Source organism: Solanum lycopersicum, chromosome 10, assembly GCF_036512215.1.
Source record: "Solanum lycopersicum chromosome 10, SLM_r2.1".
NCBI classification, from domain to species: domain Eukaryota; kingdom Viridiplantae; phylum Streptophyta; class Magnoliopsida; order Solanales; family Solanaceae; genus Solanum; species Solanum lycopersicum.
In genome coordinates this window covers 857,789-995,334 of record NC_090809.1, presented here as the reverse complement: position 1 = coordinate 995,334, position 137,546 = coordinate 857,789, and the positions used below count along the sequence as shown (strand labels likewise).

Sequence of the window (137,546 nt, the reverse complement as noted above, 5' to 3'; positions counted from 1 at the left end):
TTCCCTACTCCCTTGTAGCACATACATGTAATCTTGGGATTGATGTGTATAGTTTTCTTCTGAATTTTGTTCTTCACATCTTGCAGAGAAGAAGCTAACGAGTTATGCCAAACTTTGGAGCAAAACGAGGCTAATGGACGGACTGCCTCAGAGATGGCAGATGTCTTGTATCATGCCATGGTTTTGCTTTCTCTTAGAGGAGTAAAACTAGAGGAAGTTATGCAGGTCCTTAGACAAAGGTTTTCAAAGTCAGGCATTGAAGAAAAGAATAGTCGGAAATCCTAGGACACATATGGTATAGTAAAAACTTCTTCCTCTACCTTATTGAATGTTTGCTTTCCACCTTAGCGGAAATGATGCCGATGTCCCCTCTTAAATTTTTCATTATCACTCACTCCCCTTACCTGTGCCTAATAACAAACTTCACCCTGATCTGCTGGCATTTCTGTTGTAGTTCCTAACAAGCATTGAAAGGTTTATCCTAACTTGGTGCAACTTTTACATTCTTGTCACTCTTATTCACGAGTACTAAAACTTGTTCCTCAACACGTCCCTGCAGGGTATACAGTTGAAGAAGGCTTCATTACAGTCTACGATTGTTCTTCGTTTTCTACGAGAGAGGGGGGGAGGGGGAATACTCTAGCTCCCTAATGCTGTTAAAAGTGTATGTGTTTGTGTGGGGGTGGGGGGTCTTTGTCAATACCAACCTTATTGATGTACTGTTGCTAATGGGAACATATATGAACAACATTCTTGAGCATTTTCTTTTTAACTTATACAATCTTATCAAATGAGCGAACACTCGCTTCAAGAGCATTGTCTTTAGCTCCTATATATCTACATTGCAAATACATGAATATCTTTGATACAGGTATCCTATGTTAACATAAATACATATGTTCCTACATAACTCTCGATCCAGGCATAAATGCATAACTCGATATGGGCATTTAATACCATCAACCAAACGCTGCTATAACGCATGACAAGGCCATGAGAGAAACCACTTAACAGTACCATTTGAAATTGCAGTAAAGATAACAATGTACAAAGTACAAAAATTTGTATACACTATACTTCCAACCAAAAAAGACTAATACTCAACAAACCCGAAAATCCGACCCGACCCGACTATAAGATTTTACCTTGGAAAAAAAAAATCAACAGTAGAAATCAACATAAAAGGTAGGTGAAGGCTTCAACTCTATAGTACTTTTTGTCTATCCAGAACAATTTGTACAAACTTTAATAACTCACCAGGCGAAATAGTATGTTGTTCGTGAAAAATCATTTACAGGTCTCATTAGCATGGAACATGGAGCATAGAGTTGATAACATGCATTATAAGGCGAATGCTTGAAAGTTCCGCGGGGGTTGTGGTAGGTAGAGTCCGATGATGGTTTAGTATTTGATATACTTGCTCGAAAATAGGCCGTACGTGCAGTACAATCACCGGGTCAGTTGGATTTATGGCTGATACCACATCCCTCATCCAGGATAATTTTCGAGATGTCTCATTGGTAATATCACACGCCACCTGCTGAAGAAGTGAAAGAAGTACACCTTGACTCAACGGGAGAGGATTCATTGACAAGATACCCGACAGATCAACCTGGTAAAAGGCACAGGGAAACCATTAAGATGGATCAGGAAAAGAAAATTACTTCAAGCATGCACAGTGGCCTTGTCGCCAATGAAGCGAGAACGGCCAAGGTTCAAAATCCTGGCAGTGACAAAAGTTATGTTGCTCAAACTCTTTGAAAATGATTACAAAATCCTCTTTACTTTCTTAAACTACGTGTAAAGTCATTTTGGTACATTCTACATCTCTTTAGTTTAAAACCACAAGATTCAAAATCTTCTTTACTTCCTTAAACTCCGTGTCAAGTCAAAACCATACGAACAAATTGAACCGGATGAAGTAATGAACTACGAAATCAGGACACCAAAATTTGATATGATCCATTTAGATACAAGAACTTTTTACTTGAATAAGGTTAGTTAACTAGTCAATTTGCATTTTCCAACTTTATCATTTGGACGGTTTGGAGTCCTTCCTTCTATCAGCTAGAAAGATAGAAGGTAAAACATTTGCCTAGTACAAGGAATAGCATTCAACAGCAGTACTAAAGTACCCGATATTTTAACCGTCCATAAACAAGTGATAAAGAGCAAACAGTATACCTGCAAACATAACCATGATACAATAGACACATCAGTTCTGTGCAAGGCTGTAGTGAATGCCTCCTCGTACTTGCGCTCCGCCAACAATCTTGATAACTCTTTGATTGGATCAACAGGAGCTTCAAGCTATTAAATAAGATTAAAAGATTGAAATAGAACAATAAGGATTTAAGTCTGAAAACAGAATACAAGTAGCTATCAATTATTCTATCTAGTAAAAAGTAATTTAAGGGAATAGAAAGAACCTTCTCATGCAGTAATGGTCCATTACTCATGTGGCTAACCAGTGGATTCGATAACTTGGAATTTGCTCCTGAAACTGCAAGTGTAAGCAACTTCTTTTGACCATCAGCTAGCTCTCCACTCAATGTTTGAGTCATCGATGATGCAGAATTAATGGCATCCTGAAAATTAACTCAAGTGAGTTCTTTTTTAAAGATAAGAAAAGTCAAATGCACATGCAATTCCAAAGAGAGTATAAACTATAAACTGGGCCATTATCAATGATAACAAGTATATCCAAGAAAAGTTAACTGACACTCATTGCAACAATATTCATACATACAATGGAAACAGCCTCTCGACCTTTACAAGGTAAGGGTAAGGTTAGGTACACACCACCCTCCCCAGACCCCACATGTGGATTTACACTGGGTATGTTATTGTTGTACAACGAATTATCCAATCCATTTATATCACCAGAGAGATGTGAAGAGTTACATTCACCCAGTGAAACCTTCATAAACATATACCAAAGGTAAAATCTCTTTTTACGAGTAACTACAGCTTTCAAATCTAAAATGGAAGTAACAACCAAAAGAAGATTACCACACACAATCTCATCACATCTACACTAAAAGAGTGAGTCACTAAATCTCTATACAAGCGAAATCAACATGTATCAATCAGTAACCTTGAAAGCAATGTTCATGTATTCAATAGAGCATATGCAAACCTGCTTCCAGACCCTTTTATAGAGAACACAAATATTCACACACACGCACACATAGTCACACGCACGCTCGCCCACACATGAATTAAACAGCTATTACCCTGAGCTTCAAACCAATACTCCCTCTATTAAACTTTGTTTGACTCGCTACAAAGTTTAACAAAGAAAGAAATATTTTAAAAACTTGTTGTCTTAAACATGTCATAACATTTGTGTAGCTATAAGCCTAAAGCACCTTAGAAATTTGTGGTCTCAAACATGCCATAACATTTCTGTAGCTACAAGACTATAACTATAGAAGTTGTTATATTAATTAAGGAATTATAAAACTGTGTCACTCCTTTTCTTTTTTTCTTTTTTAAATAAAGTAAAGTTGTATTCCTCAGCATACCCAATGAGGGTATGCTGGCAACCATCAAAAAGATTTACATCAGTGACCCAAAAAAAAAAACTCAAAAAATTGCTACTAAACTAATAAGGAAGAGAAAAAGTTTAAAATCTGTCTAGCATCCTCTGTACCCTCCAAAATTACACCAAAAACAGAAGGTCTTCATACGCCATTTGATCTTTATAGTAGACCATATACAAGAGGATATCATGTTCCACCATTTCTTCTGGCTCTTACTCCCCACTCTTCTCACCCAGCAACTGAGAAGGTCTGCAGTGTGTTTTGTGTGTGTTCTGCTTAGAAAAATGGCCCATAATTGAGCAGTGTCTTTGCAATGGAGGAATAGATGGCTATTAGTCTCATTTGTCTCATTACACAGTGAACACCAGGAGGCTATTTCAAAGCCTCTTCTCTGCAGCTTCTCATGAGTTAGGCATGCGCTTCTAGCCACTAGCCATGAGAAGCACCTCACTTTAGTTGGCACTTTATTTTTCCATACCTTACTCCATGGTCCAGAGATTTCCCCTGGAAGTTCCTTCACTTTCCTATTGTACAATCTGTTTACTGCCAACATACCATCATGATTGTGTTTCCAAATCATTACATCAACTTCCAGATTTGTGCCCTTGAAATCATCCAGCGTTTGTATCATCTCGGCTACTCTGCCTATCTCCCAGTCATTTAGTAACCTTCTGAAGCTGAAATTCCACCCTTGTTCAGACCATACCTCATTTACCATTGCATCTGGAGACGAGCTCAGGATATATATGTCCGGATAGGAAAGACATCAAGGAGTCCTGACCAATCCAGTGATCTTTCCAGAAAAGAACCCTGGTCCCATTCCCCACTTTGTATCTAATACGGTGTTGTAGTTGGCCCCATAAATTTCTGATAGTTCTCCACACCGAGACACCATACGGGATATTCACCATATCGAAAACCCATGGGCTATTCTGGCCGTACTTGTTACTGATGACTTCCTTCCAAAGTGCTTGATCCTCTCTTCTGAACCTCCACAACCATTTTGCTAACAAGCACTTGTTTTGTAGCCCCATGTTTCTGATCCCTAATCCTCCTGAGCTCCTACTCAGCAAAGCAGTTTGCCATTTGACAAGATGTATTCTTTTACCTTCCTTGATTCCCGACCAAAGAAAATCCCTCCTTAATTTATCAAGTCTTTCTTCCATTTTGACCGGCATAGGGAATAGGGACATCACATAGGTAGGTAAAGAATCTAGTACAGAGTTTATCAAAATGGTTCTCCCACCGAACGATAGATATTGATATTTCCAGTTTGCCTTCTTCTCAGTTTTTTCAATTATACCATCCCATATCATTAGCTCTTTATGGTTGTTTCCAAGTGGCATACCTAGGTAAACAGTTAGAAGTTTCTCTATTCTGCACCCTAAAATGTTTGCTAAGGCCTGGATCAGTGTAACCTCTTTGATGGGATATATACAACTCTTCCTCCAGTTGACTAAGCCTGAGACCGCCTCAAAGACTACCAATATCATTCTGACAATTCTGATTTTTTCCTCCTTAGCTTCACAAAATATGACGGTGTCGTCAGCATAAAGCAAATGACAAATCTGCATATCCACCCCTGAGAGATTGCCTACTTTGAATCCTTGCAACAGTGAGTTTTGAGTAGCCACCCTCATCATACTATCGAATCCTTCCATGGCTATGATGAAAAGGAAAGGGGACAAAGGGTCTCCCTGTCAGAGACCTCTTTCTGAGGGAAAGACTAGTAGGTTCTCCATTCAACCTAGTCGTTTTTATACAAACCTCAATCCATCTCAACCATCTCTCACCAAACCCCATTAGTTTTAACATATTGAGCAAAAAACTCCCAGTTGACATGATCATATGCCTTCTCAATGTCTAGCTTGCACACAACTCCAGAGTCAGCTAGTATCCCCTCTGTGTCATTCCTTTTGGAATGGACTAACAAGGAAAAGTGCCAAACAAAATGGAACGGAAGGAGTGGAAAGGATGGTCTAATAGGAAGGAATAAGATAGTAGCTAAGTTGATGGAGCAACAAAATATATGATAATCAGCACAAAAAAATCCACATAGGTTGTGGAAGGAGTACATCACTGGCCACTAATAACTCTCCATTCCAGAGCATAATATAACGCAAGTTAGATATATTGAAAAAGGAAGGAATTGTCCTACCCGAAATTAGCAAGAAAACAGAAGGGTAGTAATAAAACCACTGCTCAGAAGCCATACCCTTAAAGCATGTACTAACGGTGAATGCATGGACTCAAATTGCTGTAGAGCGGAACCAGTGTGTTCAGCAAATCCTTTTTGAAACGTCAAATCTACTTGCTCAAACATTGCCTTGCATGACATCTCAAAGCCGGGAATCACCGAACCTTCCATTATAGATTTCAAAGTTTCCTGCATGACAATTAGAATGTTATTGGGCACGTAGCATCCAACATTAGTTTTGAAAATCAAAGCATCCAGGAGAATTAGCACTATGAAGACAGCAGAAAAGAAAAATAGCAGGTTGAGATGATCAGGAAGCAAATTCAAGGAGCTACTATGCTTATTTGAAGGAGATCTAGCAATCAAGCGTTGCAGTGGAGCCACAAAACATAAGTGAATAGGCAAGGTTGAGAAACTGTCTTCATACCCACATTGATTGGCATTAACTAAATAAAGAATTGTCTGCTCATGCTCCTCACCTGAAGAGCTTGCTTGCCAGAGGTCTGGAATTGTGCTTGAATTTGCCTAGCAACAGAAGCTTCAAGTTTAGAGCTAACTGTTTTCTCCAGTTGGTTTACTGCCTTGTCACTAACTCCTTTCTGCACCATTCACATTCCATCATTGACAAACAAATTCATTTTTTCAAAAAAAAAAATCCAGATTTTCATAATATTAACCTGGAAGGATTCTGAAATAGCAGTTGATACAGTTTTCTCAATGATAGGGACAATACTGCGTGTGACGGCTTGTCCAACAGCTGCCAGTTCTTTCTTCATTATTTTCTCAATTAGCCCAGGCATGTCCTTGTTAAAGCAGTTAGATATCAAATTGGTTATTTGTTGAGTACGATCACGAAGTAATTTCTCTTGTTTAGCACTATCTTCGTGGTAACGGGCCCATAAAGCATCATAATTGGCCTTGACAGCCTTCTCCATGCTCTGTCCCAAGGCAGCCTCAAGTCTTCTTCCTTCTTTGGTAACTGGGGCAGCAACCATCACACTCATCTGCTTTTGCGTTTCTTTTTGCATATTAAGAACCTAAGAAGGCACAGCGTTGAGAGAAAATGGAAATAAGTGAGAATAGCATAGAAGCAAAACAAAACGATAATGTAACTAAGATCATAAGACTGCAGAAAGCACAATTTCCAGCATACGTTAATGTTTCATCAATGCAACACAAAAAACGGTTGGACAAAGAGTCCTCTCACATAATAAATATATGTATAAGATTCGGCTTCCATCACTTGAGAAGTTTGAATGCTCCAAGAAGAGAATTCTCTGAAAGTAGTTCTACAAACAATTACACGTGAAAGAGACCTAGATGACGGAACTTGACTGAAAATAGTGCAATAAATTTCGGGAGAGAAATCCTGAGGGTTAATGGCGCACGCATAGTTTGAAACTAAAGTGGATAGTGGACCCCAACCCTCTACCCTTCACTAAAACCAGCATTTGACATTGTGACATATGCCTAACCAACACATCATGTGCTGTGCTCTTACCACAAATCTAGGGGCAAATTCCAGGAGGGAAATTGTTCAGGACAAGGACCAATTAACAGATAGGAAAATTCGCAATGGGGTACAGAAAAAAGCAGCCGCAAGTGGCATATCAAGGAAAATTGGATCACCATCTGTACAAGAAAAGTAGTGAAACATCAAAGTAATGACAACCATCTAATATATGATTAGGTACTAACGAAAACCTGTAATTTGAAATATTAACAACTGACTAAAAGCATGATAAATTAAAATAATAATAAGAATATTAAGATCATTAAAGTTTAAAACATTTTTTTTGGGGGGGAAAGTCAAAAAAAATTGAGAAAGGAAAGTTTAGCATATTTATGCACAATCCCGTAGTCAAAGCAGGCACCTGATTTAGCTTCTCACGCATAGACAAAATTTGTGAGACTGCAGCTTCCATAGAGGTGTTACTTGAGCTAATACCACCCTCATTGGAATCAGATGACTTGAAAGAACCAGGTGAGGGTGAAGCTGGTTCAAATCCTTGAGTGTTCTTTGCCTTTTGCTTTTTCCCTTTGGCACTAGAAGCTGGAGGTTGATGAGCAGAAACTTGCACATTTGAGTCTAAATTATTTCCAGAGGTCTCCTTTGCAGAGTCACGGTCTTCTTTAGGGGCAGTTGATGCTTGGATCAGCTGCTCAGTTCCAGAAACCCCATCAAACTGCCTAGATTCCTCGACAATATAAGTTTCAGGCGATAAGTCACGACATTCTCGAGCCATTTCTATTCCAAGGTCAGATGCCTGAGAGCAGAAGGGTTTCTCCTTGTTATCAGACACAAAAGTATGAAGTTCTTGTTGAGAGCCAACATCAGTTTTTTGATTGAATCTTGTTTCACCAACATTCTTAACCTCCGCTTCCACATTGCGGGCTTCCTTGTTGATTACAACATCCTGGATACTTGATTGTCCCTCGCTCTTATGTTCATTAACATGGTTTACCTCAGAAGATGAGTTAGCCATCAGTATCTCTGAAGGAGTCACCAAATGAGTAGGGTGCTTGAATTTAATTGTACTACTAATACCCGAAGAACCATCATCACCGGACACTTCATCTTCATTTTTCATTGGGTCACCATCTGACAGAGTAAGGCCAGTCAAGTTTGGATGAATGGCATCCATTTGCCTGTCAACTGAATATTCAACAGCTTTAGGATCCCCAAAATGGTCATTGACAGAGGGACCATGCTTAGAGCTGTTTGATATGCTTCTGAAACCAGAAAGTTTTCTAGCCAACTCAGGACTCAAAGGTGGTGGTGATGTAAAGGGAGCAATATCAGTATCAGTAGTTATACTGGGTAAACTAGATGATTTAGATTCCGCAATAGAAGAAGCAAATTCCGCAGAGGTGGCCAATGCAGTGCGTGCATCAGTCATAAGAGGTCTAGCTGTAGCTTCAATCTCTGTGGCACTCTCATTCACTAAAGTTTTGGGTGCAGAACTAGTTAAAGGGAAATCCATTTGTTTACTACCAGGAGGATCAACAGGAACATATCCTTCAATATTAGCAGCATCACGTGATACATTAGATTCTGTCCTTTCGAAGCCCACACCATTCTCCATGGGAGGAGGCAAGCATTGGGATAGGTCCAAAGCGTACTGCTGAATAGCCTGCGTCTGTACACAGTACACCTGAACAATCTGTTCACCATGAGGCTGTAAATCACTTGTTCCAGTGAAACTCAAAATTGGCATTGTAACTGTAAATTCAGCTATGTAATCCATATGGGTTGCCATTGGGTTCAGGCCATACTCTAGATGAACAGCATATATGGCATTCTTTTTCGCATTCGCTAATAAGAGCAGACCTGCTTGAGACAACGCTACAACTTGGTTAAAAAATGTCTCTTCAGCACGAGCTTCAGCAGAACTCTTCAATTCCAAAGTTTGTATACAGTGCCATGACTCACTTGCTGATACCCATATCTTCATTTCCCGATTAAGTAAACCCTGTATACTTTTGACTGGTTATATGTGCAGCACTAAACGCTAGAAAAAACCAAGACACAAACTTATAGAGAAAAATAAAATATAATCAAGATCAACTTCTGAATGTGTAGCAATTAGTCTCCTAAAGCATGGATCCCTTTTGGAGAACCAGCTTATTCGTCAAAGAAGACGTTTGTTTCTGTCAAAAGATGCTTGCCATGAACTATATTAGCACGTACCCCAGTGATGAGTATGATGTGATGTGGGCAGTCTGGAGCAGAAAGGAAGGTGGCTGAATGAATAGGATTACCATCATGAGGCCTGAGAATTGCAATTGGCTGAGGCTTCCAGTCTTCCCAAATCTTTATCTGTAAAACAAGATACAAACCACATGCATGAGTCATGAAGCAACCAACCTTGGTTAGCAGAAGATAATCCATAGTTTATCATCAGATCATTTTTTCCCTTTCACAGGACACAAACCACATCCTTTCTCTTTTTGTTTTGTTTTGACTTCAGAACTTAACACATTAACAAAATACAAGTGCGAAGAATGCATAAACCTAAAACTGTGCAAGTACTAAAGAAGAAACCATAAGTTACAGTATGACATTGCCCATTTCCTCATAAGTAATAAAAGACTGCACACATACTGGGACATTCTATGCTGTCGGTTCAAGAGAACACTGGAATCTATACAAATTGTTTCTGTATAATAACATTTTTATTTTAAGCACTATATTATACATGATATTTTTACAAACTATCCCCATGTCAATTGTTAGTTGGTCATTCTAAAATGCATGGGATGCCATCTCATGAAAAACAAAACAATGCCTTGTGGAACTTGTTGCTAAATCATCATTTTACAAATGAAAATGCATGGGACGCCATCTCATGAAAGACAAAACAATGCCTTGTGGGACTTGTTGCTAAATCATCATTTTACAAATGAAAATGCATTGAATGATATGGCTACTATATAGAGCAAAGACAGCAAATGTAAATGCAAACCGTTTAACAGACAATAAGTAAAACTCTCACGAACCGTGCCATCCACCGATGCAGATACCAATCGAGTGGTCATCCACTGGCACATTGACAAATCAGTCACTTCTCCATCATGAGCACCAACAAGTTGTACCCCATCAACCAACCTGTCAACAGGACACTTGAGAGGTTCATCTGCTGAAAAAACTTCAGCTTTTCCAAATTTTGTGGTATCAATTTTTAAAACATGTCTTCCGATCCCGACCACAAGAATTTCCTGTCGAAGAGGGTATAATAGTAGTTAAGAAGAAATCTAGCAGAAAAACTATGCTAGAAAAGAGTTCCACAAAAAAAAAGGAGAGAAGGATTCACGGTACTTGTTTGTGACAATGCCAACAAACTCGGGGATGAAGAGATTCCCCCTCACCAACTATTTGAATAGCAGTGACAATCCTCCCTGTAATTTGGGGCTTATCTTCCTCATCTGGCCCTTCAGTAATTTTCCATATATAAACACGCCCATCGACACTTGCACTGAAAAAACGGCAAAGTTAGATAGATCACTTACATAAAACCTGATATGAATAAAAGAGAATAGCACTACCTAGCCAAAAGGTGAACATCCTCAGCAAAGAAAGCCATGTCTGTGACCCTCTGAAAGAAAAATTCATGACTTAGATTAATACAATAATGCTGTACTCCAAAAGAAGGGTTAAAACATATGATAAAGTTCCAATTACTATAGTTTTACAAAATACAGATCTTTTGCCTTCCTAAACCAAACAAGACAATTTTACTAATCTTTATTTACAAAAAAAGCCTAGTCTGTAATGGTTTTATACATTATCACCACCAGTAAAATTGTACTCGGTAGTCAGTTCAAGAATCCAAAATAAGCACATGCCACGAAGTCAAGACCAAAGAGTAGTAGCACCTCTAAACATGTAGATATGGTCCCTTTTCTAAAAACAACAAGAGGAAGATGGCATTTACTTGAAAGTACAACAAAAACACACCCAGTATGAAGTTTATTTCACAGCCATGTCTAGAGAACCAAGCATATGTTGCATACTGCTGCATGATATGTGACAGCAGAGTATGACAACAAAGTGTGAAATCAAATGCCACAAATTTTAAAAATAAGCTATATATATCCATGCATGTTTCAATTACACATGCACCTAGGATATAAGTGGAAAAGTGAATATCATGACTTCAATGGACAGTACCAAAAATTAGATCTTCTCCATTAAACCCCTCTACTTTGGGAAATCCCACAAAATTTGATGACTTTTCATCCTCCGGCCCTATCCACCAAATATTCAGCTTGACAAGACAATTGTTACAAGCGCATCATAATTGAGAAATACTTGCTAGAACCTGGTCTATGCATAAGTGCATAAAATATGTCTTTTCTACAAAACTTAACACTTGAACAACGGATAATTAATATGACTTAAATAACAAAAATAAGTTAACTAATATATCGTCTTACCTCAATTTATGACTTAATCATGGTAACGTGATTTGGTGCATGGCAAGTTATTTCTGAATCGAATAGGAGTGCAGTACAATCTCTACAATTATACCATCACTAGTATTTTTTGCATACCAACTAGCACAAGTATTTATTATGTTCATAAACAGTTCACATAACAAAAGAGTATGAAATTCACATCTAATGTATCTAGGTACATCAACGAAAAGATCCATAGATTAACAGAACCATTGCACCAAAAATTATAAGCTTGAGGAAAAGGCCAACCTGTGCAAGACCTTTAAGCAATGACCTCAACGCGGTGTTAATGTTAAGCACACGAATAGCTCCCAATTTGAGCCCATAACATATATAGCTTTTGTTAACTGCAATTTGCCTGCCTAAAACAAGTCCCGGATCCGAACCATACTTGGTAATGGGAGTAACCTCCAGCTGAGGCTGCACTTCACCAGGCAACCTATCATCTATATCATAAACAACATGATCCCCATTCAAATGTCTCCCTTTAGGTAACTTCCTACTCGGCATTCGCAACGGGCTACTCCCTGAATGTGCAATACCAACATTTGGTGAAGCAGAAAAATCAGAAAGCTCAGACCCAGAAGTTGTAGGCTGTAAAGGAGGAAGTTGCACAGTGGGTTGCTGAAGAACTTCATGAGTTGAAGATGGCGGACTTAACAAAGCCATAAGTCGAGCCCCAGGGTTAGGATTCGGGTTATTTCCAGGATTCAAGAACTGGTGAGGACTAGTAGGGGTTGGTGGTGGTTGAAGTGGTGGAGCAGGGAAAGACATAGATCTTTGCGGATGCATATGTCCATCATGTTGAGGTTGATGGTTGTTATACTGTAGAGGAATATTGTGATTGAATTGAGGAATAAGGTGAAAAGGGGTTGTCTGGGTTGGGTAGTAAAGTCCTCCGGCACTTCCTCCTGTACCACCACCGGCGCCGCCGGCACTAGCCGGAGGATAAGAAGCTGAAGCAAGCGGAAATGGTGAAGGTATCAAATTCGGGTTAATGGGGTTCTGGGTATTCGGGTTTGTTGAAACCAGAGTTGAAGGCTTGAAGAAAGTATGCATATCAGACGGTGTTCCACCGGACTGGTTTGGATTTCCGGCGGAAGCCATAAATACCTCGAATAATACTACAAAAATACAATATTCAGGGAATCAATTAACGAGTATATGAAGAGAGATTTGATGAAGAAGATGATTATATGAAGGATTTGGAGACAGAGATCGGATTAAGTGCAAGATTGAGTAGTGTGACTGTGTTGAGAGTGAGTGATGAATAGATTGGGACCTTTTGGGGGGAGTAATGCTATTATGGGAAGAAGATGGATCAGAAAAATATTATTTTATTAAATTGGGGATCTAAGGATAAATTATTGTTTTTATCTCATGTCACGAGTGGATCGTTTGATAGCTAATTAGGATTATGCATGTATTATCATTTATCTTTTATTATAAATAAAATACTATATAGAGTCTCTCATAACGTATACATGTATTGGATTATATAACTCTCATCAAATCCAAATCAGCTATCAAGTACTCTGAGATTATCTTCTTTTTCGTTTTTATTTTTTCCTTAAAATATAAAATGTCATGCAATTAAGAATAGTGTGTGAAGAATTATAATTTTCATCGTCATGTGCAAATCGAAAAAACGTTAATCAAAAGTAAAAAGCATTTACATTTAAAATTTGAGGAAAGTAGTGTGTGATGATAATCGTTAAAGGTTTGCACAAGGAGACTAATTGGGGAAAAGGGTAGGTGTTGTTATATTTCGAACTTACATTTTGGGTGAGATCGATAGCTAATGTTATTCTTGATCCTATATATATAATATGGCATGTAACATTGAACATACATTAATTTTAAGATGAGCGAAAAACATGATTTTAAGTGTATTTGAGGAAAATAAGTTTCGTAAAAAAAATATTTTCATATTTCATTACATTAAAAAAATTCATAAGATGACATGAATGTCAATACCAAAATACATGTCATAACAACATGCTAACAGTTAATCGACGTCTGAAACATAACTTAAAATTGTATGTCGGGACAAGGCCTATGACATACATTAAACTGAACATACTAATTATAAAGTTCTATTTGTTTGCATTAATAATATCTTAATCTTTACTATTCATATTTATATCATTAAGTTTATTTCAGATTTATATCATTAAGATTATTGTTTTAAAGATATGAATCTTAATCGTTCAGATGTTACTCAATTAGTGTGTTTATTTTTCTTATGTAATAGCTTTTTAATGGATCTGAATGATTGCGATTTGTAACAAGGTCTTCATATCATTAAGATGCTTATTTAAGATTCTTTTTACAGAGTTGACAATGTATTGATGCTCCATTTACTTTTACTCGTCACCCAAAGTTACTGTTTCAACTATTACTATCATCACTTACAATTCATAACCGTCATTTTCAGTCTAACCACTACGACCACTTTCGTCAATCACCAAAATCAATCGTTATCAGCATTAGAAATCATTTGCAATAACATCACCAACCACTATTATAACCACTAATATTTATCGATAATTTTGTCATTAGTCAATGTTATTCCACTTAATAAATATTCTCAATCACTAACCATCACGATTAATCACTACTATCAGTGAAATGTAAGCTACTACCCATAACAATCATTAATGGTCAATATGATCTCAAATTAATCTCAATCGTTATCGTTAGTCACCATCCTCAATTGTCATATAATTTTCTTTAAATACTTTATTAATATAATAATAATATTATTATCATTATTATTATTATTGCCCCAATTTATAAGATTCTTTTTTTGTCATGCAAAAAAATGCATTCCTAATTTCCTATATTTAGTAAAATTTAAAATTTTGAAATGTTATCTATTATAGAAGAATTTATAGCCACACAAATATTTATTACTTATTTTAGACTTAAATTTTAAAAGTCTTTGTATTTTTTTTTAACTCCATATGAAGTCAAATTACATCATACAAATTTAAAATAGAGAAACTATCAGTTTAGTATTTTATTTGAATATTACATTTTTAAATACATTCAAATGTTAAGAAAATAAATAATCATTTAGATCTTAAAGCAATATCGTAATATTTAGTATATTCAGATTCGAACCTCTAAATCTTGATGTCTATCATACTATTTTAATATGCATTTAAATTCACATGATTTAATTTTAATGGAAATATAGTAATTTGCAATGACTGATACGATTCGCATCTCACGAAATGTGAATCGCATGAGCTCATTGCATCCATCACGGATCATTGTCAATAAGTTTCTAGCATCCATTTGAGGTATACTATCTGAATTACATGTGATATGATCGCATGAACATGCACAAATTTATAATAGAACGTTCGACACAAATCGTTGTTAATGTAACATGCATATGTAAGGTGCAATTAGATCTCCTGGCATTTTACAGTACAACTCATTTTCAATGCGATATTTTAAGCATCGAACAATCTAACTCATAGTCTAAAAATACGAGGTATTATAAACGCGTGATAGAGAAAAACTGAACATGCAATGAAAACCTGAGATCTTTTGGGTTTGACACTTAAACTACTTTTTAAAGTGCTTATATTTGAATAATAAATGGAACAATTTAAAAAAAGGTCGAGTAATTGATTTTCACCAATCACTCCATGTATTTATTCTTTTTAATAGAGAATTTTTATATATAATATCATTACGATTTCTTGTCCAGAAATTACTTATTAATTAATGATATGATCGATCATATGCTTATAATTATTTTGATTTTATTGGATTTTTGCTTATTTTTCATTAAAATAATTAAATCAAAATGAGTTATATTAACAGTAGTACTGTACTAGGTCACAAACACTCTATCTTCCGCCGTTTTTAAACTCTTCCGCCGTTAACCACCGTGTAACACCACCATTGTCGCCGCAGCTACACCTTAGCTCCTCTAGTGAACAGATCTTTGTTCAGTTTTCCGGTCTGCTTCCGAGACGCGATAATGGAGGTTTATTGAGTCGCGAGGCTCTGCTGTTTCTAATCATGTTATTGCTAAGAAATTTGAAGCCTTTTTTCAGGCGGAAAAGCCACTACAGCTTCGGTATTCTCTCTAGAGAAACTACTTTACCGGACCAAATCACTTCAGAATTCCACGAAACCTGCTGCCGCAGAACTTTTTGGAGCTCTACTTCAAGCTGCAATGAGATGATTGGATTATCATCAAGTAATTCTCAAAATCCTTACTTCTTTCATAATGTTGCTGAATTCTGCACTTTGTTAGGTCAGGAGAAGGCAGATGAATTGTTAGATAATGCTGCTGCTAATAGTAGTGATAGAGGAAAGGAAACGAAGTATACTACTAGAGAGATGGTTGATTTTACACAGATTCATATTAACAAGCTGCCAAGGGTTTTAATCATGGGACGCCCTAATGTAGGGAAATCAGCATTGTTTAACCGATTGATACGAAGGAGGGAGGCGCTTGTGTACAACACTCCTACTGATCATGTTACTCGGGATATACGAGAAGGTGTTGCAAAATTGGGGAATTTGAGGTTTAAGGTGTTGGATTCTGCTGGTATAGAAGCAGAGGCTTCTTCTGGTTCTGTTCTTAGTAGAACTGCAGAAATGACAGGAAATGTGTTGTCAAAAACTCAATTAGCACTCTTGTTAGTTGATGCAAGAGATGGAGTGTTGCCTATGGATTTGGATGTTGGAAAATGGTTGAGGAAGAATGCACCTGGAATGAAAACTATTGTGGTGATGAATAAAGCTGAATCACTGGATGATTGTGATGGTACACTTGCATCTGCTGCTGGTGAGGCTTATAGATTAGGATTTGGCGATCCCATTGCTTTATCTGCTGAGACTGGACTTGGAATGGCTGAACTTCATGAGACGCTTAGACCATTACTTGAAGAATATGTGCTCCAAAACAACTTATGTGCTGATGAGGAGGTACAGGATAATGACTCCTCCTCTGAAGATATGGAGTGTAAATTGCCATTGCAGTTGGCAATTGTTGGGCGGCCCAATGTTGGAAAGTCAACCTTGTTGAACACAATCTTGCAAGAAGATCGTGTTTTAGTTGGCCCTGAGGCTGGTTTGACTAGAGATTCCATCCGCGCTGAATTTCAGTACGAAGGAAGAACCATTTATTTGGTTGACACAGCAGGCTGGTTGGAGAGGACAAAACAACAGGAGAAGGGCCCTGCATCTTTAAGTATAATGCAATCAAGGAAACACCTTATGAGAGCACATGTAATTGTTTTGGTCCTCGATGCAGAAGAGATTGCAAACACTAGGCGAAGCATGAAGCATGTTGAAGTAGTTATAGCAAGGCGAGCGGTTGAGGAAGGACGTGGTCTTGTTGTGATTGTAAATAAGATGGATCTTCTAAGAGGGAAAGAAAATTACAAATTGTACAAGAGCGTAACTGAAGCTGTGCCCCAAGAAATTCAGACTGTTATTCCCCAGGTCACAGGGATACCTGTTGTATTTGTTTCAGCTCTAGAAGGAAAGAGCCAGATAGCTGTAATGAATCAGGTCATTGAAACATATGAAAAGTGGTGTTTGAGATTGCCAACAGCTCGTCTTAACCGCTGGCTATGTAAGGTAATGAGCAGACATTCTTGGAAAGATCAGGCAGCTCAACCCAAAATCAAGTATTTCACTCAGGTGAAAGCTAGACCTCCAACTTTTATTGCATTTATGAGTGGAAAAACCCAGCTCTCAGATACAGATTTGAGGTTCCTAACTAGATCTTTGAAGGAAGACTTTGACTTGGGTGGAATACCAGTCCGTATATTGCAACGAACTGTTGAAGGAAATAGTAGAACTAGTACCAGCAGCAAGAACAAGCAATCAGCTAATAGAATGATGGAAAGGGTTGTTTCAGACAAAAGAACAATCCTTGCTGTAGAAAACAACAGCACTACTTGAATTATCCAAAATTTAGCTTATCGTACGTGGTCATAGTTCAATTCAGAAAAAGATAGAAAGAGTAATTTTTGGTCTTTGGGAAGGCTTATATCCACTTTGGATTGGGTGCCTGGCATAGGGCTTTTGACTTACCTTGTAAACTCCCTCTGCCATTTTCTTAAGTCTTTTCTCCATTGTATCCTATCATAGACGATAGCCCTCTTTAAATTTATGCTTTATGTGAATATGTCAAGGAAGTTATGTTTTCTTTTTTATTTAATTAATATAGGGTGAAAATCATTTTATCTCTTCTACATGACTGAGTCTTTCAATGCTTTTGTGGTAAAAGCTAGAGAGAAATTGTTCTAAATTATTGGAGTAGATTAGAAGAAAAACTACGAGCAGATTTTAACAGAGGTATGAAATAGCTTCTGGTTTGCACACTCTGAATCCACCAAAAGTAAGACAAAGAGTTACTCAAAATCAGGGGGAGGGAATCCTTCGGGGTGGCCCAGTGGTTTGAGCTTGAAACTTCCATGTTGGAGGTCTCAAGTTCGAAAACCCCTGTCAGCAAAAGCAAGGGGTTCTGGGTCGAGCTCGTTGGACCATGCTTGCCTTGTGTGGGTTACCTCGCCTATGTGGTTTGTGAGCTATTGCATAGGAGCGGGGTTTTACCCTGTGCACAAACTCATATTAGAGAGGATCCTACCAAATTTGTTCATCCTCTACTCAATGAAGACTGCTATGTGAAGACTTATTCTAGAAAGATCAATCCAATACTGGAAGAGAGCAATGGCCAGTTGTAGATCACACTGTTGTGCACCCTAATAAGGAAATGGAGGAGAGGTCGAAAACCAATTACATGGAGAAGAGAATTAGATGAACAACCAGCCAAAAAGAGAGCAATTCATTGCACTTGCAAAATATGCCATCAAATTGGGCATAGTAGTGGGAAGAAAACATCAAGTAAAAACGCACTTCTGCTCATTGCAACGTTGCATACCTTGATCCACTGCTGTATGGTTAATGTTTGCTGCTGCAGTTTGAGCAGCAAACAGTTTTCTTTGAATCCCCATCGGACTTTAGTCCTTCCTTCCTATGTATAGTCAATCAGCACTGTGAGTTTTTACTTACTGTGTCACTCTTTGGTTTTGTTAGGCATATCAGTACTTTTCATGTTATGTTACATAATACGTTCTCATCTAGACAAAGTTGAATCAGCATACAGATTTCTGATCGGTTCTTTTAGTGTCATCTGGAATGAAACATGAGTTTCCAATTATCAGAGTGCCTCATGTTTGGAGTTGTAAAACTGTGCATGATTTTGCTTAGAAGAAACAGTGTTTGGATTCTGTTTTGTGCTACTGTCAAGCCTCGTTTCTAAGAGGTGATCCGAATATATGTGCTCGACAACAATCATTGACTCAATATCGTTTGTCTGGATATTTTGCATCTGCTATAGAAAAATGCTGATAACAGGCATTTTGGCCATTGAAAAGGCAATTCATTCCATTCTTGAAGGAAATGTTTAAGTAAACATTTGTGATCCTTCATATTACTTATTATTATCCAATGGATTACATTAATAAGCTTTTTTATTTTTGATGGTAAGTTATATACAGTATATAAATATGGTAAATATTGTACCACTATATTATTGGTCAATTTTAACATGTGAAAATAGTCCAATTATATCTAATAAATGATATAAGTTTTTAAAATATTTTCTTAGGTAATAGGTTCATCCTTCTACTCCTTTTCAACCATAGACTCTTTTTCTCCCTTCCATGGACTTCTAACTACTTCTCCTATTTCTCAACTATATATATTCACACCTTTCCACCATTCAAACTGATAACACCTTTGGCATAACAGCCAGACAGCATATCTTGATCCTTAGAACAAACAAAAAGAAAGTAAAAAAATTAAATTTTTTTTCGAAAAAAAAAATAGGGTCCAGATGTGTCTACTGTTATCTGGTAGGGTTTGCCTGTTCTGCATATGTTTATTTGTAGTGGTGGTTACAATTGGTATGTTGTTTGGATTTGGAGTTTTCAAAGATGGATATCACAAATTGAAACACACAGTTCATGTTGATGAAGGAAGGCCCTTCATGGGTTACCATTCTACTCCACCATATTATTAGCAACATTTAATTTTATTTTCTTTGTTTGTTTTTTGAACAAAGATTAATTGACATAACATTGTTTTTATCAATGTGTAAGAAATATGTTGTTAATTTGATAATGTAAGGTGTTATATACACTTGGAAAGTTATGTGATTAACAATTTTAATGTTTGGTTGATTGATTTGCACTTGCTAGGTGAGTTCTTGGAGTGCTTTATAATTGTTTTATCTATTGTAGTTGATATAGAAATAGCCCCAAAAATTAGGCAAGTGTTAGCAATTAACAATAGCCCATCTGAAATTCATCAATACTGACTAAACCAGCTGTGTTATAGTTGGCCTAAATCACAAGGGCTAAGTTACTTGACTGAAGGGGACAAGTTGCCAAAGCGTAGCTGAGTGATAAGCATAGGAGGCGTACTCAAAAGGCAACAACAACAATGTGGTTTTACATTGACAGATCTACAGAGTAAGGGTGGGTGCTTCGAATGCCTCGTATCAAGTGAGAGGATGGGGTTTCTCTCGCATAGGCATAGTAGGGTTCAAACCTACAATATCACCGTTATGAACAGTACGTTTCAACTAAATAAACTATCTTCCTCTTCCCATGAATTTTTTTTTCGGGGAGGGGGGGGGGGGTTTCTAATGTCATTCTTAACAAAGTTCCAATAGATCAGCCAACAAAGAAGAAGGGAGAAAGAAACATTTTTTTTTAGAATAACTCAACAAAGTTTCATTAGATGTACAATTTCCTCGAGCAGTTACACTATAAACTGTCAAGATATAAAATATGGTAATAACACAATCAAACAAAATTTTGTTAGATGTACATATGTGTATGGTAATCTCCCAGAAAAATAAAGGGCTTAAAGATTGCCTAAACAAATCCATTTGGTCTCTCACCACTTCTGGCAGATCTCTTCTGTAGATCTGCGTCGTAATGGGCAAAGGCAGCATCCAAAGCCTGCGGAGAAAACGTATATTTCCATAAGATTCAAAATTAATAGAAGAACTCCAACAGTAAGCACTTTAGAGAACATAAAATGTCTGTGTAACATGGTTTGAGAACTAGGCAGGACCACGAATATTCATGTAACTTTCCTGCTGCTAGAGAATTCTCGAACTCTAGTATTAACGTCGTGAAGTTAGAAGTTTACCTGAAGCATTGGCTGTACAAGAAGGGAAACTTGGTGTCTGACATCTGATTGCACAGATTCCTTGATCTCCTGAACATCAACAGAAAATTTCAGAACTTAACTCATAAAAAAAACTTCATTTCCCCTGTGCATCTGCCCTACCACAAAGAATTTCCAACCAGCAAGCACCTGGTTTGGTTTCCGATGTCTTCTATTATTTTACTTCATTGTTCACCCTTAGACCCAAACTTGATTTGTTCTTAGTAATTTAAATTTTCCTGTTATTACTACGTCAATCTTCTCTCAAAATAAAAAAGAAACGAGAGATCATCAATACCTTGATGAAATGGTTTCCTAAGAACTTCAAAAGAAAAAGAAGTCGTATTCAAAGATCTATGTAGTGTTTAACTAAAATGTCCAAACTGTTGATGTTTTCTTATTGTTACAAATGACATTGTTCTATCATGAATTATTTTGCTTCCCAAATCACCCTAAACATTGTATTTATACCAAACCAAGCTTAGTCTAAATACCACTGTTGATTTGTCTTCTGCTCCACATATTCACAAATTTGTACCCAAAGATGAAATTGAAAATAGTCGCACAACAAATTCCAACACAGGCCATGCTTTGTTTGGTGCATTACAGAGTTAAAAGGAAAAAAGGGAAGAAAGTAAAGACTCTGCAATGAAAGTGTAAAAGGGGAAAGGTCCACAAGTGCATATTTATCCATTTCTAAAAGATCAATACCTGCAACTTGGGATATATCTGAGACATTGCATCCTTTAACCTAGTCACCTATCAAATGATGAGGATTAGAAACACTTAAGGGATGATTGATTCAATATAAGAAGGAAAAAACAATGAAAAATTTACAAAAATGTCATGTTATCACAAGATCAAATTAAATTCAGATAGTATGTGCATAGTTAATACATAAGATGCACCCAAAATTTGGAAATACCAGACTATTAAAATAAGTAAAACTGCATAAACACTAAATCTTTCTTTCGGACCATACAACATAATTTTGCTGGTGATAATACAATTTTTACCCTTATATAAAGCCAATACAACATTGATATTCAAAATATTACCTTGGCGTAGAAATATTTTGTCGTTATCGGATAAGATGACCAGAAGTGCTTCAATAATTCCTGAATTGATGTCCAATGCTAGAAGTACAAAGAAAATCATCATTTGTCATTGTTAACAGAGTTTAAGAGCTGTAATGAAGTCCGGACAAAGATTTTAGATTCAGAATAAACAAAATCACCCTGTAAAACAACTCACAAGTAATAGCTCATTTTTAGTTGCACTAGGCAACTGATCTAACACACTCTCATGGGGATTCTTTCCCAGATGATATTTTGTACTTGAGATATTCTGACTTAGCAAGTTGAAAACCTGTAATCAATGATTTATAGTTCAACTTCTCCATAACAATATGATATTATTGGATGAAAATATCCTACTTCAAAAAAAAAGTAAAAATACCTTGAGAGCTACTTCAGGACTAATTATTGGTTCAATCAAACCTTGAGAATTTATCTCAGAAATGGAGTCCTTCAAGGAGCAAAAGGCTTCTTCTTTGCTCACACGAAATTTCAACTGTCTTATCCCTGTTTCAGCATCTCCCAAAGCCTTTATTGCATTTGCTTGCTGAGAATCAAAGTAGTCTCGGGGATCCTGATTTAAGAAAAAAATTATATATCTAATGAAAATCATGGTTGATGTGAGCAGAAGAAAAGCAGAACTGATGAACGCCACACCTTGATACTTAGCAATGCAACTGGTGGGTCTCGAGGTCCCTGAAGATCCTCAATCTCAGCTACTCGAGAAACTTTTTTTACGCGTTCTCTATATGCATTCTCATCAGACACTTCAGTAGCTTGTTCAGCTGCTCCACCAAATGCAATGAGTTGTATAAGCTTTTTCCGGGCTTGGAACAAGAATGAGATAAATGGACAACTGTATGAGTAGTAAATGCATTTTACCCTGATTTGTCCTGGTGAAAGCTTCAGCAACAGATCTTGTGTCACCCAGCTCAACATCTTCCCGGATTGATGAGACAATAAGAAGGAAAAATATCAAGTGATCAAGTCAAATATGAAACAAAACCAACTCAAACAAAGGCAGCCAGAACCACTAATACATCATGAAAGGTTCTCCTAACCCGTCTCCCTCTCCCAACCCTAAGCAATAGACATCAAAGACATCCATCCACATAGAAAAACATTAATAATGCATAACAAAGAATCGGTAGTGTACATACAAAATTCATTATCATTTTGCACAAAGGTGCCGTCAATAGAGACAATTTCAGTCTGCTTCACAATTTGTCTCAGATGAGAAAGAAATTTAAAGGAACTTAGTCAGTTACAGTGGAATGGTGCTATTGATAGAGCTTGTTAAGAGACACTTACCTATAACTCTTCCTTGAAGAACCACTGCTGCATGCTGATTGAGGTATTGTGAGAAAGACCTTTTGAATGGTTCATACTGTGGTTCTAGAATCTCCTTAGTTTCACCCTGAGGTAGTCCATGATCCTATATTTACCATGACATATAAAAAATAGGTTAGCTCCAATTCTCTTTTACGGGGTTAGATCAATGAATGTACAAGAACAGCAGGTCCTATCGAAAATAAATGATTAAATTGCATTGCAGAATAAAGCTTCGCTGAAGTACCGGGAGATGCATATAATCATCACCTTCATCTGCTTCCATGTCCAGAGTTGGATCCACTCTTCTGATCTGAAAAGAACAAAAAATGTAAAGACTTCTGGAAGTTCTTCTCCTTCCATCCCCTCTCAAGGGAAGACGGAGAGAGAGAGAGAGAGAGAGAGAGAGAAGAGGGAAACCAGAATACTCCGTGGAAGTTCTTTTAGGATGGAATTTGTTAGAAAACAATGAAAAAGTAAATATCTGGTGGAATACCTTCCTCCGAGCTTCAGATACTAACATATCATCTTGCTTCAAGAAAACTGCAAGCTCCTCATCTTCAGCAGCCTCCGCAGCAGCTGCAACAATGTTTTTTGTACTGTGGAGGTATTCAGCTCTTGAATATTTAGTCCAGAATTCTTTTTCTGACATCTGAGATGGAAAGCAAGAGATGTAACATGCAACTAACAAGATCCAGAATTCAAAAGTCTGATTTGAAGATAAAACTGTAGCATAATTAAATCTCACATAACGTCATTGCTGTTATAGGTGGCTTTGGGAGATTGTTATTACTTAGTAAAGCAATTAAGATGGAAACCTCAAGATGAATTAAACTAAGGGAGCAAAGCCCTGTACCACTCCTATATTCAGTTGTAATTGGAAAGGGTTTACCTAAAGCTTCAATGAAAAATGCTTCAATGATCCCAAATTAGTCTGATTTTGGTGACAAGTTAAGCATGCATATCTATCTCAGCATGCTTTTGTGCATAAAAAGCTCACAAGATAAACAGATCGAAATCCAAGAAAATGTTTATACTGCTTGCTGACTATATTTTACCTTGCCAGGAACAAACTTCAGATATGCTTGGCGGACAGCTGGTTTCTCCGCAAAAATCTGAAACAAGATTTACCATATTAGACGAGATTTACAAAGAAAGCAATGTAACATATACAGCTACCAATACTTCTTTGTTACAATATACAGAACCTTGAAAAAGCTCAATTGTCACTTTTCTCGTTTAATTCATACACTAGCCTAGAATAATACTTCAAATAACTGATGGAAGAACATCAGAACTAAAAGAATTAGAAATCCAACAACTTACAGACAAGAGTGAGGCATAAAAAGACCCAAATATGAAGTTCTTTTTTTCATCCAACTCTCCTGTGAGTTAGATTTTGATTACTGAACGAAGAGCCCGACTATTAAAAAAAGAGCAAAAGTCCAACTACATCCTAGATCCAATAAGTTGTGGGGGTAGTGGGCTCTGTAGATCAGAAAGAGCTGCAAATATCGCATTAGCAGTAAAAATAATTTAAATAATTTCAGCCCTAAGTAAAAGAGATTATTAATTAAGTTTTGTAGGTAAAAGCATAGTATCTTTTTGATGTAAATTTCAGAAAATATTTTTTCGATAACAGAGAAATCTGCAAGGACCAGTAGCACGGTTTGAAATCCAGCGGGTAATGGGTCTGACTCTCTACCCTCTCCACTTAATACCAGTGTTCGAACACATCATGTGTGTGATCTTACCACTAGACCAAACGCCAAATTTCGAAAGATAAATCTTTTAAGCAAGAGGAATTCTTAGAGCTTGCTCAACTTTAACGTGCAAACCCTGGAAACTGAGACCTCCGCTCCTATGCAATAGTTCGCAAACCACATAGGAGAGGTAACCCGCACTAGGCAAGCCTGGTGTGACGAGCTCGACCCAGAAGGCAAACCTCTTGCTTTCGCTGGCAAGGGGTTTCGAACTTGAGACCTCCAACATGGAAGTCCCAAGCTCAAACCACTGGGCCACCCCGAAGGGTAAGGAAGCATCCATCCTTGACCTACATCATCTCTACTGTTAACAAGAACATAATTTGACCTTGTATGAGCTAAATCTATGCTTCATGCTGTTTCGTTAGACTCAATTTAACCACTTTATAAAACAAAGAATGTTACCTGATGAATAACCTCTGGAGTCAAGTTAAATGTAACTCTGTTTGTCTGAAACAACAATGAAAACAACAGATTGTCAAGCCCAGGTCAGCAATTGGAAAAGGAGAGGGAGAGACGAGACTGCAGACCACATTGTTTCCAATACAAGGTGGTTTAAAGCCAAAATATTTGCATTTTCATCTGCTTCTAGTAATTTATTTGTAAAAGGAGCCACAAGTTTATCTGTACATCTAAAGTGGTAATTCCCATTACTCAATACAAAAAGGAGACAAGTTTTTCACAATAATAGGATCTGATTAGAATTTGAGAAAATCACTATTGTTTAGGCATATTTTGGAGAAGTAAAATAAGCACCCTATCAGAAAAAATGCAAAGTCATGTATACATGCAAATATGGTGACAAACAGACCACAGAGACAAGATCTCCCTCTTACCTGACCATCAGATAATGGTTTTACACTCCACATGTCATTTTTTAAAGCTACTCGCTGTTTTGGCTTCTTATTTTCACTCTGTTCCAGCAGCTTCTGTAATACATTGACAAGATAAAATACTGTTATGTCTACAGAAAGCAGCCACCAACTGCATAGGAAGGATTCCAGATATAGCTCAAAACTTTAAGCGAACAGTGGTTTACTATGTTTATGAAAATAATCTATTTAAAGGTCTTTCTACCTACTAACCTTCCTAGCGGCCCAAAATTCAGTCTCTGATAGAATACCTGCAATGACCAATTCCCTGTGGAGATTCTGCAACTCACTGCAACCACTTACACTTTTTAGTAATATCAACAAGACGAGAAATATAAAGGAGAAGATGAAATGCCAATTTTGGAAAGAAAATTTGCAACAATAACTGCATATTTCAAGTAAAACCGTAACATTTACAAGACACATTTACAACACTAGCTAGCATAACAAAAAGAGCTTTACAGAAGGCCCCCTGCCTGCAAAATTGAACCAGAAAAAAATTCCATTCACCTGTTCTCCTGCAGTAACTTAATCCGACGCCCCATTTCTGTTGCACTAAGTTGCTCATCATGTGGAACAGCAGGTTTTTCGGAAGTAGCTTTCCCTATTTCCCCACAAGCTGCAATTGCTGAGGCTGTTCAAGTAAATACAGATTTGTAAGTACAAAACCACAACTTTAAAGTATCAACTTGGAATGTCCAGTGCAGGGTAATCACATAGTAACTGCATACACTTTAACGAGCTAGCTGGTGTTGAACTAGTAATATAAAACAGTGAAAAAAAACATTAAACCTTTGAAGAGGCTATTCACTGATTTTGTTATCTTAACCTATAGACAACAATGCCAGATGGGCAAAAAAGAACCAAAAGACAGAAAACGAAGTCTTATTCATTAAAATTTCCGATAAATCAAACTGTACTTGAAATAATTAATGTCAATTATATACACATGGAATGGAGCATTTAGGCAGCAATATCTCATATTCTGTCCTGCTCAAAATGCTCAAGTTCAGCACCAAGCCAGTCGCACACTTGCACACAAGAGCAAGAGAAGCATGGAGGAAAGTGTTACTCAATACCACGAGAAGGCTGGTCTCAGCCCTTCCCTACCATTTTATATATTGTCTTGCCTTCTCCTTTAAACAAAAATCTACTAAACGACCAATGACTTCATTGAGCTCCAAGTTGATATTTCTGGGCCCAAAAGTGAAGGCCATCGGTGAAATAGGTAAAAACAAACTCAAAGTCTTACTTACATGAATGTCAACATGTTTGATCGTTTGTTATTATTGACAAACAATTCAGAATATTCAAGTACAACCCCATACAGTTAATACATGAAAACAAAAGGGCAAACGGATTTGATCACACACCACAAGAAGGAATCAACAATGAGACACGTAAATGTAATGAAGTCCAGTATATTTCAAGTTTTCACATATTTGAAGCAGAATGGTCCACTTGTAGCTGGGTGATGAAACTGATGGATGAGTCAATGAATGTCATAAAGACTAACCAACAAAGTCCCGACACTGGTCACGGTCAGGGAAGCTATCAAATTCGAAAAGATAATTTCCACCCTGAAAATAGTAGAAAATGGAATTAGTTGCAGTACTCAGATAAGTTAGCAGTTTGTTGACTTCACCAGCACTGGGATCAGTCTACTGTTTCTAGACTTGACCAGACATAGAAAGAAAACAGTCAGTCTCAAAATAAAGGGCTCACAAGTAGAATGTTTTTCCAAAACATAAATCCGAACCTGAGCTTGTGTGAGATTAAGTAGAGCCTGCTTACTTGAACACTCCTTGGAAGACTTGTGGCCTGAAAAAAGAGAGAAGAGAGAGTCAGCGTGAGAAAGGCGAGAGAGAGAAGCTAAGTATTGTGAAGGGAAAAAGAACAGACAAAAGCACCTTTAATCAACTTGAACTCCACATTAAGCTTTGTAGTTAATGTTGGGTCATTCGGCATAAAATAAAACCGTTCCTTGGTCTACACACAATTAAAAAGACAAATTAGAAAATCAACGGTTGGTTGCATAACAGCTGTAGTAGAATCTACCTTACAGAATCTGAAATTCATAGTTCATACCGTCTTTTTTTTTTACACATAGTTCATATCATCTAAAGAGGAATCTTTATTGTTGAATCCATAACCCGATCAGAAATTGTGCTTTTTTATTGTTAGAAATTGTGTTCTTTTTTCAGATTAATGCACCCTCCCACCTCCACCCACCCCACCCCCACCCCAAAACCCCTAACCAGTTGTCCAGCAGTTCCCTTTCCCACTTTTGATCCATTGGTGATGCATACCCCATCCTTAAGATTGGATGTGGAAAGTCGTTATTGTCAAAACTGCATTTCGTTAATGCAAACAAAAATAACAATAATGCCTCAGCGCACACTGGTAGTGATGGAGGTCAACTATATGAATGTTCAATATCCATTCTACTCCATTTGTAAACTAGTAAAGGAGATTATGTTAATACATAGAATGAGAGACACCATCTGTTTTAAGCAGTAGTCTTCTGATGGGTAGAATAAATAGATACTCTTTTGCAAAAAAAAAAAAGATAATCATTTATCTCACATACTTCTTTAAACTTGTTTACCAGTCAATAAACAGACCATTTCATGTTCTCTCTTTTTCCACCTCTTCCTACGAGCTCAGCATATCACTTGCAACACTGTTATTGTTATTTGTTCAATCAATAAACTATGTCTCAAGCCCAAACCAGTTGATGTCGGTCATATGAATCCTCTATATCAGTTTGGCTCTATTTTCCTTTAGAACCATTGTGGCAAACCAGTTCGTTCACCTCAGCTAATTAATTGGGAACCTACTACCTCCCACCAGCACTAAGTACTCGTTATCAATAAACTTGTTTACAATCAATTATCAGACCAGTTGATGTTCTCTCTTTTCCCACCTCTTCCTACCAACTCAGCATATCATTTGCATTGACATTATGTTATTTGTTCAATCAATCAGCTATGTATCAACCCCAGAACAATTTATGTCAGTCATATGAGTCCTCTATATCATTTCGGGTCTATTTTTTAAAATAAACTTAACGTCCAGGCCAGCTTGTGCTCGCCTAAACTAATAATTAATGTTATTGTTGTTGGTTTTTTCTTCAAACAGTCACAAGCTACACTGTACCCTCCCCAAACCTAGACTACACTAAGTTTGTTACATTGTTATTGCTGTTTTTTTCTTCAGAATTGAGCATATCAAACAACCATACATCTCAACCACAACGTAACAAGCCAATAATCAAATGAGGTGCAAAGGAAAATACCAATTTCAAAACGCCAGGGACGCCAGGAACCTTGACTGAAGTTTTGTACTTGGCACGCTTAACCACCTTACCATCGGCCATACTGGGTGTTCAAAAAATCGAATATTTTCACTAATACATCAACAAAAAAAATTTTTAAAAATGGGTATTACGGATTCTTCTATTGAGGATCTACCTACTCCAATACTTCGAATTCAGCATTGAACCATTTTTTCCCCCAAAGCTAGGGCAAATATAGAATCGGAAAATGGGATTGAGATACAGTGATTTATGGACGGGGAAGATCTAGGGTTCCGATGGATGGGGTTTAGAAGAGATCAATCAGTAACTGTGTATACATTTTGCTTTTTCTATATAGAGGAGTGATTCCTCAATAAAATTGCTCAAAAGTTAAAATTATATATATTAAAAGAAAAAGTAAATAATATACAAAAGATAAATAAATCAATAAGCAAGATATTGCATAGGTAAGGGCAACTTTCAGCAAACAAAACATTTATATTTATATGTTATAACAAAGTTTGTATAATTGCCCTTCATAGCAAACATATAACTGTATAATTCGTTATACATATACAATTGTATAATTTGCTGGCCTAAATTGTATAATTCGCTGGCCTATTTCGCTGGAAATGTATAATTCGCTGGCCTATTTCACTATAATTTTATAATACGCAATATAATTCGCTAGCCTGTTTCGCTGCAATATTTGTATAAAAATTGTTTGGCATACAACTGAATTGAAGTAAAATATTTGCATATTGTATAATTATAAGTGTATAGGAAAGAGATATATGTTTTTCTCTCGCTTTATACAAAAACGGAAACACAATTTATAAACTTTTATTGTATAAAGAGAGAGAAAATTGTATTTTACTGCAATTGTATAATTCACAATTATATAATTTGCTGGCCTTTTTCACTGCAATATTTGTATAAAATTTGCATTTGTATACAATTGAATCGAAGTAAAATGTTTGTAAATTGTATAATTAAGTATATAGCACGAAGATATATGTTTTTGCATGTGTAAATACAATTTTCTTTTGCTTTGTACAAAACAGAAACATAATTTATACACTTTTGTTGTATAAAGCGAGAGAGGCGAGCAGAGGGAGAGTGGCGAGCGAGAATGGGAGAGTGGCGAGAGAGAGTTTTGGGAGAGAGATGACTGACAAACTTCGACAAGCGTTTGCTATGGGGCACAATTAAATCAAACAGTAGCTATTCTATTTATTTTAGGTTATTAGTTTGATATTACATACAATTATCCTTTATTATATACATAAATTAACTAAATTGTACCGAGCAAATTATATATTAAAAGATTCAAATATTAGATTTTATATCTAAAGTTTAGAAAAGATTAGAAGTAATTTCGAGATTGAATAGTCAATGTATATTTGTCATATAGTTAAGTCATTTTGAGTGTATCATAATGTATATTCAATCTTATTTTATGTATATGCATAGTAATATTGTATAATCAGTGTATACTTTCTATTAGTTTTGACGAATTATAGTTTGTGTATACTCACTTTGACTTTTGGTTGTTTTTTTTATGTAAATTCAACATGATTATATTTATTGTATGTAAACTAATTTATTCATTGTATATATTTTAAACTAGCATAGTTTTACATGGTGTAATGTATTGTATATCAAGCTGTTTAATATTTTTGTAAGAAAATACATATGAAAGTTTTGTATATTTTTGTATATTGCATGTATAATATTGTATAATGGATTGTATTTCGGATAAAATATTTTTTGAACTATATTTTTCTGAAGTAAGTTAGCTAATGGTGTATTTATTGAATTTTTCGTCATAATTAAATCACTATTGATGAATGAAACGCTTGTAGAGTTAATGATAATCTAGGAGTTTGAATTGAGATCTTACAAAATATGATGACTAAAAGTTAAATGAGATTAAAGAGGAGTATTTTGAATGTAAATTAAGTGAAATAACACATGATGCGAACGTTTAAATAAAAAATAACACAGTACATATGTCGAAAAGATGAAACTACAAGTATTTTGTATTCGTAATCCAAAAAATATTAGAAGATTTATGAGAATGTTGCATATCGTATTGGGAAGAGGAGGAATTAAGGTTTGCGTCTAGGGTATTATACTGTAAAAACGTGTAGCCAAACCTTGAAATTAATTATACGGAGCGATAATTAATTCAACATTATTCTACGAAACAAAATACTAACTAAGTTGAGAACGCCCGCTTTCACAAGAATATAGATGCTCCTCACCCACAATCCTTCCAACTCGCATTCATTGTCATCTGTGTTACAATAATCATCATAAATTAGCACAATCATCAATAAATACAAACAATTATCATCATCAGTAATCGCTATATATCGTCAACAACCTTCATTATTTACCACTATAATAACATATTATCGTCATTCATCATAACACATTAGGCACTACTTAATACAAATAACTACCGTCACCATTAGCTATTACGTATGATACCATCTATCCACCATTAATCAAATCATTCTTAAATCTTCATATATATTTTTTAAAAATAATAATTTTTATAAACTATATTAAAAAATACATATATAAATTAAAATTTACTATTCAAATTTTACTATATTGAAGGGCCATATTATTTTTAATATAATAAACCAAATAATTAATAAAAATTATATTAAAATAACTAATCGCATTATATTAATTACAATAAGTTATTCTAATATAATTTGTATTCAAATCAAACTAGGGAGAGTTGTATTTAGACTAAACAAACACATAACACCAGCTTAATTATAAGCTTCTTGGTAAAGAGGTCCAAAAGTTGATCGGATAATATTATTTGCCATCCAAATTCGAAGTCGCCGTCGGTAAACATAGTCGTCGGTCATCGGAAGCTTCAGAAGTCCTTCCCCCGGTGACTTCGTCGGAGTCAGCAATTCAATTCGGCAATAAGAAACGAAACGGCGGGGAGGAATTTCGCCGGAGAAATTGACATCGAAGTCCGTTCAACTATCTGTTCACCAGCATCGCGATAAACGAATCAGGTTTTAATTGAAATTGTGGAAGATGAAGATCACTGTAATGACGACTGACGAACAAATCGTCACTCTCGATGTGGATCGTGACGAATCTGTAATTATCTCGTTGAGCTTTTTCTTTTTATTCCTTTTAACTATTTGTTATGGCTGACTTAAAACCCTGTATGTGTTTTTGGATCTTACTTTTGTCTTGCTGATGTTTGTGACAATGTGCACGACAGGTAGAGAACCTGAAAGCTCTGCTGGAAGTTGAGGTTAGTTGGAGTTCTTCCACATTAGATGGTGATTATGTTTGTGCTTGAAAGTTCAATTTTTGGTTGAACGGTTGAAGTTAGTTGAACATTATGTCAAAGTTCAAAATATGAGTATATAATCAGTTTGAACTCTCCAAAGTTGTGAAAGTTGTATAGTATAATATAGTTAATGCAGTGATGTCAAACTATTTGGAATATTGGATTATGTAAAATTTAAACTTTGGACAGCTCGGTGCACTAAGCCCTTGCTATGTGTAGGGTCTGGAGAAGGGCAGGACCATATTGGGTCTTAGCTATGCATCTTTTACCTTGCATTTTTGTAAAGGTTGTTTCTTTTGCCTCAGCCTGTCACCTTGGTGACACAGTCGGCAACTTTAAGTGATGCGCCAAGGCTGGCTCCGCTTAAAATATATGAAGTTTTAGTTGTGATATATATTGTTATGGAGGCACAGTTAGCACTTGTTTTTATAATTGGTTTGTGTTTGTGTTGTGAACGATCAGACACAAGTGCCTCTGCAACAGCAACAGCTTCTGTACAATGGGAAGGAAATGAGGAATTCTGACAAACTGAGTGCTGTAGGCGTTGGTGATGGTGATTTGGTAATGATGGTGTCTAGTGCAGCATCCCAGTCTAGGTGTGTTTTCTGCTCATGTCACTCAAGTTATGTTTCATTATTCTATTGGTTGTTTAGTGTCCCATGTTGTTACGCTTTCCCCTTTACTCTCCCTCATCCTGCAAATACATCTTCTCCTTCATCTTCTGCTAAAAATTAATTAAATGCAAACAGTGCCCCTGCAAATGACTTGAGCTTCAAACAAGATGGATCTGCAGTAAATCCTTCAGCTTTCCAACAACACTTGCGAAATGATTCAAATTTGATGGCCCAACTTTTTCAGGTGGAGCAAGTTCGCCATTTCCTTTCTTTTTTCTTTTGCTAAAACAGTTTAAGAAAGAAATACAGTTCCAAAAGCATGTTACGTTTGTGCAAGATTGCTATTTTCAACACATGTACCTGCTCAGAGATTTTGAAATTGGTCACATCTGTTCATTTCCAATGTGATGTATTATTAATAGAAAAACTACTTTTTTATATGACTTCATCCCGATCTTATAGGTCCAATGAAGGATTTATTTTACTTGAAAGGAAGTTTCATGTTTATTTGGTGGATTTCTATCGTACTTTGTAATTTTGTTGGATCAGTCTGATTTAAAAATGATTGCTAATTATCTATATTTCCTTATCCAAAAAAAAAAAGATTGCTAATTATGTCTTCATTGTGATCTTACATGCAAAGTGAAGGATAGTTAGATTCTGAGAGGGATCATATGCTGTCTGATGGATTCCTCTTATACTGTGTTACTTTTTTGCATCAATCTGGTGTGAACATGAATGCTATCAACTTTGTTCTCCTCCTATATACCTTGTGGTTGGTTTGAGATCAACTCATAACACATAGGTCCCATGAGCTTGTGATGTTTGAACTTGCAGAATGATCCTGAGTTAGCACAAGCTGTCCTTGGGAATGACCTAAATAGGCTACAAGAGCTTCTACGTTTGCGTCATCAGCATAAATCAGAGCTACGGCGTCGTCAAGAAGAGGAGATGGTCAGGAGCTTCTATTGCTAATTTTGCCATCTTTTTGTTCTGTTTACTTTAATGCACGCACTTGTCATCCACATTTTTTGAAGTCCCAATGTTGATTGCTTTATAACTTCTTGTTAAAAGATGCCTACGAACTAAATGCTGGTGATTGGTTGTAAAGAAGAGTAGAATTTTGAAATTCCTTTATGCCGCAATCTGTAAGCATTTATTCTATTCATGTTTATCATGCAATATTTACTAAGAATGTGACATTAGGAGAGTCTTTGAAGGTGTTATCCAAAGCTATATGGTCAGTTTTTACACCTATATTTTTGTCATCTGAAGCTTTGCCCCTGGCTTATATTACATAGGCAGGGTTGCTCAATATTTTTTAACCATTTGATCTTATTTTCTAAGTTATCTGTCTGTCCATATTTGATTGGTAAAATTTCTATTTTCTTTGCCCACCCAGGTACGCCTTTTAAGCGGGCTAGATAAAGAAGTTACATATAGCTGACCCAACTAATATGGGATCGAGGCATAGTGTTGATTGATATTTATTGATTAATATATGTTATGTTGAATCATAGGCACTGCTGTATGCTGATCCATTCGATGTCGAGGCACAAAGGAAAATTGAAGAGCAAATTCGCCAGGTTAGTTGGCACATCAATCTGATGTTGTCCTTATTGTTACAATGTTTTTGAAACTGAAGTGTACTGGCCAGTGTTTTTGAGGCTGTTTCAAGTTATTAGCATCCGTAGTTCCTTTATTTACAATCTTTAATTTTAGTATGGTTATTTTAGCTTAAATGGACCATAAACAACCATGCTTTTTCTCTCCCCTGTTTTTTCTAAGAAAACAATTTGATCTACCACTGTAATAGATAAATGTAAAGGCAAATATCTGTAATGCGGTTAACTTCTTCAGTGGGACATCTGTTATTTGATCAAATATTGATTTGGCTTTGTTAAGTAGCTTTTATACTGAGTCACTCTAATTATGACCTAATGCCGTTAAACAAGTACTGAACCCCTTCTTATGAGCATCTCTTCCAACAGCTCTGGTATGCTGAATATTGATGTATTGGTTAGATCATCATTCGACCAACCTATAAATCATCAGTAGCCTTTTTTGTTTTTATTTATGTCAGTCTGTGGAACTCCTTGTTGTTGTCTGCGGAACTTGTAGTTGATTTGATTGATTTATACATATAGAGCATTCACCCATCTAAAAGAAACATATGTAGAAGATTCACATAGTCAAGATCTGCACAGCCAATCGTTTGATCCCAACTAATTTGGGACTGGACCTAGTTGATTGATTGATTGATTGCTAGAGTCTGGAGCCCTTCCTGGATCATCATTACTCTCTGTGCCTAGTCTATTGCAGTAAAATGGCATAATCCTAAAGTCTTGCCAAATAATTTTTCTGTCTATCCTATAATTAGTTTTCTCTTTTATTCCATGAGGTCTTTATAATTAGTGCTAAATTTTTCAATATGTAATGAAAGTTGGGTCTATTTGTGATAGAGATTTTCCATGCTTGCTTATTTTCCAGAAAGGAATTGAAGAAAATTGGGCAGCTGCACTAGAACACAATCCTGAAGCTTTTGGAACTGTGGTATGAAAAACTACCTTATGCCTTTCACATATTGATTCTCTCTGTAGTCTTAATGGCAGTTGTGTTAACTTTTTGGCTTATTCAGGTTATGTTATATGTTGACATGGAAGTAAATGGTCATCCTCTAAAGGTAGGGATTGTGATTTGAATGTGTTCCATCTTCTTGATACATGTTGTTAATTTGGTTCAGTGGGATTTTTTGTTTCTCTTTGGTTTAGGCTTTCGTGGATAGTGGAGCTCAGTCAACAATTATATCTAAAAGCTGTGCAGAACGTTGTGGGTATGACTTATTAGGCTATGCTCTTTTGTTGATAGTAACTTGTTTGATCCTCGTAATATTTTGTTATCCTAACTGATTATTATATAACAAGCATAATACCTTTCTCTATAAAAAATAAAAATAAATTGCGAGCTCATAAATTGATGAGTAGTTTTAGTCAGAGATAAATTTTTACCTTACAAAAAAAAGGTCAGGGAGATGAGAAGAGAAGAGTTCCTCTTGTTTTTTTTTTTTAATTTTTAATTGAGTTATGTTGTTCAAAAATTCATATTCAAGAATGACAGAAGAATAATGCTAGACAAATTAAAAATTCAATGTGCATTATAGAAGCACAGCATGCAAAATCTTCAACTCACAGCATGCAAAATCTTTCACTCCTGCTTGTAGACTGTCTGGCACTAAGACTGCATTCTTTTCATCGACATGCTATGGTGCCTCAAGGCTATTCTGGATTTTTTAGTTCTGAAAATCATATTAGCTGTCTTATAGTACGGAACACATTACACACCTATACTATAGTGTTACTTTTTCATATCCATTTTTTTCATTTATAAGATTTCAGAATAAGCCAGTAGGTATTCATTAGCTTGATGACGGGGTTGAGTGAATAACTTATAAGTAAAAGTCTAGGGTAGATGGGTGGACCCATCATCCACCAAGTTTTAAACCGTGTGCCTGACCCTTGGGGTTTCATGGTTATTAAACAGTAGAAGTTTATAGGCCAATACATGAGTCACTTTGACATTGAGGGTTTTGGTTTTATTTACTGTAGAATAATGTAGCAATAAATGTAACAAGTGTTTGTTGCTTGCTTATTCTTTTCCAAATTCCAGGGATAAGCTAGCCCTGGTTAATGAAGTATTCACTGCTGACCCCTTCCCTTGCAGATTGTGGAGATTATTAGATACACGCTACAAGGGAATTGCTCGTGGAGTTGGTCAAACAGAGATACTAGGTCGTATTCATGTTGCTCCAATCAAGGTTTGTTACATCCTTGGAGCTTATGTGCTACTTCAGTCTTGTGTCTGTACTTCAAGTGCATTGATAGTATACAACAGATGCAGCTATTCCTTACCATAAATAATTGATGTAGCTGTTCTACCAATGAGTCCTTTCTATTTTCTCTTGCACTGCCTAGAAATTAAATAGATTGTTGGGTGACTACATTTTGCTGCTGTCAAATGCTTTCCATGTTCTATTACTGTAGTGTATTATGTCTTAGTAGTCTTCAATTTTATGATCTGGATGCCTGATGCTAACTATCCTTTCTATGGCTAGCAGTCTAAATTTTAAATAAGCTACACAGTACACACTAACCTTTATGCATAACATATAGCTATACATAATAGTCAAATAATTAATAATCCGTCAGTTGCAACTTGTAAGTAGTTTTAGCTTATTGCCTATTTGCTGTAAATCAGTTTTTCTGATGACTTGTCCCAGTAATCAGCTGGTGATAGTTACATGCTAGACTCATAATACATAAGGACGGCGTTTATTTTAGTAAATGAAAGCTTTCAAATTAATGAGAAGCTGCATTAATATGCTGCCTTCAAATTAATAGTAAGTTCCTTGGAGCTGCCCTTCTAATATGTTTCACTTTAATTTGCTACTGTTAACTATGACAGATTGGAAAAATCTTCTACCCTTGTTCTTTTGTGGTGCTGGATTCTCCCAATATGGAATTTCTCTTTGGACTTGATATGCTTCGCAAGCACCAGGTTTACTTTCTTGCACTGATTGCAATATTTCTCTCTTTTCCATTTTTTATTCTTTTCAATACATCTTATAAGCTAATGGTAATGAGCTTTTGCAGTGCATGATTGATCTGAAGGACAATGTTCTGAGAGTTGGCGGAGGAGAGGTTGCTGTACCATTTCTACATGGTTGGTGATGCTTCTGGTTACTTTGGTACTGGAAACTACTACCTTTGAGCTTTTACTAAGTTCTGTGTATTTCAAATTTCAGAGAAGGATATTCCCAGTCATTTTCTCGATGAGAGGAAGGCCGAGGCTTCGAGCTCAGGAGCCCAGGTAAAGGCATAATTGTTTTGTTTCTGAGACAAGGTCTTTTCCCTGACTCACATTAGTGTCTTTAATGTGCAGTAGTATATAATAAAAAGAGTTGAAGTAGGGCTCAACAATAAGCGTCTTTAATGAGAGTAGGGCTATACATGTTGCTGCATGTAGTTTAATATGAGCAGTAAATAATTAAAAAAATCAACCTATTTCAAGAGCTATTGTTGTACAAATTGAGTGCACTTGTGGTGATATGCACTGTATGCCATAAAAGATAAAGTTGATTATGAAACTAATGGAAAATTGTTGATAAAATGATTAGGGTGGCCTCTTTCCTTTTATGATTTTGACATTCTGGAGGAAATTTCTTTTTTCTCCTGGGGTTGTTTGAGCCAGTTTGCTCTAAGATGGTGCAATGCACTTTCTATATCTTTAAGGCTGTACAGCCCTTTCATAATTTGTTATAGCATCATTTTCCTCTTAAAATCAAAATTTTTGACCTTCTGTGAGCAGTGCTGTTTCCTTGATTTTTATTTATTTTTAACGAGGCAGCAGTGCTAAACTAGATTCTTTTCCTTACTGTACCAGGCAACATCAGGAGCAACGGGGAAGACTGATCCTACAAAAGGAAGTCCTTCTGGTTAGCTTCAATATCCAAATATATTTGTGATACTCCACCTAGATCATTTCAACTTTTTGTCTGTGATATGAACTGTTCCTACGCACCCAAGGATTCAATCGGATTTCAAAAAGTCCTTCACCCCTAATTCTTTAAGATAATTTGCTTCATATGATCTAGGATGAGTCATGTCAACATGACATTCTGAATTGTTTGTTTCTTCAGCTATTTTTATTCTCTCTTCTGAATTGCATTTTCATATAGTTTAACCTTGTCTTAATCCACAGGAAGTGCCGGTGGGAACTTAACACAGGTAAAATTATAGATTCATTTGTTCCTTGGCAGTCTGCATAAATTTTATGTGCTGTTTCATATCTGGACTCGATATCTTATCTACAGGGACCTGAATTTGAAGCCAAAGTTGCAAAGCTTGTTGAGTTAGGCTTTGGAAGGGAGGCAGTAGTACAAGCTCTCAAGTTTTTTGATGGTAACGAAGAACAAGCTGCCGGATATCTATTTGGGGGTTGATTATTTTCCCTTTTCTGTCATAGAATTAAGATTTGTGGCTTAATTTGTATACTCAAAACATTTTTTGGGCATTCAAACTCATCTTAGAAATTAATTATTATTGTTGGACACAAAATTAACCTTGTTGTCCTGCTGATGGATTTGCTCAGGGAGTGGAATTCAAGGTGAATTATTTGGTTATATGGTTTGGTTGGATGTTAATTTAGACTTAATGCATGAAAGGAAATTTGCTTTATTTTCAAGTTCACCTGCACTTCAATTTTTCATTATAGTACTTCCAAGTGTGTAATCTTTTTCAATCACACATTGCACACATATTTCCATTAGATACACTTTTTTTCCAATTATTTTCATAGTTTCTCCTTCCCTATTTTGGTGTATCGAATTTTCGTAGCAGCTTTCTACTGTGAAGGAGTTGAGCTAGTTCTCAATTTCTGCATCTGAATTATGAATAACAGTGGATGTAGTAATCGCTTTGATTATGTTTTTTCTGTGTATATCCTACCTTCCTTGGATCCCACTTGTGAAATTACACTGAGTACATGAGATTGTATCTTTCAGGGTTGTAAGCTCGTTCCGGAATAATGGAACTCAATTGATAGAGAAACCCTTGTTCTTCTGACTCAGGAAAAAACTAGTGAGACTCAAAGTGTACAATAAGTTTGAAGATTGCATTGCCAGGGTAACTGTAGTTGAATACAAGTTTAAAATGTACAAAAGCTTGAACACATTTCAACTTGACTTCCTTCTCTACATCATGATCTCTCTCTCTCTCTCACGCGATTGAGAGATGGAACGCGACCAACAATTAATGTTCAGTCATCATCTGTGCCAAAATACCTGTCACCAAACTCCCCCATTCCAGGGATAACACGATATTCATCGTTCAAACCATTTTCTATCTCAGATGTCACAATCTTTATTCTTGGAAAATGCTTACAGACCACATGTACTCCTTGGGGTGCCTAGTTTAAGAACAACACTAGTTATGATCTCAGAATTATGTTGCAAACTTGCAATAGAAGCTGTACTAGTTAAGAACAACACTACTTGTGATCTCAGAATTATGTTGCAAACTTGCAACAAGATCTGTACTTGTTTATGCACTATGACAATTGGTATTTGTTGAAGGGATAATACATGAACATGACCCTTAACTTGGTTTTAGCGAACAACTATGCTCTCCAATTTTAAGTATGCACAAGTAGACACTTAAACTTGTATAAAATTGAACAAGTAGACACACGCGTCCTACATGGCATAATACACGTAGGAAGCCACGTTGGACACAAAATTTCCATGTAGGAAGAACGTGTCTATTTGTTCAACTTTATACAAGTTTAAGTGTGTATATGTGTACACCCAAAGTTAAAGAGATCATAGTTGTGAGCTGATGCCATATCATGTTTATGTATTATGCCTTTGTAGAAAGGTGGATTTAAAGAGAATCAAACCCAAAAATTGGATGAACCAGTAAACTTACAGAGATAAGATTAAGGAATAAAATGTTGGACTCTGGGACTCCCTTTTTTAGCAGTAAAGAAATAGCTTGAACTGCTGAATTCCCTGCAGATTGTTACATAATAGGCTCGCTTATGCAATCGTTCGTCAAGAAAAATTAACAATCTGGATGATGTAGGGCATATAATTCTTTTGTGCACGTAAGTTATGATCGAGGTTGTTATAGGATATTTTAAGAAGTGAACATCCTTCACAGTAGCAGGCGAAGAAAGCCTACCACGAGAATAGTTTTTTAATTGGGACGATAGCTCTGAAAAGACAAATACCAAACTTCTCTTTCATCTCGGGAGAAATACGATCAGGAGGAGCTAATTCAAACCCCATGGCCCATAGACTAACCTGTGCCAAGGATAGGATCCAACAAAAGGACATGCCTTTCTGCAATATCTTCTGGCAGTTTTTCATATATCAGCTGTGACATTGTTCATGCCATTAATGAGAAAATGCATTAGAAATTAAAAAAATGAAAGAACACAAATGACAATGTTATGATTCGGAAGGACAAAGAGATCACTAACCTGCTGACCATTATCGCCCTCTCTGTGGATAAGAATCTTGCCTATCTTGATACCTTTACAACATGCACGCAAGGCATTCTCCATGCTCTCTCCACTGCGCATAATTAGAAATTCTTAAGAGAACATAGCAATCACAAAATCTACTTTTGAAGGCAGAAAAGAAGCAACCATGGTCACTTCTAAGGTATTACAGTAAAACGCTTCAACACACTGAAGGAAGATGATTAGGTAAACAACATATACATTCAACAACACTAAACCAGCTGGTTCGGAATGAATTACGACTATCACCAATTCCTTTGAATGTAATTCGTCTGACCTGACAATACATATTTTTATTTAATTTTGAAAACTAACACGTCAAATTTAAATATTGTCTAGATCGCAAACATGTAAATATTTGCATATCCATTGATATAAACCTTTTTAGCTGACATTTACTCTAAGCATTATAAATCTTGATCTCCTCAGGGTAACATGTATTCATCTCGAGAATTCGAGAATGAAGCTTTGCACATCCAATGTCAAACCAACAAGTTCCTCAGAAACTAAGAGTCTCGCATTTCTTATCCTTAATTATTCTCAGTAATAGCGCATAAATTATATGCATCAATACAAGAACAGAAATCTTGTATTGAAGCATTATCAAGCAAGACAAACAATAATTACCTTCTAATTACAGAGACACCACATAACCTCTTGCAGAAATCTACACCACTGTATACAGATCCTGCGGTCAACAGACGTGGGTTTATTTAAGTATATTTTTCATGCTCGAAAACAGCTAACTTAGATATGAAGAATAGTTAAGTCTATGAAAAAACATGATTTCAAAGAAAAACTGAATCAAATGATGATATTGACTTTAGTCCATGAGGGCCTTGTTCCACATCAGTCATGTCATATCAGTCTTGTAATGAGTGATAGCACACCATGCTATATGAAGAGTTGGAAAAAAATTCCACATGTAAATGTAATGAGACAACAATAGAACTAAGCCTGGCCCGTACGCCTAATATAAGCAGACCTTACCAAATAGGCTACAATAATAGAAGAAATCAAAATACTTGTGAGTACAAGGCATGAGTATTGCATCATGGGGTTAGCACTTACCAGTTGGAGTGATCACCTGTTTTTCTGTAAATGGAAGATGTCCTAGTCCATGTTCAACAACCTGGCATAGTGAGGCATATATAAGGGATAACAAAGATTTGGCTTTCTCGTGCCAAAAACCTAACTTGATTACCATGTAAGAAAGAAAAACTTACCAAACGAATCAATCTATCAGCATAAAATATGAAATCATGCTTAGTCGTCTGTGCATCACGTATAAGTGTATGCATGCCACGTATCTAAATGAAACAAATAACAATCTTTAGAAGAAAATAAAAGCTTGATCTTGAAGAACATGAAAAATGACTTCAAGATGAAGCTTAAACAGATGGGGACTAGAAGATTATCTATCTAGGAACAAGATGGAAATAGCACCTGGAAAGTAGATTGAATAACATATAAGCTAGAGTATATTTTACAAAGATCATGTTGACCAAGTTTCGTCCTAATATGTTGCACAATCAAATCGATCGCGACATGGTTGTCTCCACCCCGGGGAATGATAATGTCAGCATACTTCTTTGTTGGAAGAATGAAGTCATCAAAAGCCGGTTTGACAAACTTGGAATACTGCACAAATATTACATAACGTTATTCTTGAAAAGAAAAAAAGTTACAAAAAGAATTATGCTAAATTTTGGGCAACTTGTCAGTTTTGAAAAGGTCATGTTAGAACCTTCCATCGAGACATCAAGGTGCATGCACAGACATGAAGTGAGAAAAGAAACAGGACAAAGAAAATTATTCATCAATCTGTTGATCTTTCTAATAACAAATGGCATTTTGTTGGACGTTGGGAATACAAAAAAGAAACTGATACCTTGACAAAAGATCTACCAATAACAGCAAAAAGTATAAAAGAGAAGGAACATATGAAATGGCAAAGTAAGCTCACAAATTCTTTCAATATTCATGTAAAGCTCAGCTAACCTGATCTAATACTGTAGCAATATCTCTATTCTTTTCAACAGTGTCTCGTCTTATTCTCCTTGCAAGGCGTACATCAGCATCTGCACTGAATTTTAAATTATGAAGCCACAAAAGTAGAAGATTCACCATAGATGTCTGTAGAAATGGAATGGAACAACAAGCAGAAGCTATATCCTCGTGATTAAGACTAATCGGCAAATCGAACAATAGGAAGAGCTCACAACGATTGGAAAAAGAAACCCTGTGAAAAAAAGAGAGTAAAATAACTCGAATAATCCGATATAATATAGATTTGGTGCTTCTACCCATACATCCATGTAGCATACTACTATTCCTACTAGATTCATTTTTCTTCATGAGAAATCTAATGTGGTCGAGACAAAATATAGATCTGCAACAAAAAAGTCCAACTGGTGTTTGAAATTTGGTTTTATCATTTTTAGGTGAAACAATTCCAAAGAAGAAGATGCATGTAATAAAAAAATCCGAATGAGATAATGAGAAGCATTAAGCTAATACAAGAAACATAAAGATATATCAAAGAAAGGAGAGGAAAGAACCTGTATCTACAAATATCTTCATACTCATCAGATCTCGGACAAGAGGATCATGAAAAATGAGTATGCCTTCCAAAATTATAACATCTGAAGGATTGACCTACAAGTATTTTATGTCAAAGTGTTTAGTGACATTAGATAATTCAGCATCCAAAAAATGAAACTAGCCGCAGGCAGTAGCTTTTCCACACGTCTACCTTAACCCTCTTTCAGGAAGAGTATCTATGTTTTAAATCATTGGAATGTTAATCTTTCTCCTTTTTCTTCCTTGTTTTCTCTTCGAGGCATGTTTGGATCATAGACAAAAAAATGTTCAAACAGATGGATGACATAAATTGACACTCTTAAAAGAAATTTGATTGATGTCCATGCAACATTACAAGCTGAAGTGAAACAAAAAAGAAGAGCTAGCATAAAAATTTACCCTTCGAAGAGGGAATGCGTCATTTTTGTAACTCTTAAAATCATACTTTGGAATATCTACAGCTTGCCCATGCTTCAATTTCTCCATCACACACAGCAATTGCTCGGTGTCAAATGCATCTGAGTAGAACACATAACTTAGAGCAGTCATTATTCTAGAACATAAAAGTGACTTTTAATATTTATGAAATGAGTACATATAAAACAATACTAATTGTTCAAATCCTTATTAGCTGATTTCATGGAGTTGACACTGAGGTAGCTACTACTATTTTATTTTATTTTATTTTTGAATTGTTTATAGGAACTTCTGATAAGATTAAGGACTTTAAGGCCTTGATAGCTCAACCACAATAGCACATGTGTTCCGAGTCACAAAACTTGTCGTTAATGGCATCCTATTACTAGTAGTGGTCTATAGGCGACAGTGAGAATAATAAAATGGATAATTGAGTATAACGAACTAGACTAACCAGGATGGTCAAAGTTATACTCGTGAACTTTTGTGAGTTCTTCTGGAGTCAAATTCTGATAAAAAGAATCCTGCCCATTGAAACACAAGTCAGATAAATCAGTGTTCAAGTTTTGGTAAGCTAATACAAATATGATGCAAGAGGACACTGAAAAGTAGTGCAAGACAGACAAATATCTAAACCCTATGTTTTTTCTGACCACAACTTCAGCAATGAACATCTCTGATGAAGCCTTAGCTGTGTCCTATTGTCTTTTTATTGATTTTCACATGTAAAAGCCAAGATCCATGAGTCAATGAAAGATCGATATCTTGAAACTCATTTTGCCGCAAAATGCAGAAGACAACTATGAACTTTCAGATTGAATGAATTAAAATGCAAGTTAAGTTCCCCTCAAAATGTACTTTATTGTCATAAAGTCAGGTGTGATAGAACTAGTACATGGAATAACCATAAAACACCAAATTCTCAGCAAAAGGTATTGGATAGCGTACTAATGAATAATTAGATTATATAGTAATAGCTCGACGAATTACATTTTCTTATAAAACTAAAAAGTTGGAGACTCTCCCCCCACCCCACCCCCCACCTCCCAAAGGATAATATGGAATAGGACCCCACCTAGCCTATACCTCATCAAGAAGAAAGGTGACGTGGCTGTAATAAGCAAAGAGTGAATGTTTATCAATTATATCTGCCCGGGGGCTTCGCTCACTTGGCAAGGTTAAGGGCTTTGTGGCTAAGATCATGGGTTCGAGCCCTACGTCAAATGAACCACACCTAGTATTTAATGGGAGAAGGGCAGAGGGTTGGTCCATCATCCCCAAGTTTCGAAGGTTGTGGTTGGTCCTAAGGGTATAAATTTTTTTTGAAAAAAGAACGTATAGGAAAAGATTATGCTGCAAGTAAAATTCAGAGTGATGAAAGGTGTTCATTTTTTTACTCTGATGAAAACCCACCTGGTTAACTAAGACAACACGCTGATCGTGAAGCTGATCAATAATCAAATCACAAACTGTAGTCTTGCCTGACGCAGCACCTCCAGCAACTCCTGTAAGGAAAACAGTTTATATGTAATATGAGCATGGTTACACTAAAAGAGTTAGAATGATTCAAACAGATAACAATCATGATATATGCAAACACAATCGGCATCTATAGCCTTGAACAGAATGAACCTTCAATCAGTTAAAAGATTAAGTTTCAGAACTGTAGCCAAGTTGCATAAACTGTTCCCATCGTTGACCATAATCCCAAGAAATCTCCTCAAACAGAAGCAACAAACTGCTCTTTTGACCATACATCAGACAACAAACTCAGAGAAGAGAAGCTTGTGGCATATGCTTCCAATAAATGCTCAACTAACTCCACGAAGACGAGATACAAATTCATCGCAGCAGGCAAGATAAGGATCAAGCACAAAAACAAATCCAGGCCTTAGTCAGATAAAACTTGGTCTGGACTTCTATATCAAATAACTAAATGAATAATGTGATGCAAGCACAATGAATTCCTATCCATCAACAAATTCAACATCATAATTTTCTCATCTAATGTGATCAGGCATATGCATGTATAGCTTTACTAAGTTCTAAAGATGCAACGAGCCATTAACATCCATCCAAAATGATGACTGAAATTGATTGTTCTGCATATATTTGTGATAAAAAGGCTGAGTAGTTGTCCTTAGTTTCGGAAGCTAAAAGTATCATGTACACTGAAATTCATCAAACATAACCACGCGAGGAACAATTCGGTGATTATCTCCTTCTATGATTAAACAAAGCATGATAGCCTCCAAGGTACAGTTAGGTGAGAAAAAGCTCAAGCAACAGCAAAGGATATATTACTGCCTCGACATACCTATGATAAAGGGTTGCTTAACATGTTCATCTATAGAAGTTGCTGGTTGCTCAATCTCTGAAGTATGTGGCTCTTCTAAATGGAATCCAGAATAATGTACTCCCGATGACGCCTGTATCAAATCTTCAACTGCTTTTGAACCCATTTATCAATTGTACGCTCTGCATTTACGTAGTAATCAGCTAATGGAACAAAAGCGTACAGAAGATTGTACCAGCAGAATAAAATAGTCATCCAGATGGTAACTGACATACTTCCAAAAAACCTTTCCTTTCAAGTGAGATCTTGTCCACGCATAACTCCTTTTTTTCTTTTTGAAAACGTAAGGTCCATAATTCATGATTCCTTCGACTCAGACACAGATGTTTATACTTTGTGGCACTTTGCTTTAAGATGCTATACGATACTGTCACATTTCTTGTATTCACCGGTTCCCAAAAATTTACAAAGGGCTACTGAGCTTTTGCTTGTACACATTCATGCACTTTCGATGAATAAAATACATACTTACTAGTCTTACAAAACAGTTCATTATTTCTTGATATAATGAGCATGCACAAGTATTAATGTACATAGAGATCCAAGAACATTTGGTTTGTGATAATTGACCAAAATTAGTAGTCAACCACAGGAGAAAAGTCTTAGTCAAAAGTATTATGTCCAGATAAAGCAAAACACAATCTAACCATCGCCAAAAGTAGTTTAACTCATCTGTTAATATCAACTTGAACATGACAACTATATTCAAAAAAAAAAATCTCCTTCGCACCCTCCTTTTTTCTATTTATTATTTTTCGCCTAAAGACTTGCTTCAATTTTGACTCCTGGCAATGTCAAGTACATGTATAAGACTACGTTGGATAATTCCTTAAGTGTAATTAGAATTTGGTCCAATTAAATCAATACGGACCATTGGGAAGCAATTTTGTAATTGATGCTTCATGACTCTAGTTTGGTTCTTCAAGTCCCAATGAAGTATCAACCGACAGCCTCTCAATGTGCTTACTACACTAAAGAAATACCCCACTTAAGTGTTCAGAATCATCTACTTAGATCTTCACCGTCCAACAAAAAATAATTTAGTAGCACTTAATTCCTATATGTCCTAGTTATTGATAGATAAATCTCCCTAAATCCTAATTACTGTGTGTTCATGACTCTGCTGTATTCCAGTTCACACATCCTCAGTTTAGTACAAATGATCACCTAGAACAACAACAATTGTATCCCTTAGTCCGAAATGATCACCCAGAATCTTGAAAATATAATTCAGTGCATTTCGGCAGCTAAAAGGTACGAAAAAATGATTGCTCCTTTGCTGCTACCAAATCAAGGTTTTCACAAATTCGTACGTGTAGTCATAATTTGATAAAAGGAGCTCGTTATATCCTCAGTACTGCATATTCACGACTCTGCTTTATCCTAGTTTCAAACTGTAAAGAAATGTAGTTCGGACTAGCTCATGAGGGGGGATTGTGCAAGGCCATATAAAGCGACCATCCATTCCTTTTTCATCCAATGCGAGACTCTTCAACACAAACGTCCTCAAATTGAGTGCAAATGATCACCCAGAACACTGAAAATTTATTTCAGTTCATCTCAGCAGCTAAAAAATACGAAAAAGATTGTTCTTTTCTTTACAACCAATTCAACCTCACAAGGGCCCTTAAGAGTATGAAAGGGAGGGGACCAGAAGAATTAACAAATAGCAATAAAGATTATACCTGCTTATCTACTACATCACTTATAACAACATAACTGTAATCGCACAAGTGGAGTCTAAAAAGGATAGTAGATACGCAATCGTTGCTCTAAGTGGAGTCTGGAAAGTGTAGTACATACGCAAACTTTACTCTACCTTCGCAGGCTAGACAGACTATTTCTAATACACCCTCGCCTCAAAAAGAAATGTAACCAACACAGGACCACTATAACACTCAAACATAACAAAAAAAAAACAGTACTTTATCACAAGAAAAAAGAAATCAACTCAAATCAAAATCTTTATCATATAGGCCAACAAATAAAAGATATAAGCTTTTTAACTAAAAGGGGATCCATATCTGCAACAGAAAATCAGCTAAAAATTGAACAGCATAAATAAAGCAACCTGCTAATGGGAATGCAAAATTTAGATTCTTGAATATACCTTTTATAGCTGAATTCAAGTAGATTGAGCTAAAAAAAAAGATCCTTCACAGGAAAAAAAGTGAGATAAAAGCAAAAAGATAGTATCTTTATGCAGTATATATGAATCTTTAAACAATTCTGGTGCGTACCTAAGTGAATTTATAGTGGAGAAAGTTCGTAGAAGGAGCGTTTTGATGTATTATTGATTGATATTTTTTTGTGAATTTTTACAGCGACACCAAAGTTTTACACTGATTTTTTTAGATAATAATACAATGGGGTTGCACCAGAAGGTGAAAAAATTGCGATCGCTACGACTCGATTAATTCAGATTCGTTATATCTATATATAGCTTGTTAAAAGAAGTATTGTATTGTTAATTTAGATACTATATTTATTTTGTTTATTACTCAAATTTTATTATATCATATCGTTAAATTCATTTTTTTAGCTTTGATTTTATAGTTCAATTTAAAATTTATTTTGCTGAAATATCTATATATAGCTTGTTAAAAGAAATATTGTATTGTTAATTTAAATAATATATTATATTTTTTTTGTTACTTAAATTTTATGATATCATATCGTTAAATTTATCTTCTTAACTTTGATTTTATAGCTCAATTTAAAATTTATTTTGCTGAAATATCTATATATAGCTTATTAAAAAAAGTACTGTATTATTAATTTAAATATTATATTTATTTTGTTTGTTACTTAAATTTTATGATATCATATGTTAGATTTATTTTCTTAGCTTCGGTTTTATAGCTCAATTTAAAATTTGAAATTTGTTTTGCTGAAATTTACTTATAGGATAAGAACTAAATTTACTTTTAGGATAAGAACTATATATAGCAATATAGTTTTTGGCATATTTTAATGGTAAGATTTTGTAGTTTGCACTTATTTTATTTTTATAATTTTATATAATAAAATTTAAAAGAAAATTATAGTACGGAAATTGGAATGATGATAAAAGGTGAAACCGTTACAATTTACACGTCAGCGTCGAATCAGATATGGGTCCACTTGTCTTTTTGATGTGCACAATAAATTTGGGTAAATCTACTAACCTGCCTTTTTTTTAATTTAAATAATATTTTACGTGAAACAAAATAAATTTATCGGTTGTTGATATTTAAGATTATTTATGTTTTTATCATTAAATTTTTGGTTTAAATGTAATTATAAAATTAAATAATCAATAAAAATGTGTCTTTTTTTTTTAGAGATTACAATCTTATGTTAAAGACATATTTGGTCTTATTGGAAAATTTAATGCATATTACTGGGATAAATTTGCTCAATTTGGCATAGTACAATTACATGTCTTTCTTTTCTTTTTATAAATTTTATGTTTTTGTCGTTGATATTTTTACATTCATTATTCAATTAATTATAATTTATATTATTTATAGACACCAAAATAGTAAAGATACTCCTCTCAAGTAGCTTTTCATTTTTAGATTTCTATCTTTATATATATATAAACTTTAAACTCAAAATCTTTAATTAATCATCAAATATTTATACTTAAAATTGATCTGTTAATACAAATTTCTGTATTTTTATTTTCTTTATAAATATAGAAATGGCTCAGAATCCAACACACTTTTAGTTACAATTTGTCAGACAAGTGGATCAGCTTACCATTTTGGAAAGTGTACACTATACTTCTGCTAAAAAGATTTGTTAAATCTACTTTGTTTGTCGTAATTTTTTTTTTATAATTAAATTATAAAAATTTTAACTAATACTTTAAAATATATTTTTCCTTGTAAAAGATTTTTTAATTTATAATAATTTTTATATAATTTTCAAATATCTAAATTATTTGTTTAAATTATTGAATTAGTTCTGATTTAATTTTGAAATTAATCAAATTAATTTTTAAAAATACAACATAATAATTAAAAGAAGACAAAATAATACATAAATAGATATTAGCTAATCTAGTTTTTCTAAATGTACCAAAAAATAAAATTAAAAAATGTAGGCTTGAACTAGACTTTCTTTAATAGAACTTTCATATTTAAATCTTGAAAGTGGACAAAATCATGTTTGAGGATCGTCCTCAAAAGCAAATTCTATATGTGTGAATTCAAATTTAATTGCATTTTAATATAAAAATTTAGATTGATAAAGAAAAAAAATTATATATTGTAATGGAGCATGGTTTTCAAGGGTGTATTGTGATCAATTTGCACACACTTCCACTAACTCATTGGACGATAGGAATGCAAACATCAAGTAAATATAAATATATGCTCAAGAAGAAATAGACTTGCATGCTTGAGTGTTATAGCTGAATTCGAACCCGAAATCTCTCGAGTGTTAGTATACTTCCATTTCCAAATTCCAACCACTGAACTATTCTCAATCAGAGTTCTAGTTATAGCTGGATTCGAACCTGATATCTCTAGATTGTTAGTATATTTCGATTTCCAAATTCCAAATTCCAACCACTAAACCATTCTTGAAGCAAAACCCTCACATTCTAATGAATAATGTCCCAATCACAATTCCAATTATACCTAGATTCGAACCTGAGATGTTTAGATTGTTAGTATATTTCCACTTTCAAATTCCAATCACTGAACCAATCTTGAAGCAAAATCCTCACATTCTAATGAATAATGTCTCAATCACAGTTCCTGTTATAGCTAGATTCGAACCTGAGATCTTTAGATTGCTAGTATATTTCCATTTCCAAACCCCAACCACTGAACCATTCTTGAAGCAAAATCCTTACATTCTAATGAATAATGTCTCAACCACAATTAAGTTGGAACATAGAAATCCTCTTTGTCATGACAATGCCACTCCATATAAGCTCATCTTAGCTAATATTATACAAAAGAGGCACTGGAAAAGACATGAATCTTTTACATGACTAAAAGGCTCTAACTATAGGACGTAAAGTAAACGTACTAACATGACTATAACATTTTCTCAATGTCGCCTACATAGATCATTTTCTTCTGTTGTACCAAGTTTAACTAGGTCTGCATGGATTCCAAGAGATTGTAGGTCTTTCACGACTATCAATATCTTTTAGCGATTACATTGTCTAAAATGGAAACAAAACCAGGATAAATCAATTATGGAACAATCCTGCTTGGCCAAATTTCTGGAAGCTAAATCCTCAAACAGGTACACCAAGGAAAGATTTTCTTTCATAATAAAGGAAGTTAAATGGTTAAAATACTTACATAAGATAGTTAACACTAATAATAGATATGGTACTCATGGTAAAACTTTCAATAGCTGCACTTCAAATATTAGAGGCTCCTTCATGTGAGACATAAGGCTACGCCTTGGTCCAAACTGCAAGAAAACATTATCTCCTGATAAACCAATAACATTGACTATAAAAACATGTGAGGAACATGAATTCCTTGCATAATCGACTTTACAATTAACCAGCCAAAACTATATCCAAAGAATTACGCATAGAATCAGTTAGTTGGGAGACGAGTGTAGGATAACAGCTATCAAAAGTAGCAACAACATACCCAGTTTAATCCCACAGTGGGGTCTACAGAGGGTAGTGGGTACGCAAACTTTACCCCTCCTTAAGAGGTAGAGAGGTTATTTCTGATAGATCCTCAGCTCAAAGAAAAGCATAACAAAGCGATTCAGATAAGAAATAACAAGAGTGAAGAAGTTACAACAAAATACTAAAGATAGCATGACAAACATTCTGAAAAGAAGATACAGTATCTATAACACAATAGTACTATAATCGAAGACAAGAAACAATAAATAGTAACACAAATGGAAGAACAAGAAATTACAAGATTAATGCTATGACTACTACTAGGTTAATTGATAATATCCTTGAAAAACATACCTCTTCAGGTACTGGTTTTAGGTTTTCACTGATGTATCCAACGGAAGGTGGTATCAATGCTCTTCGTTTTCCTGCAGTACAGGCCTTACAGTTTTAATACATAAAACTGTTTACTTTGAAAAACGGAAAATATTTTCTTAAGGGAGTAGGAACAACCTCCGGGCTTCATTCCAATAAGGACTTCCTTCAGACCTTCTATTATCTGCAGATATTCATGGACACTTTTAAGACAAACAAAATCAGTTAATTATCAACTACACCCCTCCCCCCTTCAAACGTAGACATATGGAAAGAAGAGGGACCAATGCAGCTATAGGACCTGGCTTCCTATAGTGAGAAGACCTAACAACCCAGACATCCTTAACCTCACCAGTCTTGATGCCAGGGGGAAGTGAAGGAGAAGAAACGGTAACGCTACTATAGGATGTGATCTAGGCTAGTGGGAAGACATAATGTTAGAATCGCTGAGCAAAATACATATTTGACTGTTGATGGTAGGGTACATTTTGCACCTGAAAAGACTTGAGTACACATTGCTCAGCAAGACAACAGCTTCTCCAGGCAGTTATTCTTCTTATTACTAGTTTAGCTTATTACTAAGTTTTTCTTTTGTGTGTGTGCCTGGGAGGAGAAGGCCGCTAGTATGTACAGAGACTTCTCTAGCATGTTGCTTCTTTAGAGAGGAGAAAATGTAAGAAGAAACCTAGGAACTACAAATACATTTTTGATCTCATTAACAAAACTTATCTACAATACTATTAACCTGGTTTGATGAACTACGTGGCCGGTGGCACTATTGGACCACAACCACTATATATCTCCCCATTTTATAGGCACAAATGGCATCAATATACAAAAGACCTTCTAGCCATGGCACTTAATGGAAGTCAGAAGGTTGCTGTCTGACCTTCAGAATTTCTATTTTAAGCCCAAAGCTAGCAAATACCATGACCTGTTTATCATCCAGAGGAAGTATGACAGGGGCACTCTCTCCGCTGAACTGGTCCACGGTACTACATTAAAGCAAAATGGAAAAGTTCAATGTATATTCCACAGAACAGAAGAAAGTATGACATGGATTTACTGATGAAGACCTATCTGGAGGAGCAGAACATAAGGTGATGCTCTCATCTATTCTATATTTCTCAACCAGCAGTCATATAATTTTCTTACTTTCTTAAGTTGATCTTTATTTAAAACAGTACCTGTGGACAAAATATCCATTTGATCGTCGGCATACATAATTAATTTCAACGATATCCCCTTCACGAGCCTCTGGTCCTTCCCCTTCAACAACATCTTTAGAAGACCCAGCAAATGGTTAATACTCGGAAATGAAACAAGAATGACATGGAGGGCTTGATATGTCCCCTTCCAAGCATAATGTTATTATGCTTGTCATGCCATCAATGACAAAATGGAACATAAAACTGTAAAGAAGAAGATCATTAAACAGTTATTTTAAACATAAGCTGTTTTGCCTGTGAACTTTTTCGTTGGACTAAAATTAACAATTTTGTATCCTGTATGTTATATGCATGCACCAAACATTGAACACATGAAACCGATGCATGCCAAACATGGAAGCGGGTGATCACGTTCCATTCAATTATAACAACTTGAGCTCAAGCTATAAAATGATCAAAAGAGTCGTGAAGAAAGATCAACTGGACTCATGTGAAATCAACCTTGACTTGTTTTCCCAACAAAGAAATCCAGACCGGACAATTTACTTTGATATTAATCAAATCAAACTCGTAAAAACTGGTCTTGACTTATATAATGTTCAAGAATATCTTGAACATAGCAATCCTCTATGTATCATTATTCACCAAACATAAACCTATATATCTAAATTGTTGAGATTGAGTCCAGCTGGTTAGTTATTTTGTTTGTGGGCATGTCTAGGCATAACTCTCTCTATCTATGTGAAGTCATCTTTCCTAGAATCAGCTTGGGACTTTGACATTCATATACAGGTAAAATTTAGTTTGAATGTTCCCTCCAAATTAGGATTTGAGGAGTTGATGATGTTGTCTCAAACAAGCCAACTAAGCTCGAGGTTGAGCTATACTATCCACTGATTAGTCAAATAGCAATGAGCACGGCTATGGCGAGGGTTCTGAGAAAAAAAAATAAAAAATCTCTATTCGGAGAACAGGTTGAATATATTTATTGTGTAACCTTAAAAGAGGTTATACCTTGTAGCCTCACTCCACTATCAAGCTTTAGGGTCCTGAATGCTTCAAATCCAAATTAACAAGAGAATCAAAATAATGACAGTGTTTATTTAGGCCAGATAAACAATTGAATTGTGGAGGTAAGCAACCAAATAAAAAGAATAAAATAAATGGAAACAACATTTACCGGATAATATCAGGTTCTCTCATCTCATGCATTGGTGCAGATAAGACAGGACGAATACTAATGAAGATGGGACTCAATCCAACAAATTGCAGAACTGATCTCCTCAGCAACTTTTTGACATTAATGGATGGCATCCTTTCATCTGTGCTTTTAGGCACAACAATCTTCCAATGTTCAAAGTCTTCAAAGCTGTTTGCATAAACAAGATACAAATTACAAGTAGGATTAAACAGATGACAATTTGGGACTGAGACATAGTTGTTGTTGTTGTTGATTAAGCTGATTACACTTCTAATCTTCTTCCTTTTCTTTGTTCTCTAACATAAAAAATTCCATTCATCCATAAGCTGGACAATCTTGCATCAAGTTTATAAAATGAAGGCTATTTGTCTATTCAAATAATTCCATCAGAAAATAAAAATAAACATCTTGATGGCAACGAGCATAACTAGCAAGCTGTTCAATCAATAACTAAAACAACAGCCTTTATGAACCCTGACCGCCACAAAAAACAGAGGCGGAAGTCAAGTCAGCACACATAGCATCTATAACCTCCTCCTTTCCGGTAGTAGATGCAATTTTGATTTCTAACATTGCTCGGTGTTTCTAAAACTATTGCATAAACAAGTTACAAATTACAAGTATGATGATGCAGGTGACAGCTCTAATCTTCTTCTTTCTTTGTCATATTCTGCATTTTCTCTCTATTAACAAAATTTTCGCTCATCCATAAAGGCATAAACTAGACCGTCTTCTTTTAATGGTAATAGACAGTATGAAGCGGCAATACAAAAGTGCGCAAACTATAAAAATGAGTCTAAGTAGGTTGTCTCACACTATCACACTCAATTTCGTTCGCAGCATGCAATTGACCAATTCAATTATATGCTTATTCAATGTGACTGAGTGAATTAGAAAGTTCCCCCTTTGCTATTCTGGACTAACGCTCCCAAAATAAAATTACTAAAATAAGAACAAGGGTATATATTATTAGAATTGAGCGAAGCTCTACTAGCTGAGCTATATCCCAGACCCAAGTGGATCATACATGAAGTAGTTAGATGCTTCTTCTATGTCCTTATCGAAAGACATGTATGTGATCTAGCAAGACATGGAATGTATTATTGATGCTAAGACAACCAACACTAAGAAAGTGTTGAGGTTACATCCAATAAACCAGACCACTTTGCATCAAGTTTATAATATCTAGGCTCTAACCATTGATAAATAACATAATTTGTGTATGCAAATCATTCAATCAGAGAAAACTAAATATGACACAGAGCATAAACAATAAGCTGTTCAAGCAATAAGTAACATATATCTATGAACATATCACCACCACAAACCAGAGAAGTATTTAGAAGTTATTGACTTTTTCCGAAATGTTCTCTCACTTTATTTTGAAAATTAGTGTTTAGGCACGAAAATTCAAAATCTAACTTGAAAGCTGAATTTCAAATTTAGTACATTCAGGCATGAACATAATTCAAATATTCTTTGCAAAATATATAACCACACACAACTTGCAACTCGATAAATTACAAACAAAGTGAGAAAATATGGGTGTAGCTACAGTATTCAGTACCAGCTCAAACTAGCCCAATAACTTTTGCTTAGATTATTTAAGAAGTTCATCAAATATGCTCGCTCAAGTGACAAATTCATAACCGTAAACTTCAAATCCTGCTTTTAACCACTACTCCTATCTAATAATAGATGCAATTTTAACATTAAACATAAATCTAACACTTGAAACTAACCATTTCTGGTAATGAGCAACTAAATCAACTTAAAAAACTGGAAAAAAACACTTATTAAGGCAATCGAAATCAGATCGAAATGAGAATACTTGTTACCATTGGCGTTGAGAAGCGAAGAAACATCGGGATCGGAAATTGGTTCGAAATTGAGGAGCTGCCATTGTCGCCGATGAAGATTACCACACCAATTGATGGGAATTTTTTTGCTGAAAAATAAGAGGGAAATGAAAGAAATGGTGGGAAATGCATAAAGAAGAAGAGATAATGACAAAATGGTAACTTAAGTTTGGTTTAATGACAAATTACTCCGTAAAACAAAACATGTGTCTAACAGACAAAATAATATAAAAATTGTTTGATACAGTAACAAACTAAGAAATTATTTTTTTTGCTTACGATAATTTGAACACGTCTTCCCGTTGTGTCCAACCTGACGACATCTACTACATCTAATCTTTGATTCTTTGAATTTCACATCAGCAAAACTCTTCCAACGTTCGAGTTACGGTCTTCCAACTGATCTCTTTGGATCGGGTGTCATCAATTTAGGCTCTGAAATATAACTTGGTATATCCATGTACTCTCGCAGGGTACATGTACAACAGGGACGACATATGCATCATTTCCTGTTTAATTATAATAAAATAACAATTAGTATAACATCTTATAACTTAAAACAATATTAAATTTTCATCATATAAATTGATACAAACAATTCAAAATTCATTCAAAAGTTCAAATAGATTACAATCAGTGCCCTTCGAACCCAATTAATACGTAATTCATATCCATTTTTTACACATTTCATACCCAATTATTAAACAGTTACATAACAATTTATTACACATTTTCATACTCAATTAATAAAAAAATTATACAACAAATTTAACACAAACAATTAAGAATTCATACAAACAAAATTTCAAATATATTACAAACCGTGCTTTACAAACCCAATTAATACAAAGTTCATACCCATTTATTACACATTCATACCCATTTAATATACATTTTATACAACAAATTTTAAATACATTACAAACAGTGTTTTTCAAATTGCAATTCATACAAAAACAATAACATTTCATATTTCATACCTTATCGATACACGATTAATATAACAATGATTAAGATTACCACCTTCATTCGATTTTATCATACCAAATAACACTTCATATTTCATACCCTATTAATAAAATCTATTGCAACAATCATCAAATTTATCGAGTTTCATAAAATATGTATTAATATATTCATGCACATTATTTAACACAATGTAAAACTAAAACGTCTACAATGCACCATATTTGTTAAAAGTACGATAGGAAAATAACAGAAATTGTAATATGAACAATATTGTCAAACAAGAAATCAGTAAAACTATAATAAATACTTACCCGACGGATCCCATCTTTCATCATGTTTAATTAACATGGATATATTGTTATCCTTCACAATAAATCACGATATTTTTTAACAGAAAAATAACTTCAATCACTCAAAAAAAAAATTGCAATATGTAAACAAAAAAGAGAAACGCGATATAAAAAAATTAAATTTTAATTTATTTGAGCGTTTTAAGGAATAAGATCATATTTTAATTTGATTTCAACTTATTTGAGCGTTTTAAGGAAATTGAATAATCTGATTTTTTTGAATTTCTTGATATGTGCTAATTAGTTATTATCTATTATTAATTGATTTTATTTTAAATCACAGGAATCTTGCTACTTTCCAATTGAAAAACAGAAACAATTTTTTATAGTTATTTTTTTTTTTAATATGCTTTTTAATTATTTAAATCAACCTTTATTTTATAATAATATGTTATAACTTGACATATTAAATGTTTTATATTGAAAGTCAAACTCCAACGTTTGAGAATATTACTATAAAAAAATGCTATATATCTAATATACACAAAGTTATATATCTTACATCCTCCCAAACTTTATGGGCTTATATTCTTGTTGCTCCAATATTCTAGGTCTAAAATTCAGCCCACTAAGAAAATAAGGGCTTAAGGCCCATAATCACTAATGGGCCTGTTCAAATCCAGTTAAAAATACCCATTTACATTCTCTTCTTCGTCTATCGAGAATATATCGAGCGCATAGGGTTTGTTTTTGGATTTGAAAAGTGAAAATTCTGAATAAATCGAATCTTAAGTTTGTGAAAATCAATCAATGGGAAGGAGAAAAGAGCGTAAACTTGCAGCAAAAGGTGCCGCCGGTCGGAGAGTTAAGCTCGATCTCTTCGCGGAACCCCCTGGTAATTCACTTTTCTCTCTATTTTCATGTACATATTGCTTCAGATGCAAATTACTGAATATTCGTTATGAATTTGTTAATTTTTAGATGTTAGCTTGGTGAGCTTATGCGAGGTATAGTAGGTTTCGAATCCGGGTGAAGAATAACGTAAAATAAGTGTGATTTTGATATATGTATAATAGAAAAGCTTTTGTGTTGTTCATATATTTGAGCTTATCCATTTCGATTGACGTGTGATTGATATAGCGATGGCTCACCAAGTTTATTTTGATGATAAACTTTTTGAGCTATGCACTTACCAAAAAAACTAGTCTTTGCCCTTTGGGAACATGCCTTGCTCTTTTTGTCCTTGTCATTATATAGAACTTCTATGTATTTAAAAGTTGGAGTTATTAAATAGGAAGTTGGAAATGAAACAACAATAACAACAACATACCTGTGTAATGGAGGGTAGCACTTTGCTTAATCTTGGGAGGTAAAGAGGTTGTTTTCGGTAAATCCAAGTGTTCCGAAGTGGTGATGTTAGAAATACAAATTTTACGATTCAATCATTAGATTAAATTCATAATAGTGGGACGGTGCATTTTCCATCAAGCTTGAAATATGTGATGCTAATTAAGATAATATAGCCTCTAATGGTATGAATATGTCAATGTCGTCTTGCCTTAAATTAATAAATGCATGTAAATGCCTCTAACCAAATTAGCAAAGACATGTAGAAGAAAAACATACATTTTTGCAAAACGTACAAACAATAAGCACAATAAATGTATATTTATCTTGTCCCCAAGCATCCGAAAGTAGGATAGGTTTTTGGAACATATTTAAATTAGAATAAATAGAAATAAGATTACCATAAAACCCGGCTTGCACTCTGTAATTAAATATTCCTGTTTACACAATCAAGCCCTCACAATTTGCTGAAACTTAAAGTATTTAGTCCCATGGTATCCAAAATGCAAATAAGCTAACAATGAAAGTATTAAATACATTAAATGTAAAATGAGATTGAAGTTTGATCACGGTAACAAAAAAAAGATGCATATCCATTCACTATTGCAGTTGTTTGTGATTGAGACTTGAGAGTCTGTGCCTTTTCTGGTCGCTATTGCAGTTGTCTCTCTGTTAGTTAGTTACTTGTATTTGAACCTAGCTGGTTCAGACTTGATTACTTGTCGAAGATCATTATGGGGATTTCTTTTAAATGGTAAGGTATTTTAAGATATTTAATAAAGCCAACACTAAGAGAGTACTGAGGTTACATCCCATAAATTCACAACATAAAAGAAAAAAAGGAAAAAGTAACCCTGTGTGAATATTTGTATCCAATTAAGCTTATCCCATATGATAATTGTCTGTTGTGTCGAGTTGCATGTCTGCAGGGCTGTCCTGAGGATGTACTTTTTTTTTTGTTCTATGTGCTTCTTACATGATATGGATAACCTTTTGAAGGAAATTATGTGCATCTACTGTACTACCGAATTATCACTCTGTGCTTCTTTATAAGATCTTTTTTCTATCCATGTATGTTGATATTCAAGCAATTTCGTTTGCTTGATAGGAGATTTAGGTGGCTCCTCTGTCCAAGATGAAGTTGGAGGGGAAGAAGAATCCAAGATTCATGCCGAGCTACCTAATTCACCATCGTCTTCAGGTGGGTTCCGTCAGTTTTCTTCCAAAGGACTTGTAGAGAAGACATGATGTGACCAATAATGTTGGTGGAAATTATTGATTTACTTTGTAGAAGACATCTTGTTTGTACCACAAAAGTTTATGTTTTCAGAATGTAGCCTGGTGTGGTATTGGGAACTTTCAATTGGTCATCAGTTACCGTCAGCCCCTGCCACAGTCAATTATTGAATACGTCTTACCTATCATGCCTTTTTTGGCGGCATCAAAGGCGTACTGATTACAACAAGAGTATTTCCTCTCCTCGGTTCGTATGTTTCTGTCTTTATTTGCTTTATGACTTTCTGACAGTTGATGATGTGCTACAGGTGGCCATGAACTACAATGATCCTAAATTCATCAGTCTTCTTTATCTAATGTTGTTAATTTGTTGCCCTAAATTGTATACTGGCTTTATTATAATATTTATTGGGTGTTCTTATCACTTGGCTTGAACTTCTCTGACATTTCCTATTTGGCCCTCAGGTCAAGAACCGGAGAATCCTCTTATGCTGCTTGGGCAATATAGTGACGATGAAGTGGATGAGGAGTCAGTTGAAGTACTTAAACGTGCTGCTTCAGAGGATTCTTCTCTTGATCATGAAGACAAGGTGAGCTGTAGCTAATTTATTCACTTGCCGTGGGCCACTTAATTTGTCGGTTGATGAGCCAATTGTTTTGGTAAAGTGGATTCTTTTGCTTGCATTCTGATTCAACAGTGATATGAAGGTGAATTATAACCTTAAATTAGAAGAAATGTTCTGTGTTGTATTTGTTTACGAACTTTCTCAGCTTGACTCCCACTTATTTACCCTATGCTTCAACTGGTTATTCTTCTATCTAGGTCGTAGCTGATCTTACTACTCTGCAACTACCACTTCTAATACACTTGTGATTGCCTTCCCCTCCAAAGTTCCAATTACTGATACTATTGGAACATAAATTATGCTGTTTTTTGAGATGATTTCTTTGAAAGTTTTTTTTTTGTTTTGTTATTCTAATGATTATATTCTTTCGGATTACGGACTAGGTTATTATTCTTTGTTAGCCTGACAATGCCTCTACTTGTACATTTTCTATTCAGCTTCTCCATCCTAGATGGATGGGGAAGTTACTTTAATGCAGTTGATCTAATAGTTTTGTTTTTGTGTCTGTTTTGCTTAGGGAAAGCACTCTGGCGACGACGAGACTAATGTTAATGGGGAAATTGGTTCTACTGTTATGGAAGTTGAAGAGAAAGCTATTGACAATGGCTCTGATCTACTAAGTCCCTCAGATAGACCTGCAGAAGATAGTGCTAGAGAAAACAATGCTTCTGTCTCAGTTGATTTACATGCACAGTTGAGCGTGTTGGATCAGATTACTGCCCCTACAACTTCTGATGCACAGGCTCTAGGGGATGCAAGTGCGGGGTGGAAGATGGTGTTGCACGAAGAGAGTAACCAGTACTATTATTGGAACACAGTAACAGGCGAGACTTCATGGGAAGTGCCTCAGATATTGGGTCATGCAGTTGAACAGAGGTTAGAAGAGAAAGTTACTGCTGAAACTGAATGCATGGGCCGCACCACCTTGGAGAACTTAGAACCCTCTGCAAAAATGGATATGGACACTAGACAGACTAGTGTCAGCTACAGCGACATCAATGAATACAGGAAGCCAACAGATGACGACCTACATGATAAAAAAAGAGACAATGATGAGGACCAGAGTGGCACAATAAATGGCTTTGAACAAATTGATTCACAGTGCAATGAAATATCTTCTCCTGATGGATCTCTTTCTTCAGGGAAATCAGATCATGCTCCTGAAGGTAATTTGAATGGGCCAGGTGAAGATTTTACAAAATGCAGCGATGCAGATTATGTTCCGGAAGGTGAAGCTGAGGCAGACTTTTCCTCTGACCTGGTAAAACATTGTGAACGTTTGCTAAAGCAACTGGAGACCATGAAAGGGTATGCTACTAAGGTTTTTTGTACTTCTCCATGGATCTTTATTCCCAACATTTTTTTTGTTTTTCTTGTTGCACGTCTGATAAGTTTCCAGGAGGATCTTTTCACCTCTCTCCTTCTTTTCCTTCCTTTGTTTGTTTTTACTGATTTATTTCCTGTTCAACAGGTCTGAATTTTACGTACAGTATGATCGAATTTCAAAATATGCATTGGAACTTGAGATTAGGCTAGCTGATATAAGGTCCTTAGCCTGTAATGGGCTTTCATTACTTCCCTTCTGGGTGCACTCTGAGAGGAAGATAAAACTGTTAGATTCAGAAATAAATCAACTTTGTGGGCTATTCTTATCTGGACAACAGAATGATGTTGAGGCTGATCATGTATCCCACAGAGGCAGTGATAATGTAAATGATGCAAATGGAGAGAGTTCAAGCTGTCCTGCCACCACTGGGTATGCTTGATTTGACTTGGTTATATTAACAGTAAAGAACATGATAAGTTTTCTCTTCTTATAATGATGCTGCTTCTTGTCTGACCAACTTACATATTCTTTCAGTGATGCAAGTGAGGAAAGTGGAGCCACTGGGGTACATGAAGATTTAACTCCTCAAACAGTGCTTCATCCGGCTGAGGAAGTAGACATGGATGTAGATATGGAAGTTGAAGATACAGAACCTTCAGAGCAACAGACAAAATTGGAGTCCTCAATCCTGGAACAAACACCTAATGTTCCTCCTCCACCTGATGAAGACTGGATTCCTCCTCCACCTCCTGATAATGAACCTTTTCTGCCACCACCACCTGATGAGCCTGTAGATCATACACATGCTGTTCCTTCAAATATGGAATCAGTTCAATCTTTTCCTTACAACTTAGCTTATCCGGGTTCAACATTTGATTACTATGGGCAAACTAATCCTGAAATTGCTAGTAGTTTATATGGAACTTCTGATGGTCAGATAGCTGTTACTCATCACCCTTTATATTATCAAATCCCAACTACATATAGTGTGACTCCTGTGGCGATCAACCATGTTGACCCCAGTGCATACTATGGCCATCAGGATGGAGCACTGCAGCCTGTCTCTGTTGTCAGTGGTACAGAGTCTTCTGGTCTTCCAGCTATACCAGTTCATGAAACTGTTGCCCCTGATGCAACTCCATCCTTAGATGTTAACAAGGGGTCACGATCTGATTTATCAGCAAAATCTGAGGCTGATGTACCTGCTGATTTGGAGAATGAAAAGATATATTTTGATGTTCCTGCCACACAATCCTCTTTAGCTACAGAAACCGTATCAGCAATGGAGGGTGTTGGTGTGTCTTCAACATCTGTCGCCAGTGGCGCTGTTGCTACTGCTTCAACTGCTCCCTCAAAAGTTCCATCAAAAGGTAAGTTGGGCAATCTAAATTTGCTTGTACTTGTTTGCGAGTTGCAGTTCTTACATTTTTAGTATGTCATTAATATCGAGAGGGATTTTCTGCTGCATTAACATGTGAAACTCTTCGTCTTGCTTACTAAAGGAGCTTTTCCAATGGATATGAAGCTGTCCATTCTGATTTTGCATTCTTTTTCTCTTCAGTTTTGCGTAAAAAGCGGACTGTGGGTGTGGTATCCACATTAAGGTCTAATAAGAAAGTGTCGAGCTTGGTTGACAAGGTAACTGCCTTCACCTGGTGCTTCCCTTCCCATGTCCTTGAAGATTGGTTACGACATTTTTGCTATAGTTTCTCTTAAATGATTCTCATAATGCTTATTCATTTCATTAGTGGAAAGCTGCCAAAGAGGAGCTGCATGCAGAGGAGGAAGAAGAACGTGAAAGTGCTCTTGACAAGTTGGAGAAGAAACGACAACGAGAAATAGAGGTCTGCTAATGCTATATGCAGTTGGTTAGACAGCCTCTGCTATATCTAGCTTTTTTTTAAAAAAAATTTATGCTGAACTTTGTTATGTTTGTAGGAATGGCGTGCTCAGCAAATTGCAAGTGGGGAGGCCAAAGATAACGCTAATTTCCAGCCACTTGGCGGCGATTGGTATCACTTCTCATCATTTTGTTTCACTGCGTTATATCTGTATGTTATATGTTTTCTCGATAAAATATCTATTATGAACTGTCTTTGAAATAGTGGACTTGTCTTAGATCCTCCTCCTCGCTTGCCTTACTGATCTTAGGGGAGTTGGGGTATTCTTTCTTTTTTGAAACAGTAAACTCTTTCTATGCTGTACTAATTATTTCATCATGTATATATTGCTTGAATCATATGGATGCACACATAAAGACCTGAGGCTAACTCATGCAATTGTGCAAGCAGTGTCATATACATTGAGCATAGTAAATTATAGTTCCTCACATTTGTCTCGATTGTATTGATGATATGTAGGCGAGAGCGTGTGAAACGAAAAAGAGTAGAAAAGATGAGGGAGGCTGAAAAGCAACTATCTGAAGAAAATGAGCAGCCTGATCTGGATGTCATTTCAAGAGGTCTTCCATCTGGATGGAAGGTATCTTTCTGGCTCAGGTGTTTTCTGTTCCTTGCATGGAAGATGAAATTTTGTTATGTGTATGGTACATGATCCAAAAGCCAAATTATCTTTGCACTCTTGAGAAGATGAACTGATAGTGAGCTATTAAAATGAATATCATTCTAATTTCAGATTATGAGTTTGTCAGAAAGCTAAAACGAATCACTGGAAAACGTTAGTGGACTTTGTTGAGGGTTTTAACTCACAAATCACCTCTCTGTGATATCAAAAACAACCTTTTAAGTTGGAAATCAAAACTAATAGAATATTTAACTTGTGCTTGTAACTTAAATTTGTTTGGATGTCTGTCGATCAATTTTCCTTGTTTTTCTGTTTGTTGCTTAAATTCCAATTAGCCATCAGCTTGGTAAGTCCTGAAATCTGGGTAGATTTTGCATTCATCAATGCTCCATTCCCTGGATACGCCACAGTTTGGTGGAACACCAACGTTTTGCTTTTGCTCGTGTTTGTTAGTATCTTAGTCACACCATCTGTATACAATCCAGATTAGAGGTTATTCGTCTCGATATTCTGCTTGTGCTTTACTAGTCTGTCAATTAAGCTATGTATGCTGATGATTGTGTACCCGTGTGACTGCCCTCCAGGCTTATTGGGATGATTCGACGAAGCAGGTCTATTATGGAAAAGCTGTGACATCAGAAACGTCCTGGAATAGACCAACTAACTGACGAGGATCAATAGGAGTTCCTATATTACATACTTTTTATAACACCAGTGGTTCTAATATTATTAGCAGTTGCTATCTTGTATATATGTAAGGTTGTAGTGATGTGATCCAGCAGTAGCTGTTTTGAACTCGATTTGATTTCTTAATGAGTTCTAAAGTTCTGTTTTTGTTAGAGACGAGCTTTTATCGTTCCCCAGTTCTTGAAATCGCGCCTTCCCTTCAGTGATTATCTGTTTATTGAAGCCAATTTTACTGGGCTGATCTTGAGTCAAGCTCGAGTTACTGTGTTCAGAGTACCACATTCCTAGTCAATTTGAGTTTGGTAGTTGATCAATGTAAAAGGAAAAAACAAGCTTGGGTTGTTCTCTTAACAAATCAATTTTACATTTACGCAAAAACTATTTATGTGTGTATATATGTACACACTATTAAAAGTAGAAGTGCACGGCATTAAGCCATTTCCTATAAAATTAAATATGAGGTTCTACTTGCTTTTAGAGTAAGCTTGTGATCAGATTAATTCCTTCACCAAGATAATTGAGGGTGTGTTCATGTTGGTTTAACACTAATTTGGTAGTAAGTGTTTATTTTTGAAAAACTTGTGACCTAAAACAAATCATAAATACATGTATGTAATTATATAGCGCCTCATTGAGAGACCAACAAAGTTGGATGTCTAGATTTTACTGACAAAAAAAGGATGAATGTTTTACAAATTGAAACGGAGGGATTAGTAAATAATATAGAGACACGTTGTGTAAACATAAACACATGTGAAATAGGCCTATAGAACAAAGTAGAATATCAATGAAATACAGACATGTTCTATTTATTGGAAGAGAAGCGCAAACAGTTATCACTAAGGTGGAACTTTCTGTTATTCATCCTTTTTTTTTTGTCAAAAACAGGGTCTAGCTCGTTAGATCCGAGTTCAACTAAATGCAGTATTTTCAACACTAAACATCATCAAATACAGATAATAATTAATAACCATATCAAAAGAATAATTTCAGTATAAAGAAACCACATTAAAATGCACTTGAAACACCTCAATCAATCAAGTTTTGAATGACACAAAACTATATAATATTTTCCTAATCATCCAGTAGGAAAAACCACACCAGTCTTCTTGATGAAGTCATGTCTCCAAGAAAATGTCTAGGTTTATATAAAGAAAAGAAATGGAATGTATCTATTAAAGATAAAGGTGTCTCCCACACTTCCAATTCCTGAGTCCGCCTCTGAGCACAGATACGGGAATAGTCAGGCCCCAAGAAGATACGGAACACCGGTGAAGAAAACAAACCAGAAGCACAAATAATTCTAAAACATTAAATGTTATAGTTCAATAATTTTGTCTCCTACTTCTGCCTCTTATATATCTTCTCCAAGAATGACTTGAGAACTGCTTGCATTGGTTTGCTTAATTTGGTTTCTTCATCTTCAATGGAATTTATCAGCTCTTCATACGTATTCTCCTCATATTCCCGGTACACATCCTACAAATTTCCAAAAGCAATACGCGAGTGTCAGTGGTGTATATAGCTTATTAGGTATAAGGGTTCAACCAAATGCAGTATTTTCAATACAGAAGCATGGATATATATGTGAGAAACCCCCAACTTTTAATAAATACTATATTGTAAACTCATAATTTGAAAAGTAGGATAGGGTTACTTAAAAGGTTGACGGTATCAAGTTTAAATCCCGAGTCCACCTCAAGTCAAATACCATATCTGAGATGACATTTTACTAAGAAAAGAATACAACTTCATGACTACTTATCAAAGAGAAATTAGAGAGAGCAGCAATAGTAAAGAAAGGAAAAAAGAAAACCTCAAGTTTGAGATCCTTATAGAGCGCCTCAATTTTAGCAACACAAGCTTTATCATCTATTCCATAGTTCTCCTGCAAACAAAAATCTTACATTTAACATATTGCTCATGCTAGTTGTTTGCATAGCTATGTTGCTCGGCCCTCCAAAAATATTGCTGCGCTCATAGCTTTAGTAGGATCAAAACACACCCAACAATACTTTTGAAGAGTTCGAGCAATATAGTTACAAACAATGTTAAGCGGTGACAAGTTTTTTAGGCTTACATCCAATATTTTCTTCTGCTCCTCGTTGCAGCGCTCTAGGGCTTTCACAACCAACCAAGAACACTTGAAATCTTTAATATCTGTGCCATTCTGATAATAAGACACAAATCGTTATAAAATCTCTACATTTTCTAGTTAAAAGAGCTACATGATCAATTTTCAGGATTTTGTTTAGTACCAACTTTCTTATAAAACCTACCTTACCCAACACCTGTGGATCAGCAAAGCAGTCCAGGTAATCATCCTACAAAGGACCGAAAGCTTTCAGTCAGAATTTGTAAAGTATATCTGTAGTCAGCAGATGGGATCTTAGGTAGTTCGGGGAAACAAACTAAATGACTTGGACATATCAGATAGGCTATCACGTAACTCGTAAGACACATAATTGTTAGCCACATCCATAAAACAAAAACTTTTTCATTGTTTGACCATACGGCACATGAATCATTAGTGTGTCAACAAGGTGTCTTAGAACATTTAGACTTGTTAGGGGGTGATATGCAGCTCTTTTGTAAGTACAGGAAATGTCGTGTGCTGAAAAAACAACTTTTCAATCTAAAAACAAATGTTAACAATAAGAATGAATATTCTAATATGTTTCTTTTCATAAGTTAATGAGTATGTCATGTACAGATAAAGACCAGTTTGGTCTCAAACGTTTTGTATTTCTTTTTTTTGAGAAGGAAAACGTTTTGTATTTCTGAAACAAAAAACAACTTTTTTCAGAAAAACTTAACTAAGGTATGTCCCAAAACAAAGTTTTCTAGATTTTCAATAAGAGAACCAAAATCAGAACTAGTCTTCCAAACCAGCTACTTGGTTCACAAAAGAAGCAAATGCTTTGATCTATAGACGTTTTAGTACTTCATATTTGATTATAATAACTCACACATTTTCAACTATTAATATATGTCGGTGTTTCCTTTTTGGGAACCTACTCTAAAGCGGATTATGCGCAACGGGACAGCTGATCTCAATTCCAATGTTAAGAAGCATGGAATTAACCACTCGTTCAGATCTAATCTAACATTTCTTTCTGAAATCAACATAATTCATATATATACAAAACCTAATCAAAACAAGTGTGTTTCAAAAATGTATTCCAACCATATTTATGAAACTAATTTCATCAAAACAAAGCTTCTCTTCAAAAATTATATGTTATGCAAATAATTGATTTGCGAGATTTGGAAATGTTGTCAGATAGATCTCATGGTATAGAAGAAGATACTTGAATAGATGCATCAGGGTTAATCGTAATTCTTACCTGAACTTGGAAATATATTCCCATTTTGATGAGTATGTCCTTGGCATTAGCATGATTGTCAAGATTCTCTCCGGCCATAAGAAGTGCACATGCCACCTGAAAATATAGATTAAGTAATTTATATATACTTTAATTATGCACATCATCTTGAGATAATTCCCATTAATCTGTACAGAGAGTTCATTAAGAGGAACACGAAGATGTACCCAAACTAAGCACACACAATTTTTCTGAAGTTGTGGTTACAATTAAGAATCTAGAGAATAAATCAACAAAAACATTAAAATAATAAATGGGAAAAGGGCACAGTTAGCTCAGGCTGAGGCGGAAATCTAAAGAGCAATTTAGATTCATCAAACTAATTTTGTTGTTTTTTGAAGCTTGTAAAGGGTTGAAAGTTAACTGGGGGAAGAGCAGTTTTTGGAGTGGGGAAATTGCCCACAACTTATTTGGGTTTATACACACAAAGATTTGAAGATATTGGACAACATAGTCGAGAAGACTGAAAAAAGACTAGCTAGATGGAAGGCTCAATACATTTCTTTTGGTGGTAGACACATTCTTATCAACTCTGTTCTAGATTCTCTCCCAACATATGTTATGTCTCTTTTCACTATACCCGCAAAAGTGGTTAAGAAATTGAACAAAGTTAGGAGAGATTTCCTTTGGCATGGCTGCAAAGAGAACAAAGGATACAATTTGGTCAAGTGGGCAACAGTTTTGCATAGAAAAGATAAAGGTGGCTTGGGCATTAGAGATTTGAGGAAGCATAATAACAACAGTCTTTTGATGAAATGGTTGTGGAGATACACAGAAGAGAGGCAAGCTTTGTGGAAAGATTTGATTAAATGTAAATATGGGGAGGATGAATTCTGGTGTAGTAACATAAGCACGGATGCTTATGGAGCGGGGGTTTGGAGAGCTATTACAAACTTAAGGCCCAAGTTAGAAGCAAATTTACATATCAAGGTGGGGGATGGAAGGAGAACTAGATTCTGGTGAGATGTATGGATCAAACAAACCCCCCTAAAGACTTGTTTCCTGATCTATTTATTTTGTGCACTCTGAGGCAAATGATCAGTCATTGCTGGACAGTACAAGGTTGGAATCTCTATTTCAGAAGACTTCTAAATGATTGGGAAATAGAGAAAGTAGCCAAACTGTTGGAGGAAGTGGGGGATTTAGCAGGCATCAATACTGACAATGATGTTGTTAGATGGTCACACAGTAAGGATGGGATCTTCACAGTTGGCAGGGCATATAAAAAGGAGTGCAACTTGCGAAGTAACAGATACCAGAGTTCATGGAAAAATATCTGGAGGGCTGCAGCATCAACAAAAGTTAAATGTTTTACTTGGTTGGTCACTAGAAAGGCATGCTTGACACATGAAGTCTGAGGAAGAAAAAAAAGATCATAATTCCGTGGTGCTCTTTATGTGGGAAGACAAGAGAAACTAACAACCACTTATTCTTACATTGTACTTCCACAGCACAAATATGGTCCATGTTTCTCAAATATTCAGAAGTGAAATGGATTATGCCCGAACATTGGAGCTGATTTACTTAGTTGTTGGATCAGGAGAGGAGGTAGCAAGAGACAAAAGACCTGGTGGAATTTGATTCCACATTGCATTTGGTGGATAGTGTGGAAGGAGAGAAATAGTAGGAATTTTGAAGATATATCCAATTCCATTCACAAGGTTAAGTGGAATTGCATTGTATCTCTATATTTTTGGTGTAAAGAGATAGGATTAGAGGATTCAGATCAACTTTTTGATAACCTCTTAGAATTCTTAGGATCCCTGTAAGTATTTTGCTCTTTGTTTTTTTTTTCTTTCTGATTTTCTAAAGGTCCCCACCATATCCTTATAGCATATCCTTATTGCTGAAGAATACAATGTTTTTGATCCAGAAATTTGAGATTGTTTTAGAACAACAGATTTCTTCCACACAACGCAAATTTCAGAAAAAGAAATAGACGTGAAGAACTCCTCATAACGAATAGTGACTAACAAGCTGTTAACTCAATTAGGAAGGAATACCATACTCACTGGGAGATAAAATGAATAATAAGCAGTTTTATACTGGACAATCCGCCCATGACTGCATGAAATCACATCATCAATTAGTTAAATAATTCAAGTAAAACTGAAAGCAGAACTTTTTAAAAGATTATCGATGAAGTCTCCTTACATAGACAATGAGTACTTTGATAAATCTTTCTCTTGTGTGGTAATCAAATCTATCATTTGTCCACAGGCAGTCTGGTATTCCACCTGTAAAAACATGTTGGCAAAGCCAAAAAGAAAAAGGTAAAAATGTTCAGCATTATAAAAAGTTTAATTAAGAGGCCTCATTGCGCATAAGAAGACTCAACCTCATTAAACAATTCAAGAAGATCAACATAACAAGGCTTTCCTCTAAAGTGCTGTTTAAGAATAACAGCTATGTGGTTGCGAAGAAGTACGCCATCATTAACAGCAATCATGCCAACCTGCAAGAAATATTAAAACAATAGTCACTCCCAACAGTTCAAAGAGAAAAACAGTAGTCTCTTAGCATGCACACATACCTTGTCTAATCTGAACCAGCATGGTTGACCTCGGCGTTTGGAAGAGCCATCCATTATATCATCATGAACAAGGAAGTATCCTTGAAGCTGTAGCATACATTCCCACAAACCATACACTCAGAAGAATTCAAAAACTAACAATGTTTCTTGGGGGTTATAATAAGGCTCAGGTGTAGCTTGAAGAGTGCTTAGGTTGCATACCCATTCAATGCACCAGCCAAGGGAGGATATTAGAATGATCTCCTCACTACTTAGTTGTTTCCCTTCTTTCAACAAACTGTAGCTATCAATAGCAGAGAGCCCGTGATTCAGCTTTCCTGTACAGAGAGTGTATAAAGTACTTGGAATAAAAACTTTTTAGCTATGAAAAATGAAAGCGGAAGAAACTTTTAGAATAAGTAGAACTAGAACTTCATTCCAACCTCCAAGTAGATTGTGGTCCAACATCTGAAAAAACCACGGGAAGTATAAATTAGTTTGAAGTTGAAGTTCAATTTGGACATGTAATTTTGATTTTCAAGTAGTATGATTTTCTCATTAACAAGAAAACCACAAAAGTTGAGAAAACAATAAAAGAAAAATTTAATTATTATACAAAGCGTCTTGCCAAAATGAGCAAACCATAGTTCATAAACAGCATATCGAAATATTCTACGCCGCCGCATTCATAAATTGCATATCTCTATGTCAAACTTTCAATACAAAGTAATTATTTAACACAATCTTTCACATGGAACGAACAATCTTTTCACAGCGAGCATCAGTCTATTTTTTAAAATTTAAAATTATACGTATTGATATCATATTCCAAATCAGCCATTCAAACACCTGCTAAATAATCAAAATGGGGAAAAGCAGAAGAAATTAAAAATTACCTTTGCTATCCAATCACAAGCGCCATTAGTTAAATTAATATCCAAGTCCTTTAAAATCTCGGCTTTAAGTTTTTCATAAACCTCCATGAATTCTGCCCTAAAATCACTCATTTTTCAATGTTGTTTTCGTTTGTTTTAGAGGAGGAGAATTTTTAGGTTTTCGGCACACAATGCTTTTTATTTCTTATATAGGAAACAAATAGTGGTGTAATTGGTTGAAAAGTGGCAAAGGGCACTTTTAATCCATCAGCTGTGGCTGATAAATTAGAGTGTGTTTGGATTGACTTAAAAGTTCGTCAAACCTACTTTTAAGTCGGTTTTTGACTCCTGGAAGTATTTGTCAAATATAAAAATAACTTAAAATAAGTTAGGAAGTGTTTGGCAAGGTTAAAAATAACTTAAAATAAGTTAAACCAAAAGTAGGCTTCCCCTACTTCTTATTTTAACCTTAAAAGCTACATTTTTTAAGCCAACTCAAACGGACTCTTAGTATTGTTGTTGAATGAAATCAAACAAATAGGTCAATTATGTATCACTTGCCATAGTAGTCCATTACAGAAAATAGATAATTTTAAAGTTAGCCACCAATCCACACATTTTTTGGAAATATAAAAATAAAGTGAATTTTTGTAGGGCTTACCTACTTCTTGTTTCTTAATGTTGGTGGTGTTTGGATCGGATTACGTGCATTATGACTATTTTACTAGATACACATCATGTTCCATCAGCATAAGTTGTGAATATTGTTACGAATTTGATGATGATGGGATTGCACTAGGGATCAACTCTTAGTCCGTTCCTATTTGCATTGGTGATTGGATGTATTGACACATTATATTCAAGGAGACATGCTATGGTGCATGTTATTTGTTTGGCTGCCTGTCAAATGATCTTCGTTTTTTTCTGTTTGTTGCTTAAATTCCAAATAGCCATCAGCTGGTAAGTGGAGAAATCAGGGAATATGCTGCATCTCAGAGACTTAGCACATTTTCTGCCATTCCTGTGATGCTTAATGATGCTCTCTTTTCCAGCTTATTGGGATGACTCCACGAAGCAGGTCTATTATGGGAATGCTGTGAATCAGAAATGTCCTGGAACAGGCTAACTGACTGACAAAGATCAATAGGAGTTCCTACTTTACAATATTCATTATAACACTAGTGGTTCCAATATTATTGGCAATTACAATCTTGTATATATTTAGGGCTACAGTGATGTGATGCAGTGGTAGCTGTTTTTGAACTCGATCTGATTTCTTAATGAGTTCTGAAGCTTTGTTAGTATGATATTTAGGTGAAGGAGGGTAATGGGCGAGCTTTATTATTCCCCGAGTTTTGAAACAATTTGTCTGCCCCTCTGGGGTTTATCATTATTGAAGTAGCTTTAATTCTTCGGAAGTTAAGTATAAATGAAAATTTTCTATCCGAACTAATAATTTTGTATGTGTGTCTACATAGCAATTCCCAATGCTACATCTTTCCTATTTGATGATTATGACCCAAAAACAGAGTGAATAGCGAGCCAGCTATCAACAATTATTGATTGGATGGACTAGAGTGTACTGAATTCCTTACTACGTTGAGCTTGGCTGTTGACAAATACAAGGGAATATTCAGGCTATATATCCAAATTGGTAACCCTTGGCATGTTTTCGAAAATGAGCATAAATATTGAACATACATGTGCAGAACATTAAGACATTTGGCATAACATAAAATCTGAGGATTTACTTGCTTCTAGAATAAGTTTCTGATCAGATTAATACCTTAGCCAAGAGAATTGTGGATGTTTTAAAGTTGGATACACTAATTAGCAATTGTTTATTTTTTAAAACTTGCGGTCTAAAGTAATTTATAAATATATGCGACTATAAATTATCTCAATAAGTTTAAGATAGAAAGCTTAATATTAAAACTTAAGTATAGGAAGGTAAGAATTTTTTTTGGAACTGACTAAAAAGGAAAGAATGTCATACAAATTGGAACGGAGGGAGCAGTAAATAACAAGAGACAAATTATGTAGCTTCCTATTTTGAAAAATAAACACATGTGAAACAGGCCAATAGAACAAAGTAGAAAATTCATGAAATACACACATGTTTTATTCATTCGAAGAAGCACAAATAACTATCACTAAAGTTGTGCGCACTATGGAGTTACCTATGATGGGGAGCTGGTTATCACCAAAGTGGAACTTTCTGGTGCTGATTCAGATAGTCTGGCTCCAAGCAGGTACCAAACACCCCGTGAAATGAAAGACGCACAAATAATTCTAAACATTAAACACAGATATTCAATAATTCTATTTCTTACTTCTGCCTCTTATAAATCTTTGCCAAGGATGACTTTAGAATTGCTTGCAATGCTTTGCTTGGCTGAGCTTCAATAGAGTTGATCAGTTTTGCATATGTCTTCTTCTCATAATCCAGGAGCACATCCTACAAATTCCCAAAAAGAACAGGCCAAAAAGAGTGGGGTATCTAGCGTATCACATATGAGTTCAACTGAATACCAATATTTCCAACACGAAACATGGATGTTCTTCTTTTAGCAAATACAGGGTAATAACTAATAATCATATCAAAAACATGATTTCAGTATAAAGAAACCACATCAAAATGCACTTAAACAGCTCAATCAATCAAGTTTTTTGGTATGATGTTTTTCTAATCATCAAGTACGAAAACCACACCATTCTTCTTGATGAAGTCATGAGTTGTGTGATCAACCACGTTTGTATTGTTCAGCTCCAGATTGTAGAAATCCATCTTATCATCTGTAAATAGTGGTCCAGCATGCCATGTACCATGACTCAATTTAATAAACTTTGGACCTGAAATTCTGAAAGCCTGCACTTCATCAACAGCAGGAGGCACATAAAAATGCCCACAATGTGACTTCACAACAATATCAACAGCACCCTTGGTATCAGTTGGATCTACAATCGATGGCTTAGCAACTCCAAGATACCAAACATTGCCTCCAATTGATCCAAGACATTGAGTGACATTGGCATGATGTGTTATCTTAGAAAATTTGAGCGATCGATCTTTAAGTTGCATAATGTAAAACCTAGGAATCCCATTGCTCAAATCAAGCTGAGCATCACGAGGACCGAATTCTTCCCCATCTGGAGACGCTTCAATGACCTGACACCACCAACAAAATACTCAGTGAAATCCTACACGTGTGGTCCGTAAGGGTAGAGTGTACACAAACTTTAACCCTACACCTCACGAAGGTAGAAAGGTTGTTTCTGGAGGACCCTTGGCTCGAGTACAACAAATTAAAGTAGGTATGAGTATGAAAAACAATATTGAAGAAAACATAGCATGTATAAGGAAACACTAACGACAAATTAATGCAATAATTGAAACAGGATAAACCATAGCTGCTGATAGCTCGTGTAGGTAGAGAGACTGTTTCTGGAGGAATTGTAGTTACGAAAAACACAAAATGACAGAGAAGAAAAACATAGCAAGTAACAAGGAATCAGTAACAACAAAATAGTGCAATAACCTGAACACCATAAACAATATATGATAATAGAAATCAAAAGTAACTACCTGTCCAAACTCTTTAAAAGTTTCTGCGGTTGCTTCTATAGGTTTCAGCTTCACGACTGACGGCGACGTCGTGCTAACGCCGGAAGATTCCATTGATACAGAAAAGGAACGACGGCGAGTAGGCAATATGGGAAGGGAAAAGTAGTGAATGGATTGATGAGTAGATTCTGTGAGTGATTTCACCGGAAAGGAATCGGAACTACTATCGGCGATCGGAGATCCGGCGAGTCGGCGATGTAGCCTGACGGATGGCGAATATATGAAAGGCTTCAATTTTAGCATCTTTGAGCATCACTCTACAAATTGGATAACTTTTCAATAAAAAAATCAAAAATAATACGAACATTTCATTTTAAAATTATTCTAAAATTATAAATATTCTTTCATTTTTAATATAGCACAATAAAGAAAAGTTTCATATATGTGTAAATATGAATTTGGTTATGTATATCTAGGTAGATATCTCTAAAAAAATGTATATATTTGTAATCCACGTTTCCTAACAATAAAGATAAAGTGATATATCAATAAAAACTATTCTGAGTGATAAGTACTCATTCATTTTTAACTAGAAATTAATAATTTGAGTCTCCTAATAGAAAATCGCCTTTGTCATAAGAAACATTTTGCCACTTAATATGAAACATTTTAGTGCAAATTAAAATTTACGCAGACTCAGATATAAATATCGAACGAATAAAAAGGATTCCACTAGTTGATTTGATTGCACTTAATGGGCTTACCTGAGTTTGATTACCACTTTTAGCATTTTCCCCAAATTTTAATATTTCAGAGAGTTCAACACCCACTAGGTAGTAAGTAACTAACATGTCTCATTTATTTGAAGGGGAAAAACAAATAACAAGTTCAACACCCACTAGGTAGTAAGTAACTAACATGTCTCATTTATTTGAAGGGGAAAAACAAATAACATGTCTATGTTAAAGATAGAGATGTCTCCGACACTTTCAAATCGTGATTCCGCCTCTTAGCACAGATTTGGATTATTCAGGCTCCAAGCAGGTACCGAACACTCGATAAAAAATAAAACAAATAATTAGAAACATTAAATATTGAAGTTAAATAATTTTGGGTTTGAATGGGCTTAATAAAAGCAGCTTTAAAAAAGTACTTTTGAAAGTGCTGAAACTTATTTTTAAAATAAACAGTTATGCGTTTGGATAATAGTGCTGAAGTTAAAAAAAAGTTGTTGATGTGTTTGACAAATAAGTGTTGATAAACAGTTTTTAAATCAAAATGTCTGAAATACCCTTAAAAGTTGTTAACATAATAAAAGTTAATTAATTTATATTTTATAGCCATAAATAATTATATTTTGCTATCATTCACATATTTCTTTCTCATCACAAATTATTTATAAGAGGAATATAAACTTATTATAGATTTTAAAGATATATAATTTGAATAGATCAAAGAACGATTTAAGATTTTATTTTAGTTTCATCCATAGGTAATAATAATAGTCTATCATTCACATATTTCTTTATTATCACAAATTATTTATAAGAGGAATATAAATTTTTATTTAAGTTATATGTGCAACTTATTTTACATTTTAATAATATATAATTTGTATAGATCACTTGAAAGATTTAAGATTTATTTTATTTTCATTCATTAATAATAGTAATTGTCTATCATCCACACGTGAAAAGGGAAAAATAGAAGAAAGAGATGTTAAGGTTATACGGGTAATTTGAAGATTGTATAAAAACATTAAGGTTAAAAAGGTAAAAATGTGGTCAACTTAAAATAGTTTATAAGTTGAAAAAAAGAAGCACTCTTACCCCAGCTTTTAACTTTTGGCTTAAAATAAGTTTTTTTTAAAACTTAAAATAAGTTATTTTGAGGATTGCCAAACAACTAAATAAGTCAAAAATTAGCTTTTAAGTTAGTTTGACCAGCTTTTAAGCTGAACCAAACAAGTTCTTTATCTCCTACTTCTGCCTTTTGTATATCTTTGCCAAGAATGACTTCAGAACTGCTTGCACTGCTTTGCTTGGTTGAGCTTCAATGGAGTTGATCAGCTTTTCATATGTACTCCTCTCATATTCCAGGTACACATCCTACAAAATTCTCAAAAGGAATAAGCCAAAGTCAGTGGTGTATCTAGCTTATTCGATACGGGTTCAACTGAACACAGTATTTTCAACACAAAACATGGATATGTGTGTGTGTATGTGATAAACCCCTTCCGTTTCAATTTGTTTGTCTAACTTTTGTTTTTACTATGTATCACAAAGAATATCAGTTTCCTTTTTTGGCAGCGCTTTAATTTCAACCTTCTACGTGGCATGTTTAAGACAACAAGATTTAAGAGCATTTTGGTACATTCTACATATCTTTATTTTAACATCACAAGATTCAATTTTTTTTTTACTTTCCTAAACTTTGTTTCGAGTCATAACTAGACAAACAAAATTGATACAGAGGGAGTGTATATTCTAAACCCATGATTTGAAAAGTACAATAAGGTCACTTTAAAGGTTGACCCTATCGAGTTTAAATCTTAAATTCGCCTCTTATCTGAGATGACTTTTTACGAAGAAATGAACAGAACTTCATGATTACTTAACAAAGGAGAGAAGAAAAAGCAGCAACAGCAAATAAAGGGGTAAAAGAAAACCTCAAGTTTGAGATCATTGTAGAGCGCCTTTACTTTAGCAACACAAGCAGGGTCATCTTTTCCATAGTTTTCCTGCAAACAAAGTTCTTACATTTAGCATTTCCTCATACTAGTTTGTCTGCTGAGCTATGTCACTCGGACCCTCCAAAAATTTACCCATACTTGTGTCGGATACTTCAAAATGTATAGCTTTAGAGGATTTGACACACACGGGGCAATATTTTTGAAGAGTTTGAGCAAGAAAGTTGCAGAGAACATAATCAAGGGAAGACAAGTTTTTTAGGCTCACATGTAATAACTTTTTTTGCTCATCATTGCAGTGTTCTAGGGCTTTCACTACCAACCAAGAGCACTTGAAATCTTGAATATCCGTGCCAATCTGATAGTAAGGCAGATCATTATAAAATCTATACATTTTCAAGTTAAAAGAGCTATGCGATTGATCTTCAGATTTAGATTAGTGGTAGCTTTCTAATGAAACCTACCTTACCCAATACCTCTGGATCAGCAAAGCAGTCCAAGTAATCATCCTACATAGTACCGCAAGCTTTCAGTCAGAAGTTGTAACATGAAAGCATATCTGTAGATGGGATCTTAGGTATTTTGGTAAACAAACTAAATTAATAGGATTTCAGATAGTCTATCACGTAATCGTAAGACACGTGGTTGTTGGCCACATCCATAAAGAAAAATATTGTTTCATTGTTTGATCAAATTGCACATGAATTTTTAGTGTCAACAAGGTGTCTCAGAACATTCAGACTTGTTGGGGGGTGATATGCAGCTCTTTACAGGAAGGTTATTAGCATATTGTACAAGCACAGGAAATGTCATGAGCAACACTTGAAAATAGCAACTTTTAACTGAAAAAACAAATGTTAATCATAAGAATGAATATAATACTAAATTTCTTTTGATAAGTAAATGAGTATGTCATGTACAGATAAATGATCAGTTTGGTTTCAGATGTTTTGTGTTTCAGAAACAAAAACAAATTTTTGTTCTTTTCAGAAGACAAAGCTAAGGTGTTCCAAAACATCATTTTCTAAATTTTCAATTACAGAACCAAACTGAGACCCAGTCTTCAAACCCCGTTACTTGGTTCGCAAAATTTCTTTTTTTTAATCACTCACACATTTTCAACTATTACTATCTGCCGGTGTTCCCTCTTTGGCAACCCGTTCTAAGGTATATTATGGCGACACAACAGCTGACCTACATTCCAATGTTAAGAAGCAGGAATTCAAGCACTCATTTAGCTCTAATCTAACATCCAAAACCTAATCCGAACAAGTAGTGTTTTTCAAAACTGTATTCCAATCATATTTATGAAACTAGTTTCGTTAAATAACTACATCAAAAACCAAAACCAAACCCTCTTAAAAGATTATCTGTTAAGCAAAGAATTGGTTTATGATATGTGGAAATGTCGTCACACAGATCTCATGGTATAGAAGATAGAAATGAATGGATGCATCAGGGTTAATCATAATTCTTACCTGAACTTGGAAATATATTCCCATTTCGAGTAGTATGTTCTTGACATTAACATGATTGTCAAGATTCTCTCCTGCCATAAGAAGTGCACATGCCACCTGAAAATATTGAAGAAGTAATTTGTATATACCATAATTAAATGCACATCAATCTTCAGGTAATTCCCATTAATCTCTACAGAGAGTTCATTAAGAGGAACAAAAAGATCAACCAAACTAAACATGCACAAAACTTTTGAAGTTTGCTTACAATTAAGAACCTAGGAGAATAAAAACAACAGACACATCAAAAGTAAATAAATGGGAAAAGGGCACGGTTGGCTCAGGCGGAAATCTAAAAATAAGAAGTTGGGTAATATGTTTTCTGGAAGTTGCAAATAGCTAATTTACTTCAAGTTGATTCAGAAATTTGAGATTGTTTTAGGACATCAGATGTCTTCCACACAACACAAATGTTCAGAAAAAGAAATAGATGTGAAGATCTCCTCATAATAGAATAGTGACTAACAAGCTGTTAACTCAATTAGGAAGGAACATCATACTCACTGGGAGATAAAATGAATAATAAGCAGTTTTATACTGGACAATCCGCCTATGACTGCATGAAATCACATCATGAATTAGTTAAATAATTCAAGTAAAACTAAAAGCAGAATTTTTTTACAAGACTCTTGATGAAGTCTCCTTACATAGGCAACGAGTATTTTGATAAATCTTTCTCTCCAGAATGTGTGGTAATCAAATCTATCATTTGTCCAGAGGCAGTCTGAAATTCCACCTGTAAAAACAAAGCCAAAGAGAAAAAAGGAAAAATGTTCAGCATTATAAAGAGTCAATTCAGAGGCCTCCTTATGCATAAAAAGTCTCACCTCATTAAACAATTCAAGAAGATCAACATAATAAGGCTTTCCTCTAAAGTGCTTCTTAAGAATTCTTGGTATGTGGTTGCGAAGAAGTATGCCGTCATTAGCAGCAATCATGCCAACCTGCAAGAAATAATAAAACAATAGTCACTCTCAACAGAGTTCAAAGAGAAAAACAGTAGTCCCTTAGCTCACGCACACACACACCTTGGGTAATCTGAACCAGCATTTTTGACCTCGGCGTGTATGAGACCCATCCATCATATCATCAAGAACAAGGAAATATGCTTGAAGCTGCAGCATACACACCCACAGACCATACACTCAGAAGAATTTAAAAACCAACAATGCTTCTTGGGGGTTAGAAAAAAGACTCAGGTGTAGCCTGAAGAGTGCTTATGTTGCATACCCATTCAATGCACCAGCCAAGGGAAGATGTTTGAAAGATTTCCTCACTGGTTAGTTCTTTCCCTTCTTTCAACAAACTGTAGCTATCAATAACAGAGAGCCCACGGTTCAGCTTTCCTGTACAGAGAGTGTATAAAGTACTTGGAATAAAACCTTCTAGCTATGAAGAATTATTAAAGCAGTAGAAACTTGTAGAATAGGTAGAACTAGGACATCATTCCAACCTCCAGGTACATTGTAGTCCAACATCTGAAACAATCGCGAGAAGTATATATTAGATGCAAAAACGAGGACAAATTGAGACACTGGCTTTCTGGAAAATGCACTAACTCGGGAAACAGTAAAAATGAACAGAAGCTGGCCTAAGGCTGTAATAAAGTCAAAAACTTGTCATATCAAAATTACTAAACATAATGATGTTAGAAATTTGTCATATCAAAAGTAATGAACTGACATTCAAAAAAACAGCTAGTTTATGTTGTACGAGTTATGAGTAATAACCCAAATAAACCATTTTGACATTTTCAACTATAACTTTTAGAATAGAGATAATACATCCCCCACAACTCTTTCTACTGTAATCATAAAACATTGGAGGAACCAGAAGGTTAGGAGCGGGTGCAGCATCTGTCACACCACTCCTAACTCACTTAACTAATTCACTTACTCCAAGTTAATGCTTAGATCCCCCTGTTGCAAAGATATTAACTAATAATTCTCTATTACTCTTTGTAAAAACAAACAACAAAGCAGTAAGTGTTCTCCACTTCCACCCTTGGAAAAACATAAAACACCCAGCAAAACCGCATGCAGTCTCAAATAATGAGATGGTGGGTTCCAATAGGTGTATTTGAAATAAACTATATATCCTTTTATAACATCAAAATTTTACTTCTTCACAGTATGTTCGGAGCACAAGGTAGGGGGGAAACTAATTCCTTTTTAACTTACATTCCATTATCAATACAATGTTTAATGCCTCTCTCATTAAGATAGTTGAGATTACTTTCCTTCCGATGCTACAGACGCATCCTTATGTACTCATTTTCTTGTGCAGTTGATCACAAATAAGGTTGAATTTTTGCAACCCCAAGCTTAGCATAGAAAGGCCAATTCTCTTTAGTGGAAAAAATGAATTCAAGCACTATCAAATAATGTAAGGTCCTAATCCTCATCCCACCACCCATGTGGGTCTCAATAACATGAATAAAATGATAAAAATCAAAACTTTATTGTAAAGAAAGAAATTCCTACAAAAATAAAAAAGATTTTCCCATGAGTGTGAAGGATAAAAAATATTTAGCACAAAGAAACCGGCTAAAAACAATATCAAAAGCACGATTTCAACATAAAGAAACCAAATCAAAATGCACTTAAACAGCTCAATCAATCAATTTTTGAATCCCAAAACTGTATCAATGCTTTACATCAACTCCTTATCCACCATATGAATCTTTCATGGCCCTTTGTTTCCTATTCGGTAGTTCTATAAACTAAGGTCCCGTTTGAACCGCTTGAACATGATTTGAAATCAGATTGATTTGAAGTTATAATTTGGATTTTTTCTCATAAACAAGAAAACCACGCAAGTTGTAAAAACTATCAATTCCAAATCTTCTACAAATTCTTACCAAATGAGCAACCCATTGTTCATCAACAACCTATCCAATTATGCTAAAGTACATAGCAATTATTTAACATAATATGAATCTATATTGTAAATCATAATCTCAAATCGCACATGCAAACACCTACTAAACAATAAAATGAGGGAAAAAAAGAAGAAATTCAAAATTACCCGTTCGACCCATTGACGACCATCATCAGTAAACTCAAAATCTGGATCATTAAGAAGCTCAGATTTCAGTATTTTGTAAACATCCAAGAACTTCGACTTCAAATCACTCATTTTCCCACTGAAAAAACTGTTGTTTTCGTTAATTTCTGATAAAGATGAGAATTTTTGGGATTTTTGAATGCAATGCTTCTCTTCTTTCTCATATATAGGATCCAAATAGCTATGTATTTGGTTGAGAAGTGACAAAGAGCATTTGTAATTTGTGAGTAGCAACCTCCCTTTATGTTGCAAATACATAATATTATTGTTGTGAAATCAAATCAATAACTCAATTATATATCACTATCATTGTGAAAAAAAAAAATTAGATTATTATAAAGTTTGTTATGAATTTTTTTTTAATGTGGAAATATATATAATAAAGAGAAAAGAGTTTGAATATGTTTTTAGTTTTTATTGTTTTTGATATTGAAACGATTTTTTCTTTATTTAGCGGTGATAAATTTTGATGTATTGGATGTATTTGTATTTATAGAAGTTTTTATTTTTGTGTTTATCGTAGTTGTTAGTTTTCGAACATGTATAACTTGTGTTAGAAAATTGGTTAATGAGATATGATATATATTTTTAAAAAAGGGTTGGATATGTTTGTTCTTGTGTTGAAACAAATTTTCTTTATCTAGTAGTAATGAATTTTGATATATTGGGTGTATCTGTATTTATAGAAACTTTTTTGTTTCTGGTGATTATCTGAATTAGTTTATACATGGTGAAAGGAAATATTGGAATGGTATTAGCTACTGAATATTTTGACGATAAAAAAATAGGGAAAAAAATAGATTAAGATATTTATGAATTTCATTATGTTTCTATCAATATATTTATGTATTTCATTCAATTTTCGTTATTTTGTTAAGTTATTTATATCCCTTAATTTTGCGGCCTAGAGTTGTATATCCCATGTTACAAAAGCAATTTACATATATAGTATACGTCTACTATTACACAAATTACCTAGATATATCCTTTTGGTTTGACGAAAAATTTTAAAAAATATTTTACTTTTTTTTATTTCCTATTTTAAGTGAAATTTTTTATTATTATTTTAATAGTCAAATTTATTTATTTTTTTCACTTATTTTCTCGTAAATTTTATGATAGATTCCAACTTTTTTCTTTTATGAATATAAAAAAATAAATTACAATTTAGCAGCAAATAATTTATTTTTTCCCCTTGTTTTTCTCTCCTTTTCTCATTAGCTCTTTTTTTCTTTTCATTTCTCAAGCAATTTATAAAAGCATAGTGTTGAGAATAATAACCAGACATAACAAATAATAACGAAATCACTATGCATCATCCAGAAAAAGTCACCGAACAACATTAAAATAATGCGATAACTGAAATATATAACATGTCTTAACAAAAAGTCGAAGAACAAGAAATTAAGGGATTAATATTAATTCTACTTGAATATATGAACTTAATAATTATTTGAGTTTCTTATTCTTATTTAATTTTTTCTTTTTTCATTTCTAATAATAAAACATGAGAAATAAAAATTAAAAAATAAAAATATTGGACTTGCCATCATCTTATTGGGCTGTAAACTTTGCCCTTTTTCTCCATGAAAGCCCAATCTAAGTATTGGACCCACATTTACGGCCCAATAAGATGATGGCAAATATGTAAATTAAGGATCGAAAACCGCTTAATCTTTTGATAGCGGACTCCATTGATTCTGTCTCTTTCACTTTTTCGGGTCGAAGTTTCAATTTTTCCGATTCTCCCATCGCTCTGCGTCTGAGATTAGGTATTTTGATTTTTTTTTTCGTATTTTAGTTCAATTTAGGGTTCATCAATGTTTTCAATTGCTGCAATGATGTTTTTCTAGGGTTTCAGTTGATGTGTTTGTGTGTTTCTCGTTTTGTATTAGCGTAATCTTATGGTTGATTCCTTCGTTTCGTGTTTATTTTTGCTTTTACGATTGATATTGAGCTGCTTGCAGTTAGGAGAATAGTATTGTTGTTGTGGTGGTGGTAATGATGATCATCAACTCTACCTCAATTAAAAACTGTTTAGGATCAGCGATACGATTCCTACTGATTTACTTGTCATTCAAGTTTGGGTTTTAGGGTCCTTTGTAAACAGCCTCGTCATTCCAGTTTGGATTTAGGGTCCTTCGGAAGCAATCTCTCTACCTCCACGAGCACGAGATGAGGTAGGGCTAAGGTTAAGTGGGATTTTGCTGGGTATGTTGTTGTTGTGATTGTGGTGGTGGTAATGATGATCATCAATTCTACCTCGATTAAAAACTGTTAAGGATCAATAATATGAATCCTGCTGATTTACTTGTCATTCCAGTTTGGGTTTTAGGGTCCTTTGTAAACAGCCTCGTCATTCCAGTTTGGATTTCAGGGTCCTTTGGGAACAACCTCTCTACCCCCACGAGATGAGGTAGGGGTAAAGTCAAGCGGGATTTTACTGGTTATGTTGTTGTTGTTGTCTTCATCATCATCATTAGTTAGGGTTGTCTATATGAATACTGTAACAAATCTGGGCTATTCGATCCCATTTCCTTCCTATTTCAGTACATGTTTGTGTGTTTATATGGTATTTTTTTTCTTTTTCTTTTACACTAGCTTAATATATAAATTTTATGGTAGTTTCCTTTGATTCATATTTATTTTCGCTCTACCACCAATATTGAGCTGCCCGGACTTACGAAAGAAGTTTTGATTCAGGTTTTTGAATTTATTAATATTGTTGTTGTCTTTGTTATTATTGTGATTATCATCATCAATTCTACCTCAACCGAAAACTGTTGCGTATCAATGATGAGAATCCTACCATTCCACTTTTTACCCATTTTTTGTTCCTGCTTGGTTTTTGAGTTTCATCCTCATCATCAGCTTCATCATCTCAATCCCAAATGAGTTGGATCTGTTTATGAATATGCTACTAAACCCCATTTTGTTCCTATTTCAGTTGATGAGTATTTTGTTTTAGTTATTATTGTTGTTCATAGAATTTAGTACTTATTACTATTTTTATCAACAATGTGATAGTGCCACTCTAGTTGGATCAGCACTATGAATCTTCCCTATTTGTTTGGAATTATTTGTGCTCATTTCATTCCGATTTCAGTTTCTGAGTAAAACTTATATTTTATTGTATAGATTTTGTCTTGAGACCCAGAAGATATGACAACGGCAGCTAGACCTACGTGGGCACCTGCTAAAGGTGGCAATGAACAAGGTGGAACCCGGATATTTGGTCCATCTCAAAAATACTCTTCAAGAGACATTGCAGCTCACACAACATTAAAGCCCAGGTTAGTAATCCTATCTTCTCTTGCCCTTCCATTTTCATCTTTGTTTTGACTTTTAAGGAACTTTTTTGCTTATATTTGCAATGTGCATGGAGAAATTTTATACTAGGTGTTGTGTTACCAAGTACAGGAGATTTGGGCTTGTGCCAATGCAACAGTGCAAGTTCTTTGAATTAGTTAGTTTTTGGAAGTCATGTCATTGAGTATGATTTGGAGCTGTTGGATGATAGAACTATAGAATTGTGACAAATAAATTTGTTAATATCTTGATGTCCCTATGGTGATGTATCTATAACTGAGTTACAGGGGTATATTTATGATTTTACTTTAACAGAGTTGTCTGTCAAGCTGGTTTTGTTTAACATGTTCCATAGCCAGTAGAATTCTAAAATTATTATCAATAAATATTATATTTGGGAACTTGTCAGAAATTCTAACTTTGTCAGAGTGTTATTGAGAGGCAAAGGGATATAACTTTGATCTCTAATTCTGTGCGACATATTTTATCCAAGCCCTAATAAAATAAATTAGTTCAGACCATCTGACTGAAGTGGGTTGGATTATTTTCTCTCTTACTGGTCATGGATGTATCCATAATTAACGTGCAGTCTAGGGAGTTTTCATGGCTCAGACAACCTATTTCAGTAAGATATCTAAGTTGCATTGCTAGCTATTAAGTGTACATGTGTATGCAATTGCATTTTATATTTTGAAATTGTTAAACAGTAAAATGCACTTATCGCTGTAGGATGGTTGTAGTCAAAAGCCAAAAGCAATAATAGTGCCATGTTTGCTGGAGATTTAAGCCCAAAGTGCAATTAAGGCACCAACTAAGAAATAAAAGAAGCACGCCTTTAACAACACTGGTCATTTTGAAGCTTGGGTAGTTACTTATTTGTAGACTGGTAAGATTGCTCTACCAACTTTTCTCCAAGGGCTTAGTTCACGTGGCAAAGGATGAGACCTGCGTCATGCAAGCTGAACCTAGTATTAAGTAGAGGGGCGAGCCCGTTATCCCCGAGTTTCAAAGGTTTTGATTGGTCCTACTGTTTTCTTGATCATAAGAAAAGAATTGCTCAACCAACCTCTGAGAGTAAGAAATATTGGTGTATACATGTTAAAACTAAAAAGAACGTTCTTAAATGTGCTTCCTGTATCAGAAAATGGTAAGCTATTGGAACATTATGCTCCAAAAAGTATGATAAATGTGTATCATGGTTTTTCCAAAGAAAAGCATCAGCAACTTGTAATTATTCTAATTTTATTTAAAAGCTAAAAGATTTTTTGATAAAGATTTACAAGCTAAAAAGATTTTTTTGATAAAGATTTAAAAGCTAAAAGATAACATGATGTGTCTGCCAGAACCAGGTTGAATGGCCAATACTCGGATTACTCCTAAATTGATTGATGAATTTCCTGGAATGTGAAATTGAGATGTTTATCACTTGAGTAACTTTTAATTAGTTGTTTATACTCTATAGCCTGATTTCGAATTGTTAATCTCTTTTCCTGTTGTCATGTATGTCACAGAAAGGAAGGACAAGACACCCAGGATGAGTTGCAGAAGAGGAACCTCCGGGATGAGTTGGAGGACCGTGAGCGGAGGCATTTCTCTAAAGACAAGAGTTATAATGGTAATTAAAGTCTGCACATCCCCCCAAACCCCAACCCCAAAGTGTGTTAGTGAGAGTGTGTGTGTGTGAGAGAGAGAGAGAGAGACCTGCCCACAGACTTGTTTAATTATAGGCTGACTTTTGTTCAGTGCCTAACTTTGTATTGTTATTCGATTGTAGATGACAGAGATCGTCGAAAAGGTAGTCAACTCTTTGTGGAAGGTGAGTGACTGTTTTTTGGTTGGATTAATCTTGGATTTCTGACATGTTTTTCATTAACTTTCTTTATCAATTGACAACATTGTTGTTGCAGGGGCTAAACGAGAGATTGAAGATCGTATTGTTCCGCGGAGTGCTGATGCTGATGATGCCGATGTGGATGTTAAGAGTGGTGATGAGAGGTTTGTAATCTCCTGCACTTGTGCATATATATTATTTTCGATATACAACTTATGGATTAATGTTCTCACAGAAGGCACATCGTTTGAATAAACATCTTTCTTATACTAAAACTAAACTGTTTTCTTACGTTATGTACTAAACTGATGTTGTATTGCTTTCTTGATGTGGTTTCTTCTCGTCTCGAAATTGCTGTTTAACTTTAATAGTAATTGTGAGTCAGGAACTAATAAGTTGTTTCTATGTTCACTGAGATTAGTGATGACGACGATGATGATGACGATGATGAAGATGATACAGAAGCTCTCTTGGCAGAGCTTGAACAGATAAAGAAAGAAAAAGCAGAGGAAAAACTTCGGAAAGTAAGTACTAACTAGATGCTCATTTACTTCAAATTTTTGCTATCAATTTCGTTGTGACATTATGTGATGGGATTTTATCTCATCTAAAAGAGTTAATACCAGTTTCACATTCATGTAAAAAGCCAACCAGTCATGTGATTTTGTTTAACTTGTTTATCCCCTTGTAATTGTGTGATTTTGGCAGGAAAGGCTAGAGCAAGAGGAAGAGCTTAAAGCAAAGGAGGCGGAATTATTGAGAGGAAACCCTCTGTTAAACAACAACCAGCCAACAACTTTCAGTGTGAAGCGAAGGTTTGTTTGTCTTTAAACTCTCGCTTTGATAAGATTCTGTAGCTATGATTTTTTTTTGTTCTCATCAGATGTGCTTCTGTATTCTCAGGTGGGATGATGATGTAGTTTTCAAGAACCAAGCTCGAGGTGAAATGAAGGCAGCTAAGCGCTTCATCAATGACACTATCCGGAATGACTTTCACAGAAAGTTTCTTCATAAATACATGAAGTGAAACATGTCTTTGAAAAATGCTCCTAGAGTTGGCAAATATTATAATGTCCATCCATGCTTACCATGCAGTGTACCTTCAACTTAATCGAAGCAAATTGAACTGTTTTGTTTTGCTATTGTAGTGTGTGTGTAAACCAAAACACTAAATCATTCTCAATTTTTATGATACTATACGTTTTATGATGTTGAATATACATTTGCTGTGATTAAACCAAATGACTCCTTTTCATTCTTTTCATTAGCACCAAAAGTCCTACATTTACCTGGGTTTTTCAATTATGTATTAGGATTTCTTTTTCAGCATGAACGAAGAAGATGAGTACATGCATTTCAAATTCAGGGGCGGACTGACACCATCGTTTAAGGGGTTCGGTAGAACTTTAAACTTTATATTTGTGTTCAAGTGATCTACTTATCAAGTATTAATAATATATAAACTTCAAATCTTAAATGTATCAAGAAGCTAATGATCTCTAGCACATATTAGGAAGTGTCCTATCAAAGATATAAAAAAAGTGGTAGAGATGATGGAAAATAACTAACTCTTCATACAATAAGATATTCAGAAAAGTGATACTACATATAAATATACAGTAACTGAAGAGCTTGAAAAAATACACACACATATTGACAGATTTTGGGGACATACATAAGACCTCAAGCCAATTTGCAGAGGAAGACGAATTGACAGATTGTTGAAACATACATAAATGTCGAGCCAATTTGCAGAGAACACAGACAGTCCACCACAGGGAGAACCAAATCCAACCATTGATCCGCGAAAAAAGATTCAGTGTTCCATTGTAACACTTCACGAATCAAGCTAAGTTGCAGTACAAGAGGTTTTGAATGCATGTAGGAGACAACATTCGAGTTAGTTCTGTTTATTCCTTCTGTGCTTCCAGTACAAACTCGACATACAAATCTTTGATTCCAATCACAACAGTAGTTATTAGCGGACCCATTATTGCTCCCTGCATAACATAACCATGAACAACTAATATCAAGCAACGCCACCTTTAAACGAAAAGAAGTAACTCATTCTCTTTCTAATGGTTTTGGGAAAATTACATGCATTTCTTCAGCTAACTGATCATCCACTTATCTTTACTTGCTTGGCAAAATAACAGAGGCGTGCAGCTGAGTGCCACTACATAAGAAGATATGGAGGTCAAGAATTAGGGTAAAAGGTCTGTAGATAGTCGAGTGTTGTCTAGTTCAGTTATCATATATGTGCTGCTACTTGCTCTCTTCATAACTGTTTTCAAGATGACTCCATCGTTACTATATTAGTGACATACTTACTTGAGTCGAGTGTCTATCAGAAATAGTCTTTCTACCTTCACAAGGTAAGGGTAAGGTATGCTTACACTACCCTCCCTAGATCCCACCTTGTGATACTACACTGTGTATGTTATTGTTGATGGAGTCAAGCCAAGCTTACGCATACCTCAACGATTCAACTGTGTACCTGCTACCTCTCACCCGCACATGTATATCTCCACCAAGGCTAAGACCAATGTGGGATTAGAGTCCTGGTCTCAAGGTTTTCACTCATGACCACTAGGCTACACCCTTAGTTTACGTACTTCTTCTCGTGGTCAAGAAGAGGAAGAAGTGAAGAGAATACTTTCAACATATGCTAACAAAGAGATGCAAAAATTTATGAGAAATTCAATGATACTTGTTATTTACCTCAATTGCTGAAGAGCACAGTGTCATTCCACCGATGATGCTGAGACCAGTGAGATATGCACTATAGCCAGGGATATCATCTTGAATTTCCGAAGTACCATAGTCCATAAGCACAAGATGGATAAAGGATAAACTGATCGCCAACATGTATCGACCTTCAAACACCAACTGTAATGCTGTTGGGATAGTTGAAAGCCACGTAGGGAATATCGGAAACAAAGGACTTATAAATGCAAGAACAGTCGACATGTACAGAAAATGTATCGAGTATAATCTAAACAAGAGCCAAGTCAGGCATCCCTGAAAGAATGCAATCTCAGCAGTAGCTAAAATGACACCAGAAATTGCTTTATCAAGAACTTCAACACATCGAGTTCTTGCAGAATGTGGTATTGGAAGCATACATATTACTTGTTCCGTTGCTCCTCCAGACTCCGATGTGATAAGATAATAAAGTACCCAAAAGAACACCATCGACTGGGACACGAAATTGAAAAGACCTGCAGCTCCTGAAAGTATAGAATTTCCAATCGAAAACATGACCTGCATACTGCTACCTAAAAGAGATGAGCTAGTAATTATTACTCCTTGCATTACATTTGCTCCTTGAAGGGCAAATCCTTTTGCCTTTTCAACCAAGTCCTTTCTAGTGATCAACAATTCCTTGAAAAACGCGTCCATTTCTGTATACATTTGTCTCCATTCGCGATCCTTAATCCTCTTTTTTATGCTCATGATCTTCTTAGTGTATCTAGAGCGGGATGACAAAGCTGTAGAACGCTCAAAAGAACTATTCACCGGAGTAGTGATAAAATGTTTGATCCCGGAAACAAACTCAGTCATATTATATTGCTTAGCATAGCTATCTAGCTGGTAGAATACAGTCTCATACAATTGATTACTGTACTTATCGACCATAGCGGGGACATCATTTTCATCCATCCATTGTTTGACACCAATTTTCTCAGCATAATTACTCTCCTCTACACGTGATTTTAACGCAATAACAGCGTCTTTTCCTTCAATTCCAATCTCATAAGAGAAGAAAATTGTACCTGCCAAAGAACCTACGCTCAGCCCAATAATAAGTCCTACCGCCACAATGGTTTTCAATCTTTTCAATATCCCTCTAGTGAAGAAAGCAGATATCGACAGTCTACGAAAACTATGACTCCTGAAAGACGTTACTGCATCCATCGTAGACTCAACACTGTTAACAGGAAACATAAACCCCAAAGCAAGAAGAGCAACTGATCCAAAGAGACCGATTTGCTCATATGCCATCACAAACACCCAAAATGAAACTAGCCACCTCAACAACATAAAAAATCCACTTCGATTACGCTTCAAAGCACTACCTTTCTGTCTCCGTAGAACAACTCTGAAAATCATTTCCCTGATATCAACAAGGGTTCCAACAAAAATCCTGAATACAGCAACTGGGATCGCCATAATGGTCTCTGTGAGGCCTAGCTTTAAAGGTTCAGACCAAAATGCAACAAGGGCTTGCTGAATTCCTCTTAAAGGTATTGAACAAAGCACAGCCCACAAAATAGGCCTTAAATATTCTTCAAGCAATTTGCCAACAGCATAAAGACTGAAAATTGTGAAAGCAAGACCAGCATGAGCCATCGCTATATAGAGTGCGAAGCGTACCTGTTGAAACATAATATAGTTACGTTTATAAAAATGCTCTCTCTCTAACATATTAAGCTTTTATACGAGATGACCACACTAGTAGAGCTAGGGGGCAACGAGGAGGTTCATCCAAACCTCTTTCACCAGAAAACTATACTCTATATATATGGTAAAAATTATGTTTTATGTATATATTATAGATGTTGAATTCACTTGACCTCTTCTATATTTACTTCTTTATATTTTGAATTCCTTTGGTGAAAATATGGACTCTTCCACTCGGACATTTCAACATTCACAAAGAAATGAACTTTGAACCTGACTAAACTCTAAAAGCTAGCAAACATCAGTCTCCACAGAGTTTTAAGTTGATAGAACCTTAGGAGAAACACACCCAAAGGCTCTAGCTATTGAGGTGGGAGGGCTCAAGGCTATATAAGCCCCACACCAGCTCCCCATTTAACATATGTGGAATTAAGCGTTTAGATGAGATGAACACATACTTATCAGAAGTAATTTTCAACCTATACACACTATTATTTCTACTATCCTTCTGTCTATCCGTAACTATAAACTTTTAGATGAGATAATTACACGCTTCAACAATATACCTGAGCTTCATCTGATAAAAAGTTGTGAACTTGTTGCTCTTTGGCTTCTGGGGTTTTGGGAGGAGTCTGTGGGGAGCCATGATTCTTTGTTTGTTGGTCAGTTTTCTTCATTGCAGCAGATCGAAACATTTCTTGCCATGGTGGGCTAGAGTTTCTTGATTCAGTCATGGGGTCAGAGTAAGCTACCAGTTCCATTAACAAGACACAATCTTTAACACTGGTTTTCTCTCTTTACTGTCAAATAAAAATCAAATCTTTGACACTTCCCTCAAACATTAAGATACTGAACTTCAAGAAAATTTTAGAATCTAACAAAAAAAGAATGTTGGAATTTTTCAGGAGAATCAACAATATGCTGACAACACAAGTTGCAAAGTAAATGAATGAAGAAGAATTTGATTCCAAGAATTGGAGTCACTGACCACGAATGATTGTCATTTTCACTCACTCTCGAATTTTGATATTCCATATTTATATTATAACTTCAAATCATTTTAATTTTTTGCACCAAATAGGGCCATTCAAGAGAAGGCTTCTTACCAACTATCAATAATTTATTTCTTTACCAAAAACTTGAAATAGAAAGTGTGTCATCCAATCGAGTAAATTAATTATAAAATTATTATTTTATTTTTAATAACACAATTAATTTTCTTGAATATTTTTTAAATCGAATAAATAACAGTTCGATGTATTTAAAAGTTTAACTATACACAAAATTTAGTGAAAAATCCTATCACAAGAGTCTTTACTATACTCAGCCTTACCATAATTTTATTGGAATGAAATATTTAACTAAAATTAAAATGAAGCAAAGTAATATTTGGTTGGTTCTCTTGATATTTTTGGAATCAAATATCTCACATAAATTAAAATGAAGCAAAGTAATATTTTGATTGGTTCTATTGATGGGGCCTGCCTTTACTTACTTTTGCTGTCACTTGTCTCCTTAACTTTTTATTTTTGTCCATAAATTCATTATATTAAAAAGCACATGTTTTCTTCTTTATTTTATTTGATATTGGTAATTGTGGGTGTGAGCTATAATGGAAGTATTTAAAGTTTAAGTTTGACTATGAATGTTTTTTTTTTGTTTGTATAGTGCATGCTTATATCTTTCAATTTGGTTGATGGACTTTGATTAATTTGAAGTATTTTGTACTATATGCCAATTTTTATTTTCTAATACTAATTTCTACTCTATCTCTTCGGTCTACCTCTTCGAAGTTCATTCTCTGAGTAATTCCATTTAAATTATTCTGGTGGAATATAGTGCATAGGTACTCTTCGATGCAGTGGGGACGAGACGAAGTGACATACTACGATCACATTCTATGAAATCTCTCATAGGATGCATACTCCAGCTTAAACTTGCCTAACTCCGTAAAAGATATGTCTAAATCTGGAAGTAGGCCATTAAAAAAGTTTCTTTTAGTGTTTTGAGGTTATTATGCATAAATTCATGATTATGGGCATTTGTTTGCCTAAGTGTACATATTAATTTTTTCTTAATTTTGTCTACGGACTTCATCAAAAACAATGTGCGACTAATACTCGTTGGGATATACATCGTTTTTAGAATGTTTTCAAAATTATGAAATACGAATTCATGATAATGAGCATCTTTTATGGATATTGTGTACATTTTGATTTTCGTTATTTTGATTGATCAACAGTCCGTATCAAATAACTAATGACCAATACTCACCCTGACAAACATTGTTTTTAACATTTCGATTTATAATATATGAATTTATAATTACATGTGTTTTTGTATGCGCGCTATAGTACACGCTAAATTTTTCGAATTAATTAACAGACTCAGATTAGTTTAAAAGGAATTAACTAGTTTTAAATAACACTGTGCACTAAATTTTATTATCATTTGTGACAATTTACACAAAATTTTGCTCTGCGAAATGGGGATCGAATCAACGTACGAAATTCACCAAAACGCTTACATCAAGCTAGTCCTCCATGCATCGAAGCACAAAACTTCCGCCGTCAACGGCGTCCTCCTCGGCCGTATCTCCGGCGACTCCGCCGTCGTAGAAATTGTGGAGTCCGTTCCATTGTTCCACTCCCAAATTGGCGTCCTTCCTCCTCTCGAAATTGCCCTAATTATGGTTCGTCACTACACTCCATATTGCATATTCACTGCGATGAACTGAAATTTTATACAATTGTTTTGTTTGAATATAGTCTGTTTATGTGAGGATTTGAAGCTTATGAGTACTTCAACGACCTCAAGTTAATTTACTATAACAACTGAGTTCATAGTCAAATATGTATAGATATTTAGTGGATTTGTTAATGTATGTATAGGTTCTGTGCAAAAGCTACTGAATTGCACATGTATACATACATACATGCTCTGAGCTGATTTAAGTTCTCGGATTTGTCTATTATGAGTAGGAATCAGGATTTGAAGTTTATGAGTTCCTATAATGACTTCAAGTTAATATACAATCAATTTTATATATATATATATACATATATATATACAGAGACAGATTGAGGATTTGAATTTTATGAGTTCCTATGATGACTTCAAGTTTATATACAATCAAAATTTTATATATGATTTGTTAATGAATATATAGGGTCCGTGCAAAAGCTACTAGATGGTACATGTATATAGGACATACTTTGAGCTGACTTTAAATCTTGGATCTGCCTCTGAGAGTGTTGTGTATTTTTGTTTATATATAGGTTTGTATAAGTGTGTAAATGAAACTAGAACCAAAATTGTTATAGAGGAGTAACGGATATGGTGATACTTTGAACTTGCTGACTGAAAATCATTGATATGCTTCTAAGTTTCTGCATTTTATTTAGGATGCTAATCCTGTTTTATTTGGACAGATTGAGGAGTATTATTTTGATAAAGGTTTAAGTATTGTTGGTTACTTTCATGCCAATGAGAGATTTGATGATTCCGAGCTAGGAAGTGTTGCTAAGAATATTGCAGATCATATCTACAAATATTTCCCTCAAGCTGCTGTGCTCCTGGTACCTTTTTGTTGTTGAACATTTTTTTGTCTTTCGTGTGTTTATTGAAAGTTTGGATCTTTGAAATGTTGTTAGGAAAATTCTTAAGCTGAGAGTTTTACCGTTTCAGCTGGATAACAAGAAGTTTGAAACTTTATCAAAAGAGGGGAAAGACAGGAGTCCTGTAATGCAGGTCAGTACATACAAATTTTAACATTTTTCCTTGTTCATCTGATAATCAATGACAAAGTTCAGAGTCCTCAACCCATCTTTGGCGATTCTCCCAATTTCTTTGTTGGAAGTGGAAAGTTCTTGCTATGGAGTAACCTCATTTGTCAGAATTCAACTCAAACTGGGAGTTTTATGGGATTGGCTACAGGAAAATCATAGCCTCTTCTGTTTGTACATGATACAAAATTTAGCTGTTTTTTTCCCCATTTATATCTAACAACTCAGACTAATATGTAGCCTCATGATAGAATTAGCTGCTGCTGTGTAATAAGTGTAGTCTCATTGACTTGTGCTTCTTTTTACTAGTTGATTGCAGATGTTGATTGCTCATTTCCTTGTGCTAGTATTACTTTTGATCATTTCGTAATATTTCCCTTATATTGTTTTTATGGATGATGGACAAGTAACCATTCATCCGTCTATCATGTGGTCTCTGGTGATAAGTTCTAGTGGGACGGACTAAAAAGAGAAAGCGGGCCACATAAATCGGGATAGAGGAAGTAATTTGTATAGAAGTGTCAGGTCTCCTTAGGATGTATGTCTTGGTTTATTCTATCTTCTTGCACAAAAGGTTTACTCTTAATTTGAGCATCAGGGATCAGTATTTTGGTTTCGATACATAGTTTCTTGGAACATTGATTTGTTACTGAATATATCTTCCAAAGCTGAAATATTAATCTTCTTCTAAGCACTTCGTTTTAAGTAAAAACGGAAAACCAGAGATGGTGCTCTGTTTCATACTTGTCATGTATAACAGAAGTGAAGTGGATAACCTTTCACTGTTGAAGTTGTGACTAACAATAGTTAGTGATTTAGAGAACATTTTGCCATAGTTGCCTGAGATTTTTAAGTACCATGATAGTTGCATTGTTTTATCTGCATTATTCTACAGATGGTGGTGTATCTATTTCAGTTTTACTTCAGTTCGACTTGCATGACTTTTCGTTGAGGGCTATTTTTGGTAATGGTAATCACTGAATTAATGGCTAACATGCTGGATTTTGAGATTTGCTGGTTTTCTATATCCTCTGAACTCTGAAGTAGAACCATGGTTTCCTTGGGATATCTAGATTTGCTTGCCCAGATTTGACCATTCATGCACTTTCTTCTGGCCTTTCAGAAGACTCAGTGATGCTCTAGTAGGCTTTTCGTTACATGACCTATTTCTTTGTGGTTTTTGCTTTGCATTTTGCGTAGGCTAAAAGTTAGATTGAGAAAGTATGTGTCTCTATATCAACTTTAATTGAAAACTAAAGCCTGTTCTATGTCTAGTTGATAGTTTGTAAAAGCCATTAACCATCCAGATATTTGTTGTCACCTGGTTGAATTTGATAATATTTAACAGTGAGCTGTAAATACTTAATATGAAGGAACATTTAACTGTGCTTGGCTCATTTGTGTGAACGGGACAGGAATTATTTGATATCTTTTAGGAAAAGGGCCTTAAAATGCTTAACAATAATTGGATGTCAACCCAATTGTTTTTTAACAGTTTGCCAATTGATTGTTTTATATGATTAATGATACACCAACCAAATGCACCCACTCTAGTTCTAGTTCAAGTAAGCATTGCACTATGAAACATCTTTCAGGAAGACTCAATATAACATATTCTCCAGCTTATTAATATTGCCCTGTACCTAGGCCATCTGATTTATCTGTTTTACCACTTCTCCAATTTTCCATGAAATAATAGCACGCAGAGTGGTCTAGATTTTGCTCCACGTTTATTTTGGTCCCCCTTACATGTTGTTAAAGATCCGATTTTTCATAACTTTCACTTGTTCTTGATAGTTCTTTATGTACTGATAGTTTACTTTGTGTAGCTAGTATACTATAGTTTTCTTCACTAATGTTGTAATTATGTCCCTTGTCGGTGCCTCTAAAAGCAGTTCCATTAATGTAGCCTTTTGCTTCATGTTCAGCTTTACACCAAGGATACATCTAGGAGCTGGAAACTAGTGGGATCAGATGGAAGCAGCCGTTTGAAAATTAAACAGCCATCAGCAAATGTCATCCTTCTAGATTTCATTTCATCGGGGAAATGGAAGGATATTATAGATTTCGATGACCACCTTGATGACATTAGCAAGTAAGAGCTTTACCCTGTAGATTGATTGAACTCGCAATATCTGCTTTCTTTCTAAGAGATTCACTGTGTTTTTGCTTTTCCTCATCAAATTATTAGGGACTGGGTGAACACAGAGCTCTTCAATTGAAGCTGCTATGTGTATCTCATGTTGTTTCCGTCTCTGAAGGGAAATGATTCATCACTTTGGTTATAACATTGTGATCCAATAGACGGCAGCCTGCTGGTTATGCTCTCAAGAAAAGGTGATACATTTGTCAAAAGTGCTTTCAATCTTTCAGAAAGACTCTCGATATAACATGTTCTCCAGCTTATTGATATTTACCCTGTGCCTAGGCCATCTCGATATTATCTGTTTTTACCACTTCTCCAGATTTCCATGAAATACAAGTAAGCAGAGTGTTTATTTTGATCCCCCTTGTGTAGTTTCATGCACATCATTTAGTTATCGCTTTACTTCCCAATCCAACTTGTTGGAACTGAGGCATCACATGACCAGAAGAATTGTGTGAAATAAGTGAATTTATCCAGTTGAGGCATTCTTGATTGATTGAGACAAAAAAAATTCCCTCAATACAGCTTCACTCCGTCAAGCCTGTACGAGTAGTTGTTTTACTGTCTTAATGTAATGAGGGAGGAGAATAGGATATTCTCAAAGTTTTAGCAAGTCCATACTGACTAATGGTTGTGCTTCTCTAATGCCATTTAGTTGCCACAGCCCTCAAGATGAAGGGTTTGTTTTTAAAGTTCGTACCCTATATATTTTTTTATTAAGGATTGAAGAGAATATTTGCCATGACTTTTGATGGTAAAAAATAATTTCGTCTATAAGCAAAACACAGTTGCTATATATTCATAATCTAGTGATATTCTTACGAAATTGTGAAATTCATCGACACTTTCAACCTTCCTCTCTCGTTGGCCTCTCTCCTCCCTCCCTTTTGATATATATCTTTAGACATGATCACGCTTGAAAGCAACCTTTCTTTTTGCAAATGTCACACATCAACTTGTGTATGTAAAGAAAAAGATGTTATTTTTAAAACATGACCCTTCCAAAAAAAAAAAAAAGCTTTATTCAATAATTATGCAATGACAAAATAGCCTTAATTTTGGTTAAATAAATGTGGAATTTTATCCATTGTCAAATGCAATTGGACTTAACTAGATTTAAGTGTTTTTTTTTATTCAGAAATTTTGGAGAAAAAAGGGGAAAATGAAAATAATTACGTCTCTTCAACTATAATTATTGCTATTATTACCAATCATTATAGTTATGATTCAATTATTTCTATTGGTGATAATAGTAATCCATTAATTAAATTGGAGAAGCAAGGATAAAAAATTCAAACGATATTGTAATATATTTTTTTTCCTGTTCAAAATATGAATAAGTATAAGCTTTTTTGCTCTAATGAAATTGACGCAGACTACTCTACGTGGTAGCATGATAGAAGAGGTGAGATGGTGACAATTGAGAAGTTATCACTGAACACTTTTAATTATCCGAAGAGAAGATGTCAAATAACAAAATGAAGACCATACCTTCATTTGGCTCCTTTTGAAGTATAGTCCATATCTAAACATCTTATTATAAAACGGGATGATATTTATAAAGTTTCAGCTAAAAAAGAGAACGAAAATAGCCGATTCAATTTATTTAAATTTGTGTAAAACTCTCTTTTGTGAAATCTAAAACTCAGCTAGCCTTTTCTAATTTTATTTTTATTTTACTAATTCATATTTATATGAATGTTTTCTTATTTTTGGACTTTTATATTTGTCCAAATTCTTGTTAGCAAATAAACCTTTATGTTTAACTTGAAACCTTACCAAAATAGACATACAATTTTAAAAATATTGCACCTAACTTGGACCATAATTACCAATTTATAATATTATCAAATTCTATCTCCTTATTTCTTTTAAAAAAAAATATTCATTTTTATTCTCAATTACATTTTTTATTCATCCTTATTTATTAAAAAAATCATTTCGTATTCGTTTTGTCATTAATAAACTTCAAAATTTGAATTTGATGAATTTCACGTATTCAAACTCCTTTTAAGAAAAACTCAAAATTTACTTCTTAGCTAAGTAAAATTTGAAATTAACCTTATATAGGATACATATGAAAATAAGATCTTTTTTTCTAATGGTTAATATCAGTCAAAGTATAATAAAAAAAATAAAAAATTAATAGTCAAAGTTGCTCAATTTTTTTTGACTCTTTTTTACTTCCCTTTAATCCAATAGTCAACAGGTTTTCTTTAATGTTTGACATATTATTATCATCAAAGTATTATTAGATTAAAGAAGGAATTTTTTTTTCTTATTTATGTATTTAGTTAATTAAATTAAATATGATTTAATATATACTGAAAGCATGAGAGACAGGTTGGAGACTGTGGTGGCCCATATGTTGATTCAGACTCTTGTGTTTGGGACAAAATACATTGAAAATTGTTGAACATGAAAAGCTTAGACACAACAATAAAATTTAATTGCGGTAAAATGATAAATATTTTTTATTATTATTTAGTTTGTAAATTTGTTTTTGTTATAGATCATTTCATATTCTAATATAAAAAAGAGTTAATGGTTATGTTTTGTAAGTTTTTTTTTATTAAACTATTGAGTGTTTAGTTTTTCTATTTGAACCAACTATTTATCATAACACACCTCAACCATGATTGTTCCGCTTTTTTATCTGAAATTTCATCATTGTTCAAATAGTAAATGGAATAACGGATCATTAAAGTGTATTGTAATAAATAGTTGGTGATAATTCATATAAAAAAATGTACACATGATAATTCAGATTAAAAACACATAAATTTTATATAAGTTTGTGTCCATTTTCTCAAAAAATTCAACCCATATTCATATTTAATTGGCTCGGCGTAGATGTTGACAAGAATATATTGCATAAATACATAACTTAAAATATCATAATTTCTAAAAAAAATTATCATTTTAAGATATACATCTATATCCTTTCTCGAATATATCTCCATCCTTTTCGTATATATTCTTATCTCCTCTTGTATACATATATCTCATTGAATATTAATGTATCATACAACCAAAAAATGTATACGAAACTAATAAAAAATCTAAAAAATATTGTATTTGAGGAAACTTCAAAATTAAAATATAATTAACCCTAAATACTATTGTAATTAACGAAACTTCTGGAATACGATGTAATTAATCGGAACTATGCTTAGATAAACAAAGAAAAAGTTCAAACCCCACCACACCCCACTCCTCTCTTCCCCATACAATTAAGTGTATTTTTTGTTTGGTAAAGTCCCCAAAGCTTCTTTCAACACTTTCAAAAAAAGCACTTCTTTTCTTTCTTCTCTCTCTCCACATAGTTTTCTTTGGAGGTCCCCCTTTCTCTTTATCTCTGTCAACAGTAGTGCTGCTAATCCCCCATTGCTAAAGCAGAGAGAGACCCTAAAAAGTTTTGATCTTTGTGACACTTCAGGTACAATTCTTTAGACTACTTTCTTTTTATATATTTTGGAAATGGTCCCTGTATCTTTCTGGATGAGTTTCTTTCATTACTTTGTTTTTTAGCATATGGGGCTGTTATTTGATCCTTTTGGTAGGGTTTTCTTGAAAAAAGTTTATGTCTTGGCACAAGATCTGTGTACTTTTTCATTGACCCTTCTGTATTGCTTTTCTTGTTTATCTATGTGGGGTTGTGTTAGTTTTATGCTCTGTGGTGTTAAAAATGGCTTTTGGGTGCTGTTGAATGTATGCATTTTATGATTTGGTGTTGTGGTTCACTTCATGGTCCTAAGAAAAGATTTGGGCTTTTGAGGTAAATTACTGTGATTTTAGCTCTTGGACATTTGTTTGCACTACTTGTGATTTTGGGTCTGTGCAGTTAATTGGTTAATTATTGTGGATTTTGAAGTCATCATAGATATCTCAGTGTGCTTGTCCTGTTGCTTAAAGATCTATTTTTTAAGCTCAGAAATGTCTTTTGTTGTTTATTGCTGTAGTTTCTTATTTTTGCGTGCACCTTTGACTAATTTCATGTTATACTTGCCAGCTACCAACAGCTTCTAGGTAACTTTGTCCACCAAGGTTAGGAGTTAGGACATATGAGAAGAAATCACCTTAGTGTTTTTTTGTCTTTGTTGGAATTTGAACCTGAGACCTCATGGTTCTCAAATCGCCGAATAGTTTCTTTTATCTGTTTTCCACTCTATAACAGTTTTGATGTTATCTTGATTTATTGTCATTTCATCCTATGGATAACCTGTCCTCCAAGTTCTCTCTCTGTCTCTTAATTGTGTTTAATAAAGTTTTATACTTTTAAACTTGGGAATTTTATGCTGTTTATGGAGCTTTTGATCACGATCTCTTTTGCTGATGACTAGGGTGTACATGAAGTGAACTTGGACGCTGTGTTATGGGCTTGGTTGACCAGACTGCATTGAGGATTCGTTGTTCAATTTAATGGCGTCAACACCTTCTGTCAAGAGTTCACTGGAAAAGCTGAATAAGTCAGCTGGAATTCAAGCAGTAGAACGCAATCCTCGGAGATCAGCACCTTCCCAAGTTTCAAAAAGTATCAATTCTGGGAGCACGACTTCGAAGGAGCTACAACACAATGATCGAGAAGTTGCATCTAAGCAACTTATGGCAGAAGCAACAACCAAAAAGAAGTCAAATAGCTATCAGCAAGTAGGATCTGCCGACTTATTGGTTGATAAGTTTGATTCGAGCTTATATTTAGGAAATCTGAAGCATGCTCCAAGCGGTGCAGCTTCCGCACTCTGTGAAGCAAAGGGCTCGCAGTGCGCTGTTGATCAGGAAAAGAAGGCATCAGGAAATGGAGACATCAAGGATAACTCAGCCCCAGCCAAAGTCAGTGATGGGGCCGGTAGCCTTGCAAAAACAAGTGGAAGTGCCAAAGTTAGCGATCGAGCTGATTTTGTTGAGAGTGGAAAGAGCAGCATCTGTAGGGGAAGCACAAGCACCGATGTAAGTGATGAAAGTACTTGCAGCAGCTTTAGCACCACTATTAATAAACCCCACAAAGCTAATGACTCAAGATGGGAAGCCATTCAAGCTATTCGAGCTAAAGATGGAACATTAGATTTGAGACATTTCCGGTTGCTAAAGAAGTTGGGAAGTGGTGATATTGGAAGTGTCTATCTGTCGGAGCTGTGTGGAACAAAGTGTTATTTTGCAATGAAAGTCATGGATAAAGCATCATTAGCTGGCCGTAAGAAATTGCTACGTGCTCAAACGGAGAGAGAGATATTGCAGTCCTTGGACCATCCATTTCTACCAACTTTATATACCCATTTTGAGACAGAAAAGTTTTCATGTCTAGTAATGGAGTTTTGCCCAGGAGGTGACTTGCACACACTTCGTCAGAGGCAACCAGGGAAGCATTTTTCTGAACAAGCTGTGAAGTATGATTACTTTATCCGAAACCTCTTTGTTGATTTATTTACTTTCTTGATAAGTTGTTTATCTCAAACCTCTTAGTCTTAACATGGTATGCTCTCTTTATCTGGAAGTATTTTTGCCTGGTTTTGGTGTTCCGTGGTTTGTACTATTAATTGCTTTAGTGTTGACAAAGATTCGCCACATGTGTAAGTCTTATGGGCAACTTTTTCTTGTTTCAATTATTGTAGTGTTAAATCTCTACTAACTTGAAATAAATAGCTATCTCTGCAGGATATAGCTATAATAGGATGCGAAATCTTGAATTCTATAGACTACCACTTGTTATTTTCTGAACTTCGTTGCTCAAGAAATTGACATAAAATGAACTTCTTCCATATACAGCTAGGAATACTTTTGGAATGTGTTTTTTTAAAACTACTTTCAGAATATATTTTTTTTAAACTACTTTTGGAATACGTTTTTCTGATAAAGTAAGAAATAAATATCCTTGAATTATGTTACGTAACTGGTTCATTTTTTGTTTTTGGACTGTCTGCATTGGAATTTCACATGCAATTTGCTCTTCCTTTACGAAAGAGACATACTTTTTGAAATGGACTAAAAAGAAAAGTAAGACGAACAAATTGAAACATAGGGAATATTATTTACGTTCTCTAAGGATTTGGTTTGAGTTTATGCGTAGTAGATTAAACCAATATATTTGATGAACTTCATGTTTTACCAGGTGGAAAGCGCGTACTTAATTCCTTTTATTGAGGCTCTTTAAACTTGTTTGCCTGTCTCTAATTTTGCCTGTCTTGATTTACAATTTTAATGGAAGAGAAGAGTTTGTTTTAGATTCTGTTGGTATTATTCCATGAGGTGTTGATTTTATCTCAAATTTTAGGTTCTATGTAGCTGAGATCCTCCTTGCTATGGAATACCTTCACATGCTTGGCATTGTTTATCGCGATCTCAAGCCAGAAAATGTGCTTGTTAGAGAAGATGGACACATAATGCTATCTGATTTTGATCTCTCCCTTCGTTGTGCTGTGAGTCCAACACTTGTCAAGTTGTCGTCTATTGATGTGGAGCCACTCCGGAAGAATTCCGGTTACTGTGTGCAGCCAACATGCATTGAGCCCTCTTGTATCCAGCCATCATGTGCTGTTACTACATCCTGTTTTGGGCCTCGCTTCTTTTCTAGTAAGTCGAAGAAAGAAAAAAAATCTAAAAATGATACAGGGAACCAAGTTAGCCCATTACCTGAACTTATGGCTGAGCCTACTGGAGCACGTTCGATGTCTTTCGTTGGGACACACGAGTATTTAGCACCTGAAATAATCAAAGGTGAAGGACATGGGAGTGCAGTGGACTGGTGGACCTTTGGTATCTTTCTTTACGAGTTACTGTTTGGTAAGACACCCTTCAAGGGATCAGGAAACCGAGCTACACTTTTCAATGTTGTAGGTCAGCCCCTCCGTTTTCCAGAATCTCCAGTGGTAAGTTTTTCAGCTAGAGATCTTATACGAGGCTTGCTCGTGAAAGAGCCACAAAATCGATTGGCATACAAAAGAGGAGCTACAGAAATCAAGCAGCATCCATTTTTCGAAGGTGTAAACTGGGCTTTGATTCGTTGTGCAAGCCCTCCTGAGATCCCAAGACCTGTTGAATTCGAGAGATTCTCAGCACAGCAGCCATCATCAACTAGTGAGAAACCCGTGGCTGTAACTGTTCAATACCAGCAAAAGTCTGATAACTATCTCGAATTTGATTTCTTTTGAACTTGTTTCGTTTCTTTCTTTCTTGTAAAAGTCGATTATCTTATTTTTCGTTAGTAAAACATACGAAGTTGTACAACATTTTGAAGATGTGAAATCAAGATGATCATATATTGTTTGTTGTTGCAAGTTATCAAAGCAGTTACACAGTTTGTTGTATGGCAAATGTTGCAAGTGTTGATGCTACCAATTGTTAATGTGAAGTTAGCAGTTCTTGTTTACATTCTTTGTGGGTCTTTTTATCTTCTTTTTAACCCTTTTGATTGCTGAGATGTCTCTGAGTTTAGTACCTTCTATTCTTCTCTACTTAAATATCTGTCGTACTTCTATTTGATCGTGTACTTAAATATCTGTCATACTTCTATTTGATCGTGTGATATGTATTGAAGTTCATATTTTGACTCCTTCTCCAAGACAAACATATAGTATTAACTAGAACAAGTCCTATAAAGTAAGATGTCAAGAGACAAACATATAGTGTTGACTAGAACAAGTCATAGGAAGTTAGATGTCAAGATAATCGTAAATACCGCTAACTTTTATATGATAAAAAATAAAAATTAGAAAATATATAGTATTAACCAGAACAAGTCAGATAAAGATAGTAAGTAACCAATGTATCATTCTCGACTTAAATATCATACTTTTATTTAAACAAGCGACGTGTATCCAAGTTCATATTTTGTATTTCCTTCTTCGAGACAAACAAATAGTGTTAACTAGAATAAGGAATAAGAATTTAGATGTCTAGATAATCGTAAATAACGCTAAGTTTTATATTGTACAAAAATAAAAATTAGAAAAAATATATAATATTAACTAAAACAAGTCAGATAAAGATAGATATCAAGATAATTATAAGTAACCAACTTATTTCTTCTTGACTTAAATATTATACTTTTATTCGAACGATAAGTTTATATTATTATACAAAAATAAAAATTACAAATATTATACTTTTATTCGAACGATAAGTTTATATTATTATACAAAAAAAAAGATATGCGGTGAACGTGGATCGAACACGTGACCTTCAGATCTTCAGTCTGACGCTCTCCCAACTGAGCTATCCCCGCTATGTTATCAATATTATATATTTGAGCTTTATAAAGTTAAAAAACATAATAAAAAGTTTGTTTTTTTTTTCCGTGAGAAAAAACTAATCATTAAATATTTATTGGTAATATTAAAATTAACTGTATTAAGTATGAAAGAATTTATATATTTTAATATTATACTTTGATGTTGAATATATATACGGCGCAGAGCTAGGTAGAGCTGAAGAGTTCATCCAAATTTCTCATACTAGAATAGTGTAAATTAGTTTTTAATTTAGTTATTTTCGATTTAATAATAAATATTTATTTTTTTTTCAATTTAATTGTATAAAATTTATGATTCATGCAAAAGAGAGTGACCCTTTATGATAAAGAAAATATCAACCAGACATTCTTGTAAAATAAATATATTCTAATAGCAAATGAAAAATGTACCTCTTAGTAAAAAAAAATTAATGCATGTATTTAATATATATAAATCATGAGATAGGAACTATATTGTACCACTCATGCAAAAACCTTATAAATTTACCATATAGTATATAACCCAAACTATAATAAACCCAAATTCTTAATTATAACATACTACTAATTTTTAAATAGGGGTTCAAAAATAATTACTAAAATATTATACTTTAGGTATCTAAACCCATGATTCAAGTAATGGTTTTAACCTTATTTTAATTTATGTTAAGGAAATTCAATAATTTATATATGATAAAAAAAAATAATCATTTTTACTCTATTTGATAATATGTATAGTTTTTCATGAATGTTTTCGTATGTTAAAATAATTTTTTTCATGTTAGCGATGAAAGAAATTAAAAGAACTCGATATTTATTTCTTCATGAATATTCATAGTTAAATCTACCGAAAGATTGGACAAAAATGATTCAATTAAACTCATTTTCTTCCCTTAGCTTCGCCCTGTTAAGTGTTGTTCCATAAATATTTATTAGAATTTTGTTTATTTCATTGAAATCGATTTGGATTTCTGAATGTATTGTTGAAACACGAAAGAATTGAAATCTTAGATCAAAACACTATGTATGGATAATACATAGCCCAAAGGCAAAGGCAAAAAGCTTCTTCAATAATCAAGTCGAGCACTGAAACACAACCGGTTGAAGTCAAAGACAAGACAAGCCCTACTCTCCAGCAGAAGATTATCCCCGACATTACCCTCCGACGATGTCCTCTAGGCAAAAGGAGTTGAAAGCCACATTCGATCGAACCTAGAGTAACGACTTTTTTTCTAAATTACGAAGCTAAACCTCAACAACTTTTAGAAAATGCTAAAAAATTTAAAACCGTAAATTTTAAATTCTGAATCTGTTTCCGAGCTCATAGTCAACCCCATGCATGTGCACACACAAACACATAGTAAGAAAAAGAGTTGACCAGGTGTCTTGTGGGTGGGCTACCTGCCAATGTCTCACACGCTCAACATAGTTGAATTCTTTAATAATGTCATGCACCTTTGATGCTCACATAACATTAACACACTATATATACATTTCTACTATTTTTATTTTTTTTAAAAAAAAACATTAAGTTAAATAAATAAAAAAAAGCTTCAAAAACTCATTCATCTTTTCACTTAATCATCATAAGAAAAAAAAAATTTACATTTTTTTTTTTTTAGATATGGGAAGAATTCCATGTTGTGAAAAGGACAATGTTAAGAGAGGGCAATGGACTCCTGAGGAAGATCACAAACTTTCATCTTACATTGCTCAACATGGAACTCGTAATTGGCGTCTCATTCCTAAACATGCTGGTTCGTTTCGATTATTTGTTTTATTTATCCACTAATACAGTTCCATTCACAAAATCTCTTATAAAGGACACACACGCTCTATCACAAGCATTTGGTTGTCTCTCACTAGACCTTTTTTTTCTTCGGTGTTCGATATCTAGTCTGATCTGAATTTGCATGAGAAAGTCTCGCCCTACCAAGATTGATATAAGTGGATCAGAAATTAGTAATTTCGTTAAAGATATTCAAGATATAAAATATACATAAAAAAAAAAGATAATTTTGACACATATATATATATACACAATATAATAATCTTCAATAAAAAAATATTTACTATTTCGCGATTTATTATATTTACATATAAAAATTTACCTCTTATTTTGAACAGGATTACAAAGATGTGGAAAAAGTTGTAGATTGAGATGGACAAATTACCTTAGGCCTGATCTCAAACATGGCCAATTTTCAGAGGCAGAAGAACAGACCATTGTCACACTTCACTCTGTTCTTGGCAATAGGTAAAAAAAAATTTAAAATTTTAGCTTCTGGTTTTATCTTGTATTTTTACGAGAGATTATTGTTCTATACTTTACGCCTTTCACTATGGTTTTACCTTGCATTTCTACAAGAGGCCCTCTTTGGCCTCACCGCGACACCTATTATTGTTGGACCATGAATCCCCTTTTATTTCAACAATATATCTAATTGTAATCGATTGCATAGCCCCTTAGTATAATCAGGAAGATTTTGCTAAAAATTCTACGTTCGCCACTGATTGATATCAAATCTTTTCAATTATCTATTGTTTCAAAACAAAACAATGTAATTTACCTTTGTGCCCTCCATTATTAGTAGCATTAGACTCTCTAAGAATATTGTCGCTCACTTGTCAAATATTCAAAGTGCTATTTTTGAAAGATTAGACACATTCTCATCAATTTTATTTTATTTTTGAAGAATTTGAGCAACATGGAACATATAGAAACTTATATTAATTGCTAACTAAGTATGATTTAACGTGTAACCGAACAGATGGTCTGTGATAGCTGCTCAACTTCCCGGTAGAACAGACAATGACGTGAAGAACCATTGGAACACAAAGCTCAAAAAGAAATTATCTGGTATGGGAATTGATCCAGTAACACACAAGCCATTTTCACACTTAATAAGTGAAATTGCAACAACATTATCTCCACCACAAGTCCCTCATTTGGCTGAAGCAGCACTTGGTTGTTTCAAAGATGAAATGCTTCATCTTTTAACCAAAAAAAGAATTGGTTTTCAGTTTCATACACAATTCACAAATATGACAAGTACTCATAATAATGCACCAAGTACAAGTCATGTTAAGCATGAGGAGAATAATAATTATAAAGATAATAACACAATTGAGAAAATTAAGTATGGATTATCAAGAGCTATTAAAGAAAGTGATAAGAATTGGGAAACAAGTGTAGGAGGAACAACATCTAGTAATTTTCATGATAATGGAGGATTTAGTAACTATAATTTTGCTAATTTGCTTAATGATGAAGATGGTTCACCATGGAATCAAAGTTTGTGTAGTGGAAGTACATGCACAGCAGGCGGAGGCGGAGGCGAATTACAACAACAGCAGCAGCAACAACAACAACAGAACAAGAAAATTAGCAATGATAATTGTGAGGATAGTGGTAAAGAAATAGTAGTAACAACAAGAAATGGATCAACAACTATGTTCAATACTGACTGTGTTTTGTGGGACATATCATCTGATGATCTAATGAATCCAATGGTTTGAAGAGTTTTGTTGAGTTTGGCGGGTGGATAGAGTTGCTCGGTACCTGTGTATCAGTGGGAGATATTGCAGGTATTTCATGAAATTAGTCGAGGTGTGCGTAAGCTGACCTGGACACCACAGTTACTAAAAATATATTGTAATAGCCTACTTGAAGCTAGAAAGGCAAGGATGTTATAAATCATCTAAAGAAATGAAGTAATAAAGAGAGAATCCTATCTGTTTCATTTTATATGACATTCTTTCCTTTTGAAGATGATCAGAAAAGAAAGTCATCCTTTCGTATTGACTATATATTTAACACTTAAATTCACATAAATGTGCATCTTTGGTTTCTCTATTAACAAGTTCATCATAAACTTCTTAACTGGAGAAACCAAAGTGTACAATCTTTCATTAATCGAAGGTTAGATGTACTTCATCAGATATATAGACGTCAAAATTGGAACATTAATCACAAATATTTCCTTCCTAGAGCCTGAAAGGATCACACTGATCAAACGAGGCGTGAGGGATACACAAATCCATGAAATCACAACTCAAAATCCATAAACTTATAACTTTAATGGTACAAAATGGTTAAATGGAAGTTAATGTTGCTTCACTGCAACACATATCTCTAGCACTACTCGCATACTAGGACTAGGAAGTAGAGAAACTTCATTTACACGAGTGATCATCATAAGAAGTATCAACACACCCGGTGTTACAACTTGTTTATTGCAAAGGGCAAGGGAACTTATGTTCGTGGTCATTGTGAAGCTTCCGTTTTTGCTCTTCATATATTTAAAGTTTTGTGAGAAATCTTACTCTTCTCCCTCTTCATCCTCGTTGTCCTCGATTCCTACCCAATGAGTAAAGGCAAAAAGAAACTCTTTGAAGTTCACCATTCCATTTTTGTCCCAGTCCATTTCTTCTGCAAAACAGAAAGACGGGGGCTTTACAGACTGCAATATATGAGGGAGGAAACTCATAGAGTATTTACCTAAACTCTTCCGATTAAACATGATAAAGCCTATAAAACATAGAACTACTATTATTTCTTCATTATACGTTAAAATCTTCGTGAGCTTGATGGACAAATAGATAAAATAGTAGCTAAAACAAATTAGTTATTAAGTCAATAGACTATAGATTAATAGTGTCCTCGTCATATCCTTCGAGCACAAATATCGTCCAAATCAGATTGGCGAGCAATGCACAAGAACAGGTGGGATTAGTTCTGCATTTCGAGCATCTCTTTTTGACGAAGATTTTCACAAGTTCTCTTTGATAACAAGCTTAGTAATTGGTCTACTGAAAAGAAATATGTGAATCACATCATACTTGTCTTTCTACCATAAAGATTGCTGCACTTATAATTCCGGAGCATTCAGTACATCTTCCTAAATTATGACATATTGTACATAAGATATGTGCAGACTCTGCATTTTCTAGTATGAAATTAAACAAACAGTGCATAGCCGCTACAACTCTTTGAAGACTTAGTTTTCAGCAGAAAAACAGATATGTTTCGCATTGCTATTCGACATATGCGCCCACACAGAGAAAGAGAGAGAGAACTTACCAAATCTTCTCATTGCGATTCGACCGGAAGACCTTTCTCCAGATATAGTTTCATTAATTGCTTGAACCATCTCATTCCTGCTTACATAGCCATCCTTGTTCTTGTCTAAAAACACAAAAGCATCAACAAGCGTTTCAAATGTTACCTCCAGATTTGGTAGTCCCATCCGCGATTTCTGTATGTGGTCAAGGAATAAACAACTTTGCTCGTATGGGGCTGGGGGTAGGGGATCGGAACAACATGTTAACGTAGTTCCTCATGAAGGGCTACAGAATGCTAAGAAAATGGAATGCATCTCCACGAGAACAAGTAAGCAGATAATCTGTTGTCCGTACTCTCCAAAAAAATCGTCGTATTGGGTCGGATCCTTCAAAATGCACTACTTTTGGAGGATCTGATACATACTCAACAATATTTTTGGAGAGTCCGCGCAACATAAAAGAGAACAATCTTTGAAAAGCACCATCTCACTTGAAAGTAATCAACTAATGTCGTTTTCTGAAAAAAAATGTTCTTTTCCTAACATTTCTGAAAAAGCATGAGTTAAAAAGAAAAACTGTGAGCTGGATACAGCATGCAGAGCAGAAGGATCATCCTTCAGAAGATAGACAAGACACAGAAGAACGATGAATTCGCTGAACTCTATTCCCATATCTTCATTAATATCACACGCTTCAAATAGATCGCTGATTTCTTCATCAGTAAAATTAATTTCAAGCTTATTGAAAGCGTGTTTCAACTCCTGCGGGTCTATTGCTCCGTTGCTGTCTTCATCTACAAACAAAACAGAATTCTTCTCATTCTTTTTCCTTTAAACAAGAAAGGGAGTTGTAAATATAAAAAGCGGTTAGTGAAGAAATCAGAGTTCATCCTAGAATGTGCTTATATACAAGTACACGTTACCAAAATCATACAATTAAAAATTGGACAAAGGACGTGCAGCCAACCTACCAAATTCCTGGAATATAACTTTGCATTTTCGCAGGTTCTCATCGATTTTGGGAAATTTTAGGACTAAGCTATCAAATGATCTTATGGAACTTCCTTCAGTTTCCCTCCGCAACATCGCTTCAGTTATTTTGGCCTCGAGCTTAGTCTCTGGGACAGAAGCCTTGGGACTAGAGGGAGATTCATTCTTACCCAATACACCTCCCATTATAAGTCGAAAGTGGGAGAGCTGAACTTCGGCTATAATTTGCTCCAATCTGTAAAGTAAAGTTATTTGAGGCCTTATAGTTGTTAGAATCAAACGAATACGGAAGACAGATGCAAGTAGTATTACTCCTACTAGCATATCATGTAAACACTTAATTCATATAGTTGATATATAAATCTCAGCAAATACTTGGTATGCCAACTGTTACTGTTGAGCAAGCAAAGTGACACAAATTACCAAAAACCACTTATACTTTTACGCCCATCCCTCATGATGATGCATATCGATTTACACTAGGCTTTTGTCGACGGCCAGATTTAAACTCATGGCGATGAATATCGATTTACGCAGAAATCTTGATAAATTAAACCAGGGAACTGCATATTTTTTCAACTCAAATGAAAAATCCATTTACATCAATCATAAGTATTGATGGTTTATCACAGCAAAAGAGACAACAAAGCTATGTTGGAAAATATAAGTTCCAAGGTTCAATTCATATTATATGGCCCTTTTTCATTTGATGAGACTGAATAAAAATTGTATTGAAATACCGATATCATACTAGTGGTTAGAATCAAACAAATATAGCACACAGATTCAACTAGCATTATAGCTACAAGCATAAAATCATATAACCGCTTTGAATTGAGATATAATAGATTCGTTAATTGATAGATATATATACACATTTCAGCAAACATTTGCTATGCCAACTGTAACTGTGACCTATCGACACAAATAACCAACAACAACATACCCAATATAATCTCACAAGTGGGATCCGGGGAGGCCGGTAGGATGTACGCATAACTTAACTAGTATATAATCCCACAAATGAGGTAGCAACAAATAACCAAAAACAATTTACACAGAAATCTTGACAAGTCAAACCAGGAGATAGTATATTACTTTCAGTTCATACAAATGACATTAAAACAATCAAATTCCCACCGAAAATTTCGTTAAAGGTCTTCAAGATTTAATATATACTTCCTCTATTTCAATTTATTTGGTTGGTTTTGACTAGTCACGGAGTTTGAGAACCTAAAGAGGACTTTTGAATCGTCTTAAACTAAAGACATGTAAAATGTACGAAAAATTCCCTTTAATCTTGTGATCTTAAACAAGCCATATCAAAATTTAGTATTAAAGAGTTGTCAAAAAGAGAAAGTAACACAAACAAATTGAAACCTACGTAGTATAAAGTAATTTTGACATATATACAGTATAACTTATCGACAAAGGATGTTCAACTAACCACTCATTGCATGTGGCTATTCTACTGATTCCCACTAATGGTATACTTAGTGTAAGCAAGCTCAAAGTTTACATCTTTGGAATAAATTCTTGTTAAATAAAAAAATCCAATTAGAGATAAGTTGTCCATGCGCATCATGGCATATGCAAAAGGGAAAAAATTAAAGGTTAATAACAGGAAAAAATAAGCTGAATAAAAATTGAATCTTGAAAAAACTCATATCATAACATAAGAAAATCCTCAAAAAGAAGTGAAAAAGATTGCTCTTTTATTGATTAAACCATTAATGAATAGTTAAAATTGAAGAATCAAAAGAAACAAAAAACAATCCTATCTCATTTTTTTTTGTTTTTTTACTCTTTTTTTATTTCTTTGATGGAAAAAAGTTGGCAAATCCCAAATTCTCTCTTTTTCCTTTTTTTTTTCCCTTCTTTTCCATCAACAATCACAATGAGAAAAAGCTAAAAATGAACATCAACTCAAGAAAAAATTTATGAAATATTAAAACTAAAAATATTCAAAATCTCCTAAAGATTCAATCTTTACAAATAACACATGATATAAATAAATAAATACATATATATATACAAAAAAAAAAACAAAAAAAACTAACCTTAGATTCTGCTAATCAAAAAGACAAAAGCTCTCCTCTGTCTTCTTCTAAGCTGAAAAACAACAAAATCAAAAGTGAAAAAGCACAAAAATATTGTGCTGATTATATTACAAAAAAAATGGAACCTTTTTTTTTAAAAAAAAAAAAAACTTTTTCTGCTTTAATAAACTGAACCCATATGACCAAAAAAAAAACTGATATTTAAGGAAAAATATGAAAATTAAATGGAAGTGGAGTGGGTGGGGGTGGGGTGGGGTGGGGTGGGGGGGGGCTAGAATATTTTCAGCTGTTTTTTTATTAAAAATTTGTAGGTGTTGTGTGGGTGGAGTTTGAGTGGGAAGATCCATATTTTCCAACATTTGCGCATCACCCACCATGTATCCTCATGATTGTTTTTGTATGTTTGGTGTTAATAGTATCGTTAATAAGATATTTCAAGTTTTAATTTTTAAATATTTTTTTAAAAAAAGTTATTATTGTGTTAGTAAATTGATTTATAACATAACGTAATAATATATATATATATATATATATATACACACTATCGAACAGTCGCAGTGATACGCAGATATCCTTCATTATATTTTAAGAAAATTAGTGCTCCTTGCGTTCAGAAAATAGAGTGTATATGTCATACATTCTAACAGAAGACTAAATAAGGACAAGTGACATAATCTTATCTATCGATCCAATGTCGGATCGGTGGATAAATTATGACATGTGTATGTTGTTAGTATAAAGGATATATATGCTCTGCTTTTTGAACGACAGGGGCATCAATGTCCCTAAAGTATGACGGAGGGTATCTGCATACCATTTACGATAGTTTGAAGGTATATTTATCCTTTTTTACTAATATAATTATCATATTTAGTATTTGGAAATCGAAATATTTGATTAAGTGAAAGAATCATAATTATTTTTGTTACAAATACAGTTATTTTTTCTAATATGATCTTAATATTTTTGACGTAAGAAACATTTAATTATTCAATAATGAATTTTCATGTTATGATGTTATAGATAATTAAATGGCGTAATGAACATTTGAACTTATGTTCATCGAAATAAATTATATTTCTTTATAAATAACTTATTTATTCGTAATAAGAGTGATAAAGCGTAAACTCTACTCTTTTTATTTTTTAATTTTGAGATCACACTAATTTTGTTATTATTATTATTATCGTAGATCAATTTATTTTGTATTTGTTGAACCTATTCATCTGCCTACTGAAGTTTATTGCTCCAACAAAAATATTACAAAGAATTATATATAAATGGATTAAAAATAAAAGATAAGTACGAATGTCTTTTTAATTATGGTGTGAGTTATTACTTTTATTTATGAATTATTCATGATTTTAAAAATATTCTTCTATTTGACTAATTGAATTTAAATACGTCTCAAATCTTGCAACTTGAATGAAATGCATTCCTAAATTTTCATTAAGTTCATAGGTGTTTTTAACATTTCGCTCTACTCTTTTATTAAGGATCACATACACCTACAAGAGTTTGAGATTATCTGCTATGTAATCTGATAAATCAAGTAAAAAATATGTTTAAATTTAATTTATCAAATAAATAAATATTTTTAAAACTGTTAGTAATTCAAAAAAACAAAATCAAAATTCAATGTCAAAAAAAGGGGTGGGCATTCGATAATTTGGTTCGGTTTCGGATTTTTTTCGATTTTCGGTTGTTGTACAATGTGTACCGAACACCGAACCGAAATAATTCGATTCGATTCGATTTTTATTATTTTGATTCGATTTTTATTATTTCGATTCGATTTTGTTATTTCATTTTTTTAATGGGCCTGCTTAGTTGGATTTTTTAAAAGGAATAATTACCTGAATATACAACTTAAGTTTACATAATTTATACTTTTTTAAATTTACAAAAAAAAATTGATTTTTCAGCTTTATGGGCTAACAATAGTTACATCAAAAGTGTCTTTTACTTTTTTATTTTTTATTTTAAATTATAATATTTATTATTTAATATTAATAATTAATATAATATAAATATATATTATAATAAAATATATTTCGATAAATCGAAATACCGAATAATACAAAATTACATAAAAAAATCGAATCAAGATACCAAAAAATACAAAAACATATACTGAATAACGAATCAAAAACCAAAGAACTAAAATACTAAAAAAATTAATTCAATACGATATTTCAATTTTTCAATATTTATGCTTAGCCCTAATCAAAAATTAAATAGAGGATATTGAGTAGGGCATATTCTTTGTGCAATATTGAAATGGACTTCCACTAATATAATTAGGTGGACAACTTTTTGTGAATATACAAATAAATAAATAATGATACATGAAAAAACGTGTATTTTGGTATCTCTTCAATATATACATGATGATAACATGAAAATTCCTGAAGTAGCCATTATTTTTATAATAATAAAATTGGAGTCAATATATCAATCGTTAATAATGTTTCTTCAAATAAATTCATGATATATGTAGTATGGAAATTTACCATGATATTGTCAATATTACATTTATCGTCATTTTGTTTTTCATATATTTGAAATATAACTATTATTATGAGTTTAAAATATAACAAATGGAACTCAAAAGAATATTATCATCAAATATCCGTGGAATTTAAAACTTTATAATAATAATATAATACTAATTATAATAATAATAATAATAATAATAATATATATATATTCAAAAAGTGATTAATGAGTTATTTTATAGAGAAACTTTCACATATGACAAATATGAAAAATATGAAAATCATATTTGTATATTGTAACTATAGTTTGCATAATTGCGCTCCATAACAAGCATAAATATGTATATTTATATACATATGCAAAAGAAACACAGTTGCATAGTTTCGCTATACATATACAAAAGAAAACAGTTGTATAATCTACTTTGATATACATATTACAAAAAATCAATTGTATAATATGTGTTTGTATAAAGTGATAAAAAGAGAAAAACAAAAGAAAACTTCTCAGGGGAAGATCGTATTTGTATAACTAAAAGTGTATGGATGAAAATATATGTATTTGTATATACAATTTTCTCTCACTTTATACAAATACAAACACAATGAATACATTTGTGTTTGTATAAAGTGAGAAAGACGAGTGAGCGAGCGAGATCTGGGAGAGAGGAACAAAAATATATGTATATATACAATTTTCTCTCGCTTTATACAAACACAAACACATATTATACATTTGTATTTTTGTATAAAGTGATAGAAACAATTGAGCGAACGAGATATGGGAGAGTGGCGAGCGAGATCTGGAAGATGGGAGAGAAGGGAACAAAAATATATGTATATATAGAAATTTCTCTAGCTTTATGCAAACTCAAATGCATTTTATACATTTGCATTTGTATAAAAGCGAGAGAGGCGAGGGACAGAACGAGAGTGGCGAGTGAGATTCACCATGAGAGAGGTGAAATAACAATAATTTACTATGGAGTACAATTAAATTAAACTATGATTATAACATTTAATTTGAATTAGTAATTTGCTATTATATACGATTTTTCCTTTTTATATTTAAGAGAGCCTCAAATCACAACCATTTTGAGTACTGTGACCCAATCGAAGTTATGGGCCTTTTTTGCTTCTAAAGTGGGATGGGCCAAAATGTGAAGTTATAGAATTAAGCCCATTATATAGCTTGGACTATTACTATATGTAGTTTTATGGAAAAATTACATGAATTAATACTTTTTTTTAAAATAATTATTGATTTTAATGATACTTTTTGTTTATTATCATTTATAGCAATAATGTGCTAAAATTATAATATGTATTAAAAATGAATTATGTATGCAATATATTTGAATTATAACTGTTTTTGAAATATCTTATGTTTGTTTGGTAAAAAATTGTCACATTGTATTATAAGTCTATTAAAATGTGTGATAAATGCATTATCCATCATTAAAACTTGTATTATATGTAAATAATAAATCATTCTTTGTAATATGTATTAAACTTGTATTATAAATAAATTAAAAGTGATTAAGTGAAAAAAATATGTTTTAATTCTATAAATGATAAATATTTTTTTATTATAATATATTTACGTAACTTTTTCGAGTTTTCTTTGCTTTGTGAGAATGAGGTGGGTAGGTGGGGGTGGGGAGGGGGGGCTCTTATATCTTGGCAATGTCAAGTCATTTTTCAAGTAATGGGACACAAAGAACTTGTTGAAATGTCACTATTACAAGCAAAATGTTACTATAATAGTGTGGGGTGAATCTAAATTTAAGGCTCACCACATTCATTTGGTCCTTTCAATTGTCCCCATCACTCACTTCCTACCTTTTGACAATTCATTTTCATTTGTTAAAATATATGTGAATTTCAAGATTTCAACAAATATTCTTTTATATATATAATTTTTAATGTGTGTGAATTTTTATTGATTCGTCATTATATGGGTTTATATGAATTATCTGTCACTCACGTCAACTAAGTATTTATCGACATCAAAGTTCAGTGCCTTCTAATGTTTGAATATGTATTTTCAAAGTTATGAGTAAAAATAGCAACTTGATCCATAGACGAGCAATTACATTAGCTGAACTTCACCAATCAAAACATCTTAATACCCGTTTAGTCAAACTATTGAATCTCATACTCATTATGAAGTTCAATCAATTCGAAATACTTTTAACATTATCTGATATTCCTAGAACAACTTCACATTATTTTATAATAAATATAAAATAATTTATTCTCTAAAAAAATTGATACATTATACATATAAAAATGACATAACTTATTTAAACCAAAGCATTTGATCTCTTGTGATTCCCATTTCCCACCCTCACAAAACGACATTGTTGAATTTGATGTCCTTTTAGTCAAATGCATAAAAAAAAAAAAAAATCTACTCACATATAATAACAATTATCAATATAAATAACAATATTATTATTTTTATAATAATAATAAAAAATATTTTTATAAGTAAGGGCACTATTTACTAGGGTAAAAACAGAATAAATGTATAACGACAATATTAATTTGGGAACCTTTACTACACCTTGTCAGAACAGAAAATTTAATATAAATGATGGAGTATTGAATTTATTATTTTGAGAAAAAAAAATTGCGGGTATTTGGGTAACTGTAAAATTACTTTCTCTGTTTTAAATTATTTGTCATGTTACGCTTATCAAAAGGTCAATTTAATTAAATTTTTAAAGGTAAATTAGATCACATTAATACGTTATTTTAAACAAAAAAGTTAGATATTCTAAAAATATATGAAAAGTATTATAAATTAATATTTTTACATATTAATATGATGAAAAAATGCATCTTAACATGTTAAGTCAATTTTTTTTATAATTTAACTCTAAAAATAAAAACAATGACAGATAATGCCGGACGGAAGAAGTAATTGATACTCCCAAATATTTATTTATTTATTTATTTTCAGTCCAATTTCATTTAATTAAATGCAAAACTGCAGTTCGCACGTACTGTTTCCTACCGACGAACTCATTTTTTTATTGTGTAATTTGCGTGATAGAGAAATTGTATCTGATAAAATTTGAATTCGAAAGGGAAATATTTAAACTAAGGTTTCATATAAAGTATGATAATAAAATATCTAAAATAAACACATACTATAGTATCTTGAAGAAAAATAAACTATTAGTACTAAATAGTCAATTTCTTTAGCATATTTAAATTCGATATGAAATTTAAATAAATAATGTCAAATATATCAAAAAAATCATTTGATCAGACTTCAAACATATAATGTTTGGAAAATTTTGAAATAAAAAAAGAACTGCTAAAAAGAAAAAGAAGAATCATAGATAAATGAATAAATAAAGTCAAATAAATTGAAACACACGAAATATTGCTAATATTATAGTAAGGCATGAGGCTAGGCTACCCAACCTTTCTGGTCTAAAAGATTATCTACTAATTTTCTACTCTAATATTCGATTTCTATACTTTAACTAAAGCTACATCATATTCTATTTAATTACCTTCTTTAATTTTCTTTTTCAGCCTACATTTACCTTTTCCATTTATCACCACAACCAACTACGCACATCTTTTTATTTATACATTCGTACACCTCATTTTCACGTGATCAAATCATCTCAATTTCATTTCCATCATCTTATCCTCAACAAAAGGTCATTCCCTCATTTTCATGTTCATGGTTTTACCTACGGAGGGATCGTTTGGTAGCTAGAGTTATTCAGATATTAATAATATTGTATGCATGTATTCGTTATATATGAATTTTATAAATTATTGTATGTATGTATTTGTTACGTATAAATTTTATTTATTCATGTATTGTAATACAAATCTCTAAATTGTCAATCAAATATTATATTAATTTTATACATGTATGACTTATTTCCTATTTATCAATCAAACATTATATAAGTTATATAAAAAATAACACATAAATAACTTAAAATTTATCCAGCTACCAAACCACCCTTCGTCAATATTTAAAAGTTTACTCCCTCGATTTCAATTTATGTGATACTTTTTATTTTTAAGAGTCAAATTACTTAAATTTAATTAAAAATTTACGCGTGAAATTTTTATCTAAAAATATTATAAATTATAATAATTGATATCAAAATAATTAAAAAGTATATTATAAATTTAGATCATAAACTTATTTTAATTTCGAAATGTAAAAGGTGTGACGTAAATAGTGTGAGGGACAGAGGGAGTGAGTAGTAAAAAACAACAGACAAAACAAGCAAAACGCAGAAAGCGTAAAAAAGTTGGCGCTGCAATCTTCAAAAAAAAAATAATGCTGAAAGAGAGAAAAAGCTTTTAAATGTTCATAAATGGCTACGATTATCTGAGATTTTTTCTCGAAATTGATTATCGCCGATTTTGATCGCCGTGTCGCTGATAGGTTTCCGGTGAGATTCCATTAGCATTTCATTCCGGTGAATGTTATAGTAACGTTTTTTTTTTCGTTTGTAGTATTTGTTATTTGGTGTAATGTGAGATCTGAGTTTCAGTTTACGGAGAAGTGAAATTGAATGATTGTTTGATTTTACGTGTGATCAAGTTAGTGGATTCTTATAATTCATTATTTATTTTTTGAAAAATGTTAATAATGCAGCAATGTGAATATTGTTGATCCAAACTAGTTCAATATTGCGGCTGAGTAGTTGTTGTTTTGATTATATATGTTGAGTTTTGCCTGTCATAGCATTTTACCTCTTTTTTATCGTTGTCTAAGCCGAAAGTCTGTTGGAAACAGCCTCGGGTAAGGTGTAGACCTCACACGTGAGATTACACTGGGTTTGTCGTTGTTGCTGCTGGTGGTGGAGCTAGGAGTTTCTCGAAGGAGTTTCAATTTACTAAGAAGAAAACATGTGAAGAAGCCGAGGGATTCAACATCTACTATATACATACATAAGAAATAATTTAACTTTGTATATACAATGTAATCTTTTGCCGAACCCCCTCGCCCCTACCTAACTCCGCCATGGTTGTTGCTGTATGGTGTAATGTGAGATATGAGCTTCAGTTTACGGTAATTGAATACTTGGTTGGATTTGGATGTGATCAAGGTAGAGGATTCTTAAATACCTCGTGCATATATATTCTTTTGTTGAAAAAAAATATATGATGTTGATATTAAATTTATAGCTGGCTTGAATAGGAACAACGTGGATATAGTTAACAAACTAGTTCAGGATTGTGGCTTATTAGTTGTTTTTTAAGTATACATTTCGAGCTCTGCCTGTCTGTACTGCTATTTCTTTAACATTTTACTGGAACTATATATCAGTTTGAGGAATGTCGGTGGAGTTCAATACAATAATTGGTGTGAGATAATATATTCAATCTTCTTTATTTCCATTCTGTGGTAGTTTGATGCAAGGTTTGACTGGACTGCACAAATTAATAGTATTAATGGAGCTTGATGTTTTTTTTTTCCTGATGAGCTAGAGTACTCTTTGCAGAGTTAAATTATTTTCAAATTCATTTGGAAAATCATTGCGACATTATGAAACAATGCTTGTCTTCTCTTTTGGCAAAAATTATTTGTCTTCTTTTTTCTAGGAAGTTTGGGATTCTGGTGGCTTAAGTGTAACCTGTGCTTGGATGGTTTTGAGACGGAAAAGCCATAATTGCATTGAACTCTAGGGGCACAACTTACTTCGTCATTCTTTTCTCCTCCTTGTCACATAGATGTCAGGTTTGTTACCTCATTTAATCGTTGAACTGAAGATTTTTTTGGGATAGTTCAATTAGTGTTTGCTCTATGATACTCTAGTATGAATTCTCTGAATAGTATCCTGTGTTCTAGAAGGGGGATCAGATGCTTATTATGATGACCGTAGAGAAAGAAAATCAGACTTTGAGAATTCTGAGGATGAAACACGGAGATTCAGAATTGGTGCTTTCAGGAAAAAGGCAATCAATGCTTCCAACAAGTTCACTCGCTCCCTCAAAAAAAGAGGAAAAAAGAAAGTTGATTACAGGTTTCCTTCGGTTTTGATAGAGGATGTCCATGATTCAAAGGAGGAAAATGTTGTCTATGAATTGCATCAAAAACTTCTTGACAGGAATTTGTTGCCACCCATACATGATGACTACCATACCTTGTTGAGGTGAGTTGCCTTTTGAGTTGTATAATTCTTTGGTTGACAGGATTCTCAGTTGCGCGAGTGTTGGCCATTTTTAGTGATAACTTACACTAAAAGCAGTAGAATTTGACGGAAAATGTCTCTTCAAGTCCTCCATTTGTCATGGCTATTTTGTTTTGAACCTTACTCACAGTCTAGTAAGCTGTCTATGTCTGCACCTTGCAAGTTGTGTCCTTATATTGGTTTTAGTGATTCTTGTGCACCGATTGCAAGTGTACAATCTTATGTTGGTATTCTATTATTTATAGATTCTTAAAGGCAAGAGATTTCAACATTGAGAAGACAATTCAGATGTGGCAAGAAATGCTTAACTGGAGGAAGGAGTACGGAACAGACACAATATTGGAGGTAGTTAAATACTACAGGCGTAAATTTGTCTTGTGATCACCATAACTCTAATTTTAGCATTTTGCTTCAACTTTATTTGCTTATTGGACCTTGTGACTGCTCAGGATTTTCACTTTGAAGAGCTGGAAGAAGTCTTGCAGTATTACCCCCAAGGATATCATGGAGTTGACAGGGATGGAAGGCCCGTGTATATTGAAAGGCTTGGACAAGCTCACCCGAACAAATTAATGCGAATCACCACAATTGATCGCTACATGAAATATCATATCCAAGAGTTTGAAAGGGCCCTACATGAGAAATTCCCTGCATGTTCTATTGCAGCAAAGAAAAGGATCTACTCAACAACCACAATTTTGGATGTGCAAGGCCTTGTATGTTGCTTCACTTGATGGATAATTTACCAAAATTGATGACTGTCTTCAAATCTCTGTTGCATTTCTTTACACAATCTAAAACTTGATGAAGCCATATAGCTTTTATTGCGACAATGAAGTACTTCCGTGTTAATTTCATATCTACATGCATTAAACAATTAAGTGAGACTGCAAATAGCTTAGCATGCCCACGGTATTTCTAAGAATTAGGTGGAGCTCTTGGGTCCTTCAATTTCTGTCTCCACATAGTTTGGATTTGCCTTTACCAAAGTGATTTATGGATAATGTTATGCGAATAACATGTATTCCCATTAAACTTTGCCAGACAAAGAATGTTTACCCCTCTATAAGGTCTTTTAATAGTGTTACTCCTTATTTTAAAAAAAAGTCTTATAGAAGTGTTGTCGACAGCTTGCTGCTTCTTGTTCAATTTCACCTATTAAGAAGTATGCCATTGATTGCAGGGAGTTAAAAACTTCACCAGGACAGCTGCTACTCTTTTGGCAGCTATGGCAAAAGCTGATAACAATTATTTTCCTGAGGTATTGGCTGTCATCCTGAATGAATAGTTAAATTAGATTTCATGTAGTTATTCAGATTCCGTTGTTAATGATTTCTGACATCTATAGACATTACAACGGATGTTCATTGTCAATGCTGGCCCTGGCTTCCAAAAGATACTTTGGCCTGCAGCACAGAAATTTCTGGATGCAAAGACTATTGGCAAAATACAGGTGGAGGAAAGCAGGGGCTTCTTTTCTTCTACTCATTTGGTCCAACTTCAACTGACTGAATATCTGTGTTCTCATCTGTACTTTGCAGGTTCTGGAACCTAAATCTTTGGGTAAACTGCTTGAAGCGATTGACCCTAGGTTTTTCTCTCTCTATTGTTCATATAGACCTACCTGTTTGAAAAGAAAATGTTAATTTCTGTATCTGATATTTTCTGTCCAGTCAGTTACCTGACTTTCTGGGTGGCTCTTGTACCTGTTCTGTTGAGCGTCGCTGTCTCAGGTCTAACAAGGGTCCATGGAGTAATCCTGAAATAATGAAGGTGGGTTTGTTGGTGTTTTTACTATTTTCTTCTTTTCATGGCTCTTCTCGTTAATGTTTAGGAATTATTTCTTCATGTGAGGTAACCAATAATTTTCTGCTCCACTTTTAGCTTTTACATGACTTAGAGGCAAAAACTATGAAGCAAATATCTAGAATATCCAGAGATCAAAGGAGAATTGATTCCTCTAAACAGATACGCCCACTAAAGGTAAATTTTTACTTTGACAGTCTTAGTGTTGTTTCCTTGTGTTTATTATACCTCCCCTCTCCCCTTATTTGACATATTTTGTGGTCAGGGAAGAATTAATGAGACATCAACAGCTGAATCAGTATCAGATGTTCATGTTCCATGTTCTCCAATTAGACGAAGTAGCAGTTCAATTCCACAGCTGTTCCAACTTGATGAGGTAGTGAGTATTACAGTATTATATAACTGTAGTTTAGTTTAAAATGACATTTCTTATCAAATATATCAGGCGTTTGTAAGGTGCAATAATCACCATGATGTGTATACAAATATAATTATCAGATTAGTGTTATCCATTGCTCCAAAAACAAAGGGAGAGGGAGAAAAAAAAAATGGTCCTCAATAATGGAAGGGAAAATAGTTATCATGTATTTATAGTGTGTGCAAATGTGTTCCTTTTAGATATGGGTTACAATTATTTTACCTTAAATCTTGTTCGTGCAGGCAAGGAAATCGAATTCTACCCCCTACTGTAGTTGTGATGAGCAATTTAGCACCGGTGAACTAGTTGATGTTATTGAGCACTCCCTATGTTGTCCAGAGCCTCGAGAATGCAATCTGACGAATTTGTCCACTAATGCACAAACAACTTCTGAAGGTATTTGTCTTCATTGTTTATCTATACTACCAGTAGAATGTATTCTGATACAGTTGCCAGCTGGACCTGTTTCTAATGATGTGATATTATTTATGATGAAGACTTGCTCAACTGTAACTTCAATTATGATTTGAGTTCCAGTTGTATTGTCCGGAGTGTCTCGTGTATTTGAAACTCGTTACTTGACAATTATATCTAATGTAAACTTGATTATAGAGAGAGATCTCAAAATCGCTTATTTTTAGCCATACAATTATAACGAAAAGAATTTGAACTGACATCAAAATTAGGAGAATCGAATTCATTTCAAATAGTAATAAAATGCTTAGATGTTAATAATGACGGTTACAAAAGTACCTAACATTTTTGAACAGAGAAACTTTATCAAATCTCTCACCTAACAAGTTGATTATATTTTGACTAAATTGGTTATCAAAAGTAATATTTTGACTAAATACTGATTTTAGCCAGATTTCCATGAAAAGTTGCTAAAATATTCATATTCATTAGCCAATTCTCTATCCATCTCTTTCTTCTATTCATTCGTTTCTGTGTGTCTACTAGACTGATGTGCATTGCCAAATCTGTAAACATCCAAGCAAGTACATCAGTTGATCTATGAGGTTATTAACTTCCAATTAAAAGATTGTACTACTGGAACATCAGCCTGATGGGGATTCATGTCCCATTTATTATCCGCTCTTTAGGTACATTGGTGATTCATTGGTTTGAAACGATCCAGAAAAAGGTTTTGAGCAGATGTATGCACTGCTTGGAAAGGAAACTAGTTCCTTTCATACTCAAACTCTCTGGACTGATTTGTGGTCTGTTCTACGAGTATTGGAGGAAACAGGCAAATGCTTCCCGCACTAGTGCATTAGAAGAAAGACAAGAAAGCAGTTCTTCTGCTTATGGTGAAGTTGTTCATAAATCGGATGAGGCCCTCCCATGCATGGAGCGTCTTCATAAACTGGAAATGTTGTTTGAAGAAATAAAGAGAAAACCTGCTGAGATCCCAGCAGAGAAGGACCAAATGATCCAGCAATCATTGGGAAGGATCAAATCAGTAGAGGTGGACCTCGACAAGACAAAAAGGGTATGCCTTATTATTGACAGTTATATAGTATTAAACTTAACTTGGATTATTCAACTGTCTTGTTCTATATTTTTCAACAGGTATTGCATACTGCAGTGGTGAAACAACTCGAAATTGCAGAATTGTTGGAGAACCTAAAACAGTCAAGTAATCATGTAAGATTTTTTACATTACAAATATGAACTCGGTTGCTCATCATTTGTCAGACGGCCTATCAACCACCTCATATTTTCTAAGGTGGTTAATTATGGCATCTGGTAGGTTTCTCGTTTACCTGTCTTTTTCATTTTCATGCTTAGGGGAGAGGCCCGAGAGGGTTACATGGTAGGGTTGAGCATTGTTGAAAGATGAAATCAGGAAAATCAACTGTCAAGTCATTTTGTCCGTTGGCTTCTTGCTTTTGCTTTCCTCCCAATACTTTTGACGTGGAGCATAAATTTCTGAATCCACCTTTGTTGTTGTTATGTTGGGGGGGTCTTAAACTGGGTGTTGGGGACACTATGTCAAGTATAAACTATCACCTTTCTCGACACTACCAAGTGCTTATTGAAAGTTGGAAGGTTAATGCCTTCTCTTCTTCGATGTTTCTGAAACTCAGATCTTTTTGTTGCAGCGGAGGAGGTTATTATGTTGAATATACGAGAGGGTTGATGCAACTTGAGTTTTGAGTGCTAATCGTGCTGCGAGGGCAGTAGATGTCAGAGTTTCTGCATTTTTGAGTACTTCTAATCCTTTTACACAGAGCTCACAGAAATGTTTCTTTCCAAATGTTCATTAATACTAATAATGTGTCAAAAAGGAAAAGCTTAAAGGAAACAGTTTCAAATTTTATGCAGTAAATGTGCCTTTACAAGTTGCCAGTGTGAAGAATCAACTACGTGCTGATGTTTTCCAGGAGAACGTCTTGGCATGTGTTGTAGAAAAATTTGTTTTGACTAGTTCTTTTGTGTTAATAGTCAAAAATACATTTAAATATGATTTTTTTTCCGAATTTCACACCTAATAATTAGTTATTACTCAACATTCATTTATTTGTGTCTTAGTTATAATTCATTTATTTTTGTCTTAGTTATAATCTCCAAAATAGTTTGAGCTCGTCGTATCGAACTTTTCTAGTGCAGACCTCTCCTATTGGTTTGCAAACTATTGCATAGAAATGGGTGTTTTACTCATGTGCAGAGTATAGCGACTGCGGATTTTTCTGTCAAAAAAAAATGTTCAAGAGTACAATGTTCAAAGCATAATTTCATGTTCACATAAACTCTGAAATTATTTATTATAAAACAAATATTAGTGATTTCTTATTCAATTTAAACTCGTGAAGTATAAATCATAGGTTACTTAGAGTTCTTCTCACGAGGACAATTATATCAATTATTTGCAACACGTAAGAAATGCCACCGACATTACATTAAATGAAACCATGTGAATTAGGATAAAATAATAATCGTCCAATCAAAGAGGGCAGGAGTTTCTATCTTTTTATTTTTATTTACATCTTTCTTGGGACTTAAAAAAACTAATTTAATATTCAAATAAATACGATTGAATAAATATTTATACCAAAATTAATATGACATACATTTACACAAATTTGAATAAGTTAATCATATGATTAATTGTTGGTATAAAAATAATATTATTTAGTTAATTAACTATGATAAGCTAATAAATAATATATTTTAAGGTATTACCCAATGTTGCAATTAAATAAGTTTTATCAACCAAAAAAAAAAAGAAAAAAACTAAACGAGGTAGTATAATTTGATATTTGGAAGGAAAACTTGACATTGATTTGGTCACAATATCGATATGATAATAACTATATGTATACATAGGTTGATTGATATAGAAAACTTATAAATCATGTTTAAATTTGATTGCATTAATAAACAGATTTTTTGGAAAGTTTTTGGCCCTACAAAGTATATTTTTTAAATAACGAGAAAGAAACAGATTGAATCAGATAGAACGTTATCCATTTTAAAAATAACAAATAAAATCTTGATATATAATGTTATTTCTTCTGTGATTCTGGAATTGTAGTTTGAGAATTCTCTTAGATTAGATCTTTTGGCAAGTCTTAGAACCAACAAAATATTTTAGATGATTCAGAAACAACAAATTCAATTGGATATAAGGTATACCTCTAACCCAGTCTCTCATATTTTAAAAATAATAGATAAAATACTAATAATTATGGCTACTTTCTCATGTTGTTGTAGTTGAAGTAGTATTCTCCAAAAAAATTTATCGACAAATATCTTCATTATACAATCATGAAAATGCAGATACTTGTTGGAAAAGAAGCAAATAAAACTACACTCACTTCCTATATCAGAATCACTCACCAATTAGGTCAAACTCAAGCAAGATTTTCTCAAAAAGGATATAAGTCTTAATATGTTTGTGTCCAATCCATTCTTGTATCAGAGCAAATCGAAAATTGATTTGATGTCAGAAAGAACTACTTAGTTAAATTCATTGACGTGCAACACTCCTCATGATTTACTTGAACGCGAAATATTTCTTGCATCAAATTATTTTGTAATATTTAATAATCATAATCACAACTGTTTCTCCCCTGCTGTTGTAATTGAAGACAGTTCTTCGCGCATGAAGGGCTATTCTTTGAAGAAATTCTCTGACTATTGTCTTCATTATAGGATCACAAAAATAAATATATTTTGATCGAAAATAAGCAAATAAAACTACACTTGCTTGCTGTATCTGGGATCACTCGTCAATTAGGTCAACTTCAACAAGATTTTACTAAAAATAACATATTCCTCATAATACTCGTATCCAATCAATTCTTGTATCAGAGCAGACTCAACCACTGATTTGACGTCAAAATGAATTGCTTAGTTAAATTCTTTGAGGTGCAACCCTCGCCGTGAACTCACCTGAATGCGAAGTATTTCATGCATCAGATTGTTGTATCATTAATTAATAATCACAATCGTAACTACTCCTCCAGTGCTATTACAGTTAAAGTAGCATTATCCGAAGAAATTCTTCGAGTGCTATCTTCATTATAGGATCGCGAAAATGGAGATACTTGACGGAGAAGAACCAAATAAAACTACATTCACCTGTTCTACCGGAATCGCTCGCCAATCAGGTCAAATTGAAATGAAATTTTACCAAAAAACATATTCTTCACGCGTTCGTATCCAATCTATCTTTGTATCATAGTAGACTGAACCACGGATTTTAACGCCAAAATACACTGCTCTAGTTAAATTTCGACTGTGCAACCCTCGCCATGACCTCACCTGAACGCGAAATATTTCATGAACCAGAGATTGTTTTACAATTAATTATTATTAGAAAATTTTATTAAATCCCTAAAAAAATCAAATGGAAGCTTACATCAATTTTGTCAATTTTCAATTCCATTTAATACTATTTTATTTTTTTCCCATTAAAATATACCCCTAAAGCCAAAGATTATCTCTTTCATTCCCTATTTGGAGTAGAAAAATGTCCTTTGCAGAAGAACCGAGTGGATAAACATAGAAACTTTTCTCCCTTTTTCTCTTCAACCCAAATCTCGATCTACAATTAGTTTTCATTTTTCTTCGTGTTTAATCAATCAAATTTATTTTCGATGTGTTAATTGATGTCTGATTGTTAAATTTCTGGATCGGGATCGAACGAACCTCGATCAATCTGTTCCCTTTTGTGTTCAAGGTTAGAATTTTTTTGAATTAATTTCTGATTATTATTTTTGTCGGTTGTTTGTGTTTATGTATATATATATATATATTTTTTGCATAATTGATAAATTTGTGGAAGTTAGGGTTTTTTTTGTTTTTTTTTTCATTTCGGTGGCCTATTTCAGTGTGTTGATTATGGATGATTAATGTTTTGGTATCGTGTTCTGTGTTTTGGAGTTTGATTTTTGTGTTTTTTTATTTGATTGTGCAATTTATGGCACGATCTATGATGCTGGATTTTGCTTGTTTATTGTTGAGTTTATCTGCTGTAAATTTGTGATGTTTTGATATGTCCGTAGGTTGAAAACTTAAGTTTCTTCTAATTTCGGCAGCATTAAATTTTTGAGTTAGAAAAGTTATTCAATTTGGTTGTATATCCTAGATTGGACTTTGTATTTATTAATTGTGGAATTTATGGTGTTATGGTTATTATGACATGATCTTTGATGCTAGATTTTGCTTGTTTATTATTGAGTTTATTTGTTGTTAATTTGTAAAGTTTTTATATGTAAGGCTGGTTGAATTGAACCTTAATTTTCTTCTACTTTGGGCAGCATTAAATTTTTAAGTTAAGAAAAGTTCCTCGCCTTTGGTTGTATGTATATTAGATTGAATTTTGTATTTATTCAATATGTAATCGAATTGCTACGGGCGGGGGTGCAGAGCATAAGCACTTGGTTCATCCGAACCCTTGCTATCAGGGTCGATTTTTTGTGGTAAGATTTGGGGATTTCGTGGTTTCTCTGTGAAGTTAGGTATTTTATGTGTACTATCTTTAATCGTGGTATCATATTATCTGTTGGCATCCATGCTACAGGAAGGCTGAATGGTGCATTTGGTTGAATGTTTGTTTATATTTACCTGGAGGGATCAGTTCTCACTTAATATGTTTTTTCTTCTTTTTTAGTGGTCATCTATGTTCTAGAAAAACTTAGATTTGATTCTGAAGGCTATCATGTTCCATGTCTTAAGAGTTTGACTTTTGTGCTTTTCAATTGTGGAAGTTATGAAGTTTTGTTTGTTGTGACGTGATCTTTGATGCCAGACTTTTCTAGTTCATGTTGAGTTTATTTGTTATTAATTTACAGAATTTGTGAACTTGTGTTATGCAGATTCAACTTAGATATTTGTTTATTTTGGCCAGCATTATTCTTTAGTCAGATGGTGATATGAAATGAGCTAATAGAGGAGTGAGATTCATATAGCCGACCCTAACTTGTTTGTGACTAGGCATAGTTATTGGCCAGGATTAAATTGTTCAGTCAGAAAAGTTTCTCCCTTTGGTCGTTTATTTTTCTAAAGAAAGGTAACTTGTTCCGTTGGTCATATTTAGAAAAAGGTGTTTTTTCTTACCTTTTTTTTTATTGCACATGTATATTGGATCTTTTGTACTATGAATCTTAAAGGTCAAACTCATCAAGATTAAATCCCGGATCTGCCTGTGGGAATATATTTTCCTAAAGTCATGTCGTAGGCTTGTTACATGCTTGTTATACTGTGATCCCCAACTATTGTTAACGTAGGAGGTTGAAAGCATGATTTTCTCCATGTGTTGTAATTAAGTTACTGACTGTAGATATAGGCTATAACTGTTCTTCTCTTCTCTGTTTGGTGAAGTTGATAATTTTACTTCAGGGATTATTAGTGTGCTCATTTGGCATGATTTCTATGCATATTCATGCAAGAATTCGTGTTTTCATTGTTTTTTTTTTTGCAATCTAATTCGTATCCAATGGAATCTTTGATTTTATCACGAGCTGGTCTTTTTAGAGGCCTGGATAGAGAACAAGATGTATGATGTGTGCCTCGCTTTTTTAATAAAAGAAAGTTATATCTGATCCTTTAGAGTTCTTTGTTTTTTAAATGTGATGCATTTGTGGATTGAGATACTGTTCAAAGAATAGCGTTAAATTAGTTTTTCTCTATATGGATGCGCTGACGCTCTAGTCGTGTGGTGCTGTATGATTAATTGAGTATCTTGTCCCAACTTGACTTAGAAGTTTGTATTAATATACATTTTCACAATTCTTGAACGTAGTTTACTTAAATTTGTTAGGTCATTTGGTTGGGGTAAAACATGTCTCATCAACAAGAGGATGATGCTGATTACATGGCAAACGAGTATGACATGGAAGCTATGGATGATGATATGGATGACGAGTTCCATGGCCGAGATGTTGGTGGCTCTGATTCAGATGCAGATGATTATGACTTCACGGTTTGTGAATTCATCCATAAAAGCTTAATTGCGGCATTTACAGGGGCGTGTTAGATGTATTGATTTGATTTTAATGATTCGTATCTCATTCTACTGAATTGTTTCTTCTTGAGTAGAATAATAAAATGCAAGATACCTCTGCTGCTGAGGCAAGAAGAGGTAGAGACATCCAAGGGATTCCATGGGAAAGGCTTAGCATAACCAGGGAGAAATACAGACAAACGAGATTAGAGCAGTATAAGAACTATGAAAATATTCCTCAATCTGGGGAGGCCTCAGAGAAGGTAAATTAAATGCGTAATTACTTGTTTTCTAATTAGTCTGAGTGATGACCTTTGTGTCTGATGGGAACATTGGTGGTTCTATCCATTTGCTATTCAACAGGACTGCTTAGCCACGAAGAAAGAAGTTTCATACTATGACTTCAGACGTAATTCAAGATCTGTTAAATCAACAATTTTACATTTCCAGGTAATTCTATTAGCCGTCTGTACTTTTTTCTTTACTATTTGGTTATTTACATTGTATGGAACTATGGAAGACACTAGGCTAAGAATGTGTTTGAGGCGTATTTAATGCTGACATCATTTTAGAGTGAATTTATTAGGCTGAATATCAAACCAGGTTACTTGGATAAACCATATGATCTGTTATTTGCTGACAGAATTGTGCATATTAGTTTAATTTTCTCAAACTCTTTTAGGCAAGCTAGCCTATGAGTTTGTTATTTGCTGGTAGAATTGTGCATATTAGTTTAATTTTCTCTAATTCTTTTAGGCAAGCTAGCCTATTAGTTTGTCACAATAATCCCGATGCTTTTTGTCTGTTTCATGGTATAGCTGAGGAATTTGGTCTGGGCAACCTCCAAGCATGACGTGTACCTTATGTCACATTTTTCCGTCATTCACTGGTCATCCTTGACCTGCAGCAAAAGTGAAGTTCTGAATGTATCAGGGCATGTAGCACCATGCGAGGTAGGTCTTGTGAAAATGGAATCCACTGGTTGTTTTAAATCATAGTATTTGGTTATGACCTTTTTTCTTTTAAATTTGTGATTGTAGAAACATCCTGGGAGCCTTTTGGAAGGATTTACACAAACTCAAGTCAGTACTCTTACAGTGAAAGACAAGTTGCTAGTTGCTGGGGGATTTCAAGGAGAACTAATTTGCAAGGTATGTGAAATTCTCAATGATTGGTTAGGACTTCTCTATTTTATTCATTTATTTGTTTGTATCCACAAATGGAGCATGTGCAATTTTGAATTTGCCGCTGATTGTGTTTGGGTCATGGGGCCGAGTTTGCAATTTCCTTTTCACCTTTAGGAAGTGAAATTAATTTCCATGTCTCTAATCATTCTTGAGACTATATGCAGTATGTAGACAGGCCTGGAGTTTGCTTCTGTTCCCGGACAACATATGACGATAATGCTATTACTAATGCTGTTGAGATTTATAACACCTCCAGGTACTATGCATATTTGCGTACTCCAGAGACAAACTATTTCTTAGTGAGAATCAAGCTAACTGACTAATTATTTGTTCTCAGTGGTGCACTTCATTTTATTGCTTCGAATAATGATTCTGGAGTTAGAGACTTTGATATGGAGAAGTTTCAACTGTCCAAGCATTTCCGTTTTCCATGGCCAGTGAATGTAAGTCTGTGCGCCCTCTTGCATGTGTTTATGGGTGCACATCTGCCCCAAAATGTGTAGGTGTGGGTGTATACAAACACGGTTTTTCTGATTATGGTGCCACTAGTGCATGCCATTAGTGATGCTGCACCAGTACTGAAAAATTTGGTAGCTTTACTGATTTTCAAATAAGAATTAGAACTTATGATTAGTTTAGGTTGTAAAAAAGAATGCCTCTCTCTTTCTCGTACTTGAATGATTCAATCTAGGGCCTGTTATGTAGATATTACTCTAATCCCCCACCTTTTGATTAACAGTGTCATATCCTAACATTTGTTGGTGCTAGCAAGTACTTTTGCATAATAAGGTATAACTTAACTTATTTTCCCATTTTATGCACACAGCATGCATCACTGAGCCCCGATGGCAAGCTTATTGCAATAGTTGGGGATAATCCTGAAGGTTTATTGGTTGATTCCAGGAACGCAAAGGTACTTGTGCATTTATCTCCTCCCCTGATTTAGATCATCAGAACTGGTCGATGCTTGATGCACCATTGACTAACCAAATCTAATGCTTCCAGGTTGTTTCACCTTTGAGCGGACATATTGACTACTCATTTGCGTCAGCATGGCATCCTGATGGCCTAACTTTTGCAACTGGCAACCAGGATAAAACCTGCAGAGTATGGGATATACGGAACCTGTCTAAATCAGTTGTTGCTCTGAAGGGTAACCTTGGAGCTATTCGGTCAATCCGCTACACATCTGATGGAAGATTCATGGCAATGGCAGAACCTGCAGATTTCGTTCATGTTTTCGATGTAAAAAATGGCTACGAGCAGGAGCAAGAAATTGATTTCTTTGGTGAGATATCAGGTCTGTCTTTTAGTCCTGATACAGAGTCCCTTTTTGTCGGAGTCTGGGATCGCACATATGGTAGCCTTCTTGAGTTTGGACGGCGGCACAACTACTCATACCTTGATACAATTATGTAAACACTCTCTTGAATGCTGCTTTGGGTATGTTTACTTGGCTTGAAGTGGCGCTGGCTGAACTTTGTAAAACGAGTAGCATAGTCAGGAGTTAGTAGTGGATTTGGCTGTAAATTGGTCATGTTGTGCAATTTAAGTTTGTCACACAAATTGTTGTGCACCATTTCTAAGTATCAGAAGATGTAGAATGGAGGAATGTATAAAAGAGGGAGAAACTCCAGTGATGTGAGCATGAAAAAGTAGCGTTGTTTCCATAAGGCATAGGCCAGAAACTTGATCTTGTTTTGTGGTGGGGTGGGTAGGGTTCTGTTCATCATCACATCATGTATTGGGATCTTAAAATCATCCTGAAAGTTGACTCAATCATCTGCATTTGTCTACTAAGTAATTGATTTACAGTCTCCTCAAGTGTTTCTGTGCAGATTTATGTAGTCGATTCTAACTTGTTTGGGACTGAGACAAGCGAAGTTATGGTAAGTTCGTGTGCTTACTACTCTCAGGTAATCAACACACTGTTGATGCGTTGGGTTGAATAAGTATACTATTGAGACTTTTTACCTAGATTAAAGTAAGTGATTTTTTAAAGTTTAAAAGAGTTATTGGAAGGCTTTTTTAACATTTGTCTTTCGTTTGGTAAGGTTCTTTTAACTACTTTATATGTTTAAGAGAATAATTTGTGTACTTTTAAAAGGATAATTGTGGAAAGTAATCTTTTATTTTTTTACGAACATATTTCCCCCCAAAAATCTCACTTAATATATAAGAGAGTAGACTATTTTATTTTAGGGAACTTTTGTTTTGTCTGTTGTAAGATAGAAAAAAAGAGAGGTTTTTTATATTTAAAAATGATATCATTTTCCATTTTACTTTTAATATAATATGTTTTTTTTAAGTTTAACCATCCTCCCCCAAAATAAGTTTTAACATTCAACTTTTTATGTGTCTTTTGTGCTGTGGTATCAAATATCAAATCTCAACATTTCGAGCTACGTAGAAGTAAAACAACAATCTCCTAATATTTTCTTTCCAAAAGAAGCTCATTTAAAGTTAAACTAGATCATTTCAAAAGGGCCATAAAATTTAGGGTCAAATATAATTGGTTAGTTAAAATTTTAAAAATTCATCGATTAATATGCACACAAAAATTTGAGATAATCTTGACTTTCAATTTCATAACATAGAAAAGACGAAGTCGGTCATTGAGAAAAAATAATGAGTGTCATTTACTAAGTCTTTTCGAAAGTATCCACAATATTTGTGGTCAAATGAAATCAGTCAAATATATTTCGTAAAATTTATGAATTAATATACACACA

At 34.3% G+C, this 137,546-nt stretch overlaps 19 protein-coding genes and 1 non-coding gene across 37 annotated transcripts in view; 10 read left to right on the top strand and 10 right to left on the bottom strand.

Moving 5' to 3' along the window:
- The window catches only part of LOC101244621 (histidine biosynthesis bifunctional protein hisIE, chloroplastic), a 3,181-nt gene extending 2,365 nt beyond the window's left edge, over positions 1 to 816 (top strand). Inside the window, exons 5-6 of the mRNA XM_004248309.5 lie at positions 87 to 295; positions 560 to 816. Coding sequence (XP_004248357.1) covers positions 87 to 285 — 199 coding nt within the window. The 3' untranslated portion in view covers positions 286 to 295; positions 560 to 816. The remainder of the gene's footprint in view (positions 1 to 86; positions 296 to 559) is intronic.
- Positions 817 to 994: 178 nt separating this feature from the next.
- Positions 995 to 13,047, bottom strand: LOC101249682 (enhancer of mRNA-decapping protein 4-like). The gene is made up of 12 exons (XM_004248241.5): positions 11,950 to 13,047; positions 10,789 to 10,838; positions 10,562 to 10,718; positions 10,243 to 10,461; positions 9,434 to 9,562; positions 7,617 to 9,215; positions 6,420 to 6,779; positions 6,222 to 6,341; positions 5,761 to 5,931; positions 2,430 to 2,588; positions 2,185 to 2,310; positions 995 to 1,612 (listed from the first exon to the last, which is right to left on the bottom strand). The coding sequence occupies exons 1-12, from the start codon at positions 12,805 to 12,807 to the stop codon at positions 1,304 to 1,306; spliced, it is 4,257 nt and encodes a 1,418-aa protein (XP_004248289.1). The 5' UTR covers positions 12,808 to 13,047; the 3' UTR covers positions 995 to 1,303.
- A 2,423-nt stretch (positions 13,048 to 15,470) lies between these two features.
- LOC104649493 (uncharacterized) lies at positions 15,471 to 17,933 on the top strand. The gene has a single exon (XM_010328898.4). It carries the CDS (start codon positions 15,742 to 15,744, stop codon positions 17,638 to 17,640), a length of 1,899 nt encoding a protein of 632 aa, XP_010327200.1. The 5' UTR covers positions 15,471 to 15,741; the 3' UTR covers positions 17,641 to 17,933.
- Positions 17,934 to 20,508: 2,575 nt separating this feature from the next.
- On the bottom strand, positions 20,509 to 29,641 carry LOC101251518 (general transcription and DNA repair factor IIH subunit TFB1-1). The gene is made up of 21 exons (XM_010328899.4): positions 29,436 to 29,641; positions 29,261 to 29,342; positions 27,873 to 27,951; positions 27,722 to 27,783; positions 27,479 to 27,542; positions 26,473 to 26,596; positions 26,176 to 26,251; positions 25,927 to 26,019; positions 25,496 to 25,540; positions 24,386 to 24,442; positions 23,824 to 23,979; positions 23,575 to 23,640; positions 23,310 to 23,433; positions 22,881 to 22,937; positions 22,656 to 22,783; positions 22,381 to 22,572; positions 22,177 to 22,290; positions 21,981 to 22,058; positions 21,634 to 21,681; positions 20,905 to 20,973; positions 20,509 to 20,711 (listed from the first exon to the last, which is right to left on the bottom strand). Exons 1-21 carry the CDS (start codon positions 29,459 to 29,461, stop codon positions 20,625 to 20,627), a joined length of 1,827 nt encoding a protein of 608 aa, XP_010327201.1. The 5' UTR covers positions 29,462 to 29,641; the 3' UTR covers positions 20,509 to 20,624.
- Positions 29,642 to 32,329: 2,688 nt separating this feature from the next.
- On the top strand, positions 32,330 to 39,206 carry LOC101055529 (Hop-interacting protein THI111). Its single transcript, NM_001279056.1, has 16 exons — positions 32,330 to 32,395; positions 32,523 to 32,555; positions 33,057 to 33,190; positions 33,344 to 33,452; positions 34,046 to 34,162; positions 34,729 to 34,794; positions 35,699 to 35,761; positions 35,847 to 35,891; positions 35,980 to 36,041; positions 36,929 to 37,022; positions 37,670 to 37,762; positions 37,858 to 37,927; positions 38,010 to 38,074; positions 38,648 to 38,699; positions 38,966 to 38,991; positions 39,078 to 39,206. The coding sequence occupies exons 1-16, from the start codon at positions 32,330 to 32,332 to the stop codon at positions 39,204 to 39,206; spliced, it is 1,224 nt and encodes a 407-aa protein (NP_001265985.1).
- A 652-nt stretch (positions 39,207 to 39,858) lies between these two features.
- LOC101253028 (uridine kinase-like protein 3) lies at positions 39,859 to 49,012 on the bottom strand. 5 transcript variants are annotated; one of them, XM_026027937.2, is made up of 16 exons: positions 48,884 to 48,969; positions 48,754 to 48,797; positions 46,605 to 46,765; positions 45,701 to 45,792; positions 44,742 to 44,811; positions 44,270 to 44,388; positions 43,849 to 43,945; positions 43,289 to 43,368; positions 42,734 to 42,928; positions 42,514 to 42,597; positions 42,359 to 42,419; positions 41,915 to 41,975; positions 41,246 to 41,339; positions 41,067 to 41,139; positions 40,690 to 40,772; positions 39,859 to 40,171 (listed from the first exon to the last, which is right to left on the bottom strand). In XM_026027937.2, the coding sequence occupies exons 3-16, from the start codon at positions 46,747 to 46,749 to the stop codon at positions 40,022 to 40,024; spliced, it is 1,404 nt and encodes a 467-aa protein (XP_025883722.1). In that variant the 5' UTR covers positions 46,750 to 46,765; positions 48,754 to 48,797; positions 48,884 to 48,969; the 3' UTR covers positions 39,859 to 40,021. The 5 variants fall into 5 exon arrangements, with proteins under 5 accessions (XP_025883722.1, XP_025883724.1, XP_004248301.1 ...); XM_026027939.2 differs by lacking the exon at positions 48,754 to 48,797 and having other exon boundaries at positions 48,884 to 49,012; XM_004248253.5 differs by having other exon boundaries at positions 48,754 to 48,895.
- A 2,879-nt stretch (positions 49,013 to 51,891) lies between these two features.
- Positions 51,892 to 56,974, bottom strand: FKBP16-1 (peptidyl-prolyl cis-trans isomerase FKBP16-1). Of its 2 annotated transcripts, none has more exons than XM_010328903.4 (8): positions 56,817 to 56,974; positions 54,958 to 55,146; positions 54,792 to 54,826; positions 53,796 to 53,889; positions 53,543 to 53,603; positions 52,747 to 52,792; positions 52,591 to 52,661; positions 51,892 to 52,064 (listed from the first exon to the last, which is right to left on the bottom strand). In XM_010328903.4, exons 1-8 carry the CDS (start codon positions 56,879 to 56,881, stop codon positions 51,984 to 51,986), a joined length of 642 nt encoding a protein of 213 aa, XP_010327205.1. In that variant the 5' UTR covers positions 56,882 to 56,974; the 3' UTR covers positions 51,892 to 51,983. The 2 variants fall into 2 exon arrangements, with proteins under 2 accessions (XP_010327205.1, NP_001352843.1); NM_001365914.1 differs by having other exon boundaries at positions 51,929 to 52,064; positions 53,498 to 53,603; positions 56,817 to 56,905.
- Positions 56,975 to 58,809: 1,835 nt separating this feature from the next.
- LOC101250255 (uncharacterized) lies at positions 58,810 to 65,994 on the top strand. 5 transcript variants are annotated; one of them, XM_004248243.5, is made up of 11 exons: positions 58,810 to 58,991; positions 60,552 to 60,644; positions 61,145 to 61,269; positions 61,823 to 62,613; positions 62,777 to 63,061; positions 63,167 to 64,002; positions 64,194 to 64,270; positions 64,381 to 64,476; positions 64,571 to 64,644; positions 64,993 to 65,113; positions 65,740 to 65,994. In XM_004248243.5, the coding sequence occupies exons 1-11, from the start codon at positions 58,907 to 58,909 to the stop codon at positions 65,821 to 65,823; spliced, it is 2,667 nt and encodes an 888-aa protein (XP_004248291.1). In that variant the 5' UTR covers positions 58,810 to 58,906; the 3' UTR covers positions 65,824 to 65,994. The 5 variants fall into 5 exon arrangements, with proteins under 5 accessions (XP_004248291.1, XP_010327206.1, XP_025888921.1 ...); XM_010328904.4 differs by having other exon boundaries at positions 60,552 to 60,926; XM_026033136.2 differs by having other exon boundaries at positions 58,814 to 58,991; positions 60,552 to 60,910.
- An 835-nt stretch (positions 65,995 to 66,829) lies between these two features.
- On the bottom strand, positions 66,830 to 75,090 carry FPPS4 (farnesyl pyrophosphate synthase). 4 transcript variants are annotated; one of them, XM_069290110.1, is made up of 13 exons: positions 74,949 to 75,090; positions 74,796 to 74,853; positions 72,184 to 72,208; positions 71,963 to 72,078; positions 71,762 to 71,848; positions 71,567 to 71,683; positions 71,383 to 71,465; positions 71,232 to 71,292; positions 69,190 to 69,285; positions 68,122 to 68,166; positions 67,923 to 68,012; positions 67,659 to 67,730; positions 66,830 to 67,321 (listed from the first exon to the last, which is right to left on the bottom strand). In XM_069290110.1, the coding sequence occupies exons 3-13, from the start codon at positions 72,206 to 72,208 to the stop codon at positions 67,184 to 67,186; spliced, it is 930 nt and encodes a 309-aa protein (XP_069146211.1). In that variant the 5' UTR covers positions 74,796 to 74,853; positions 74,949 to 75,090; the 3' UTR covers positions 66,830 to 67,183. The 4 variants fall into 4 exon arrangements, with proteins under 4 accessions (XP_069146211.1, XP_069146212.1, XP_025883710.2 ...); XM_069290111.1 differs by having other exon boundaries at positions 71,241 to 71,292; XM_026027925.2 differs by adding an exon at positions 73,277 to 73,695 and having other exon boundaries at positions 74,796 to 74,958.
- Positions 75,091 to 75,134: 44 nt separating this feature from the next.
- Positions 75,135 to 76,658, bottom strand: LOC101249026 (uncharacterized). Its single transcript, XM_004248325.5, has 2 exons — positions 76,202 to 76,658; positions 75,135 to 75,784 (listed from the first exon to the last, which is right to left on the bottom strand). The coding sequence occupies exons 1-2, from the start codon at positions 76,481 to 76,483 to the stop codon at positions 75,302 to 75,304; spliced, it is 765 nt and encodes a 254-aa protein (XP_004248373.1). The 5' UTR covers positions 76,484 to 76,658; the 3' UTR covers positions 75,135 to 75,301.
- Positions 76,659 to 77,905: 1,247 nt separating this feature from the next.
- FPPS2 (farnesyl pyrophosphate synthase) lies at positions 77,906 to 83,796 on the bottom strand. The gene is made up of 12 exons (XM_004248274.5): positions 83,414 to 83,796; positions 81,840 to 81,864; positions 81,617 to 81,732; positions 81,415 to 81,501; positions 81,214 to 81,330; positions 81,034 to 81,122; positions 80,891 to 80,942; positions 80,348 to 80,443; positions 79,334 to 79,378; positions 79,138 to 79,227; positions 78,849 to 78,920; positions 77,906 to 78,288 (listed from the first exon to the last, which is right to left on the bottom strand). Exons 1-12 carry the CDS (start codon positions 83,708 to 83,710, stop codon positions 78,160 to 78,162), a joined length of 1,215 nt encoding a protein of 404 aa, XP_004248322.3. The 5' UTR covers positions 83,711 to 83,796; the 3' UTR covers positions 77,906 to 78,159.
- A 1,290-nt stretch (positions 83,797 to 85,086) lies between these two features.
- Positions 85,087 to 89,834, top strand: LOC101265967 (uncharacterized). The gene is made up of 8 exons (XM_004248296.5): positions 85,087 to 85,224; positions 86,591 to 86,745; positions 88,273 to 88,376; positions 88,536 to 88,577; positions 88,669 to 88,756; positions 89,014 to 89,116; positions 89,301 to 89,407; positions 89,496 to 89,834. Exons 2-8 carry the CDS (start codon positions 86,615 to 86,617, stop codon positions 89,617 to 89,619), a joined length of 699 nt encoding a protein of 232 aa, XP_004248344.1. The 5' UTR covers positions 85,087 to 85,224; positions 86,591 to 86,614; the 3' UTR covers positions 89,620 to 89,834.
- A 309-nt stretch (positions 89,835 to 90,143) lies between these two features.
- On the bottom strand, positions 90,144 to 94,154 carry LOC101258497 (uncharacterized). 3 transcript variants are annotated; one of them, XM_010328910.4, is made up of 4 exons: positions 93,563 to 94,154; positions 91,314 to 92,969; positions 90,690 to 90,768; positions 90,144 to 90,592 (listed from the first exon to the last, which is right to left on the bottom strand). In XM_010328910.4, the coding sequence occupies exons 1-3, from the start codon at positions 93,755 to 93,757 to the stop codon at positions 90,712 to 90,714; spliced, it is 1,908 nt and encodes a 635-aa protein (XP_010327212.1). In that variant the 5' UTR covers positions 93,758 to 94,154; the 3' UTR covers positions 90,144 to 90,592; positions 90,690 to 90,711. The 3 variants fall into 3 exon arrangements, with proteins under 3 accessions (XP_010327212.1, XP_004248319.1, XP_019071691.1); XM_004248271.5 differs by lacking the exon at positions 90,690 to 90,768; XM_019216146.3 differs by lacking the exon at positions 90,690 to 90,768 and having other exon boundaries at positions 91,314 to 92,910; positions 93,563 to 94,113.
- Positions 94,155 to 95,426: 1,272 nt separating this feature from the next.
- LOC101244326 (ER membrane protein complex subunit 8/9 homolog) lies at positions 95,427 to 99,753 on the top strand. The gene is made up of 5 exons (XM_004248308.5): positions 95,427 to 95,688; positions 96,428 to 96,574; positions 96,684 to 96,746; positions 98,710 to 98,876; positions 98,973 to 99,753. Exons 1-5 carry the CDS (start codon positions 95,482 to 95,484, stop codon positions 99,001 to 99,003), a joined length of 615 nt encoding a protein of 204 aa, XP_004248356.1. The 5' UTR covers positions 95,427 to 95,481; the 3' UTR covers positions 99,004 to 99,753.
- A 2,376-nt stretch (positions 99,754 to 102,129) lies between these two features.
- On the top strand, positions 102,130 to 106,201 carry LOC101260579 (serine/threonine-protein kinase D6PKL2). 3 transcript variants are annotated; one of them, XM_004248278.5, is made up of 3 exons: positions 102,130 to 102,366; positions 103,271 to 104,314; positions 105,199 to 106,201. In XM_004248278.5, exons 2-3 carry the CDS (start codon positions 103,350 to 103,352, stop codon positions 106,073 to 106,075), a joined length of 1,842 nt encoding a protein of 613 aa, XP_004248326.1. In that variant the 5' UTR covers positions 102,130 to 102,366; positions 103,271 to 103,349; the 3' UTR covers positions 106,076 to 106,201. The 3 variants fall into 3 exon arrangements, with proteins under 3 accessions (XP_004248326.1, XP_010327213.1, XP_069146540.1); XM_010328911.4 differs by having other exon boundaries at positions 102,202 to 102,705; XM_069290439.1 differs by lacking the exon at positions 102,130 to 102,366 and adding an exon at positions 102,369 to 102,486.
- An 874-nt stretch (positions 106,202 to 107,075) lies between these two features.
- TRNAF-GAA (transfer RNA phenylalanine (anticodon GAA)) lies at positions 107,076 to 107,148 on the bottom strand. The gene has a single exon. It is a non-coding gene; the product is annotated as a tRNA-Phe (tRNA).
- Positions 107,149 to 108,680: 1,532 nt separating this feature from the next.
- Positions 108,681 to 110,902, top strand: MYB80 (transcription factor MYB80). Its single transcript, XM_004248305.5, has 3 exons — positions 108,681 to 108,911; positions 109,282 to 109,411; positions 109,926 to 110,902. Exons 1-3 carry the CDS (start codon positions 108,779 to 108,781, stop codon positions 110,671 to 110,673), a joined length of 1,011 nt encoding a protein of 336 aa, XP_004248353.1. The 5' UTR covers positions 108,681 to 108,778; the 3' UTR covers positions 110,674 to 110,902.
- A 295-nt stretch (positions 110,903 to 111,197) lies between these two features.
- On the bottom strand, positions 111,198 to 115,652 carry LOC101244910 (probable calcium-binding protein CML21). Its single transcript, XM_010328912.4, has 5 exons — positions 115,268 to 115,652; positions 113,189 to 113,442; positions 112,809 to 113,011; positions 112,238 to 112,412; positions 111,198 to 111,586 (listed from the first exon to the last, which is right to left on the bottom strand). The coding sequence occupies exons 2-5, from the start codon at positions 113,391 to 113,393 to the stop codon at positions 111,477 to 111,479; spliced, it is 693 nt and encodes a 230-aa protein (XP_010327214.1). The 5' UTR covers positions 113,394 to 113,442; positions 115,268 to 115,652; the 3' UTR covers positions 111,198 to 111,476.
- Positions 115,653 to 122,065: 6,413 nt separating this feature from the next.
- Positions 122,066 to 128,693, top strand: LOC101244530 (phosphatidylinositol/phosphatidylcholine transfer protein SFH13-like). Of its 2 annotated transcripts, XM_010328915.4 has the most exons (15): positions 122,066 to 122,204; positions 123,361 to 123,496; positions 123,608 to 123,911; positions 124,196 to 124,295; positions 124,400 to 124,666; positions 125,134 to 125,211; positions 125,299 to 125,403; positions 125,492 to 125,541; positions 125,624 to 125,723; positions 125,835 to 125,933; positions 126,022 to 126,132; positions 126,417 to 126,570; positions 127,278 to 127,666; positions 127,747 to 127,821; positions 128,280 to 128,693. In XM_010328915.4, the coding sequence occupies exons 2-15, from the start codon at positions 123,490 to 123,492 to the stop codon at positions 128,298 to 128,300; spliced, it is 1,860 nt and encodes a 619-aa protein (XP_010327217.2). In that variant the 5' UTR covers positions 122,066 to 122,204; positions 123,361 to 123,489; the 3' UTR covers positions 128,301 to 128,693. The 2 variants fall into 2 exon arrangements, with proteins under 2 accessions (XP_010327217.2, XP_069146392.1); XM_069290291.1 differs by lacking the exon at positions 122,066 to 122,204 and having other exon boundaries at positions 123,367 to 123,496; positions 123,611 to 123,911.
- A 2,227-nt stretch (positions 128,694 to 130,920) lies between these two features.
- LOC101253942 (uncharacterized WD repeat-containing protein C2A9.03) lies at positions 130,921 to 136,638 on the top strand. The gene is made up of 10 exons (XM_004248256.5): positions 130,921 to 131,362; positions 133,445 to 133,606; positions 133,723 to 133,890; positions 133,991 to 134,077; positions 134,446 to 134,580; positions 134,668 to 134,778; positions 134,979 to 135,070; positions 135,152 to 135,257; positions 135,641 to 135,727; positions 135,820 to 136,638. The coding sequence occupies exons 2-10, from the start codon at positions 133,466 to 133,468 to the stop codon at positions 136,231 to 136,233; spliced, it is 1,341 nt and encodes a 446-aa protein (XP_004248304.1). The 5' UTR covers positions 130,921 to 131,362; positions 133,445 to 133,465; the 3' UTR covers positions 136,234 to 136,638.
- The last annotated feature ends 908 nt before the right edge of the window (positions 136,639 to 137,546 follow it).

Excerpts from the sequence above, each read along its gene's own strand:
- LOC101249682 (XM_004248241.5), bottom strand. The coding sequence starts at position 12,807 with ATGGCTTCCGCCGGAAATCCAAACCAGTCCGGTGGAACACCGTCTGAT. Across the intron at positions 6,342-6,419 it reads CTATTTCAGAATCCTTCCAG|AAAGGAGTTAGTGACAAGGC; the intron begins GTTAATATTATG and ends TGAATGGTGCAG. Across the intron at positions 2,589-5,760 it reads CGTTAGTACATGCTTTAAGG|GATGCCATTAATTCTGCATC; the intron begins GTATGGCTTCTG and ends GTTAATTTTCAG.
- LOC104649493 (XM_010328898.4), top strand. The coding sequence starts at position 15,742 with ATGTTATTGCTAAGAAATTTGAAGCCTTTTTTCAGGCGGAAAAGCCAC.
- LOC101251518 (XM_010328899.4), bottom strand. The coding sequence starts at position 29,461 with ATGCTGAATTCGAAGTATTGGAGTAG. Across the intron at positions 22,573-22,655 it reads TTGCATTGCTAAGTATCAAG|GATCCCCGAGACTACTTTGA; the intron begins GTGTGGCGTTCA and ends TTCTTAAATCAG. Across the intron at positions 22,291-22,380 it reads GTCCTGAAGTAGCTCTCAAG|GTTTTCAACTTGCTAAGTCA; the intron begins GTATTTTTACTT and ends CATTGATTACAG.
- LOC101055529 (NM_001279056.1), top strand. The coding sequence starts at position 32,330 with ATGAAGATCACTGTAATGACGACTGACGAACAAATCGTCACTCTCGAT. Across the intron at positions 34,163-34,728 it reads GTCGTCAAGAAGAGGAGATG|GCACTGCTGTATGCTGATCC; the intron begins GTCAGGAGCTTC and ends GTTGAATCATAG. Across the intron at positions 38,992-39,077 it reads CCGGTGGGAACTTAACACAG|GGACCTGAATTTGAAGCCAA; the intron begins GTAAAATTATAG and ends TCTTATCTACAG.
- LOC101253028 (XM_026027939.2), bottom strand. The coding sequence starts at position 46,749 with ATGGGTTCAAAAGCAGTTGAAGATTTGATACAGGCGTCATCGGGAGTA. Across the intron at positions 45,793-46,604 it reads TAAGCAACCCTTTATCATAG|GAGTTGCTGGAGGTGCTGCG; the intron begins GTATGTCGAGGC and ends TTTTCCTTACAG. Across the intron at positions 41,140-41,245 it reads AGGGCGATAATGGTCAGCAG|CTGATATATGAAAAACTGCC; the intron begins GTTAGTGATCTC and ends ACAATGTCACAG.
- FKBP16-1 (NM_001365914.1), bottom strand. The coding sequence starts at position 56,881 with ATGGCAGCTCCTCAATTTCGAACCAATTTCCGATCCCGATGTTTCTTC. Across the intron at positions 55,147-56,816 it reads TTCGCTTCTCAACGCCAATG|CTTTGAAGACTTTGAACATT; the intron begins GTAACAAGTATT and ends TTATGCAAACAG. Across the intron at positions 53,604-53,795 it reads AATGGATATTTTGTCCACAG|TACCGTGGACCAGTTCAGCG; the intron begins GTACTGTTTTAA and ends GCTTTAATGTAG.
- LOC101250255 (XM_004248243.5), top strand. The coding sequence starts at position 58,907 with ATGGGAAGGAGAAAAGAGCGTAAACTTGCAGCAAAAGGTGCCGCCGGT. Across the intron at positions 58,992-60,551 it reads TCTCTTCGCGGAACCCCCTG|GAGATTTAGGTGGCTCCTCT; the intron begins GTAATTCACTTT and ends TTTGCTTGATAG. Across the intron at positions 62,614-62,776 it reads CAACTGGAGACCATGAAAGG|GTCTGAATTTTACGTACAGT; the intron begins GTATGCTACTAA and ends CCTGTTCAACAG.
- FPPS4 (XM_004248272.3), bottom strand. The coding sequence starts at position 72,747 with ATGAGTGATTTTAGGGCAGAATTCATGGAGGTTTATGAAAAACTTAAA. Across the intron at positions 71,466-71,566 it reads TTCTTGAATTGTTTAATGAG|GTGGAATACCAGACTGCCTG; the intron begins GTTGAGTCTTCT and ends ATGTTTTTACAG. Across the intron at positions 69,286-71,240 it reads ATTATTCATTTTATCTCCCA|GTGGCATGTGCACTTCTTAT; the intron begins GTGAGTATGGTA and ends CTATATTTTCAG.
- LOC101249026 (XM_004248325.5), bottom strand. The coding sequence starts at position 76,483 with ATGCTAAAATTGAAGCCTTTCATATATTCGCCATCCGTCAGGCTACAT. Across the intron at positions 75,785-76,201 it reads CTTTTAAAGAGTTTGGACAG|GTCATTGAAGCGTCTCCAGA; the intron begins GTAGTTACTTTT and ends TGGTGGTGTCAG.
- FPPS2 (XM_004248274.5), bottom strand. The coding sequence starts at position 83,710 with ATGTATTTGCAACATAAAGGGAGGTTGCTACTCACAAATTACAAATGC. Across the intron at positions 79,228-79,333 it reads ATCCAGAGGTATTGGGTAAG|ATTGGCACGGATATTCAAGA; the intron begins GTAGGTTTCATT and ends CCTTACTATCAG. Across the intron at positions 78,289-78,848 it reads ACAATGATCTCAAACTTGAG|GATGTGTACCTGGAATATGA; the intron begins GTTTTCTTTTAC and ends AGAATTTTGTAG.
- LOC101265967 (XM_004248296.5), top strand. The coding sequence starts at position 86,615 with ATGACAACGGCAGCTAGACCTACGTGGGCACCTGCTAAAGGTGGCAAT. Across the intron at positions 88,377-88,535 it reads TAAAGACAAGAGTTATAATG|ATGACAGAGATCGTCGAAAA; the intron begins GTAATTAAAGTC and ends ATTCGATTGTAG. Across the intron at positions 89,117-89,300 it reads CAGAGGAAAAACTTCGGAAA|GAAAGGCTAGAGCAAGAGGA; the intron begins GTAAGTACTAAC and ends TGATTTTGGCAG.
- LOC101258497 (XM_004248271.5), bottom strand. The coding sequence starts at position 93,757 with ATGGAACTGGTAGCTTACTCTGACCCCATGACTGAATCAAGAAACTCT. Across the intron at positions 92,970-93,562 it reads TTTTATCAGATGAAGCTCAG|GTACGCTTCGCACTCTATAT; the intron begins GTATATTGTTGA and ends ATGTTTCAACAG. Across the intron at positions 90,593-91,313 it reads TGTGCTCTTCAGCAATTGAG|GGAGCAATAATGGGTCCGCT; the intron begins GTAAATAACAAG and ends TATGTTATGCAG.
- LOC101244326 (XM_004248308.5), top strand. The coding sequence starts at position 95,482 with ATGGGGATCGAATCAACGTACGAAATTCACCAAAACGCTTACATCAAG. Across the intron at positions 96,575-96,683 it reads CTCAAGCTGCTGTGCTCCTG|CTGGATAACAAGAAGTTTGA; the intron begins GTACCTTTTTGT and ends TTACCGTTTCAG. Across the intron at positions 96,747-98,709 it reads ACAGGAGTCCTGTAATGCAG|CTTTACACCAAGGATACATC; the intron begins GTCAGTACATAC and ends CTTCATGTTCAG.
- LOC101260579 (XM_004248278.5), top strand. The coding sequence starts at position 103,350 with ATGGCGTCAACACCTTCTGTCAAGAGTTCACTGGAAAAGCTGAATAAG. Across the intron at positions 104,315-105,198 it reads TTTTCTGAACAAGCTGTGAA|GTTCTATGTAGCTGAGATCC; the intron begins GTATGATTACTT and ends CTCAAATTTTAG.
- MYB80 (XM_004248305.5), top strand. The coding sequence starts at position 108,779 with ATGGGAAGAATTCCATGTTGTGAAAAGGACAATGTTAAGAGAGGGCAA. Across the intron at positions 108,912-109,281 it reads TCTCATTCCTAAACATGCTG|GATTACAAAGATGTGGAAAA; the intron begins GTTCGTTTCGAT and ends TATTTTGAACAG. Across the intron at positions 109,412-109,925 it reads CACTCTGTTCTTGGCAATAG|ATGGTCTGTGATAGCTGCTC; the intron begins GTAAAAAAAAAT and ends GTAACCGAACAG.
- LOC101244910 (XM_010328912.4), bottom strand. The coding sequence starts at position 113,393 with ATGGGAGGTGTATTGGGTAAGAATGAATCTCCCTCTAGTCCCAAGGCT. Across the intron at positions 113,012-113,188 it reads AGTTATATTCCAGGAATTTG|ATGAAGACAGCAACGGAGCA; the intron begins GTAGGTTGGCTG and ends TTTTGTTTGTAG. Across the intron at positions 111,587-112,237 it reads AATCGCAATGAGAAGATTTG|AAGAAATGGACTGGGACAAA; the intron begins GTAAGTTCTCTC and ends TCTGTTTTGCAG.
- LOC101244530 (XM_010328915.4), top strand. Across the intron at positions 124,667-125,133 it reads TTTTGGATGTGCAAGGCCTT|GGAGTTAAAAACTTCACCAG; the intron begins GTATGTTGCTTC and ends CATTGATTGCAG. Across the intron at positions 127,667-127,746 it reads ACCTCGACAAGACAAAAAGG|GTATTGCATACTGCAGTGGT; the intron begins GTATGCCTTATT and ends ATTTTTCAACAG.
- LOC101253942 (XM_004248256.5), top strand. The coding sequence starts at position 133,466 with ATGTCTCATCAACAAGAGGATGATGCTGATTACATGGCAAACGAGTAT. Across the intron at positions 133,891-133,990 it reads CTGGGGAGGCCTCAGAGAAG|GACTGCTTAGCCACGAAGAA; the intron begins GTAAATTAAATG and ends GCTATTCAACAG. Across the intron at positions 134,779-134,978 it reads AAGGAGAACTAATTTGCAAG|TATGTAGACAGGCCTGGAGT; the intron begins GTATGTGAAATT and ends GACTATATGCAG.